At 49.0% G+C, this 142,586-nt stretch overlaps 3 protein-coding genes and 1 long non-coding RNA gene across 4 annotated transcripts; 2 read left to right on the top strand and 2 right to left on the bottom strand.

Annotated features, from left to right (window-relative positions):
- Positions 1 to 40,351: 40,351 nt before the first annotated feature.
- LOC134141527 (uncharacterized) lies at positions 40,352 to 44,308 on the top strand. The gene is made up of 3 exons (XR_009958630.1): positions 40,352 to 40,484; positions 41,157 to 41,242; positions 43,871 to 44,308. It is a non-coding gene; the product is annotated as an uncharacterized LOC134141527 (long non-coding RNA).
- A 5,141-nt stretch (positions 44,309 to 49,449) lies between these two features.
- Positions 49,450 to 51,004, bottom strand: FEN1 (flap structure-specific endonuclease 1). The gene is made up of 2 exons (XM_062576974.1): positions 50,926 to 51,004; positions 49,450 to 50,767 (listed from the first exon to the last, which is right to left on the bottom strand). The coding sequence occupies exon 2, from the start codon at positions 50,719 to 50,721 to the stop codon at positions 49,573 to 49,575; it is 1,149 nt and encodes a 382-aa protein (XP_062432958.1). The 5' UTR covers positions 50,722 to 50,767; positions 50,926 to 51,004; the 3' UTR covers positions 49,450 to 49,572.
- Positions 51,005 to 51,047: 43 nt separating this feature from the next.
- On the top strand, positions 51,048 to 52,570 carry TMEM258 (transmembrane protein 258). The gene is made up of 4 exons (XM_062577274.1): positions 51,048 to 51,136; positions 51,374 to 51,483; positions 51,594 to 51,741; positions 52,438 to 52,570. Exons 1-3 carry the CDS (start codon positions 51,134 to 51,136, stop codon positions 51,718 to 51,720), a joined length of 240 nt encoding a protein of 79 aa, XP_062433258.1. The 5' UTR covers positions 51,048 to 51,133; the 3' UTR covers positions 51,721 to 51,741; positions 52,438 to 52,570.
- Positions 52,571 to 58,576: 6,006 nt separating this feature from the next.
- Positions 58,577 to 104,442, bottom strand: MYRF (myelin regulatory factor). The gene is made up of 27 exons (XM_062577690.1): positions 104,400 to 104,442; positions 103,671 to 103,758; positions 102,543 to 102,878; positions 98,312 to 98,373; positions 89,494 to 89,788; positions 88,805 to 88,977; positions 88,348 to 88,471; positions 76,643 to 76,838; positions 75,690 to 75,766; positions 75,276 to 75,386; positions 74,810 to 74,900; positions 72,791 to 72,991; positions 72,030 to 72,138; positions 69,995 to 70,104; positions 68,739 to 68,899; positions 68,200 to 68,272; positions 67,782 to 67,870; positions 67,057 to 67,125; positions 66,274 to 66,354; positions 64,066 to 64,151; positions 63,674 to 63,835; positions 62,497 to 62,790; positions 61,287 to 61,374; positions 60,839 to 60,913; positions 60,239 to 60,341; positions 59,038 to 59,112; positions 58,577 to 58,663 (listed from the first exon to the last, which is right to left on the bottom strand). The coding sequence occupies exons 1-27, from the start codon at positions 104,440 to 104,442 to the stop codon at positions 58,577 to 58,579; spliced, it is 3,459 nt and encodes a 1,152-aa protein (XP_062433674.1).
- Between the last annotated feature and the right edge of the window lie 38,144 nt (positions 104,443 to 142,586).

Below are 142,586 nucleotides of genomic sequence, written 5' to 3'. Positions count from 1 at the left end.
GGTAAAGGAGCTGCTAGGCACCCGGCTGCGCCCTAAACGGCACAACTGCACAAGTGTCCTCCAAAGCACAAAGAGCAGTCAGGGGCCTAGCACAGCCCTGTCAGGCACTGCTGCACAACTCACCTCACAAGCCAGCATAGCAACCAAGGGCCTGGCACTGCTCTCTAAGGCATGCAGGCAGAAGGCACCTCACAAGCCAAACTAGCAGCCGTGGCGCTAGCAAAGGCGCAGCAGGGCGTCAGGCAGAAGGCCCCTGCCAAGCACTAGCAACAGTCAGCATCCTACCTTGCGCTCTCAGTGATGCAGGCAGAAGGGACTGCACAGTCCCAAGGATCCCTCACCAGCCTGGCAACTGCCTTACAGGGCAACTGCCTCACACCGAAAGCACCTCACAAGGTAAAGGAGCTGCTAGGCACCCGGCTGCGCCCTAAACGGCACAACTGCACAAACGTCCTCCAAAGCACAAAGAGCAGTCAGGGGCCTAGCACAGCCCTGTCAGGCACTGCTGCACAACTCACCTCACAAGCCAGCACAGCACCCAGGGGCCTGGCACTGCTCTCTAAGGCATGCAGGCAGAAGGCACCTCACAAGCCAAACTAGCAGCCGTGCCCTAGCAAAGGCGCAGCAGGGTGTCAGGCAGAAGGCCCCTGCCAAGCACTAGCAACAGTAAGCATCCTAGCATTGCGCTCTCAAGGATGGAGGCAAAAGGGACTGCACAGTCCCAAGGAACCCTCACCAGCCTGGCAACTGCCTCACACCAAAAGCACCTCACAAGGTAAAGGAGCTGCTAGGCACCCGGCTGCGCCCTAAATGGCACAACTGCACAAACGTCCCCCAAAGCACAAAGAGCAGTCAGGGGCCTAGCACAGCCCTGTCAGGCACTGCTGCACAACTCACCTCACAAGCCAGCACAGCACCCAGGGGCCTGGCACTGCTCTCTAAGGCATGCAGGCAGAAGGCACCTCACAAGCCAAACTAGCAGCCGTGGCCCTAGCAAAGGCACAGCAGGGCATCAGGCAGAAGGCCCCTGCCAAGCGCTAGCAACAGTCAGCATCCTAAGATTTCTCTCTCAGGGACTGAGGCAGACGGCACCTCACCATCCCAAGCATCAGCCACCGGCCTCACAGTAACCTCACACGCTCTCCTGCAAAAGCTACCTGACAACCAAGATGAGCTGCTAGGTACCCAGCTAAGCCCTAAATGCCACAGCTACACAAGTGACAGCCAAAGCGCAGGGACAAGTGATGTGCCAGCTACTGCTCTCTAAGGCATGCAGGCAGAAGGCACCTCACAAGCCAAATTAGCAGCCGTGCCCTAGCAATGGCGCAGCAGGGTGTCAGGCAGAAGGCCCCTGCCAAGCACTAGCAACAGTCAGCATCCTAGCCTTGCGCTCTCAGGGATGGAGGCAGAAGGGACTGCACAGTCCCAAGGATCCCTCACCAGCCTGGCAACTGCCTCACAGCGCAACTGCATCACACCGAAAACACCTCACAAGGTAAAGGAGCTGCTAGGCACCCGGCTGCGCCCTAAAGGGCACAACTGCACAAACGTCCTCCAAAGCACAAAGAGCAGTCAGGGGCCTAGCACAGCCCTGTCAGGCACTGCTGCACAACTCACCTCACAAGCCAGCACAGCACCCAGGGGCCTGGCACTGCTCTCTAAGGCATGCAGGCAGAAGGCACCTCACAAGCCAAACTAGCAGCCGTGGCCCTAGCAAAGGCGCAGCAGGGCATCAGGCAGAAGGCCCCTGCCAAGCACTAGCAACAGTCAGCATCCTAAGATTTCTCTCTCAGGGATGGAGGCACACGGCACCTCACCATCCCAAGCATCAGCCACCGGCCTCACAGTAACCTCACACGCTCTCCTGCAAAAGGTACCTGACAACCAAGATGAGCTGCTAGGTACCCAGCTAAGCCCTAAATGCCACAGCTACACAAGTGACAGCCAAAGCGCAGGGACAAGTGATGTGCCAGCTACTGCTCTCTAAGGCATGCAGGCAGAAGGCACCTCACAAGCCAAATTAGCAACCGTGCCCTAGCAATGGCACAGCAGGGTGTCAGGCAGAAGGCCCCTGCCAAGCACTAGCAACAGTCAGCATCCTAGCCTTGCGCTCTCAGGGATGGAGGCAGAAGGGACTGCACAGTCCCAAGGAACCCTCACCAGCCTGGCAACTGCCTCACAGCGCAACTGCATCACACCGAAAGCACCTCACAAGGTAAAGGAGCTGCTAGGCACCCGGCTGCGCCCTAAACGGCACAACTGCACAAACGTCCCCCAAAGCACAAAGAGCAGTCAGGGGCCTAGCACAGCCCTGTCAGGCACTGCTGCACAACTCACCTCACAAGCCAGCACAGCACCCAGGGGCCTGGCACTGCTCTCTAAGGCATGCAGGCAGAAGGCACCTCACAAGCCAAACTAGCAGCCGTGGCCCTAGCAAAGGCGCAGCAGGGCATCAGGCAGAAGGCCCCTGCCAAGCGCTAGCAACAGTCAGCATCCTAAGATTTCTCTCTCAGGGACTGAGGCACACGGCACCTCACCATCCCAAGCATCAGCCACCGGCCTCACAGGCTCTCCTGCAAAAGGTACCTGACAACCAAGATGAGCTGCTAGGTACCCAGCTAAGCCCTAAATGCCACAGCTACACAAGTGACAGCCAAAGCGCAGGGACAAGTGATTTGCCAGCTACTGCTCTCTAAGGCATGCAGGCAGAAGGCACCTCACAAGCAAAACAGGCAGCCATGCCCTAGCAATGGCGCAGCAGGGCGTCACGCAGAAGGCACCTGCCAAGACTAGCAACAGACAGCATCCTAGCATTGCGCTCTCAGGGATGCAGGCAGAAGGGACTGCACATGCTCAAGTATCCCTCACCAGCCTGGCAACTGCCTCACAGCGCAACTGCCTCACACCGAAAGCACCTCACAAGGTAAAGGAGCTGCTAGGCACCCGGCTGCGCCCTAAACGGCACAACAGCACAAGTGTCCTCCAAAGCACAAAGAGCAGTCAGGGGCCTAGCACAGCCCTGTCAGGCACTGCTGCACAACTCACCTCACAAGCCAGCATAGCAACCAAGGGCCTGGCACTGCTCTCTAAGGCATGCAGGCAGAAGGCACCTCACAAGCCAAACTAGCAGCCGTGGCGCTAGCAAAGGTGCAGCAGGGCGTCAGGCAGAAGGCCCCTGCCAAGCACTAGCAACAGTCAGCATCCTACCTTGCGCTCTCAGTGATGCAGGCAGAAGGGACTGCACAGTCCCAAGGATCCCTCACCAGCCTGGCAACTGCCTCACAGCGCAACTGCCTCACACCGAAAGCACCTCACAAGGTAAAGGAGCTGCTAGGCACCCGGCTGCGCCCTAAAGGGCACAACTGCACAAACGTCCTCCAAAGCACAAAGAGCAGTCAGGGGCCTAGCACAGCCCTGTCAGGCACTGCTGCACAACTCACCTCACAAGCCAGCACAGCACCCAGGGGCCTGGCACTGCTCTCTAAGGCATGCAGGCAGAAGGCACCTCACAAGCCAAACTAGCAGCCGTGCCCTAGCAAAGGCGCAGCAGGGTGTCAGGCAGAAGGCCCCTGCCAAGCACTAGCAACAGTAAGCATCCTAGCATTGCGCTCTCAAGGATGGAGGCAAAAGGGACTGCACAGTCCCAAGGAACCCTCACCAGCCTGGCAACTGCCTCACACCAAAAGCACCTCACAAGGTAAAGGACCTGCTAGGCACCCGGCTGCGCCCTAAATGGCACAACTGCACAAACGTCCCCCAAAGCACAAAGAGCAGTCAGGGGCCTAGCACAGCCCTGTCAGGCACTGCTGCACAACTCACCTCACAAGCCAGCACAGCACCCAGGGGCCTGGCACTGCTCTCTAAGGCATGCAGGCAGAAGGCACCTCACAAGCCAAACTAGCAGCCGTGGCCCTAGCAAAGGCACAGCAGGGCATCAGGCAGAAGGCCCCTGCCAAGCGCTAGCAACAGTCAGCATCCTAAGATTTCTCTCTCAGGGACTGAGGCAGACGGCACCTCACCATCCCAAGCATCAGCCACCGGCCTCACAGTAACCTCACACGCTCTCCTGCAAAAGGTACCTGACAACCAAGATGAGCTGCTAGGTACCCAGCTAAGCCCTAAATGCCACAGCTACACAAGTGACAGCCAAAGCGCAGGGACAAGTGATGTGCCAGCTACTGCTCTCTAAGGCATGCAGGCAGAAGGCACCTCACAAGCCAAATTAGCAGCCGTGCCCTAGCAATGGCGCAGCAGGGTGTCAGGCAGAAGGCCCCTGCCAAGCACTAGCAACAGTCAGCATCCTAGCCTTGCGCTCTCAGGGATGCAGGCAGAAGGGACTGCACAGTCCCAAGGATCCCTCACCAGCCTAGCAACTGACTCACAGCGCAACTGCATCACACCGAAAACACCTCACAAGGTAAAGGAGCTGCTAGGCACCCGGCTGCGCCCTAAAGGGCACAACTGCACAAACGTCCTCCAAAGCACAAAGAGCAGTCAGGGGCCTAGCACAGCCCTGTCAGGCACTGCTGCACAACTCACCTCACAAGCCAGCACAGCACCCAGGGGCCTGGCACTGCTCTCTAAGGCATGCAGGCAGAAGGCACCTCACAAGCCAAACTAGCAGCCGTGGCCCTAGCAAAGGCGCAGCAGGGCATCAGGCAGAAGGCCCCTGCCAAGCACTAGCAACAGTCAGCATCCTAAGATTTCTCTCTCAGGGATGGAGGCACACGGCACCTCACCATCCCAAGCATCAGCCACCGGCCTCACAGTAACCTCACACGCTCTCCTGCAAAAGGTACCTGACAACCAAGATGAGCTGCTAGGTACCCAGCTAAGCCCTAAATGCCACAGCTACACAAGTGACAGCCAAAGCGCAGGGACAAGTGATGTGCAAGCTACTGCTCTCTAAGGCATGCAGGCAGAAGGCACCTCACAAGCCAAATTAGCAACCGTGCCCTAGCAATGGCACAGCAGGGTGTCAGGCAGAAGGCCCCTGCCAAGCACTAGCAACAGTCAGCATCCTAGCCTTGCGCTCTCAGGGATGGAGGCAGAAGGGACTGCACAGTCCCAAGGATCCCTCACCAGCCTGGCAACTGCCTCACAGCGCAACTGCATCACACCGAAAGCACCTCACAAGGTAAAGGAGCTGCTAGGCACCCGGCTGCGCCCTAAACGGCACAACTGCACAAACGTCCCCCAAAGCACAAAGAGCAGTCAGGGGCCTAGCACAGCCCTGTCAGGCACTGCTGCACAACTCACCTCACAAGCCAGCACAGCACCCAGGGGCCTGGCACTGCTCTCTAAGGCATGCAGGCAGAAGGCACCTCACAAGCCAAATTAGCAACCGTGCCCTAGCAATGGCGCAGCAGGGTGTCAGGCAGAAGGCCCCTGCAAAGCACTAGCAACAGTCAGCATCCTAGCCTTGCGCTCTCAGGGATGCAGGCAGAAGGGACTGCACAGTCCCAAGGATCCCTCACCAGCCTGGCAACTGCCTCACAGCGCAACTGCCTCACACCGAAAGCACCTCACAAGGTAAAGGAGCTGCTAGGCACCCGGCTGCGCCCTAAAGGGCACAACTGCACAAACGTCCTCCAAAGCACAAAGAGCAGTCAGGGGCCTAGCACAGCCCTGTCAGGCACTGCTGCACAACTCACCTCACAAGCCAGCACAGCACCCAGGGGCCTGGCACTGCTCTCTAAGGCATGCAGGCAGAAGGCACCTCACAAGCCAAACTAGCAGCCGTGGCCCTAGCAAAGGCGCAGCAGGGCATCAGGCAGAAGGCCCCTGCCAAGCGCTAGCAACAGTCAGCATCCTAAGATTTCTCTCTCAGGGATGGAGGCACACGGCACCTCACCATCCCAAGCATCAGCCACCGGCCTCACAGTAACCTCACACGCTCTCCTGCAAAAGGTACCTGACAACCAAGATGAGCTGCTAGGTACCCAGCTAAGCCCTAAATGCCACAGCTACACAAGTGACAGCCAAAGCGCAGGGACAAGTGATGTGCCAGCTACTGCTCTCTAAGGCATGCAGGCAGAAGGCACCTCACAAGCCAAATTAGCAGCCGTGCCCTAGCAATGGCGCAGCAGGGTGTCAGGCAGAAGGCCCCTGCCAAGCACTAGCAACAGTCAGCATCCTAGCCTTGCGCTCTCAGGGATGGAGGCAGAAGGGACTGCACAGTCCCAAGGATCCCTCACCAGCCTGGCAACTGCCTTACAGCGCAACTGCATCACACCGAAAGCACCTCACAAGGTAAAGGAGCTGCTAGGCACCCGGCTGCGCCCTAAACGGCACAACTGCACAAACGTCCTCCAAAGCACAAAGAGCAGTCAGGGGCCTAGCACAGCCCTGTCAGGCACTGCTGCACAACTCACCTCACAAGCCAGCACAGCACCCAGGGGCCTGGCACTGCTCTCTAAGGCATGCAGGCAGAAGGCACCTCACAAGCCAAACTAGCAGCCGTGGCCCTAGCAAAGGCGCAGCAGGGCATCAGGCAGAAGGCCCCTGCCAAGCGCTAGCAACAGTCAGCATCCTAAGATTTCTCTCTCAGGGATGGAGGCACACGGCACCTCACCATCCCAAGCATCAGCCACCGGCCTCACAGTAACCTCACACGCTCTCCTGCAAAAGGTACCTGACAACCAAGATGAGCTGCTAGGTACCCAGCTAAGCCCTAAATGCCACAGCTACACAAGTGACAGCCAAAGCGCAGGGACAAGTGATGTGCCAGCTACTGCTCTCTAAGGCATGCAGGCAGAAGGCACCTCACAAGCCAAATTAGCAGCCGTGCCCTAGCAATGGCGCAGCAGGGTGTCAGGCAGAAGGCCCCTGCCAAGCACTAGCAACAGTCAGCATCCTAGCCTTGCGCTCTCAGGGATGGAGGCAGAAGGGACTGCACAGTCCCAAGGATCCCTCACCAGCCTGGCAACTGCCTCACAGCGCAACTGCATCACACCGAAAGCACCTCACAAGGTAAAGGAGCTGCTAGGCACCCGGCTGCGCCCTAAAGGGCACAACTGCACAAACGTCCTCCAAAGCACAAAGAGCAGTCAGGGGCCTAGCACAGCCCTGTCAGGCACTGCTGCACAACTCACCTCACAAGCCAGGACAGCACCCAAGGGCCTGGCACTGCTCTCTAAGGCATGCAGGCAGAAGGTACCTCACAAGCAAAACTTCCAGCCGTGCCCTAGACAATGCGGAGCAGCGCATCAGGCAGAAGGCCCCTGCCAAGCACTAGCAACAGTCAGTATCCTAGTATTGAACTCTCAGGGATGGAGGCAGAAGGGACTGCACAGTCCCAAGGATACCTCACCAGACTGGCAACTGCCTCACTATGAAAGCACCTCACAAGGTAAAGGAGCTGCTAGGCACCCGGCTGCGCCCTAAAGGGCATAACTGCACAAATGTCCTCCAAAGCACAAAGAGCAGTCAGGGGCCTAGCACAGCCCTGTCAGGCACTGCTGCACAACTCACTTCACAAGCCAGCACAGCACCCAAGGGCCTGGCACTGCTCTCTAAGGCATGCAGGCAGAAGGCACCTCACAAGCAAAACTTGTAGCCGTGGCCCTAGCAATGGCGCAGCAGGGCGTCAGGCAGAAGGCCCCTGCAAAGCACTAGCAACAGTCAGCATCCTAACATTGCGCTCCCAGGGATGGAGGCAGAAGGGTCTGCACATGCTCAAGTATCTCTCACCAGCCTGGCAACTGCCTCACAGCGCAACTGCATCACACCGAAAGCACCTCACAAGGTAAAGGAGCTGCTAGGCACCCGGCTGCGCCCTAAAGGGCACAACTGCACAAACGTCCTACAAAGCACAAAGAGCAGTCAGGGGCCTAGCACAGCCCTGTCAGGCAGTACTGTACAACTCACCTCACAAGCCAGCACAGCACCCAGTGGTCTGGCACTGCTCTCTAAGGCATGCAGGCAGAAGGCACCTCACAAGTAAAACTAGCAGCCGTGCCCTAGCCAATGCGGACCACGGCATCAGGCAGAAGGCCCCTGCCAAGCACTAGCAACAGTCAGCATCCTAAGATTTCTCTCTCAGGGACTGAGGCAGACGGCACCTCACCATCCCAAGCATCAGCCACCGGCCTCACAGTAGCCTCACAGGCTCTCCTGCAAAACGCACCTGACAACCAAGATGAGCTGCTAGGTACCCAGCTAAGCCCTAAATGCCACAGCTACACAAGTGACAGCCAAAGCGCAGGGACAAGTGATGTGCCAGCTACTGCTCTCTAAGGCATGCAGGCAGAAGGCACCTCACAAGCAAAACTAGCATTCGTGCCCTAGCAATGGCGCAGCAGGGCGTCAGGCAGAAGGCACCTGCCAAGCACTAGCAACAGTCAGCATCCTAGCATTGCGCTCTCAAGGATGGAGACAGAAGGGACTGCACAGTCCCAAGGATCCCTCACCAGCCTGGCAACTGACTCACACCGAAAGCACCTCACAAGGTAAAGGAGCTGCTAGGCACCCAGCTGCGCCCTAAAGGGCACAACTGCACAAACGTCCTCCAAAGCACAAAGAGCAGTCAGGGGCCTAGCACAGCCCTGTCAGGCAGTACTGTACAATTCACCTCACAAGCCAGCACAGCACCCAAGGGCCTGGCACTGCTCTCTAAGGCATGCAGGCAGAAGGCACCTCACAAGAAAAACTAGCAGCTGTGTCTCTAGCAATGGCGCAGCAGGGCGTCAGGCAGAAGGCCCCTGCCAAGCACTAGCAACAGTCAGCATCCTAGCATTGCGCTCTCAAGGATGGAGGCAGAAGGGACTGCACAGTCCCAAGGATCCCTCACCAGCCTGGCAACTGCCTCACAGGGCAACTGCCTCACACCAAAGCCACCTCACAAGGTAAAGGAGCTGCTAGGCACCCGGCTGCGCCCTAAAGTGCACAACTGCACAAACGTCCTCCAAAGCACAAAGAGTAGTCAGGGGCCTAGCTCAGCCCTGTCAGGCACTGCTGCACAACTCACCTCACAAGCCAGCACAGCACCCAAGGGCCTGGCACTGCTCTCTAAGGCATGCAGGCAGAAGGCACCTCACAAGCCAAACTAGCAGTCACGGACCTAGCAATGGCGCAGCAGGGCGTCAGGCAGAAGGCCCCTGCCAAGCGCTAGGAACAGTCAGCATCCTAAGATTTCTCTCTCAGGGACTGAGGCAGATGGCACCTCACCATCCAAAGCATCAGCCACCAGCCTCACAGTAGCCTCACATGCTCTCCTGCAAAAGGCACCTGACAACCAAGATGAGCTGCTAGGTACCCAGCTAAGCCCTAAATGCCACAGCTACACAAGTTACCTCTAAAGCGCAGGGACAAGCTATGTGCCAGCTACTGCTCTCTAAGGCATGCAGGCATAAGGCATCTCACAAGCCAAACTAGCATCACTAAAAGGCACAGCTACAAGCCTGCGAGGTACTGTGATGCCGGTGGCTGATACTTGGGACGGTGAGGTGCCGTCTGCCTCAGTCCCTTAGAGAGAAATGTTAGGATGCTGACTGTTGCTAGTGCTTGGCAGGGGCCTTCTGCCTGACGCCCTGCTGCGCCATTGCTAGGGCCATGGTTGCTACTTTGGCTTGTGAGGTGCCTTGTGCCTGCATCCCTTAGAGAGCAGTAGCTGGCACATCACTTGTCCCTGCGCTTTGGCTGTCACTTGTGTAGCTGTGGTATTTAGGGCTTAGCTGGGTACCTAGCAGCTCATCTTGGTTGTCAGGTGCCTTTTGCAGGAGAGCCTGTGAGGCTACTGTGAGGCCGTTGGCTGATGCTTGGGATGGTGAGGTGCCGTCTGCCTCAGTCCCTGAGAGAGAAATCTTAGGATGCTGACTGTTGCTAGTGCTTGGCAGGGGCTTTCTGCGTGATGCCCTGCTGCACATTGGCTAGGGCACGGCTGCTAGTTTTACTTGTGAGGTGCCTTCTGCCTGCATTCCTTAGAGAGCAGTGCCAGGCCCCTGGGTGCTGTGCTGGCTTGTGAGGTGAGTTGTACAGTACTGCCTGACAGGGCAGTACTAGGCCCCTGACTGCTCTTTGTGCTTTGGACGACGTTTCTGCAGCTGTGTCCTTTAGGGCGCAGCCAGGTGCCTAGCAGCTCCTTTACCTAGTGAGGTAGCTTCGGTGTGAGGCAGTTGCGCTGTGAGGCAGTTGCCAGGCTGGTGAGGGATACTTGAGCCTTTGCAGTCCCTTCTGCCTCCATCCCTGAGAGCGCAATGCTAGGATGCTGACTGTTGCTAGTGCTTGGCAGGGGCCTTCTGCCGGTTGCCCTGCTGCACAATTGCTAGGGCCATGGCTGCAAGTTTGGCTTGTGAGGTGCCTTCTGCCTGCGTGCCTTAGAGAGCAGAGCCAGGCCCTTGGGTGCTGTGCTGGGTTGTGAGGTGAGTTGTGCAGCAGTGCCTGACAGGGCTGTGCTAGGCCCCTGACTGCTCTTTGTGCTTTGGAGGACGTTTGTGCAGTTGTCCGCTTTACGGCGCAGCCTGGTGCTTAGCAGCTCCTTTACCTTGTGAGTTTCCTTCTGCATCAGGGTCTGCGAGGCAACTGCGAGGCTGAAATCTGATGCTTTGTGTTGTGAGGTGTCTTCTGCCTCCATCGCTGAGAGTGCAACTGGGATGCTGACTGCTCCTAGTGCTTGGGAGGGGGCTCTGCCTGCATGCCCTTCTGCGCCATTGGTAGGGCATCAGGCAGAAGGCCCCTCCCAAGCACTAGCCACACTCAGCATCCTAGCAGCACTTTCAGCGATGTAGGCAGAAGTCTCTAGCCTTGCAGTTTCCTCGAAGAGCCTCATGCAGAAGGCTCCTCACAAGGAAAAGGAGCTGGTAGGCACCCGGCTGTGCCCTATACAGCACTGTTTCACAAATGTCTCCCAAAGCACAAAGAGCAGCTGGAGCCGAGCACAGCCCTGTCAGGCCCTTCTGCACAACTCACCTCACAACCCAGCTCAGCAACCAAGAGCCTGGCACTGCTCTCTGAGGCATGCAGGCAGAAGGCACCTCACAAGCCAAACTAGCATCCGTGGCCCTAGCACTGGTGCAGCAGTGTTCAGGCAGAAGGCCCCTCCAAACTGCTAGGAGCAGTCAGCGTCCTTGCATTAGTCTCTCAGGGACTGGGGCAGAAGGGACCTAACCATCCCAAGCATCAGCCTCCAGCCTCGCAGTAGCCTCACAGAGCCTCATGCAAAAGTTACCCGACAACCACGAGGAGCTTCTAGGTACACAGCTAAGCCTTAAATGGCACAGCTACACAAGTGACAGCCAAAGCGCAGGGACAAGTGATGTGCCAGCTACTGCTCTCTAAGGCATGCAGGCAGAAGGCACCTCACAAGCCAAACTAGCAGCCATGCCCTAGCAATGGCACAGCAGGGCTCAGGCAGAGGCCCCTGCCAAGCACTAGCAACAGTCAGCATCCTAGCATTGCCCTCTCAGGGATGGAGGCAGAAGGGACGGCACAGTCCCAAGTATCCGTCACCAGCCTGGCAATCGCCTTGCAGGACGTCTCGCAGAAGGCACCTCACAAGGTAAAGGAACTGTTAGGCACCCGGGTTCACCCTAAACGGCACTGCTGCACAAATATCCTCCAAGGCACAAAGAGCAGCTGGGGCTGTCAGGTAGTGCTGCACAGCTCACCTCATAACCCAGCACAGCACCCAAGTGCCTGCACTGCTCTCTAAGGCATGCAGGCAGAAGGCACCTCACAAGCCAAACTAGCAGCCATGCCCTAGCAATGACGCATCAAAGCTCAGGCAGATTCCCCTCCCAAGCACTAGGTAGAGTCAGCATCCTAGCAGGAACAGATACACAAAATCAAGGCAAACTATGCTTGAAAGTGAGCATTTTGTAGCTTTTTTCTAAGCGGGGGTTCCCAAGAATCTTCCCAACTGAGGCTATAAAAGTATGGGGGGGAATCCAAAGCACCACTGAGCATCGGTCCATTGCAGAGAATGTCATGGGGAGGCACTAACAAGAGGTTTTTATGTACGGCACACATGCACAGTACACATATTGAGCACATCGCTAATCTCAATTCAAAGCCCAGGTGTAGTGCTACTCTGGCACGGGCCTAGCCGGGTGACCATGGCTATGGGTCAACAAGCCCTGTTGAGGCCCTTTTCCCATAGAATGGTCTGGCTAGCTCCCATTGCCTATCTCCTCAAAATTGTTCCACATTTTCCCATACACCTATAAAATGTGTCCAGCTCACCTCCCTTCCTGCCAGAAAATTACATGAGGCCTACTCATACCTTACTACGAGGAGGGTAACTCTGCTCAAATGCCTCCCCCACCAACCAGGACTCACAGGCAAGAGTTCTGCGAGCCAGTGTTGCAGCCACATGCCTAGTGAAGGAACATAACACATGGCACCTCATTTTCTGTCCCACACCACACTTCCACTGCACCCACTCACAACTTACTATGAGGTGTACCGCACTTCTAGCGTGCCTCCCCCACCCACTAGGGCTCACGGACAAGGGCATGACAAGCATGCATCTGTATGCCTAGGGCAACCCAGAACACATCTGGCTTGCCTTTTGACCTGCCCAACACTTAAATTGGCTACTCCCATCTTAGTTTATCAATCTAAAGGTGCTACTAGTACCAAAAACATGGACTGGAAAGAGGAAAAGTGGATTTTACAGGAGGGCCAGACCTTCTGCTTCATTTCAGATGAAATCAGCAAACTGTTCTGGTTCAGCCTGGCTCATTTTGGCCTTGGTTTTTGGAAAGCAAAACAAAATGCATTTGAGGGGAAATAATTCTGAACACAGATATTCCCAGAGAGACAGCGAGCCTCAATGCTCCCAGCTAGGATGCTAGTAGGAAGCAATAGCACAGGAATTATTGTGTATAGGCTGGGGACAGTCTCACAAGACAGATAATGTCAGGTTGATGGTAGTCAGGGCTGGAGGAGTTGATCTGTGAGGCAGTTGTGGCTAGAAGATAATGAATGGCCCAACTGTGAAAACTTTGTATAAGGGACATTAGCAGCGAATGGAAATAAGAAAGGGAGCTTTTAGGTCAGATGCTGAGGATAACTGCCAGACCTGGAGAACTGTGGAGCTGTAGCTTCATCTCCCAAATAGAAGTGATCAAAGTCCAGATGCGTAGGGCTTACTCCTGGAGGCATAATCTGGAGTGATTTACCTTGTGCCACACTGGCCAGAAGGCTCTAAGAGATCTTTTAATCTAATGATCTAGTGACTCACACAGTTTGTGTAATTTTCTTGCCTTCCCACTCTTTTCTCACAACCTGACTCTTTGTCACAGTTCTTCTGCCTGGCAGTGAGGCCGACTTGTGAGTTTAGGAATTACATGCTGCTTTCCCCAGTAGGTGCTTTAAAACAGAAACAGTATGTGAGCTCTCCTCTGGTAGAAGGAGCTGGGCCAGCAGCACTGGGAAGCAGCATCATTTACTGCCTGCTGTCTTCCGTGCTGGAAAGAACTGGAGAGAAGTGACCCAGTGGCTCTATCCCTGGCAGTAGCAGTGAGACAGTGCAGGAGCCTTCTGTCAGCCTGGTGAAGTCACCTCGCCTCTCTGGGCCTTTCTTTCCTTTCCCAGCCTTTGCCAAGCGTGACTGGTCCAGGGGAAACTGGGCACTATACTCTGCTTAATGCATGTACATAACAGGTAATAATTATTATTTTTTATAATTACAATATATTCTGATAATTCACACTGAGGAGTATTTGCACTGTAGGGGAAAAGAGATATGCTAGGCCTTCACTCTTGGCAGCATGTGTATGTAACAGTGGTGACAGGGAGCTCAAGTAGATAGACGTTACCCTATAGAAAAAGGTAGCTCTCCCCTCCAAAACTGGTAGCCTAGATGAAGTTAATGGTCTGCAGAAGGAGGAGTGCACTGGGAATTTCTGTGCCAGATCAAAAGCTTCAGCCTAGGTCTTCTTTTTTCTGTCCAATTCTTCAACAACAGCCTATTAAGGCACGGTAAAGTGGAGTGGCTGTGTGGCCAGTGTGCTTTAATCTTGGTTGCAGGAGGGTTTAGAGGGATGGGATGCATGGAGATGAAGCTTCATGCTGTTTGTCTCAGATCAGCTGAGTTCTTTCCAGTCTTCAAGCATCTCTCCAGTTCTCTATGTCCTTCCAAAGATGATGGAGAGTGTCCACCAGCTCCTTGAGCACTCATGAGTGTATCCTGTCAGGGCACATGGCTCTGTGGGTGGCACGTTTGCCTAAATGATCTCTAATCCAACCCTCCTCAACCAAGGGAAAGCCTTACTTTCTCCAGACTTTCTCGTCTCTAAGGTCTGGGATTTCTAAGGGCTCCCCTTAGCAGTAAAGACTGAAGCAAAGAAGGCATACAGTAACTCTGCCTTCTATGTATCCTTTGTCACCAGGACCTGTGTCCCATTCAGCAGTGGGCCCACATTTTCCCTATTCTTCCTTCTGTTCCTGATGTTTTTGAAGAAGCCCTTCTTGCTGTCCTTGACCTCTCTTGTCAGATTAAATTCCAAGAGAGCCTTAGGCTTCCTATTCCCATCTCTGCATACTCAGACAATGTTCCTGTATTTCTCCCAAGCGGCCTTCTGTGGCCACTTCCTTCTGTGCACTTCCTTCTTCTGTTTAAGTGTGCGAAGAGCTCCTTGTTCATCCATGCAGCACTCCTGTCCCCTTTGCTTGACTTCCTGCTCATTGGTATGCACCATTCTTGAGCTTGGAGGAAGTGAACCTTGAATATTAACCAGCTTTCTCGGACCCCTCTTCCTTCTAGGGTCCTACCCCATGTGATTCTCCCAAGAATGTCCCTGAAGAGGTCAGTTTGCTCTCCTGAAGTCCCGGGTTGTGATCCTACTTTTTGCTCTGCTTCACAGTATGCTTGAGGTTGGAAGGGACCTCTGGAGATCATCTAGTTCAAGACCCCTGCTCAAGCATGTCACACAAGATCGCATCCAGGTGGGTTTTGAATATCTCCAGAGGAGGAGACTCCACAACATCTCCAGGCAACCTGTCCCAGTGCTCTGTCACCCTCTCAGTAAAGAAATTTTTCCTCATATTCAGATGGAACTTCTCGTGTTTCAGTTTGTGTCCATTGCCTCTTGTCCTGTTGCTGGGCACCACTGAAAAGAGTCTGGCTCCGTCCTCTCGACACCCTCCCTTCAGATACTTTTACATATTGATAAGATCCCTCTCAGTCTTCTCTTCTCAAAGCTAAACAGGCCCAGCTCTCACAGCCTTTGCTCGTAAGAGAGATGCTCCAGTCCCCTCATCATCTTTGTAGCCCTGTGCTGGACTCTCTTCAGTAGTGCCATATCTCTTTTGTACCGGGGGAGGGGGGGCAAGATTGGGCACAGTCCTCCACATAGGGCCTCACAAGGGCTGAGTAGAGGGGGATGACTACCTCCCTCGACCTGCCAATGACACTCTTCCTAATACATCCCAGTGCATTCCCATTGGCTTTCTTGGTCACAAGGACACATTGCTGGCTCATGGTCACCTTGTTGTCCACCAGGACTCCCAGATCCTTCTGCTCAGAGCTACTTTCCAGCAGGTCCACCTCCAACCTGTCCTGGTGCATGGGGTTAATCCTCCGTAGGTGCAGGATCCTGCACTTGCTGTTGCTGTTGAACTTCATGAGGTTCCTCTCCACCCTCACAGAATCCTGAAGTCCACCATCTCAAGGTCACAGTGCTGCCCCTAACCTTCGCATTCCCAGCCAGCCCTTCCTTGTTTGTTAGTACAAGGTCCAGGAGCACACCTCTTCTCGTAGGCTCATCCATCACCTGTGTCAAAAAACTACCATCGACGCTCCTCAGGAACCTCCTGGGTTGCTTATGCCTTGCTCTGTTCCTGCAGCAGATATCAGGGTGGTTAAAGTCCCCCATGAGAATCAGGGTCTGTGATCGTGAGGCTACTTCCAGCTCTCTGCAGAAGACCTCATCAACTTCCTCTTCCTGATCAGGTGGCCTGTAGCAAACACCCAGTGTCACCCATGTTAATCTGCCCTTTAATCCTTACCCATAAGCTCTTGACCCACTCATCACTCAACTCTAGGCAGAGCTCAATACATTCCCATTGCTTTCTCAATAAAGGATGACTTCCCCTCCTCACCTTCCTGACCTGTCTTTCCAAAAGAGCATGTAGCCATCCATGGCTGCCTTCCAGTCTGTGAACTACCCCACCGTGTCTCCATAATTACAAAGAGATCCTAGCCCTGTGACTGCACACAGATCTCTCACTCCTCCTGTTTATTCCCGTGCTGCATGCATTTGTGTACAGGCACTTTAGGCACTTCAGAGAGCTATTTGAGCAAGCTGATTTCCCAGAGGGCGAATATAGCTCACCATCTTGCTTTGCGTCCCTGACTCTTGAGGCTTATTCCCACCCTGTGACATATGGTGGCTTGGTCACTGTTTTTTCCCACCTGTGAGTGCTGGTCTCTGTACTCTGTGCAGCTGGGAGAGCAGTACTGTCATGTGTTAGGTGGCAAGTACCAACCTTCGGGCTAGATGTGTAAGTGTCACAAAGCCAGCTCAACATGGTGGTACCTCCATTTCAGTCCTGAGATAAGGAAGTGCCAGTACATTCAAATGAAATAGTCTAGTCATATTCTCTCTCCTTCACAGGCCTCCAACACCCTCAATCCAGAGGAGATAAAGGCGTTATCTTCTGTGGAACTCCAAACAAACAGACCAAAGTGCCCCCTCTGGGCAGGCACCTTGGGCCCCGCCAAATGGCAACACTTGTGTGGGTGATGCTGTTTCTGCCGTCTTAGTGGATGAATTGACAAGCAGGCCATTGACAGCTGCAGGGACATACACAAATGCTCCACTGTGCCTCTTCACACACCTTCCCCTCCTCCTCCTCAGCCCTGATGCCCAACAGACAATGGCTTTATCCATGCCAAGGTTCACAGCTGGCAAGGGTGGAGGAGAAGCCAGGACAAGGATGGAGAAGCCGAAAGAAGAAGGGACTTGAGAGAGTCCAGAGGGATAATGGTTCTGAGAGGGAAGTGATAATGGAAGAAGGGAACTGGAGAAATATGAGAGGGGCTGGAAAACTGAGAGTGGAGAAGATGCCGAGATGTGGTTAAAGGAAGGTCCAGAGAAGGCAGTAGGAAGGGAGAAAATAGCCAAGAGAAGGGCTTAAGAATGTTTGAGTGGGGAGGATGGGGCTTAATCCTTTCATCTGCACGAAGCTGTCAATCTTTCCCATGAGGCTTCCTGAGGGAGATGCCCTCACCATGCTTCTTGTCCTCTCCTAGGACCTAGGCCTAGGAGAAGGAGAGAGGGCATCAGCTCTCTGTATATGTAACTGTACAGACTCTGTATGTACCTGTGCAGGGATATGTATCTTGGTCAATATCCCCCTCCTGCTAGTACCACAGGAACAGAGATGCATTGTTACAGCAGGTTTGGAGGTAAGAGTTACTATGGGCCTGAGACCAGACACGGTAAATGGGTTAGGTGCCGCTTCTCTGTTCACATAGGCTGTTGTACCCCCTGGCCAATGGAGACCCTGCAGCTCTTTCTACCATATTCATCAAGTTAACTCTGGGGTCTTGGCTGAATCCTGTTCTGTATTTCCATTTCTTATGATGAGTACTGTCTTTGCATCCTGCCCTAGCTGGCATGGGAAAATAACAGTTTCTCATCTCAACAGTGAGTGGATTGCAGTAGGGTTTAGAAATAGAAGCTATGGTGCTGCCCAGGAGCCTACTTAAGAGTGCAAGATACTTGCCATGAGTGAGGAGATCAGATATGGTCAGGCAAGGCTGAGTGGGAGCTTGGCCTCTCCATAGAGAAGCTGGTGTGTGTCTTTGAAGCCCCTCTCAGTTGCTCTCTTCACTGGTTTCTTTCAAATATGTGAAATACAAGTTAGGCTTCCTGGGGCTCATTGGAACAGAGCTGTGTTAAAGATGATGCACAAGCTCCCTCAAACTGGCATCCCCTTAGCCCTGAGTTCAGCATGGTCAGATCTAGGTCTAGGGTCCTAGATCTTTCCCACAGACTCCTGAAGCTCGACATAGGCCACGTTTCTGATGTGACTTTGGATCTTGGGTTTTCTATTCAGACATGAATGGGGGGAGGTGCATGAGCATCCTTTGGTTTGGAGGGACAGGGCTTTCCATGGTGATAGGCTGGCAATGTGATGCCCAAGAGATGAGAAGGCCATACTTCTGCATTAACTCAAAGAGTCCTGCCTTTTATGGTGGGAAGGTACATGTGTTGTGTGTGCATGCATGGTGTCCTAACACAACTGAAACTGCTCTGTGATAGCATTTACAGGTGCATAACCAGCCAGTGTAGATCAGTGTAGTTCCATTAGTGTCAGCTCAGGTGAAGGCCTGTGAAATCATGGAGCTGCATGGGCTGACACCCCATAAAAGTTTCCTCCAACGGCATATTTACTGACAGTCTGTGCAGCAGGCTGTCCTGGACAGGCTTGCAGCCCCTGGGTGAAAGTAATAAAGAAGCTGGTGTGTGAGGAAGGTCTCATGTCATAGGGAAACAATGCTGCAACTCAGGGAGGAGGGCAGAGGGGCTCCTTTGAGTGCCATGCATATCAGGGACTTTGCTCTGTGGTGGTCTTGAAAGCCCTTTGGGGGAGATGGGGGAGTGGTCTGGCTTTGCCTCCCACTCAGGTTACAGAAGCCACTTATGCTGGGAGTGACTGGTTGCTGTTACAGTCAGGTAATAAAGAGCATAATTAAGAAGGAATGTTGGGCTGTATATCTGGGGGAGAGGCAGGGGCTGTGGGGGTTGCAACTAGGAGGGAGGGCTTCATCACCCCCTTCCCACTGGAGGGGAAGTTTTGATCCCTCCGTGCCCTCTGGGTAGCTCAGGGTTGGGCGTGTAGAGCAATGGGGAGATCATTCCACTGGCCCTTAAGCAAGGAGCTGTCTGTCCTCAGGGAGCCTGCTGGCTGGGTCTACTCAGCAGGCAGGTGCATAGTCCAAGTCTCTGGACAGGGACAGGACTTTCCTTTCAGCATCCCATCCTGGGGCAGTGGCAGGTACAGGAATCTTGCTGAAGCTGGCTTGTCACATCACCAGACAGCCTTGAAGGAGCAGAGTGAGGTTGTAGTGCTGGGTACCCTTTGGGCCTTTCCCAGCGTGGCAGGCTCATCCAGGCTCCAGATGACACAGAAGCAGATCTGGAGCTGAGTTCTGACCCCTCAACTCCCTGGGCTTAGGCGATGTTTGGTTAGAGAGCCATGGTGTGGATTCCTCATGCTTGCAGCCGGGCTGTTAGTCAATCCACCAGGAGGAAGGATAAACAGAGGAGGAAGCCGAAGGGGGTGCTGAGCAGAGCAAGGCCCTGGGAATGTGCCGATGCTGCAGCCCAGCCTGCGGATTGCACAACCCATTGCGCACAGCTGCAGGAACACACTGGTGCGCACAGGGCAGGGCTGATTCTTGGCATGGCTTTCCCCACTGCCACCCTGGGGACATCCAGCTGTGATACACAGTGCCAAGTCCTTCTCAGCTGGAGCTGTGTACCTCGCTACACCACTAGCTGCCCCTGGCCCTAGCACTGCACCACTGCTGATCTCCTTAGCTTTGGTAAGAAACCAGGCAATACCATGCTATACAAGGTAGTGGCTCCCTGCTGCTGCCCACATGAGCCTTCCTGCTTTATAGTGTGTTTGCCAAGGCTGGCAGCATTTGCCCTGCTAAGCCGTGTATCCCTGTGACACTCAGCACCCATTCCTAGCTGTGTGGAGCCTCCCCGCTGTAGAACTGGCAGCCAGGAGCTCCTGGGGTCTTCAGGCCTATGGTGCTGGCCCTGCGCGTGTGTTTTGCCTTCTTTTCCTTGCATAGCTGTAGTTGTGTCACTAGGGTTGAATGTGTTTTGCTGGTTGTTTTGACCAGCCAAAAAGCTGTCTCAGACGCTCAGGACTGGGAAGGGCTCCAGCTCCTGTGTCTTACCACCACTGGCATCCCTGTGAGTCTTCCTCTCTCCGCTGCGTTTTATCTGAAGGCTTCCCAAGCCTGCTATAGACAAGAATGAATCAAATGCCCTTTGGACGAGGTTTCAGGTGAAGGCCTGAGCACAGCAAGATGATAGCCCTGGCCTATTTGCCTGTGAATGTTGTAGACCAAGGGATACAAACCAAATGGCCAGTGCCACTATCTTCTCATCTGATCACTGCAGGCTCCTCCTTCTCCTGGCTGTGCTGTACTTTGGCAATGCCCATCAGAAGTGGAGAACTGATTTGAACTCAGCATAGCAACAGTCCTCCAAAGGCCCTTGGACTGTAGACATTTGCTCTCCTTCTGGCCCTGCTAGCAGTGAGGTTGAAGGCCTGCCTACCACAGTGCTCTCTTGTCATACCTGAAGTGAATGCCCAGCAGCACAACTGGTGACATCTGCAAGCCCTTGAGCCAAAAGTGTTTTGAGAAATAGCCAGACTTTCAGAACAGAGCATGGTGGGTACATATAACTTTGCAAATCCTTCTGTTTTGGGAACCAGGCAGGGCTGAGGTGGTGAAAAATAGTGGGGGCAGATGTCTGTGGGTCAGGAAACAGAAGTGCATAGCAGAAAGACTTACAAAGTCTATGGCTTTTTGCTCTTCTCCCTCCAGTTCTCTCTTCACTGGCTTCCATAACACTTGCGTGAGAGCACAGAACACTTCGTTTGTAGTTCGAGTGGAACCCACACTGTTCCTTACCATCTTACCAAGAAGAACAACTGACCCTCTGGAACAAGGCTTCTGTGGCACAGGGAGGCTCTCAGCTTGGCATAGGCTCTTTTCCTGCTCATCATTAGTGTCCTTCCACCCTTTGCTGATGTTCCCCCAGCCTGTTAAAACAGTTGACCTCATTATCATCTCTAGGTTACCACATCTGGTTCTCATTATGGGATCCCAGGATGCAGTTCTCCGAGTTGCTCCCTTCCTTCTACCCCCCAGGTGACCCAGGCAGTATTATGGGTGATTAGAAGACAGGCAACAGAGCAAGAATAGGTGGAGGAGGAGGCACTGTTATAAATAGAAGTACCATAAACTTATCAGTCTATCACTCGAGGTAAATTCTGGTTTTAATCTCCCAGACCTGTAAATATGATGACTGGCAGGGGCCAGGCACTGTTAACTCTTTCAGAGCCCTGCAGAACCCTGTAGCCCTGAGGCTGTGAGTCCATCTCTGTCAAGAAATGGGATGCAGTGGAGGGCCTGAGTGCTCAGATGGGGCTGGGAGAAAGTTCCCAAACCAAGAGGATGCTTTGGACAATTGTGTAGATGCACAGAGTCACGAGGAGAGACAAGACTGCAAACCCACGCCATAGAATGGGAGGGTGCAGGGAGGAGAAAGTGGCGCTGGAAGCACCTCTGTTTGGATGATGATCATGTTTGGAAGCTTGGGGCAGAGAAAACCAGTCCAAACAATGGGATTCCTGGCATTCTCACACATACAGAGGCCTCTGCTCACCCAGCTCGATTTGTGAGAAGGGTGTTGGAGATTTAATTTTCTTTTTCTTCAGACAAGGTTTACTTTTGTGGATCTCCTCAACCCTCTTGTGGGGAGGGGTTAGAAAGTGGAGCACAGGAAGAGGAGACATGGGATGAGATGCAAGGTGGTGAATTGGTGCACTGAATGGAGACACTGAGAGGAAGGTGAGAAGAGGTTGTACAAAATGCTGAAAGGATGCACAAAAACTTTGAAGAGGCCTTGAATCACAAGCCTAGAAGGGTTATGCCTTGAGTATAACAAGGGGAAGGCAGGACAAGGGACCTGGCAGGTTTAAATGTTTCTTTGCAGCCACTCTAACTGAAGGAGTGGAAGGTTGTCTGGGAATTCTTTGGGCTGAGAAGTCTCTCCATGTTTATACAGGAGGGCTAGCACATTGGAAGCAGGACAATATCGTGTGGCTAAATTACTTGGCAGTGTCTCACCCTTTGCCTGGGTCTCAACTGAGACCTCAACCTCCCCTGGGATGCTTTCTGTGTGCAGAAAGTGCTAGTAAGCTGATTCACAGAAAGGTGCTCTTACAGCAACACTGGGGGGTGGGGGGGGGGGGTGGAAGGGGGGAACACCTGCAGCACCCTCCAGGCTCATTGCTCTGGGGTGCTCCAGGCTCATTGCTGTGGGGCGAAAGGCAAAATTTGGCCTATTGAGCTTCGGGGGATGTTAAAGGAGTTACGGGCAACAAGTGTGCTACTATATTCTTTGGAGCAAGTAGTAGTACAGGGGCAGGGCCATAGCTGGGGGATGCTATGTTAGTATTACACCTGTTCTTCCTCACACAGAGAGGGTAAATGCAGAAGGATGGCAGCATGGAAGAGTTCAGTGCCTCTCTGAGCTCCATCTCTGTTTCTGTGGGACTCAGAGATGCACAAATCTGTCCTGTATGGAGCTATGTGAGTGTTAAGCTTCCCAGGGTCCCTTTTTTGTGGCTTCCAGCTCCCTCTTAATCCTCACTTTGGCGGGAGAGGGGGCATTGTTAGTGTCATTAGGAGCTTGTGACTCTAAGGAGAATATTAGCTTTTAATTAACCATCTAAGCTGGCTTTCAGTAACAGCCCCTACTGAACAGAAGCTACAGGCCATGGGATGTTCCTCAGGGCTGGATGTAGGCATTCCCAGGATACTTTCTGCCCAGAGAGATGAGCAAGGCCCCTAGGGAGGCTGGAGCAAGGACAGCCAACTGAAGGGAAGAGAGTCCTCGGATGGCTGAAATGAATTAGAATGAGCAGGGTAAAAGAAAGTTGAGCCCCTGACTTCTTTGTAGCTCCTCCAGTTTCTCTGTAGCTGGCTCAAATGCCTCTGGCCCCAGCCTAAGGAAAATCCTTTATTTTTAGTAGGTGGTCCCCCATGCACCCCCCCCACACACACAACTAGCAGCCAGCCCCCTGCCGCAACTGTTATCAGCTCTGCTGCAGCTCCAGAGCTGCTCAGCTGACACACCTTTCACGTCAGAGTGCTTATCTCACCCTTTGCCTGGGTCTCAACTGAGTTTTTTTGAAGGTGACTTTTAAGACAAGGTAGCAGAGAAAAAGGGAAGTCTAGCACCACTTAGGTCTGTGGAGGGCCTTCTGTCCTTTCTGGCAAGGCTCTTGACTCCTTTCCTCCAGTGGAAAAACTTATGGTGTTTGGAGGTGTGAAACCCCTCAGGGTCAGACATGTGGAGATCTCTTCCTGGACAGACTCAATAGCTTGTGGAAAGGCAGCAAAACTGGTAAACTGCCCTTTTTGCTGTTGTGAACCTGGGTCCCAGTCCTGGAGCCTGGAGTGAAGATGGAGTGTCCTGATAGTGTTTGTCATGGAAACTTGCCAAACACATCATAGAGTCATAGAACCAGTAAGGTTGGAAGGGACCTCTGGAGATCATCCAGTCCAACACCCCTGCTCAGCAGGGTCACCTAGAGCATGTTAGACAGGGTTGCATCCGGGCGGGCCTTGAATATCTTCAGAGAAGGAGGCTCCACAACCTCTCTGGGCAACCTGTTCCAGTGCTCTTTCATTCTCACATCATGTGATTTAGCACGGTCTCTCTTTGGCCAAGAGTGAGGGAGCAGGGTGGAGGGGGGGATTGCTAACCACCTAGTGGAAGAGTTTTGGCTGATGTTGAGAGGTAATAGGGGGGAGGTTGAGGAGCAGCTGCTTTGAAGAGAGATGCTTGGGTAGTTTCAAGTTTAGTAAAGTGTCAGAAGTAGGGTATAGCAGAAAGAGGCTGGGTCCTGGGGGCCGAATGAGGGATGTATGTGCTCATGGTGCTGGCCCTCAGTTAACTCTTGCAGTCAAACATTACTCAAAGCAGCACACAGGCAACTGCTGTCACATCACTGCAACCTCAGGAGGCAAGAAGACAAGGTTGTCATGGAGAAATGACCTGCATGCTGGCCCTGTGGTCTGTGGCTGTATGGGGGAGGTGTTGGAACAGTTCAGGAACTTGCAGGAACTCTGCTTCTGGTCATCCAGGGTGCTGGCCTGCCAGCTGTGTTGCACATCTCTCTTCTAGATGCTTTCTTCTTTAGCAGGTGTTAGCACGAGAGCAGTGTCACCTCCTTCTCCCCCAAGTGCCCAGGCTGTGCCACTGAGGTGTGTGGTACACAAAGGGTTAGGTGTCTTTCAAGGGAACAGCTATCCAGTTTTTTCTCTCTAGCCAGGGTTACTAAGGGAAAGATTCCCCAGCATCCACACACACACACCGTGTCTGTTTGGCAGAATTCCTAGCTGGATTTATTTCTGCCGATTTGCTTGTCTTGGTATGAAAGGGATTTGTAGAAGAGAGAGCTCCAATTGGCTGAGTGCAGGCTGAAACCCCTCCTTTTCATTTTTGCGGTTCATTGGCTAACCTTTCCCCAGTGCGTGGCCTTTGGGGGTGAGAATGGGAGTCAGTCCTTTGATGGTGTGTGAGCAAGTCTTTTGGGCAAGGGACATTGTTTTACTATAAAGCTTTGGGACCTTTCAGGAAGGGCCGTCTTCATTATCTGAGCTCAAGGGGAGGGAGCCAGGCCTTGTCTTCCACTTTCTTGGCAATGTCTTTGGCATTGAAGGTTGGCATCAACCCCAGAGGGCTGCAGACTCCCACTTCAGAGAGACAGATAAAGAAAGCACTTTCTGTCAACAAAACCTAGCCCAGCTTCCCCAGAACAGAAGAGAGGAGGAGGAACCTTCTGGGAGAAAGAAGAAAGTCCACTGCTTGCCTGCATGGGAGAGGGAAGAGGGAGGAGGGCTCCTGCAGGGATCGGGAGCTGTTCCAGAGCCATCATGGCAGCAGTGGAGAAATTCCAGTATGTTCTGCAAAACAGAGGCAAGGATCCAAAGAGAAGGAAACCAGCCTTCCAAAAGCACTCTCAGAGCTCACACATATCGCCCTGCCACAGGGCCATTACCGCTGTGCTAATTGTGCTCTCCTGTGGCCTGCAAAAGGCAGTTCTTCAGTCATCTATTAATGTTGAGGCAACCCTGGTGAGACCAGAGGCTCTTGCAGCTTCACTACTGAAGCCTGTTGCAGGCAACATCAGCTCCAGGTTGGTCCTGGTTGGGCAAGCTCTGTGGAGCCACATGCCTTACATAGCTCAGGCCTGACTCCATGACCTTTCTCCCACGTATCCTAAGCCTGACCCCAAGGAAGCTTGCATGTCCCACAGCCAGAGCTTGGCTCACAGTTTGCTGTAGACAAGCCCCCCTGGCTGTCTGGTTTCCCAGAATGTGTTACCCCCCTGACTTGTCCCACATACACCGTCTCTGTCTAGTTTTACGCTGGGATGCAGACAGGTGTGGACAGACGGCACCGCTTGAACTGAAGGGTTTGCTAATCTTCTTGGATCGGCTTCTTGACTCTGAAATATTCTGGTGTAGGGCTTTAGGTTTAGGGATTCAGACCTCCAAAGCAAGGGCCTTTCATGTCTTTCTCACAGCTCTTGCTTCCACTTCCTCTCCTCTTGCAGGCCACGACATTAATGGAGCTTTGGAACCATCTAACATCGACACTAGCATCCTGGAAGAGTAGAGAGGTGAGTGCTAACTAACATCAGCAAGGAGGACTCACCAGATATGTAAGTGCTTCCCTAGCTCCACAGCAAGAGCAGTGTCCACTATTGTTTTCTGTAGAGAGAGGTCAAGCAATTCCCTGTCCTGCAATGCGAGGAATCATTTGTAAATCACTATGTGCACCTCTGTCGTTCTTAAAGTCCTCCTCCTGTGCTCTGTCTTCCCTTATCCATTCCCTGTGCTTCCTCCTGTCTCTTACCTGCTTCTTGCCTTTGAATTTCCCCAGTCTCTTACTCACTCTCTTCTTTCTCTTCTTTCTGCTGACGGCACAGAAAAAGAGTTTTCCTCAATTGCTTTGGTCAATGTGAAAGCAAGCACCAGCAGCCCAGTATGAGAGACTGAATCTCCAGCACAACACGTGTGTGAAGGAGGGAAGGGTCTCCCTATGTGCACTGACATTGGCAGAGTGCATGGGAAACCAGACCTTGAGAGCAGTTTGGATGAGCTGGATCATAGGGTGAGAGCAGGATCTTTGGAGCTGACATGATGAAGCTGCTTGCCTGCACAAGTCCATAAGCTGAACCACAGCAAGCAGAGACAGTTGTCAAACTAGCATGTTGTATTTGGCAAAGGAGAAGTGTTGTGTTGATCCCACCAATCCAGGCAACCCACCTGCCTTCCTGCATGTTCCTGCCAGTGCCAGCAGGATGCTGACTGTTCTGCTTGTCTTCTGAGTGCCCTAGTGTGCCTGAGAGGCTCTGTCCCCATTGCTGCATGGCTGGGGAGGGAAGGGCTGGGTAGTGGGTGGAAAGTGCCATCTGCCTGTACCACTGAGGTTGTCCCCTTCTCTCTCACAGCTGTTTCCCTGACATCCCTGCATCAACCAGCTATGCACAACCCCAACCCTCCAGTTCAGCCACCATCAATGCACCTCTTGCCAGCTCCATCGCCAGTGCTGGGCATGTGACCAACTCTGCTTCCAGCGGTTCCCTCCACCTTCCTCCCCCAGGCAACCAGATCCCAATCCGTCATGGTCCTCTTTTGACCAACCCTTGTGGACCCAGCTATGGTGCTCACCTCAACTGTAATAACAACAATGGCATGGTGGTGCCAAAGGGCTACCTCGGTGGCCACTGCATAAACAACATGGTCCCTCCAATCAAATCAGAGCCCAAGGCCTCCTATGCACCTGGGTAAGTGAGACTGGGGGAGGCAGAACAAGGGCAAATAATGGTCTAGACATTCCTCTGAGGCTGGTGGGGCCTGGAAGTCATCTTTCCCACAGTACCCTAATACATGCTGACAACACCAGCGTGTATTAAGCCCTTGCTTCACATTTTTTTTACAAATATAGGTCCTGATGTTCCTGAAAGATTGTTTACAGTTCTGATCTTAAGTGTATGCACTGGATTAGAGAGAATCAGTAACAGCCCATATGTCAGCAGGTGGGGTTAGAACAATGGCTTTGGATGGTAAAGATAGTCATACTGTACACTTCCAAGTGCATGATGGGCGAACATTTTATTGGGTTTTTTTAGGAAGAAAAATTTGTAGAATAAGTATGAAAAAGAGAATATTCAGTCTTCAGGATGTTCCCAGGACTATCCATCCCAGGGGAAGATGTTAACAAAATTGGTCAAAGAGATGCACTTATCTTGGCTTGATGCCAAGAAGAAAGAGATGCCATGTGAGCTGGATTTGTGCCTCTTTGCAATGAGCTCTGGATGTCGCCCTTGTGAAGGAGGGGAACTGGGTTTTAGTATTGCGGATGGACTCAGCTGGACAATTAGACCTGGGAGGAGAGAAGTTGTGGTTCATGCTCTCTGGGGTGGCCTTGTCCAGAGGAGGCAGGAAGGGAATGACCCTGTCAGGCTAAGAGAGCACACAGACATGGCAGCTGCAGTCTGCAATGGCTGAAGGGTCCAGACAGCACCTTGGTTGGTAGAAAGCATGTTGTTGGACGTGGCGTATTGGGAGGGTACTGCAGTGCTGGCTGGGACAGGAGCTAGCATGGTGGATGGGAGAAATTACTAGCGATTGTGAGTCAGGGAGGGGACCATGTGTCCATGGTACAATGTTCCTGAGCCCTTATAGCTGAGAGAAGAGGATCATGCTCCCTGGATGCAGCGGTTAACGTGCATTCAGTTCCTGGCAGCCTGGGGTCAGTTGTTGTTTGCATAAAGCTTTATTGTCTGAAAATCTGAAGGGAAGAATGCATCTGGTTTCTTCCTCCTCATGCACCTCTCTGGTCCTCTGGTCTGTGCTGCTCTCCTCCAGTCATACAGAAGTGAAACAAGAAGGTGATTTGAAGCTGGGTAGATGAAAATCAAAGTGTGTAGCAGTGCATCCAGTAGCAGGAGGCCTCAACAGTTGGCAGGGGTCATGCCACACTGAACTGCTACATGGTCTGATCTGTCCCAGTGGTGGTGGTGGATACTGGTGGATGTTGCCTTCCCTCTATAGCCATTCTGTGTGCCTTCCTCAGTGCAGTCAGCTGATGGTGGATCAAGGAGGTCAGGAGGGCCTCCAGGCTGGCTAGTCTCTGTAAACCACACTAGCTTTTCTTCTGTGTAGTGCCCTCTAGTGTTGCCAGCAAGTACAACATGGTGATTCCCAGACCTGGAAGCCTGCAGCTCACTGAACCAATTCTTCAGTATAACTGCAACTCCACTGGGATGACTTTGGCCCTTCGGATGAACTTGAAAAGATCCTTTAGAATGAGACAGCCAAGAAAAGTCTGCCCCGTTTTATTCACAGACTAGGGATAATATGGAGTTCTCCCTCGCTCTCTACCCAGAAGGCTAGAAGTAGCTCAGGGACAGCCATGCCTAAAAGCATAACATGACATCTTTCAGTCATATCCTTTTCCTCTGCATGCATCTGGCATTCTCCAGGATGTGAGAGGACGTGACTAAGCATCATAGCTACACTATGGTCATAAACTAGACTAGATTACCTATCTGCTGCTTATACGTCATCTTACTTTAATACTAGGACGAAAAATCCCTAGTCTTGTGGAGACAGCAGAAATCACTGTGACTGCGAGAAGAGCTCTATATTCATTCAGGGGCTGGGATAAGGTGATTGGGGCATAAGTCCTGGATATGGCTTGTCCAGCTTTGTGTGTGATGTGTCTTTGCCTTGGCACATGGCTACCTCAACGGACTCTTCCAGGACCTGGTAATAATTGCAAGTAATGGAAACCAGGTTCCTAGCAAATCCTTGTTATTGGAGATGGAGAACTTGGTTTAGGTGTAGAAGAATTAGGTCACTTCCGGCAGCAATACTTCTTCAGCATCTCAGAGTAGCTCTGCTCTGTTGTCCTAGGCTTTTCCTAGAGAAACAATCTTAGGTGTTGGATGCCGGCGAACCTTGTCCTTGGGCTGTGCATGTCCTCCTGACCTCCCTAAGCTCTCAGAGTGAACTCTGCAGTGTTGTCCATCTTTCTGCTGAGACCTTTCCAGGCTTCCAGGCTTCCCTTAAGTTCCCGGTCCTTCTGTTGTTGCCCAGAGCTTGCCTTACTGAGACCCAAATCCATACAGGTTTGTAGGAAATAAAGAGTACGAAATCATGGCCAGCTTGGTAAAAGCCTGGAAATAGGGCTTGTGATGGGTACTCTGGACTCAGAGTATGAGGGATGTGTGTGGAAATGAAGGTGGAACAGGAGGGAAGAATGGTGAGAGTTCTTTATTAGGATTATCCCACCCTATCCCTCTGCAGCTCCTGTTGTGTACTAACTAGCTGATCAGAACCCATTTCCTGGGTAGTTGACTCCATTGGTGCAGGAGTCCTGGTGGGTGGTATGGTTTACAATTATAGTTCTGGTACCCTTGGGAGCAAAAGGATCTGGTTTCAAATCGTAAGGGAGACTTACGTATGGTGTTCTACACGTTTCCTACCCACAGCCCTAAGGGCTTTTTAGCCAATTTTCATCCAAGTAGCACCGATTTGTCTGGGAATATGTTGCTACCACAAAACTGATGGTGTAAGACAGGGTGTGAAAAAGGATCCCCATTGAAAATCTACCTTTGACAAGGAATGTGGTATCAGGAGATGGAGAGGAAAGCACAGCAGATTTCTCTTATAAAGAGCAGGCTTTGGCAGGGTGCTGTGCTGCTGAAACCTGCAGAAATTTGCAGAGGTTGTGTGTCACCTGGGATGTGGCGGATACGAATGGGCAGACAAGCTATCTCCCTGACAGGATAACACCTTGTCAAATATCTCCCAGAGGCAGAGTACGTTGCCGATGTTACGGTGAAATGAGCCTTTGTCTAGAATGTAGGCAACAGTTGTGCCATCCAGCCCACAAAGCCACCATCTCCCTGCCTGTCTCTGCTGTGATATTGGGTTGCAGTGGCCATGGCTTAGCCTAATTGAGACCAGGGCCTCAGCTTTGTGAATGCGTTTGATCTCCATGTTGCTGGAGAAGAACTGGTGTCTGAAGCAGGCAAGTCCTTTACTTGTGCGCCAGGATGGCTGAAGAGCTACCCTAGCATGAAGATTTGTGAGTCCTCATCCTTCCCCTGCAGGGGGTTGTGCATGGTGGAGGGGCTGGAAAAAAAAAACAAAAAAAAAAAAACAAAAAGAAAAGTTCAAATTAATTCACAAAAAGACACTTTGGAAAAGGCAGCGCATCCAGCTGCCTAGAGTGTGAGCTGACTGAAGGTAAAAGAAAAAAGTAGAAGCTAAAAGGAATTAACCAGCTTCCTCCCCTGTTCCCATGCTGCCACTGCACAAGTAGAAAGTCGATCGTCAGTCCTGCTGTCCTTGAGCTACGGGGTGTGCTGGATAAGACCACTGAGATTTCCCACTTTTATTTCATTTCATTTTGCTGTTGGCCAAATTCTGCTCTTGGTGACACTGGAGTAAAGCCAGGGTGATACTGCTGGCAGCTCTGATGCTCGGGTTTATACAGGTTGCAAGGCAGTGCAGGAACCAGCCCACAGGCTTCCCAGCTTTTACTTTTGTGCATCAGATTCGAGGTCAGAACCAGGCTTCCCCAGTGCATCCTATTTATTTATAGTGAAGCAAGCGGTCTTTCCCTGGGAAGCAGATACATTTCTGTTTGGCTTCTTTTAACCGGTCATGAGCTACTGAGTAAAGAGGGAAGTCCTACCGGCAGGTCAACAAAATGTCTATCCCTGCAAATCAGATTAAAAGAAGCCCTGTGGGGAGAGGTTTAAAGTGACAGCTACAGCAGTCCCTATCTTGTCAGCAGGAGGCACTTGGGGTGGCGGGTGTCTGCTGTGGGTGCAGCTGAGATTTCATTTGGAGTCTGGAAGGTGCTTTGATCAAACTGGATCTATCAGTTGTGTTGGAAACTGTTTTAAAATGACCTTCCCTTTTCTTTCTCAATCACTCTGCAGCACTTTACCCGACTCTCCCCCGGATTCTGGATCAGAAGCCTACTCCCCTCAGCAGGTGAATGGTAAGTGCTTAAAAGAGAGAGAGGGGGCGAAAAATCGAAAAACAAACCCCAACATCCTCCCCCTCTTTGTTTGGTGAAAGTGGTTGGCTCTGAAATCTTTATCAGACGGGAGAAAACAGGCGGCTGCAATACGTGGGGAGATTATCAGTTAGTAAATATCCCTAGACTTTCACCTATTGTTCTGCTGCTAGTCTTTGCAAGGGGGGGGGGGAGCGAACAAGAGAGGGAACAGGAGAGAAGGCGAGGTGTAAATCCATTTACACTGTGAGAGATCAGCAGAGTGTGGCTTGTCCCCAAGCAGGGTGGGATGTGGAGCCTGCAAGCCTCCTTGTCCTACCCTCTGCCTCGAGTGAGTGAAAGGCTAGGAGTACAAGCACGTCTGAAATGAAGCCCAGCTCTGGGAGACAGAAATGAACTCGTCATTCAGCAGTAAGTTCCTTCCGAGCCTTTCCCTCCCCTTCATGAGGCCAGCTGATCCTGGGGGAGTTTTCTGCCCCTCCTGCAAAGGGCAGGGAGAGCTGGGCCCCTCTCAGGCACAGGCAGAGTCACTGCCAGGCCCTCTTGACTCTCTATGGGGAAGGGGAAGCCACTGGGTATTATTTGTGACCTTGACCATCCTTTGATGGAGGAAACCCCTTGCTGAGGAAGAAAGGTTGCTCCCGATCTCCTCTCCCCCTCCACAGCAGCAGCCTCTTCCCCAGGCTCCAGCCCAGTCCCCACCAGGAACAGTGCCTGCTCTTTATTTCAATGGAAGAGGTCAAGAGTTCTGTTTATCTTACAAAAAAATCCCTGGAATTCCTCCTGGCCCTTCCTTAAATATAACAAAGAGGCCGGGTTGTTCACCACAGGGAGAACTGCTTTGACATACTGGCAGAACAGCAGCACTGCTGCTTTGGGAGAACAGGAGAAAGAGGCTCTGGAGAGTACCCACAGAGCAGCTCATTCTTCACGAGGGAAGGATCAGATTCTTGGATCTAGTTTTCCCCTCGATCTGGCACTGCTGGGAGCAGAGGTCCTGCATTTGGCAAATCCCCAGCCTCTTTCCCTGACCTGGGTTAGAAGCGTGTGGAACTTGCTTGTGATACGCTGTGGAGATAGTGAAGATCAAATCTGGAGTATCTGCTCTCCCAGTATGCTGCTGGAAGGGCATGTTTTCTGAAAATTCTGCATAGGGTGGCCCTTGAAAGCAGCGCAAGGTGTCCCAGCTTGTAAACAACTACCAGTGCCATAGCTGGCCGTACTGCAAGGACAGGGCATTTACTAAGGACATTACAAAGAATCATTTCTTGCAGTGTTTCGCACAGGAGAACATGAGGGTCCTCTTCTGGCCTTCAGGCAGCTGACTGTCTGGGCTTGACCCCCTGAAAGGGTTGTTTGCAGATTACTAGAAGCTTTCTCAACCAGCTGGGGTGAACAATGCGGAGACTGCTTGGCCAGTTGTGCTGCTGAGCCGTGCTAGTCTTTGTCCAGGATTATGCTGATGGAAGTTGAGTACTTGTCAGGACTGCAGGGACCCCACTGTGCAGGATGTCAAGAACAGAGCTGGGCAAGGGGCATGTCGTGCCCAGTACCGTCACAACATGACTGAAAAGCAGAGAGATACTGTATCGCAGAGTTGTCACCTGTCAGCTCCAGACATTGCATTAAAAAAGAAAAAAAAAGAGAGAGAGAGAGAAAAGTCTGGCCTTTCTTTGTTCCTGAAGTCATAATTCCTGAGGTTCTTTCCCCATTGTCTCTGAATAGTTGCAGCATGGCTTGTAGGAGCCTCAGCCCTTGTTTGGAGTGTCTTGTTTGGGAGATAGGTAGCTGTATAGGTTAGTTCACAGCTCTCTGGTCTTTCAGAGAAATGAGGCAGTGCTGGAGGTGGTTTGATCTAGTTCTGGCTGTTAATTCTCACTCCCAGCAAGCTCTGTACCCCATTGCTGCTGCCATAAACCAACTCCTCCCTTTCCAAGGAGCCTGTGTGCAGTTCCTGATGTGGCTCCTCCTGCCTCTGCCAGGCCCAGACCATAGATCCCTGCTTGCTGCATGCTGTGAGGGAGAGAGGCCCCTGACAGCTCCCAGTCCCGGTGGGCTAATGCTATTCCCTTGGGCAGAGAACCCCCCTCTTCCCTCGGGCAGCAGCAGTGTGGGCTGGTGTTTGGCTAGATTGTCAGCTCCAAAAGGCAGACTGGCGTGGGAGCGGGAACCCTGTGTTTTAGTATGGGCAGGATGGTCCAATACAATGCATATCAGAAGAAGGTACTGAGAGACCTCAGTGAATAGCAAAAAGCCTTTGAAGAGAGCGGAATGGCTGAATATGTGGAAGCACCCCTCACACTCCTCTCAGATAGCCTTCCATAGAAGGGCTCTGTTTGCACACTTTTCCAGACCCCAGAATGAGAGGGGTTTTCTAATTTCTGATCAAGTGGTTTGGCCTCATCAGTCAACCACTGACTTGACTGGTTGTTCTGAATGACCAACTTTCATCCAAATCAGTTTCTGATTCAAGGCTGGCAGGTGGCTCTCGCTTAGGCAAGCTCTCTAGTAATGAATATGCAGATTTCTTCTCTGCTATTGCTTCCAGTGGTCTGACAGCCTGTAACAGACTTCATGCATTTTCTCCTTTTTTTTTTTTTTTTTTTTTTTTTTTTCCAGTTTGCTAGTGCTTTGCTTCATCAGATGCCCAGGCTTCATTTTTCTTATTTTTTTCTTGCCTGGCTGCAAGGTAGAGTTTACCTAGATTTTGTCTTGTGAGCAGTAGTGAGACAGGAGGAGTGGTGAGGACGTATGGAGTGACTTTGCTGATCTCATCCTATGCTACATTTTGCTGTGAATGGAAAAGCTATGCTAGCACTTCCTTCTTTGTCAGAAGTCAAGCCTTCTCCTAATACTCCCTCCTCTCTGAGTAGCGCTGGACCAGTACTCTCTTCTGTCTCGCACCTTCCATGTACTCTGCTTCGTCATCCTGAGTAACAGTGTCACAGCAGAGTCCCTTACTGGACTCTACTGGAAGCCAGGAGTGAATCTTCAGACCAGCTTCGGTGCAGTGGAGTTGGCATTTCAGCTGGCCTTATTTGTCCAGCAAGATGTCCTTGCTGTCCACATCCTCTTCATCCTCTCTCATAGTGGGGGTGCAAAGAAGCGTTGCCTTGCATTTGAAACACCCGCAGAATCACTGTTCCTTCCCAACCCCTTTGCTTCCTCCTATTCCAGGACCAAGTACCCCAAGGAGCCAGTGCCTGAATTTCTGCAGAGACACCTGAACTTGCAGGTAATGCAGACACGCCTTCTCCATCCATTAGGCAAAGGCTGTGGAAACAGATGAGCTTTGTTCTATTGCAGAAAAGGTTAGTGGAGTCCTGCTCTACAGGATTATGAAGAGAAAGTTGGTTTCCATTGAGGGCTTGGGGAATTTGCTGCGTGTTTCCCACAGATCCGGAAACTTAGTGAAAAGCTCTTATTTTGAATTCAGTAGCTCATTTCCACGTTTTCTGACTAACTAGGTCGTGCTTCTCAGTTCCAGCTTCTTAAGATGATGTGCTGTCAGCTGGACATGACTAGTTTGAGGACCTGGCTTTCTATGAACATTTTGTTAAACCTGTATGAGTGTGCTCTCTTGGCACAGATTTGGTGGACTGGATTCTGGAAAGTTATCAGGAGGATAACCTCAATTTAGCTGTTCTTTTCTTGTTGTTTCATGCTATCTTTTATCCACTGTTTAAAGGAACTATGCTGCCTATCTCTTTTGCAAATACAGATTTTGAAGTGGAATAGAGATCTTCAGTTTTAATGCTAGGGGGATTGAAGGGAAGGAATTCCATGCTGGAAGGTGTTAGATCATTCACACTAAGGTTCAGATATTACCTGCCTCTCCAGGAGTTACCTGTTAATGCCTTGAATTCCCACTCACCTACATCCAAGATGTTCACTTGCTTTTCTTCTATTTGGTTTTTGTGGAAAATTTGCAAATGCTTTCAGGTTATATTTTTCTCAGCATGACATTTTCAGCAACCACCGTTCTGGATTTTTTTTTTCCTCGGATGTAAGATGGTCGATATTAAGATTTCTCCATGTGTAGATTTTCCTGTATAGATCCTCTTACAGTTTTTGTCAAGTCATTTCTCATATGTGTCTTGCACTAAAGTTAGCACTAATTCTTTTAGTGTTCCTGTATTTTTTTAGCTCATTTCTTCACTTGTAGTATCTGATATGGAAGGGTTTGATTTTACCCAAAATGAAAAAAATACATTCTGGGTGAATAATGTTGCTCCTCTTTACATTGTTTGTTTTGACCTGGAGTAGGGATAGAAAAGCTAGCGTAGAAGATTATTGCAATTAGTTGGATTGTGGTCTTTACTTTTCATTTACACATGGCAAAAAGCCCATTCTATTTTGGGGTGCATCAAAAGATAAATATGAATGATACCAAAGTTGATATTTCTGGAAAGTTTGGAGCAGATACCTAATATTGTCATCATGGCTGAGTTCCGATGACACTTCACAAAAACTTCACAGTTGCAGTCATCAATGTGACTAGTCCACCAGTTCCTTTGACAGTGCTGTACAAACACATCTGACCACAAGGAGACCCAGAGATTCCTTCCTGCTCCATCTGAGATGAGCACGGAGCTTTTTCAAGTCTTGTCAGCATCCAGCTTTCTTACCAAGGTGTGTGCTTTCCTTTAGGAAAATTGTTTGTAAATATTATTTCCTTTGGTCAAGTCTCTAGTTCCTAGACATTTTCTAGGCATGGTGAGCGAGAGATTCTACCATCTTGCTTAGCTTTACACATCTGAAATTTCACTGCAGAAGTCCAAATTAGTTTTGCAGGCCCCTTTGTGCTCAATGGAGAGAAATAAATTCCTTTCCACTATCTTAGACTCCTGTTGTAACATGAGATGACTCACATCGTGAATGCATCTAATATTTTTCATGAAGCCAGGAAAATTGTTTGTACTGATACTCAGTGAGCACTGATTGTCTGTTGGCAGTGTTATCAGCCACTTTGGCTTTTTTTGAGCTAGAGCAAGAAACCACTAAGGACGATGTACAAAGCAATGCAAGCAAGTGATTAACCAGTGAGATGGGCTGCTCAGCTTTATACAGAACTTCCAAATAGGATTGCTTCTAGCTTGCAGAAATGTTTCGGTTGTAACGAAAGCCCTTTGCTGTGCGTTGGGCTTGTAGCTAACTGGAGTCTTTAACAGAGCTGCAGAAAGTGATTTGCATGCACCTCCGCACACAGAGTATGTATATTCACAGTGATGTAGTAAAATCAACCCTAATTATGGCACCACTTCAGTATCCAATTACACATAGATGAACAGGAAGGTATGGTAACATTTGAATGTCTCCTTTTCTTTATTTAAATGTAGAGATCAAAGTCATCTTCTGTTTTAAGTGAAAAACAAGTAAATGCAACTGCAGAAATGTTCACTGAGGATGTCAAAGGGCTGGAGATATTCAGACCTTCTTTTCTCTAGTTGTTTTCATGCCTATCTCTACTCACTGGAGAAAAACACAGGGAGTATCCTTGCACAGTAATACTCAAATATAGTGACAAACCTTGTTTGGTGCTTTAGACTCAAGCTGAGTGTAGAGATACTTGAGGCTGAGTGGAGTAATGGATATGAGAGAGAAGCTTCTGTAGAGCCCATCATTAGTCATGGGGTTTAGTGATTGCAAGTGATTTTTCTCAGCATGACATTCTCAGTAACCACTGTTCTGGATTTTTTTTTTTCTCATGGGGGATAGAAGGTCAGAAAAAGCCTTTGGTTCAGCAGAGGCATCAGAGAGGCATCCTAAGGGAATGGGAGAGGTCCTGCGGAGATTAGAAGGCCAAAAAATGCTCTTGCCAACAAAGAAGGCCTCCCTTTCAAGGGGTACTTAGTGAACTTCATGGGTGCTAAGGAGGCTGGGAGGCAAAAACACGGCTATGGAGCACAGTGAAGGATTAATGATTAATGCAGAGTGCACTAGAGGGGCCCAAAGAGGGCTCTCAGGTCAGCAGAGGTCTCTGGAGCACACAGAAGACCAGAAGACAGGTCCAGAACACTCCAGAGGTTTCCTAAGGGGTCTACATGACCAAAAAAAACCTCACTCCCCAAAAAACTCCAAGGAAGAACAAAGGCCTCAGGAGGGCTGCACAGGGGACAAGAAGGGTCCTAAGGTGTCTACAGTGACAGAAGACATTACTGGGGCACAAGGAAGGAAAAAAAGAGTAGTCTACAGTGCACTGAAAGGGTCTACAAAATCAACAGAAGTCTCCAAGGCACACTGAAGGCCTCCCAAAGGGTACCGAGAGGAAAAGAAAGGCCATAAGAGAGCTGGAGGGTGAAAAGAGGGCTCTGGGCCACAATTTTAGCCAAAAGAGGAATCTAGAGTAGACTACGGAGTTGTAAAGTGGCTAGAAGTGTATGTGGGAAGCTATGGGGCACAACAAAGGCATTAGGAAGGGTCCTGATGGAACAAGAGCGGTCCTTAGACAGCTAGGAAGCCAACAGAGGGCTCTTACACAATGAAGTACTGAGGGAATTAGATAGGACCCAAGAGAGATGCTGGACCAAAAGAGGGCTCCAGGGCACTACAAACTCCTCAGGAAGGGTTCTGAGTGCTCTAGAGGGATCCTAAGGACTCTATATGCCTAAGAGAACTTCTGGTGCACAATGAAGGCCAGTGCAGGGCTTTAGAGAGGAATGCAGCTGTCCTAAAGGGACTAGACATCAAACAAAGGCCTCTAAGGTAAAATAAAGGCTTTGGGAGCAGTTTTCATTTAACTAGACTGAAAAAAACCCAAAATATTGAGCAGATTAGAGGGCACACATTGGGTTCAAGTATAGCATGTCAGAAGGATGTCTATGGTGCACACCAACAGCTCATGAAGGGGTTGTAAGGGAGCCCAAAGGCCAAAGGAGGCATTCTGTGGAGATTAGAGGGCAAATGTGGGCGTCCTGATGGGAACAGACAGCACACAGGGGGCAGTGGGGCACGCCAAAATGGCGTCCTGATGGAACAAGGGTGCAAACAGAGCTCTAGAGCACAAAAGGAGAACACAGGATGTTCTGAAGTGAGTAGAGGGTAATTGAGAGGGCATGAACCACACAAAGGAAATGAAGGGACTGAACTAAGAGGTAAGCAAAGAGGACAGAAAGGGATCTGAGAGAAACAGAGAACTCCCAAGCAGGAGCTATGGGGTGATTTGGGGATATAAAGGAGTGCTGGAGTACAGTCGAGGCCAGTAGCTTTGAGACTACATGCCACATGGATTGATTCTGAGCAGATTAAAGGACACAAGGAGTGCTCTGAGGTATAACAAAGAAAGGAGTCTTGAAGGGACTGGAAGGAAAGGGGACCTGACAGCACAGAGGGCACACAGAACGGTCATAGGGATAGGACACAGGGGATTCTGCAGTGTAACTAATAGAAGAGGAGGGTTCTAGAGCACACTGAAAGGGTGAAATTGATGCATAGGGTTCTGGTGTGCCCCTAAGGAAAATTTTGGTATCCTGAGTGCAGGAATATGTGGCAAGCAGAGGAGTTCTGATATGATTACAAGGCAGTGAGATGGGCCCTAAAGGGCTCAGAGGGCAAACAGAGGCATCCTGAGAGGACTAGAGGGAAAAAATGAAGGCTCTGTCATGCACCAATGGCAAATTGAGGCATTTTGAGGGGATTACAGGGAAAAATGAAGGGACTTAAGGACAAGAGGACAAAAATAGGAATCTTGATGCTACCAAAGGCACACAGACACCAAACGGCAGAGTAATCCTGCAGGAACTAGCAAGAAACAAACTCTTCTGAAGGAACAAGAGAACAAATAGAGTGCCATTTGCCTAAAGATAAATGTATAGGTCCTGAGGGATATAGGGAATAAATGGGTGAGTCCTGGGCAGACAAGGCAGAAAACTAAAGGTTCTGGGGCATTAACTCACCTGCCATAATCCTCCTGCTCAGAGAATTTGGCCTTTGCTTTCATTCCACAGGCAGCTGTCAGCTGTTGTGTACTCTTGCAAGACAACTTGGAGATTACTGCCTAGGCAGTTGTGACCTGCAACACCACATGCTCAGAATAGTTCTCAGGAAGTCATGTAGATTCATAATGTGGAGGGCAAAAAGAAAGTATCTCTTAAGAACAGCTTTTATTCCATCATTGGGGCCATTTTTCCTCTCTTCTCCACTATACTGCCTCTCACAATACACCTTCCTCATCACCATTTTCTCCTGTTATTTCCAGTCCTCTCAGTTGCCCCTGCTAAGATGCAAAAGCATCTAAAGCAATTTTTTCTCATTCACATGTACTTTCATGTCCTGCCTCTGATTCTCCCTTCTGTTTGTCCTATAGCAGACAGCTGAGACACCCTTGCCTAGTTCTTAGCTGCACATCCATTTTGATCTAGCCAGCGGCTCAGAGCAGAGGACAGCAAGGAAGATGAATCTGATCATAGTGGACCTGGACACCAGGTAAAACAGAAGAAGCTGCAAGGCATCAAAGAGATCCTGTCTTGTAAAGAAAATATGTACAGCTCCAGCTCCTTAGAGGCAACTGGGGACTCTGTATCTTTGGGCAGGGCTCCTGCAGGCTCTTTCCACATAGTTAAAGGTACCTGAATGCAGTGATCTCAGGAGGCAGTGACATGGTGTGTCTGGGGCTGCTGTGAGGTACCCACAGCTGTTCCAGGCTCTCTGGCTGCTTAAAGGTACCTGGACAGAAACAGCATGGGTAACATTTCTTTGAACACTTTCCCTTGTGCTGCCATGACAGGACAGCTCTGCACTGTCCCCTCCCAGCACTGCCACTGCTTATATTTGCTGCCCACCAGGCCCCAATCTTGGGCAAAGTTATGACTACCAGGAGCCTGCACAGCCACTCACACTCTCCCTGCCCCCTCTCCATTGCCAACAAGAACAGCCCTAGCCCCTGGGGACAACCTGCCCAGTCCTGCCAGAGATGGAAAACACTTCTTGCCCCATACCAGTGAAAAACAGGGAAATTCTGCTTTCCCTAATGACCTCCAGGCACTCCCCTGCAAGCAGCACGTCCAGTAAGGAATAGACACAGCAGGCCATTGCTGCAGAACCAAGAACACACAGGCTTCTAGAATTACAGCTCTTGGTGTGCCACAGAGCACAACATGATCAGCTGGTTGGGAACCCTGCTGAGAGAGAAGTGCATCTCCCGACACCTTGAGAGGCACAACATGGTCTCCCAGAAGACCGAGTGTGGACTTCCTCCTAGTATGTCTGCAGACTAAAATGCTCGACTGGAAGCTTAGCGCTGGAAGACTACAGCTCCCGGCATGCTACGCAGACCAAACTAGCTCTCGGGCTACACTTCTCGGCATGCCGGCAGAGCAACATTGTCGACCGGAAGCCCAGTGCCGGAAGACCACACCTCCCGGCATACCCTGAAGTTATGGTTCGCAGACTAAAATGGCCTCTCGGAAGATAAGTGCCGAAAAACTTCACCTCCCGGCATGCCTCGGGACTTAGCACTCACACAGTTTTAACCCTATGCGATTGCCGTCCATCACGTGTAGCCGTCCCCCCTCCCTCCCCCCCTGAACCCGGAAGCCACTGCAGAGCCCCGAGCGCGGCCTGCGGTCCCCATCACCGGCCCGGGACCCCACGGCCAGCCCAAGTTCAGCTGAACACTGAGCTACCTACCTACCCCCTCAACCTGCCTGATACCGCCCCGCGCCTCCGGTACGACCACGAACCTCCCTCCCCGAGGTGCGCACCTCCCATACCATGATGCGCCCCAAGGCTTTCCCCAGAGAATCTCCCCAACTTCGACACGGCCTCCACCTCACCTAGGTCCCCCAGAAACAACAGCCTTCCCCTCTTCGGCACGATCTCCATCTCACTTAGCTCAACCTGGAACAACTCCCCTCCCCCTTTGAAATGCCCCCCCTTATCTAGATCCCCCGAGGTCCTGCACACACCTGCCATTTCGTCGCAGCCCCAACCTCATTCACCGAGCTCTCCTAGATCCTGCCTTATTTCGACACCGCTATGAGTCCCCCCAGTCCTGCCCCAGCACTCCAGCAGCATTTCACCACTGCGCTGCATTGCCTCCTCCCCACCCCGCTTCGGCACAGGCCACCTACCACCTCGTTGCTACTGCCCCCGCCCCTCTCCTGGCCCTAGTGCAGTTTTCCTGGACCCTGTCCTGCTCTGGTCCAGCCATCATACTTGCTTTGCACCTTTGCCCTGGTGAACATTCGCTTCGATGCCCAAGAGCCACTGCCCATTCAGCGTGCTATCACCAGGAATACCTCTTTTGTCCACCAGGTAGCCAGATGGCCCCATGCCACCTCTGCCATCCTCCATCTCCCAATCCCTCAGTGCCTAATTAATGCCTAATGTGCCACTTAGATGATACTCCACTGCCTGTTCATTTCCCTGACATTAGCTGCTTTAGAGGGAATTGAGCTGACTGGATTGCAACGGTGCTATCAAAGGTAAAAGTCTTGAAGACAATTACAGCCCAGATTGCTACTAACAGTCTTTCTCATAGCCAGAGAATTTTTGTTCTGGCCCCAAAGGGGATGCAAGGCTGATGTTACTGGCAATCATGTTCCCCTTATTGCTGTTTGTAGCAGTGCTGCTCCCACAGAATCAGCAGATGTGGAAATGCTTCCCTTGTATCGGAATTTTAGGGCAGGAGATTTTACAATTGCTTCTTTCAGTTAATGAAAGCAATGTTACTTCCTTCTTTCAACTCCATTCCTGACTCCTTTCTAGTAATTTCCACCATGATCTGTTGATACCAGCAAAGCTATGGTAACACATATGGTAAGAAATTAAATCCTCTTAAAATTATTCTAAATTGGAACTGTCAAGGAGTCTTAACTCCACAAACCTTTAACCTTTCTTCTAGCTATTTGTCTTCCTGTTTCCCCAAGTATCATTCCCATGTAATTTATCTGGGGTTACACTAATTGAGCCTTCCTGAAATTGGTCTCTTAATTTTACAATTCAGATACTTTTGTCTCTCACTTCCTCTTCATTAACTCTTATCACCTGACTATCATTCACCTAAGAAAATAATTTGGTGTATTGTAGCTCTTAAAATATGACACTTCATAGATAGATAAAATCACATACACATACATATATGTATGTAGCATACTTTTTGTAATGCAAACAGACCTTCTATTATGTGTGTGTGATCTATTAACATGATCACTATTAATAGTGATCCTTCCTCACCAGGAGAAATGGAGTTTCACTTACTGGGAGATGGAGACAGCTTTCAGTGGGATCCATTTGTTTTTATTACTTCAGCTTGTTTACATTTTTTCTGGTCTGTTCAACCTAGGCAGTGGGAATTAACCTAAGAAGTAAATATTATATCTTTCCCTTTTCATATATGCATATAAGATAACAACACCAAACAGAAACAACCAAAGTAAAACTAAGTCAGATACAGTTAATAATATCCACAGAGTATGAATAGGTTACTTAGTCCTCAGTGATGGTCCTGGGAGACAGAAATATCAAACATTTGTTATCATAGAATCATAGAATCAGTAAGGTTGGAAGGGACCTCTGGAGATCATCTAGTCCAACCTCCCCACTAAGCAGGGTCACCTAGAGCATGTTAGACAGGGTTGCATCCACGGTTGCAGGCTTTGAATATCTCCAGAGAAGGAGACTCCACAGCCTCTCTGGGCAAACTGTTCCAGTGCACCGTCACTCTCACAGTGAAGAAATTCCTCCTCACATTCAGGCACAACATTCTGTGCTTTAGTTTCTGCCCGTTGCCTCTTGTCCTGTCACACGGGGCAGCTGAAAAGAGTTTGTCCTTGTCCCCTTGACACCCTCCCTTCAGATACTTATACACATTGATAAGATCCCCCCCCCCCAGTCTTCTCTTCCCCAGGCTGAAGAGGCACAGCTCTTGCAGCTGTTCCTCAGAGGGTGGATGCTCCAGCCCTCTGATCATCCTCGTAGCCCTATGCTGGACTCTCTCCACTAGCTCCATGTCTCTCTTGTACTGGGGAGCCCAGAACTGGGCGCACTACTCGAGATGAGGCCTCCCCAGGGCTGAGTAGAGGGGCAGGATCACCTCCCTCGACCTGCTGGCAACACTCTTCCCAATGCAGCCCAGGATACCATTGGCCTTCCTGGCCACAAGGGCACGTTGCTGGCTCATGGTCAATCTGTCGTCCACCAGCATTCCCAGGTCTTTCTGTGCAGAGCTGCTCTCCAGCAGGTCAGCCCCCAGCTTGTACTGGTGCCTACGGTTACTTTTCCCTAGGTGCAGGACTCTGCACTTGCCCTTGTTGAACCTCAGGGGGTTCCCCTCCACCCAACTCTCCAGCCTGTCCAGATCTCTCTGAATGGCAGCACAGCCCTCAGGTGCGTCAGCCATTCCTTCCAGCTTGGTATCATCAGCAAACTTGCTGAGGATGCACTCCGTCCCCTCATCCAGGTCATTGATGAAGAAGTTGAACAGGATGGGACCCAGGACCGAGCCCTGGGGGACGCCACTAGCCACAGGCCTCCAACTAGACTCCACGCCACTGATGACAACCCTCTGAGATAGTTACCCGGGTTAGAGCACCTCTTTCTGTAGCAGTTTCTGCTGGTATTAAAGGTCTGCTAAACTGTATTTTCGCTTCCTTGCTTCATCCAGTCCACTAGATATATTTTTTTACATATATTATATATAGATAATCACAAAAAAGTGATTCATCCATCTTTTCTCTTTGTCAGACTTTGCTATCATTGCTTCCATTTCTATAACAAACAGATAAACTTGCAAGTGCAGCCCTACAAGGCAAGTGCAGAATCCCGCACCTAGGGAGAAATAATCCCATGCACCAGGACAGGCTGGGGGCTGACCTGTCAGAAAGCAACTCTGCAGAGAAACTTCAGACTAGATCATCTGTAAAGGTCCTTTCCAAGCTCAACCATTCTATGATTCTGTGATTTGGGGCAGGTTGAGGAAGGAGGGGGCATCTGCTGGGCCCTCAATGGGGGAGTGGGTTTGCAGGGTGGATGGAAGGGGTGGATTTCAGCAGGGGACAAGACTGGGGGTCCCATTCCAGTGCTGAGTGTTGCATGTGGCCGTCGTATTGCAGGAGGTGCCACAGCGGACTACAGAGAGGGAGGAGAATCTGTCAAGGAACTTGTAGAGAACACCAGAAAATGCATCACAGAACTCACCAAGGGCCCCATGTCTCAGAAGAGCTGTGAGGAACCTAATATCTCAAAGGAGGAGAAGACATCAGATTGCTGTGCCAGTGCTAGAGATATCCAAACCTCCACGTGGTGCATAGAGTACCCAGGGAGATGTCAGAGGCCATGTAGGACCAACATGGATTGGGTAGCCCCATAGCTTTGGGGCAGATGTATGGGGTGAACAAGTCTTGGGGAGGATTGGTGTGGATTTGAATCTGTTGGTACCCAGGTTGGCTGACACCAACAATCCCTGCCTGGGAGTGGGAAAAGCCTCTGGGTGCCCAGCTGTGTCTTACTTTTATCCCTCTTTTTGTTTCCCTAATTACAATGCTCAAGTAACCTGGCACTATACTAATTTTGCCTTACTCAAAATAACCTTAAGTCTGTCTGGTCCAGTGATTTTTAAGCTTCCTTGTGACCAAACAGCACTCTCGGGCATGTCTGCCACAACAAGCACCATCCTCCCTGAAATGTCCTGCCACTACCCTGCTCTGGATTCTACCTGCTTCCAGGTTGTGTCCACAATACCAAGCGCATGCCCTGGCCTGTGCTGGGGAAGAACCAGGGGCCTGAAGGTGAAACACAGAAAAGGGAAAGTCAAATCCACACCGTAGCAGACCCTGCTCTGCCTTCCCACCCCGCACCTCCACCTCAATGCAGCTTCGGCCCCTGCAGCCACCCTAAGGGAAGCCCTTGCATGATCGGCTACCTGAGACCTCGGGGCCAGGCAACCCTGGCCCTCACCTGTCGCAGCTGAGAAGAATCAACACTGCGAGCCAACACGCTGCTGCTTCCAAGCAGCGCACATGCACTGCTTGTCAACTGAACTGAAGAGCAGGAAACTGGCTACCAAGAACTGTGCATGTGCTGGCTGCAAACTGAGCGGCAGCGGAGAGGTCAGGGAAGTGGGGTCAGGAGAAGAATGACAGGGAATGGTGCCTTTGAGTGCTCACTGCCTGGTACTGTAGCCGGCAACACAAGATGAACACAACTCAGCAGCTTTGCCAGAGAGGATGGGGAAGAGTTCTTTGGGCAAGAAGCCACACCATAAAAGCTGCATGTGCCCACAGTGCAATGCAGAGAGTGGGAGTTCCACACTGGCCTGAGACAGGCAAGCATATGTTGGGAGTAGGGAAAATGAGGCTTGGAGCTGGAACCTTAACCCTCTGACAGAGGAAGTGTCCCCAAAATCAGCATCCTTCCTGCTCCCCGAGCTGAGCAGGGCAACCACCTTGTCACCAGTCAGCCACTGCCTTACATTATGGTCATTATCCCATCATGGGTTACAAAAAATGAGAGAACATAGAAACAATCTGACAGAGCTATTTACATATGCCTTAAAACAAGCTGCTTACAAGCCAGCTATGACACAAGTTTTCCTCTGCAGTGGTAAGTGGGGAACTCAAAGACCTGAATGCCTACTCCAACTCTGGAGTCTAACTGAAAGGCAAAAGCTGTCAAAGAAATGGAGAACATCACATTTATGCTACTGTGGCTCAATCAGGCTCAAACAAGCTTAGGAGAGTTCAGACAAGCATTTTATTTGGCACATGTAAGGATGCAGTGCCTGCAGCAGTGGGGCAGTAGGCAACATGGGGATGTCCTGCCACATGCTTGCTTGCTTGCTTGCTCACACAGGGGGAGCAACTGGGAATGAGCAAGGCTTTCTGGCGCTTTTTGGGGCCCCAGTGGGCAGAGTACTCTGGCATAGGAAGTGCTGCTCTTGCTCTGCTTAGAGATAGCTGTCTCATGGAGAAGGGTGCCACCTGTTCCACACTCTCTGGAACCAGTACCATAGCACTCAAAGGGTGAATCCTGATGATGCCTTTTCCCCTGGAGCTCTCAGGACTAGGATGGTCTGAACTGTCAGAGACCAGATGGAGGGGCTGGTGTCGCCATGATTTGAAGGGCTCAGAAAGGAAGAGAGAAGAGTTGAAACCTCTGTGTCTGTGGAGACCCCATGGATGCCCTCTGGACAGGGCCAAGCCCAACCTGTCCTTCCCATTGCCAGCAGGCAGAAGGGAGGGCTAATGGGTCAGCTGGAGAAAGATGCAGTTCATAGATGCCCTAAATGCCCTGGAAATATCCACCCTCTCTCAGTGCAGGGCAGGAGATTGGAGCTCATTACCCAGGCTATGCCCTCCTCTGTGCCAGAGCTAACACCATGCTGCCCCCACTCACACGTGCAGATGTCCTGCAGCTTATCCTCATGCTGGTCACTCATGTGCCATCTGACGAGCCCTAGGTGCACACAGCCCATCACAAACCCCACTGTGGGCATGCTGCCCCTGGCTAAGCAGGCTCTGCATGAGGCAAGCAGGGCTCCAGCAGCCCTGAGGACGATTCTTGCTGCCAGCGCAGCAGCCAGGACTGGGGCCAAGCTGCCCTGGAACAGAGAGAGACCCAAGCAGGGCTCACTGAGGAACCTCACAGCCACCTCCCACAAGGACTCCTTTGGGCTCTTCAGGTAGGGCAGGCTCTGCTGCTGGTATTCATCTGCTGTGTTCCTGTTCCTCACCAGCTGCACAGAGCATAAGGGCCAGGGCTTGGTATAGACCTTCTCCATCCAGCTTGGCCAGTTCCTCCTGTCAGGGCTGCCTCCTCATGTCCTCATGCCAGGACATTCACAGTCCCTAGCCAGGAGTGTTGTGTGGTATTAAGGTATGGAGGGAGCAGAGGGCAGAGCACTCCCTAGATAGGCTGAGGTGCCCTCCTCCTCACAAGGCCCAGCTAAGCCAGGGTCTCTTTCCACATCCTGGGGGCAGTGAGGGGACATGGCCCTAGAGAAAAGCCTGCCAGGGCAGTGTGCTGGAGAAGGGGGAGCACATGTGCAGCTCCAGAGCCCACAGCAACAAATTGGGTGAGGGGGCAAGGGTGACAGGCCTTCTGCGGGCCAGGTGTTGGGGGCTTTAGGGCTGTCCTTACCAGGCACTTGCCAATCTGCCATGTCTGTACTATCACAACCAGATGCAGGAGCTGCTGCCACTTTAGGAGCTTAGCAGCACTGAGAAGGGCTTTCTGAAAGGCCTGCAGAACAGCAGAGACCGGGAGATGCCACTGCTGCCCAGGCTGCCTGCCCTACACCATAGCAAGGCTCAGAGCCTTCCCCAGTCTGTTATGGGAAGCTGCATGTGGGGAGCGAATTAGGCTTTGACATCCTGGGCAGAGACATGGGGCAACCACTGTCTCAGGGCAGCAGAACAGAGCTCCCCAAGGCTCCGGCCTAAGATGCCTGCAAGGACAGCTGTGAAGCCCCTAGGGATGGTAATGCTGGGGCCTTGCTGGGCAAACCTGGCCAACAGAAAAAACGATCCTGGCCCCACACAACCGATGTGGCCACACACGTGCATCACACTTGCGATCTCCTCATGTGCATAAATGAACAGTAGAGCCTCATCTGCTCTTTCTGGGAGGCCACCACAATCGCCACCCTGTGCCAGAAGAGCTGGATGGAAAGCTCTCACATGTAGGCAGCCTCCTACAGGGAAGGAAGATGGGAAGGCCTCAGCAACAGCTGCTCCGAGCTTATGGTGAGAAAGGGGGTCAGTGTGGTTGCTGTGCAGATGACTGTTTCTGCCTCTGCACAGAAGAGCTGTTGGCCAGATCCACTACCAGCACAAAATGGCCCCAGCCCCAAGATGTGCAACACAGTGGGTTTCTCTAACATGTTACAGCCAGGGAGAGTGAAAGGAGTGTGTCTGCGCCTGAAAGGACTGCTTAGTCCCTGGCCACACTCCTACCAGTTGCCTCATGGCTGATTCAGAGGAGCTCCTCTGGCAGATGTTTGAAGGAGGAGATGGGGGCCCCCTTGTCAGGGCCAAGCCATGGACAGGCTCTGGCTATGCTGGTGGCTGGTGCAGGTATCTCACAACCCCCTCCTTTAAGCACCACCCCTTGTTCAAAGCCCACCAGACCTCCCCCCCTCACCCCTACTCTCTGGGTACTCCACACCCTGGGAGAGCTGGGAGTTCTGTGGGTTTTAGGGGTGCTGGGGCCCCAAGAATTCTAGGGGGTGCTGGAGTCCTAGGAGTGCGGGCAATGCTGGGGGTCCCAAAGATCTTTTTAGTACTGGGAATCCTGGGGGTGCTGAGAGTGAGTGTCCCAGGAGTGCAGGGGATCCCAGGGTTTTGGAGGGGGACAGAGGTCCTAAGGGGTGCTGAAGGTGCTCGGAATTAGACAGGAATCCTAGTGCTGCTGGATGGGTCAATGTGAATCTAGGTACCAGTGGGCTAGGGAGGCCCTAGAACACTGGAATGGCAGAGACTGGATGCTATGGGGTATCCTCAAAAGACACCTGGAGGGGCCCAGGATGCCCCAACATGCATGACAGAAAACCCTACAGCACCCCTGACAGGCATGCAGTAGGCTTTGGGGTGCACTGCAAAGCCTGCTCAGCTTCTCAAAGTGCTCCTTACAGGCAATCTGCAAATAAGCCTACTTTTAGGGGTGGTAATACTGGCAGAAACATAATAAAAGTTTCAACTATCAAAACAGTGAACTCCAATTTCTCTTTCCTGATGTTTATAAACACACCTTGACTTAGTATTTTTTATATGTGTGCGTGTGCATGCACACACATGTAGGAAAGTCTACAGATCGATTATATCTTTTGAATAGAACCACAGCCTTTCATTCAGCCTTCCATGTAACAACCAAAGTGAGAGTTTGGTACCACAGAGGAAGATTATGGAGAAAAGAGGGAGGTCCAGAAGTCATCTTCTACCTGCCAACCTCACTGTGGCTGTAACATCCTCCCCACATTGTTCTCTTATTTCTATACTACCTTATTCTCAATCTTCTGGTGTTCCTTCTCATGTTTTTCAGCTGCTTCAAATAATGTCAGATCAGGCTCCAGACAGGTCCTTAAAGCTTTCTGTGTAGACCCAGAAAAAACATTACCAGAATACCTAGACTGGCTCAGCAGGTAAGAAATCAAACATGATCAGACAGTGTTAAAATAATGATCAAACATAGCAACAGCTATCCCTGCCCTGAACTTCAGCATTCAGATTAGAACAATTTAGAAGCAATATTCAAAACAGAAGAAGAGATACTTCCATATACTCTCTTTCTCTCTTTTCCAGCCATAGTCGAGTAGGATGTCCAACTTAAGAAGCTGTATGCCTGCAACACGCAGCAATTGCTTCTTTTGTTTATAGTACATTTCACAAAACATTCTGAATGTTCCCAGACTTAAATCAAATATTATTTTAACAATGCTATGAGACTCCCCTGTGAGACAAGTTCAAGATCTTGAAAACTGGTGTCTTATCAGAAGGCCACTATGAATGCCAGGATTAAAACTTTGTTTCCTACATTCAGGCACTCAGGGCCACACTTGATCTGTTAACCACTGTAACTGGTGTGGGTTTTTTTTTGTTTTGTTTTTGTATTTTATTTCAGCTGTGCAACTAAAGCCTTCCACAGTAAAGTTTAAGCTACCTCTCTGGGAAAGTCTGAGAAACATTGTATTTGTATGTAAATTTTATTCTGCAAAAAATAGCACGCTTGCTTTGACAAGTTATAGTAAAAGGTTATGTAAAGAAAATCCTTTTCTGAGAATAAAAATAAAAATACAATCATAATGGTCTGGGAAGCCTAATTATCTCCCCTTTTTGAACTTTGCTGCTGCTGCATTGTTGATCTTTGCTTTCTTCTTTGTTGATCCCTTGGATTCTGGCTCTTTGCGCTTGGCTGATGTGATAGAGCCAGTCACCTTAAAGAAGTCATCCAGTCGGCCTTGAGTGCTGCCTTGTCGGCTCTTACTCAGTCTTTTGATCCCATTGCGGATCCGTTCTTCATTGAACTGCTTCTCCCCACACATAAATTGGATGAGCTTTTCTTCATTTGGCTCAGTCCACTTCAGTTCAACAGCATCAGGATCTACCACATCAGGTTCTAGAAAGAGCTTCTGGGCCTCTTTGTGCAACCAGTTCTCAGGCAGAGGATACTTCTTGGTATCTATGTGCTGAATAATCTTTTCGATAGTTTTGTGTTGCTTGATGAGCTCAACAGCACGCTTAGGTCCAATGCCACGGATGCTCTCACAGTAGTCACAGCCCAGAAGGATACACAGGTCAACAAATTGTTCCCAGGTCAGTTCTAGATCTTGCAGAATACGATTCAGGTGAAACTCTTGGACTGGTAACTTCTTAGCCTCGCTGGCAGTAAGGTGTCGCATCAATACCGGACTGCCAAAGGTCAAGCAATCCATATCTTCAGTAGCAGCTGCATAGACCTTGCCAGCTTTCACCAAGGTGGCACAGCTGGCTTCAGCCTCTCCTGGTGCCTCAACATACGGAATGCCCATCAGCATTAGTAACTTCTTGCATTCATCAGTGTGCTGCTTGGTCACCTTGACCAGCCTTTTGCTGAACTTCTCAATGTTGTTCTCCTCTCCAGCCTCTTGAGCTTCTTGCAAATGTTTCTCTGCCTCAGCACGGCGCTCTGTTCGCTTTGCTAGCTCCCCCGACTTCAGCAGAGGTGGCTTACCATCAAAGACATAGATGGGCTTGATACCATTCTCCACCATGCGGATGGTGCGGTAGAACATGCCCATCAGGTGGCTGGTGGTCTCGCCTTCCTCATTCTGCAGTGCCTCAGCTCCCTGCCGCACAGCAATGAGGAACTGATAGATGCTCATGGATGCGTCAATAGCCACCTTCCGGCCAAAGTAAGCCTTGATGTCATTCTCCCGAATGGCAGCAGGGGCCATGTCAGCGATGAGCTTGGCCAGGCCATGAATTCCCATCTTGGACAGCAAGGCAGGGCCCGTGCAGCCAGGGCTGGCCTCACAGCTGCCAGGCAGAAAGAGAAGCCGAAAGGTGAGGGCAGGGCCACAGCCCCTGCGCCGGCCGAGGAGGCTGAAAGGGGAGGCAGCCCGGCCCGGGAGCGCCTCAGGGAGACAAGGAGACGCGGGGGGGGGGGGACAGTGCTAGCCCCAGGCCGCCGTTACCTGCCACGTTGCTCCGCCACCGAGAACCGCTACCACCCCCACGCTCTAAGAGCCGCCGCGCCAAAGAAGATAGGGTCCTCCCCCAGTGGCTCCCAGCATGCCCTGTGCCGCACCCTTCCGGTTCCGGCGGGAGAGGGGGCAGAGAAACAGCGGGAGTGGCGGCAACGTGTATTTGAGCTGCTGGGAGCAGTGTTGCGGGGAGAGGGTTATGGTGAGAGGAGGGCACAGGGGGAGGCCGCGAGGGAGGCCATGATGAGCGAGGGGCATAGTGTGCGAAGGGGATGCGTGAGTCGGTCTTGGGGGAAGCGCGGCCGCGGCAGAGGGGCATGGTAAGTGGAGCAGTCGATCCAGGAGGAGGAGGCATGGGCAGCTGGGGGGGGGCGGAGGAAGGAACCATTGTTGGTGAGCCCCAGAGGTGCTGCCACTGAGCCACATGGTACCCCCACAGGAGCTGGAAACCATGAGCAGATACACCAGCCCGGTGAACCCGGCCGTGTTCCCACACCTTACTGTGGTGCTCCTCGCCATTGGCATGTTCTTCACTGCCTGGTTCTTCGTGTATCCACTGTGGTGGGGTGGGAAGGTGCCACGCAACCACCAGAGCCTTCCTGCCCCTAGCTGCCCTCACACTGCTGGTGGTCATGTTTGCCTTAACTCCCAGCTCTCAGTTATGAGGTGACATCTACCAAGTACACACGAGACATCTACAAGGAACTGCTGATCTCCCTGGTGGCCTCGCTGTTCATGGGCTTTGGGGTCCTGTTCCTGCTGTTGTGGGTCGGTATCTACGTGTGAGGCCTGACCAAAGGATCTCAGGTACAGCTTGGGCAGCCCATGTGGGGCACAAGGGCTTAGCAGCAGGATAAACCTTGTATAGGTGCAAGCTCAATGAGGCTTGTTTATGCTAATTGTGCATATGTGGGTTTTCTCAAAATGTAACTTTGTAACAAGTTGGGAGAGGTTGTTATAAAACCCACCTTCCTTTAGGGACAAATTTCAGAATGTAAGAACAACCAAACAGTAGTGTCTTACACCAGCTGTACTGCTGCAGCCCCTACAGGGCTGCCCTTTGGTTTGAGAAGCGTGGTTACCTTGGAAGCAGGACATCTATGCAGATGCAGAACTGCACACCACTTTTCACAGCACAGGGAGTGCATAGGCTGCACTTCTGCCAATACCTGAGCTACAAAGTGACCACTGGATAATATAGCTGAAGAGTGTTCTTGTGCTCAGCCACCCTTTTCCGTGAATTACACATGCAGAATTGGGATTAATCCCAGTTTGAGGCATTAAGTGCCCTTTGCTCAAGGAGTCCTTTGAACCTAGCAGTATCATTTTTGAACAAATGTGATATAGGATCTGCCCCTCAGGGTGCATGTGGAACTTTCTCTGAACTCACCTCTACCATGTATCCCTTCTGACAGGCTGCAGCTTTAGCAACAGCAAGTCTGGTCACAGGTCCTGCTCTGGGGACCTCCTGACTGACTGCCTTCATATCTTACTTGATTCTAGGTGGGAAGCCTCGCAGAAGCTCTTTATGTTTCTTTTATATGTCAACAACAAAGCCTATATGGACTGTGCTCCTGTCAGGTGACTTCTGCCAGCACAACAAGCCAAAACTAAATAAAACTTATTCTGCGATCTACTTGCTTTTGTACTTACTCTGTGTTTTAGATTCTTTTGACTTAGCTTTTCGAAACTGCTTTGATCTTGGCACAAGATCCATGTGCCTTGGGATGGACCCTGTATGGCACTCAATAGTAAACTGGCCATTTCATAGGATGTTTCCAGCAGCAGAAGCAGCTCTGTTGTAAGGAATCAAGCATAGTTCAGATTTCCTTCTAGGCTGTTTAACACCTAACTGGAATTTAAACAGGCATTCCACCGGAGAAATTAGTTAATTCTGTAAAACTAACTGGTGATGTCTCAAGCATCACTGACATTGAACTTAAGCGACTTGACAACAGTTTTCTTTGGCAATGAAGTTTATAGGCTGTAGTGAGTGGCTTGCAACTAACCAATGAAACTAGCTGTTGCATGCAGGCTTTTTCTTCTATGATAGATTTCAGTGTTATTATCACTGGTATTATCACTCTGACAGGTCTTGAAAATCAGCATTGTCCTGTGACCCCGAAAGACTGGGAACCACAGGTCTGGCAGGAACAGAAATGTGCTGCACAAAGTACTTGTAATTCCTTTGCAGTAATATAAGGGGAGGGGGGGAATAAAGAAAGGATGCCTTCTGTCCAAAAGACTGCTTGTCTTTGCTAGGTGGCAGTACTTAATCTTTTTCATCAGCGCAGGAGAAGCCTAAATCAAAGCTGACTTCTTCCAAAGTGTGATCATCTTGTGGTATTCAGTGTTCCTTTCTAGGAACTCTGCTCTTGAGAATTACACTTCTGAAGTCTTAAATATTTAAACCTCTATACATATCTCGGCCCAAAATAGTATTGTGGTTAGCATTACAGAAAAAAAAAATGTTAAGTTCAAAACCAAAGTTATAAAAAGAACATGTTAATCAGCTGCAGCTTGATTCCAAGGACTTTAAAGTGCAGCTCCAACTCCTTTGGTTTTGATCATAGATTTCCACTGCTGTATATGCCTGGAAAGCACTTTCGTGCCACCTTGTGCCTTAGTGCAGTCCTAGAAAAGAGTCCTAGAAAACAAGTGCTTCCTGCTTCTTTTTCCTAAGCCTGCTCATATCCCTCAACCTTCACTGCCATCTGTCTTCCTTACCCTCCTACTGGCAAGCAGTGTCCTGTCTCACCCTGTGTTGAGCCATCCTGAGCTAGCAGCTCAGTTTAGGGCAGCAATGTTAACTGCCCCTTGCAGAGGCTGAGGGGAACAGGGACCACTCTGAAGTGATTCACTTACCATTTGTAGTGTGCAGCTGGGAACTGTTGCACTAGAAATCAAGCTGATGGAAGCATCTGGTCCTGCTCTTCAGCCAGGCTCCATGCTTCTGAGGTGACTCAGTAGCAGATGATGGCAGAGCAGCAGTGGCCCAGAGAATGTACAGTTTGGCTTAAGTAAAACTGCACTCGCAAAACATCTTCTGACTAGAGTTACCATGTAGGAGGTTGGTGTAGATCCTCAGATGCAAAGCAAGAGTAACACCTGTCTACTGAGTGCAGCAGTGTCACAAATGATGCTTGTGGGAAATCAGAGTTTCAGAGGAATGCTTGGAAAGTACTGAACACGATAACCTTGCAGCTGACTGTGGTCTTCAGCTAAGTAGTGGTTTATTTATGGCAAGCATAACTACATTTTAAAGGTATTTTTGTATTTGTATTCCAGCTCTTACAATCTGACATTCAGCAGGTAGCTTACAGAGTTAAAGCTCTAATTTTCTATTTTGGAAGAAAGCTTTCCCTGTGCAGATGTTCATAGATGCTTCTGGATCTGCCCTTGCTCTCTGAAGCATGAGCAATGATAGCTCCTTTTTATATCTGTTCTGAAGCATGCTGCATAACAGTGAGCAAGCCACTTTTGACCTTGAATATACCCCACCTGGGCAGTTATAGAAACTCAAGCGGACACTAATGTTGTTCAGTCTTGGTGCTTTGTGAGAAGCAGTTTATAACTACTTAATTGAAGGACTTTTTTCAGGTCAAGGGAGGAATGCAGCAAGGAGTCATCCTTGGATACAAAGCAGTATTTATATATTTATTTATATGGGTATATTTACCTCCAGCATAAAACAAAGTCTAAATAAGCCAAACAAAAATGTGGGGAATCCAGAGACTCAGCACACAAATTCAGCAAAATATAAATATAAATGAGAAAGGAAGGAAGGAAACATTACTTGTTCCCCACAAATAAAAACCAATAATCAATAATACCTGCTAAGAATTCAACTCTACAAACTTGCTGGCAATATACACTGATTAAAGCTGTGACAGCAACATTTAAACCAAAGAAATTAGTGATTTACTTTTTCTTAATTCTTGCAGTGATGGCATAGTCTCTATTTACAGGCTTCAAGCTTTAACAGTAGGACAGAAGGTTTGTGAATTTGCTTTTGAAACAAACTGCAGAACAGCCAAACTTTGGAAACTGGCCTCATTTTCACACTTGTCATCCTTCCTGCCAAGAATGTCTAGAGAGATGAAGATTCTCCTTTTCAGCTGGGACAAAAAAGAGGGTTTTTCCTAAGCTGGAAGGCTGAAGATACTGGCTCAGAGCTCTCTCTGTCTCATACAGGGAAAGGCCTGATGGTTAACTCTTTCTTGTCACCGATTTGGGAAGAGAATGAGGAGAACATCTTTAGTTACAGGTGAGTAGGGCAGAAACAGCTTGTCAGGTAGTCTCTACAAGCAGTTGTTTCCATGGACTTAGAAGCCATCCTGCTATCCTTTCAGCATTAAAGAAAACTATTAAGGTCTAGTTTCTGCCTTGCTCTGGTATTGCTGCCTGCTGCCTGGTACTACTGGCATGTGATTTGTGACATAACTTTAAGATAAAGGGTACTCTTGTGACATAAGACACTAAAAACTGCATTCTGAATCTCTGAGTCTTCTTTCAATACTCTGCTTGAAATAGTTGTATGTGAGTAGGACTGGTCTTTGCATTTTAGGTGTTGCTTTGTCTCACTACTTTGACTGACTACCACTTTTGAGGCACTCAGCAATTACCATACATGTGGGAAGTCACTGTTCCCTCATACAGTCCTACTAGCAGAAAAAGGCACTAGAGACGTTCCTGTAGCCTTTAGGCACTTGGTTTGCTAGGGCCCCTTGTAAATTACATGCCTAAGTGTCACAGGGATACCTGAGAGACTCTCCATCTCCTATTGGGCCATGAATGTTAACTCATTTCTGATGACTGATTCCTTCCCTCCAGGAATGGCTTCCCCTGCAGGAGGGTAAGATGCACTTGCAGATCTCAGCTCACCTCAGCCATTACCTTTGAAAACTTCATAGGGGATCGGTTGGGTGGTGGTGATTGCAGGCAGTGTTTCAGCTCTGATGTTCATGACATTGCCAGTTAACCTCTTCTGTTGCTAAATGAAAGCATAGGCGAATCCAGCTCAGCAGAGGAGAAACAGTAGCAGCTGAGCCTGAGAACACTAACTCTCAGGTGAGCAGACCTAGAAGAGCACATGTTCAGTCACCTGAATATGAACCTGGAATGTGAATATGGACCTGCCACACTGGGCCACTGATTGCCAAGTGGAGAATAAAAGCTGCCAAGAAAGTTAACTCCCCAGTTTAAGGCCAAGCAAAAATGCTCAGGGCAGGTGGAGGGAAGAACTGGAAGAGCACTGAGTGTCCTCTCCAGAGAGCTGCACTGGCTTTCCTTACAAGTTGCAGGCAGGAACAGAAAGTCCTAATGAGTATAGAGCTGATCTGTTTGTGCTTAGTTACTACCAAGTCCTAGGCCTTTTTGCTTTTCCTCTGAGCTCCCCACAGTTGGGCAGAAGGCTGTCCTCTAGCTGCATACTCGCTTGGTTGCCAGGAATTCCCTGCTCACGCTGCTTCCCAGCTACAGTGCATTTTAGTAACTACAGTGTGTTAACAATATTTGCTGCCCAAAAGCACAGAATAGGAAAGATCTGACCTTGAGACCACCCTGCAAATAAATGGCCTAGTCCTTTGGAAGCAGAGATGCAAGTGCCTAGTGATGACACCAAGAATTGCAGGACTGCTTTGTCAGGACAGGCTCAGAAATTCTGAAATGAGTGACAGGAAACACAAGGGAGATAAAACTGCTCCCCAGACTGCAGAATGATCCCAGGAGATCCATACAGGAACGATCTCTGTATCTGGCTAAGACATATTTGCAGCTTGTTTCTCTGGTGCAGCAGAACCAGCTCGTGGTGGCACTGGGGCATGTCAACCATGCATTCCTCAGTGCTGGTAAAAACAGCCTGCAGCTGGTAAATGGATTGCTGCAGCTTTCTCCACTGAAGACCACAGCTGTGGCCCTGGTGTGGTTGCCCAAACCTAATCTGGTTAGAGCTGCCTATATCTAGTGACAGGACTGTGCAAGTTTCTTTCTTTCTTTTTTCTTTCTTTTTTTCTTTTTTTCTGGCTAAGTCACTTTTCGAGTTTGCTTCAGGAAGGAAGAGTGGCATTTTTCCTCTCACTGCCCTTTCCTTTCCTTTCCCCAGTGGAGGCTACTGTTTCCTTAAAAAAAGAGTCTCAAAAAATATTAACCTGGTAGTGGCTCAGTCTCCAGGAGTGTAGATGTTTCCTTCTTTACTAAGAGGTGCTGGAGTGGGATGAAGAGAAGGACATGTGGATGCTAGTAGCTGTCAGTCTGACATATCCCAGCACCACTGTAGCAGTCAAGCTTTAACACAGAGCTTAGCAAAGGCCCCCTTTGGTTTCCTATGTGAGACACATATAGCTCAAGAGTAATAGAATTAAAAGGCCCATTTTTATACAGCTTAAAAAAATGCAGTGGTTTAGCAAGTTAAGAACTTGTAACAGTAAAAATACCCAAAACACACTCAACATAACTACTTTTTCGAGAACAACAGCGAGAGTGAGGGCCCACAGTCCCTGCCATTTCTCACTCTGTGGTGGGAGAACATTAGCCATATTTCTTCACTGCTTGGCAGCAATCCATCAGACAGCAGAGCTGCATTCACCAGGTGGTGCAGAGAAACCAACCCACATGTCCAGAACAACCCCAGTCCTGCTCTGCAGGATGCAGCAGGCTTTGCTAGTGATCTCCCCTTAGCACATCTGGGCAGAAGTGGTTGTGTTGATTCTACAGCCAGCTGAGCAGCTCCGCATCCACTGAGAGAGGCCACACACTGCTGCTAAACAAAGAATGGGCTCCCACAACACTTAAGGCAGATGACTCTGGGGTAATTTTTCTCCCATGCATTGATGACAAGTGTTTCCAACACATAATTTGGCCACGGCACAGCTTTAGCAGAGTCTTAGTGAGGTCTTCAGTTTATCCATCCAGACCTGTATACTATGGAGGTTAGGGTATAGTGAGGAGAGGGAGAGAAGCTGCAGTGGTGATGTTTGCCCTTTCTCTTGCTGTCAGCAGAGAACATGCAATTCATGGATCCTGGGGCCTCCAGGAATCTGCAGAATAGGGCTGCCAGGGATGGCCCTGGGCCAACTAGAAGGAACAGCATCTCCAGTGTATGACTTCCAGTATGTCCAGGCACAGCATTCCTTTCCAGAAGAAATACTAGTGTTTCAATCTTGGAAAGGCCTCCAGTGTTGAGCAATTCCAGTGTTGTAGAGAGCTAAGGTACCACATCTGGAACAACTGGGCCAGTACAGAGTAGAGTTCCCAGTCACACTCTGGGATGTGGCAGGCCCATCCCCATACAATCCAGTGTAAAGCTTTGAGATCTAGCATAGCAGGGGAGGGAGAAATGATGGAGGACACAGTTGTCCTCATAAGGGAAGGAGAGAGTTGTTCTGGGCAGTAGGGGATGATGAGAGTTGATGCTAGGGTAAGCCCAGGAGGGCTGGTTGTGTTTCTGTGGCATAAGTCCTATGCTCTGTTTGTGTTGTACTTCACTGTATCACCAGACCGCAACCAAACCAGCTCCATACCCAAAGCAGAAGTCAGGGATAAGGTAGGGCTGGGAGCTAGCGGAAAAGGGTGTACAGGAGTGTCCCCAGTGTCATCAGTCCCCCTCCTCTCTCTAACCAGAGGGCACTGGCACTGCCAGGACTCACTCACAGAGCCAGTAAAACTGAAAATAATAGTCAGTGAAAAGGTGTCCCATCTGCTCAGGAGCAGTGCTGCAGTTGGCTCGACCCTATGTGAACAGAGCAAGAAAAACAGCTTACAAATAGGAGCAGGTTACGTACTCTAAGGGAATCATGCCTGAACTATGGCAGTGAAGGGTGAGCCCCTAGATTCACACACTGCATCAAGATACACAAATCATACCCTCTTCTAGACCTGGATGTGAGCAGATCTGCTCTTCCATTGCCCTTCTTTTCCCAGTGCATGAGTGTGCACTTGTTCCCCAAGTAAATTACCTTCCTCCATTACACGTGTAACTGCTTGCAAGGGAACAACCACAATATACAGGGCTGTTGAAGGCTCTAAGCATGATGTGGGTAAACCCATAAGCAGAGCCCATTCTCTATTCAGCCCTGGACAATGGAAAAGACGACTTGTACTCACAGGCTGGGCTACTCTGAAGTGGTATGTGAACTCCCGGAAAGACATCATCACTAGAGGCCAACGGTGCATTGTTTCCTGGGGAAGAAAACACAATTGCTGGGATGACACTAGTCCCGAGCATTAGGGGACTCTCTCCTCTGCTGACTGGCAAAGAAATACATAACCCTGCTCTGTTGAATGACTCTATATCTATCTTTGTGGAGGAGCCAGGATCAGCAATGGAGCTGGACTGAGTGGAACAAAGAGATGTTCAACCATTTCACCCAGCTCCAAAGGCATCACAAGCATGGAAGCTGGCTTAGCCCACAGCTTTAGTTTGTGGAAAAGGCTGGTGAAACACACAACGAAATACTGGGCTTATGCAGAACACAGTGTTTGCCAAGCTCCTTGACTCTGCTCTGCCTCTTCAGGAAGGATGCCTCTCCCCATCACCCTTGTGCTCTTAGCCTGCTCAGCTTCTCAGAATTGCAGCTCCCCAACTGCGCTGCTGCTTCAGCCAACATAGAAACCAAGGGGAAAGTAGGTGTAATTATAGCAAGTGTAAATTCTCCCTTGGCCTGAGGGAATTGAGCTTCTGTTTGAAATAAAAAATACTGTTAGCACCTCCTGAGGTACTAAAAACACTGCTAGCACTTCTAATTTTTTGTCATGTCATGTACCCTTGCTCTGGAAGGAGTGAAAGACCATAACCTAGTACTACTTTTTTCCTTTAACACACTGCCAGCATCCCCCCTACACACAATGTTTTGAAAGTCCAGAGGGGATCATGACTCATGAAGAATCTGATGCAGACTCAGCACACAGAGATCTGTGGGGAATACCCCTGAAAGAGTTTCATTAGGACAGGTTACAGCAACATACAGCCTGGCCCAGGCTTTCCCTTGGGCCAGTCCTTGGGCTCAGGCACAGGGGCTGGGTGGGATGACTTCATATGACTGACTACAGCATCCATGATTCATATATAAGGTTGGCAAACAGTTCCCTATTGGGGTGCATGCAGGGATGTCTGATGTACATTTACATAAGCAATTGCAGAGTAAGGCTATCTGAGCATGAATTCCCTCAAGCAACTTCTATACTACATTAGCCCAACTGCTATACCCCTACTAACCCCCCTGCCCCAGAGGTAACTGCATTATGCCAGGATGACATACAACACCTGTCTGCCTGTGAATGTGTGGACTTGCCATCACCTCCCTACCTGTGTGTCTGTGGTATTGATGAAGTTGTCCATGTTTGCAGCATCCTGGCATGGGTCACTAGAGACAAGGCCACAAAGGGAGATGGACACAACAGAAGAGGTGCTAGAGAGACAAAGACACAGTAAGATCATGGAAGGGAGCAGGCTCTACTGTGTCTTTCCTAACATGTGCAGGAGATAGCATGGCCACATGGCATAGTACCCAACTGACTTCAAGAGAGCTGACTGGCTATCCTGAAATCTAATCCCAGCAGCTTCCCAGTCTGTCCTGTTACTTCCAAAACCCCACATGCCCACTGCAAGCCACAGGAGTGACAGTTCCCCCCAAACTCCTGCTCATAGCTGTTCGTGATCCCTTCTTGTGATTTCTGCTTATCACTTCCATTATCTTTGAATTTCTGCTCCCAGTTCCACTTCCTAGACTATTTCCTTCATCAGTCTTTTCTTAGTCTCTGGATTCCCCTCCTTCTCCATCCACTCCTGACCGACACCCTGCAAACCCTCTCCCTTTGAGCAGATCTTGGTGGATCCCTACCCACCCTATGGTCTGCAGTCCTTGGTCTCTGACAGGAATAGAAACACATAAAAGAGTTCACTCACTTCATCTCCAGGGTCAGATTGGTGTTTACTGCTGTGAGCTGGCTAACAGGGATGCGGTAGGTGAAGTTTCCAGTCCTGAGGACAGAGAACGAGCATTAGACATTGCAGCATCAGTTCATCCAGCTATAAGATGGCCTAGGACAGAACCCAGAGTCTCTATGGCTGAGACTTCAGAGGGCAGGGGTTCCCAGTCTAGTTCCCAAGCTCATCACCAAATCACTATCTGAAGGGGCAGCAACCTTCCTGCTGGCACTCTTAGCAAAGGAGTAGGGATTGAGTCCAGAGAGAGTCCCAGCACTCTGCCCAAGGGGCAGCATGGGTTGCCTTGGGACAGTAACAGAAGAGAAGAAGGCACTAGGCTCCAGGTGCTGGCTATCTGCTCGTTTTACTGGAGCTTCCACAGCACAGCTGCCACCAGAGCACTGGCAGCAAGCCCTGCCTCGCTCACCTGCATGCATCGCTGGCTGCACAGTACTGGGACTTGATAGCTACATTGATCTCCAAGATCCGGATGGAATGTAACACTGGGCTTGGCCCTGTGGGTATGAAACAGATGATTTAAGAGGAGCAAAAGGAGGGCTGGAAGGGATGTCTAGCACTGAGATTGCCTTTCCTCATCGTGTCTTGAGGTGGAGGTCAGATTGCTGTTTAACTGTTAACACTATGTCCAGTCATGGTCTGGGTGACCCAGCCTCACTCATGCAGTACTGGTTCCTGCTGAGCTAAAGCATTCTGCTCTCAGTGGTCATGCCTTGCTTTGCCATGGCTTGGCTTGGCTGCTGGAGGGGTTGCAGGCTCATCCGCCCTGGGACAACACAGGCAGCTGAGCCCCTCATTCCTCTTGCTCTTGGCATCTAGACCTGAACTTGAGTGTGAAACTTCACGGTGAAGAGTGCAATTGCTTGGTGACAAAGAAGGGCTGTCAAATCCCTCAGGCACTGCTTACTGCATACATCTTTTTATTCACCCCTGGTAGGAAGACATGGCACCCTTGTCAGTCTGAGCTCCAGAGATGGTCCTACACCTTTGCCATGTGCTCCTCTTCCTGCAGCCTGGAGTTTTCTGCTCTCTCATTGGGTGTTTGGCCCATGTTAGGCAGCGGGGTACCTTGTCTAAGCAAGGTCACCGCACAGTTGCTCTGAGGATTTTATTGCTGCTCACACAGCACTGACAGAGTTGGGGACAGATGAAGGGGCATTTCCTGGGCCTGCCTCCTGCACCTGAGAAGAGATGTCCCAGACTGTGTTGTGGACTGGTAATCAGCACTTTTTTTGGGTGCCAGCATGTCTGAATCTGTGTATGTCTTTCTCTAGGTCTGATTTAGAAATAGCTGAGCAAGCTGTGATGGGAGTAAGAAAGGTGATGTTGGCATTACAGTCTCAAAACAGAACTGAGAAAGCTCAAGATGGAAACTATGTAGCTGTCTAATATGGCCAGAAAGGGCAGGTCATGCCGGGAAGGAAGGGGAGGGCTGGAGGTTGAATCTGGCTGCACTGGAAAGGCTGAGGCCTACATGGCTCTGCCACAGTAGAGGGCCACAGTGACGGGGCCATGCAGGACAGATGAGCCTCAGTTGGTTGAGGGTGCAGAAGGACGCTAGGAGGCAGCCTAGGAAAACAGTGTTGTCACAGGGAGGGAAGAGGACAGGGCCCACCTACCATCTGTGTCAAGATCCTCTGCATGGGGCCACTCGCTCACCGGCTGCTTGACGCTGCGTTGCTGCCGGGCCTGCCCCAGTGGCGAGTTGCTGCGGGAGAGCGAGAGGTTGGAGATGTACTTGGATTTGCCCTGGATGTGGGTGAAAGGGGAGGAGGGGCTGGCACTGGGGCTGCCGAAGCTCTGAGACCTGTCAGGTGTCTTTGGCCACTTGGCGTAGGAAGTCACTTTCCCGGTGACACCTCTGGATTTGCCTTTAATATTTGTCACTGGCAGAAGTGAGATCTGACTTAGGTCTGTGAAGAAAAGAGATGGAGAGAGTCTTTTCAGGTGAGTTAGAGAGAGCTGGGCAGTCCTCCTAACTTCTGAGGCCCCAGGGAGCCTCAGCTCACCTGCAGGGAAGGGGCCAGTGCAGAGGGAACAGCTACATGCTCAGGAGTTCATTCTATCCCCACTTTATACCCCTATGAGCAGCTGAGGCTTCCCAGCCCTCTGTGTGAAGGGAATGATGGGATCACTGCAGGAAAGGGACGGTACAACAGGCTGTAGGACAAAGTGGGTTAGAGACCTATGATCTGATAAGACACATTGTTTAAAACAGGGTTAAAACATGACTTCAGGGGTTTTAGGGCTCTACAGGGACTGCCTGAAGCGCTGTTTCTCCTGCAACAGCAACAGAGCAAGTAAGCTGGTGAAAGCACGGCCTGGGCAGCCAAGAAGCAGCATACCTCATGGCCTGTCAAAATACTGCTCATGGTGAACACAAGATCGAGGCCAGGCTGCAAGGGACAGCTGCTCAGGCATGCTGGCCAGCCCAGCTTAGCCTCTCATGGCCCTATGCTGGCAGAGCAGGCAACTGCCAGAGACCTTCCAGTACCTACTTACCCTGGCAACATGACCATGGATGCTTGTAACATGCCATACTGGCAATGAAGGTTGATCAGCCTGGCAATCACACTTTGTCCTACAGGCTGCCTGCTGGAATGGGTCTCAACACCTTCAGGCAGCAGGTGTTGGTGAAATCAAGTATCTTTGGAAGGCTGGGTTGCATGTCTTTTTCATAAGGTGCAGAGGTAGGAAATGAACTGAGAGGGGCTGGGGCCACAAGATGAAGCAACAGTGGGACTGATGCACCTCAGCCCTATCCCAGCACCTCCCACCTGTTGGACTGGTACTTACCTGTCTGGTTAGTAGCATGAGTGGGGCTGGTCTCAGAGAGGGCAATGGAGGAGACATTGGTGGGAGCAGCAGAGCAGCACATGGAGAAACATGGTGGGTTGAAGCATGCTAGCACGCTCTGGCCAGATAAGCCGTAGAGAGAGTCATGCACATTCACTGTGACTGCAGGGCAAACAGTAGGGACACTTGGAGTAAGCCAAGGAAGAGGACATCTAACAACAGTAGCACTGAGAGCCCTGAGAATCCTCTCCACAAAACCACAGCCTCAGGACCACCCAACATAACAGTAGGACAGTGCCAGCAAGCCTCTGGCACAGAGGTGCATTCATTACCCTGCACCACAACATATCACAGTGCTTTTCTGGCTGGCACTCTGCCATGCTGTGACCTACCTTGGTGTGTAGAGGTCCTGTCACTGGCTCTGTCTGATGCAATTGTGGATGGCACCAACTGAGTTTTATCAAAATTCTGATTTGACCTAAATTCCAGGAAAATATATGTGAAAACCTCTAGCACAGGAGACAACATGTACATGGAGAAGTGACTGTAGCACTGACTAGTGATGGAACATGGTATGTGGAGCAACAGCAGACAGAAGGAGAGCAGCAGCAAGGAGGAGCAGACTATGAGACAGAATGAAGCAATCAGGGAAAGGAGAGCAATGCAGGAAATGGGAGAGAGGCATACAAACCACAAAGACAGCAAAGAGAGTTAGAAAATGCCCCAGCAGACTGGCTGCAGCTCTGCATGACTGTCAGGGACTAGTCCCAGCTGGTTCAGAGGACAGTATTAATGCTCCATCAGTGCTCACTGTGGAATAATCTGTCCTCAGGGACCTTGTTTTCTAATACTGATCTCTTGGGTGGCTTTATGAGCTCAGATCCCAGGGCACAGTGTTCTCCCTATACAGCTGCACTTAGAATGCCCATGTCTGAGAGCCTCTATGCTCATGCTCAATGCCCAGTGCCAGGATCTCAGCACTCTTAAACCATGGTGGGCTCCAAGCACTCACCATTCTTTAAGAGCAATGTCCTTTATTAATGAGAGACAGATTATTCCTCATCTTGTTTTTTAGAAATACAAACAATCCAACTCATATTCATCCTACATAATTTCAGGCATTTCACTGAAGCCTTTAAGACCTGAGCAGAGCTGCAACAGGAATCTCCAGAGGGCAAGTCGGATCTAAAAGGGAAGCAGCTACTGTCTCCTGCTGCATGTTTCTCTCCATTGTTCATATAGGCAGCCTAGAGCAACATCAATGCTGGGCACTTCGGCTCTTGCCTGCAGAGAGGTAGGAGGAATGCAGCATCTCACCTTGACAGACTGAGCAGAGATTTTTACTGCACTCCTAACAAAGATGTCAAGATTTCCTGTCCAGGGCCCCAGAGGTTCATTTTTTTCCTCTCACACATTTTGCTTGTTCTGTGCCAATGCAAGGCTTCTCAAAGATAAATGCGGTCTTCACTCATTTAAAGAAATCATTTTGTCACGTGGAAGACATACTTCACTACATGTATTTCTTTCCTCATGAAAGAAGACACACTAGTCTCCTAGAAGCAGTGTGGACATCACCTTCCAATGCTAACTTTTATCCCAGCTGAAAATCTCCTTCTCTCCCTCATATTCCTTCTCTGTCTTGCCAACATTTTTCATACATGGCTTTATCTTGCATTCCATGGCCACTAACTTTTTAAATAGCCTCTTGTGAAACATTCTGCTGCGGAGTCCTTAAAAGAACACATTAACTGTGCCTTGCATTGCATTTTATGCTGTATTTTGCTGACTTGTTCAAAGGATTCTGATAAACAATACGACAATTTCCTGTTAAGGAAAGTATGTTGCTTCAACCCTGCAGTTCATGTTAATTAATTCAGGTGTTTTATAGTTATGTTTCTAATTAGTAATTCAGCCAGCTTTCCATGTTTTATAGTAAGATGTGAAAGGATATACCTCCCAAAGACACTCCTCTTTTTTTTTTCTTTTTTTTTTTAAATGATATTACTTTTTCTGAAGCTGTAAAACACAGAAGCCGAGTTTACTGAGCAGCTGGGCACTTTAGTAACTTGCCTGTTCCTGGATCAGATACCAGAAGAACTTGTAAGTATCTTTCCAAGCATTCTCTGTGGTGATGGTTTATAAAAAGAAATAATTTAGTTTTTTTTCTGTCCTTTTTTCTCCCACTAAATTGTCCCCTACTCCAGGGTGACCCTTCACAATAAAGCTACTCACATACAAAGAGGTAGTAACATCCTTTTGGCTAATTCTTCGAAGTCTCTATCCTTTTTACATATTGTCTTCACTCCTCTCAGACTGCCCATTCCTGCTCTACCTAGAATACATCATTTTTTTTTATTCAGCCTTTGATTAAGTCGTTCTTCAATGCCCTCATCTTAATGCCCCTTCCATATTGCCTGATGAAGTCCATGATCCTTCCTGTTGGAGTCCCACTTGCTGAAGGATATTCATATCACTCTCTTTGCCTTCACATTTTTCTCAAGATTCTTTGCTTTCTGTGATGCAGATGGAAGAAAAAGAATAGGAATTGAGAGAGAAGGGATACAGCAATTAGATACCAGCATAACGAAAGAGTAACATACCGTGGGCATAGAGCGACTGGGACCCCAAGACCCCTGTGCCGGAAGAGTGCCAGGAGACAGGCAGTGGGCACAGCAAAAGAGCTATGGGGTAGTGAAAGGAGAAAGAAGGTTGGTAGAGGAAGAGAACAGGAGAGAATGAAAGGGAATACAGAAGATAATGGAAATGAAAAAACAAGAAAGGGAAAAATAGAAGAGATAACAGAAAGAAAGTGGATTAGATGAAGTAACCAGAACAGGAAGGAGAGAAATAGGACAGAGAGAGAAAGAAAAAGAAACACATTATCACTAGATAATGAATGTGAGCTCCAAAAGGAGTAGTGTGCTGCCCAGCACAGGCAATCTATGTGCAAGCTTGCAGGGCTGGGGCAATTCCCTGGCTGCTCTTCCCACACTAAGGACACAGTTTATAGAAGAAAAACCCTTGCCTAGCACAGACTGCTTCAGCCCCACAGCAATTGGTGCAGCCATGATGTTTCAGTCCAATTGAAGAGGCATCCTAATAACATTTAGATAGGTCATGAGGAGATATATGAGCAGCCAAACAAGAGGATGTTTTCTTTTTCTTCTTTCTTCCTCACTTTTTACTCCAGACAACTTTCCTGACATCAGACTTGGATGCAAGGAAGCATTTGGTTGTATTTACAGCTTGACTCACTGGAACTGTGGTCAGTCACCCTGCAGTGATTTGTGTCTCAGAGCTCAGAGGTGGAGCTTCCCCACCCCATCACCTCATCTTTCCCACCCCATCACCTCATCTTTCCCACAGAACCCAAAGGTACCTACCCGTCAATATTCACAAGGTCCTCCTCATTGCGCAAGCTCAGCACGTAGAGGGTGGACATGGATACCACACTGGAAAGACAGACAGAATTATAGCCTGAAGAATGGCATGGGGCAAGGGACATGTCATAGTGTTGATCTGCTTCCAAGGGCTTTCAGCCCATGACAGTAGCTGTAGGTCCACAGCCTCTTACTGCCTACCCCATGGATGTCAGTGAAAGCTGGGCCTGCTTGTTCTGAGGAGGGGAAGTGTAGTAGGGATGTGACAGGAAAAGACATCTTACAAGGCACCTGTATGTGTCCCTATCACCACACAAACTGGTGCTGAGAACCCTTGAGATTGCACTGAGAAGTGGCATCACTTCTGGGAACTGAAGCAAATCCAGTGCTTCCAGCATGGACAGCTTGGTCAGACTGGTTCAGGCCAAAGTAATTGTTGTAGGTATATTGACCGTTTGTTCACCACATCCCATGGCTCAGCAGTACAAATGACAGAGAGGAGACTGCTGCTGAACAAATGAAGTGATTCATTTGCTTTGTCTCATTCCTCCAGCTCGCAGCAGGGATCCCCAGCAGTATAGTGTGCTGGGGAGAGGGTGGCCCTGAACAGCCCTCTGCAGCTGGGGCTAGGAGGATCTCTCAAGGCTAGCTCTCACTGTTCTGGAAGGTCTGAAGGAAATCCCTCCTAATCAATATGGAGAAGAGGCAGGATGGGTATGCAGTCTTACCTGAATGCCATGATGATGACCAGGGCAATGATAGTGCCCTGTAGGAAGCGCTGGCTGATGCAAGCTTGCTCTGGAATCACTGATGGTGACTGCAAAAGAAACACCAGAATATCTGCTCAGGGCGCCTTACCGCTCTAGTCCTCTGCTTCAGAGTATGGCCCATCCCACCTAGCCCATACAAAGCTCTCTTTCTGCTTCCCTGAAAGCTCTGAACCCCTCAGTGTAGAAGCCAGATAATGTTTTTGTAATGCATGGACTAAAATGCTGCCCCAGGTAGGAGAGAGCAGGAAAATGGGAGTTAACATGTTCTCCCCTCTGTAACATGCATAGGTGAAGATACGAGAACGATACAGATGACTGTTTCTGGACAGACAACCTCCTTCCAGAACAGCACTGTTCTTTGGGAACAGTTCCTTACCTTGCTAGCTACTTTGTGTGGCCTCTTTTTGGGGGGTACACTTCCGGCACGGCTGAACTGGCTTCCTGTTTGACTGCAAGGAGAAAGGAGGAATTACGCTGAGTTGTGCAGGGCATTGCATTCAGGGCAATTCTCAGACAAAAAAAAATGTGTATGCTAGGGGAATAGTCTCTGTGTGACATGATGGTCACAAACTCACTGTCACTCAGTCTACTCCAGGGGCAGATGCAGTGCTGGTGCATTGCCCAAAGAGCCTGCCCCAAACCTACATAAGCAGACTAGGGACTTTGAGCTAGTCTGAGAGAATGATGTTGGGAAGTGCATGGCAGATCTGTTTCGTCAGTCTCAGAACCTTGAAATCTACCACAGACAAATGGCAACTGTCAATACCCCACTGTTGCCAGGCTGAGCTGACAGTACCGAGGAGGAAGATTCCCCCCAACTCCTTCCAGCTTCACTTTCCCAAACTGAGATGGCATATAAGGCTGCGTGGGCTTGCAGGGAGACATTCCTTTTGCTTTCTTTCAGTGTGCCTGTACCTGAATGCCCCAGAGCTCACAGTTGACTTCAGGCTATCCAGCCGCTTGAGTTTGGCCAGTTTATGACTCCACCTTTCCAGCTCATCGATACGGGTCTCCAGGTTGTCTGTCAGTTTGCACAGCTCCTTCACAGCTCCCACATTCTCCATGAATATCCGTTCCTGCCAGGGAACAGATCTGAACTCTAAGTGAGCCAGCACATAGGGGCACTCCTGCTTCTCATCCTGAGTTCAGCCACTCAGACTGCTATCCCATTCCCTGCCCCCCAGGAGAAGGTTACACAAAAATACCCATCGTTGAGGAGTGGGAGAAACCACACAACATGGCACAGCTAGATCTCTACAGCACCTAGATTGTGAGCACAAGAGATACTCTCTTCAAACTCCACCAAAACAATAAATGTTAGAGCCCACACAGAGCTCCCTAAGGCAGCATGTTTCATTTGCCTGCTGGTTCAGATGTCATGGATAATTTGCAGTAGTAGGTACGATGTCTCTTTAGAGGCTGAAGAGCTCAGCTAGGGCAAACCACACAACCTGTTGTAACATGCGTTTTTGCAATTTGCATGATGCAAGAATACTCTGTCCAGTTCTGGTTTGAGGGCTGTCCAACAGCAATAGGCTGGCCATGTGCAGGTGGGATGGAAAACTCAAAAGCTCATGCTCCCAGCTGCTACTAGTTGATGATGTAATTGCAGGGGTCTAGCTTCTCACAAAAAAGAAACAAGGTACTAAGTTCAAGTCCTGGCCATTCCTGCTCTGCGCAGCAAGGACAGAGTGATGCAAGCGAGAGCTGGCAGCTTTGAGAGAACAGTATGGATGACTGCCATGGGAGGCTCAACATCCGGAGCAGCAAGCAGACTGCCATAGGTTAGGGAGAGCTCAGGCTGCAGGTGCTCTGGGTTATCTTGACATAACCTCTTTATCTTATCAAGAAAAGAAAGATTATAAGTAAGAGCCTCCTTACAAGAGGCTTTGCCAACAAGAAGCCCTCCTGAGGGATATGCTGCCAACTTCTACCAACATCAGGCTAGTTCTTTCCTGTTAGTTTCTGCTGTCCACTCAGGTCTGCTCCTGACACCTGAAAGACTGAACAACCAAATCCAAAATTCATACAGGCACCACATTTTCACTCTTCCATTTCCAATTTTATGCTGAGAAAAACAGAAAAGAAATTTTCTCTGCAACCTCCCGACCCAGGTTCAATGGTCTCCCCATCCTCATTGGCCCTCTTTTTCCCTTCAGGCTGCCACTGACCTTGTTCACCACCAGGAAGTTCTCAAGGGTCTTCCCATTAGAAAAGACAAGGTCCCCAGTGTCCTTCACAGCTTCTGGGAGGATCTCTTTTACTTCCTGAGCAATGACACCTGGGTGGAAATGGCATAGTAAGTCACAGCGGTCTAGGCAGGGCTCATCCTGCTGCAACTCTGTCTCTGCCCATGGTGTTGTTGACAGGACCGCTCTGCGCTAGCAGTGATTCAGACACACTCCTCCACTCATCCTGGCCTCTGCATGGTCATGCAGAGCTCATTGGAGGCTCTATGGCCTGGGTAGCTTATACATTACTGAGGTTTGCCGATGAAGAACAGTGAAACCAGAGGCTGTTGAGCTACAGCTGGTTCTCATATTATCATAGAATCATAGAATTGGTAAGGTTGGAAGGGACCTCTGGAGATCATCTAGTCCAACACCCCTGCTCAAGCAGGGTCACCTACAGCATGTTAGACAGCATCGCATCCATGGTTGCAGGCTTTGAATATCTCCAGAAAAGGAGACTCCACAGCCTCTCTGGGCAACCTGTTCCAGTGCTCTGACACTCTCACAGTGAAGAAATTCCTCCTCACATTCAGGCGGAACTTTCTGTGGTTCAGTTTTTGCCCACTGCCTCTTCTCCTTTTGCATGGGATGACTGAGAAGAGTTTAGCCCCACCCCCTTGACACCCTCCCTTCAGATACTTATACACATTGATAAAATCGCCTCTTAGTCTTTGCTTCTCCAGGCTAAACAGGCCCAGCTCTCGCAGCTGTTCCTCAGAGGGCAGATGCTCCAGCCCTCTGATCATCCTCGTAGCCCTATGCTGGACTCTCTCCACTAGCTCCATGTCTCTCTTGTACTGGGGAGCCCAGAACTGGGCGCACTACTCGAGATGAGGCCTCCCCAGGGCTGAGTAGAGGGGCAGGATCACCTCCCTCGACCTGCTGGCAACACTCTTCCCAATGCAGCCCAGGATATCATTGGCCTTCCTGGCCACAAGGGCACGTTGCTGGCTCATGGTCAATCTGTCGTCCACCAGCATTCCCAGGTCTTTCTGTGCAGAGCTGCTCTCCAGCAGGTCAGCCCCCAGCTTGTACTGGTGCCTACGGTTACTTTTCCCTAGGTGCAGGACTCTGCACTTGCCCTTGTTGAACCTCAGGGGGTTCCCCTCCACCCAACTCTCCAGCCTGTCCAGATCTCTCTGAATGGCAGCACAGCCCTCAGGTGCGTCAGCCATTCCTTCCAGCTTGGTATCATCGGCAAACTTGCTGAGGATGCACTCCGTCCCCTCATCCAGGTCATTGATGAAGAAGTTGAACAGGATGGGACCCAGGACCGAGCCCTGGGGGACGCCACTAGCCACAGGCCTCCAACTAGACTCCACGCCACTGATGACGACCCTCTGAGCTCTGCCTTTCATCCAGTTCTCAATCCACCTCACTGTCCACTCATCTAACCCACACTTCCTGAGCTTATGTAGGAGGATGTTATATGAGACAGCGTCAAAAGCCTTGCTGAAGTCAAGGTACACAACGTCCACCGCTCTCCCCTCATCTACCCAGCTACTCATTCCATCACAGAAGGCTATAAGATTGGTTAAGCAGTATTATGGAAATAGGGGTATTTGCATCACCCTGCTATAGTGCACAGCTGTGTCAAGGCTCCCTCTGTACCCCTGAAAAGAAGTGTAGATTTGAAGGAGCCTTTTCACAGCCCAAGAGAGGGTTTCTGAGCTACTTGAGGCAGATGCCATTTTCTCTCCTACTCATTAAAAAGTAAGCTTCATTAGATGCCTAAACTTGAGATGATGAGAAGCCCCCTCTCTCCTACCCCCATACCACATGTGTCTCTACCACTCTGGTGGATGCTCCAGGGCAAAGCTGGCAGCCATGCTACAGCTGTCAGGCAGGCCAGGGCAGTGGCACTGGGCACTGCAAATAAAATGTCACTGTAGACTGCAAAATGCATGGTGCAGCATTGCAAACATAAGCAGGGTACCACACAGTGGTGCTTCACAGTGTGAGGCACGGGTTCTACCTGTCTCAGAGGTGTTGTCAATGCCTACAGTGGCTGCAAACTCAGGCTTGTAGCTGTAGTGTACTAGCCGCATACGGGAAATCCTCTTCAGCTGCTCTGTGGTATCCACCTGGGAGAAAATAGACACATGCAATGCATAAATGCAATGCTGTTTCCTAAGTTCCCATAACCCTGACCCCAAGCAGCAAAATGCAGTAGGGTTTATGGTAATGCAACTGGTCCCAAAGGCACGAGGCACTTCATGAGACAGCCCTAAACCCCACCGAGATCAGTCATGTGGACAAACAGCATTTGCACCGGCATTAATCTCCAGTTCTTCTCACTGGACACATTTCTTAGATAGCGAAGCCAGGAGAAGACTACGCCCCATCACACACCCAGGCACGGAACAGAGACAGTTCTCATAAATATGAAACTTCATTGCATCCAGCTTTTCTGTATGGCTACATCCATCTGAAAGGATTTAAGAGTAGAGTAGAGCTGAGTCTTTCACCCAAGCTCTTTCAGGTCTCAGTGTGCTGTTTAATGTATTCAGCCGTTTCCAGGTTTGTCACTTCTGCATTTCCTACTTCTGGCTAGCAGTGGAAAAGCCAATATTCCCTAGGACACACTGGACATGCTGTGTTTGGGACAGATACAAACATCTGAACTTTTGAGGTATTCCAATCTGGTCAACAGAAGTAGCTCACACTCACACTGTCTGTAGTGCCTCTTTGGATCCTCAATCATCCTGAGTGTAGCCTGTTTTTTCCAGCTCTTACCTCCTGGATGTCTTCTTTCACTCGGATGTCTGAAGGGTGCATCAGCGAACCCATGACCTTAACATTGCCATGGACCACAAGGGCTTCATCAGGGCGGTCTGTGTTAATGCCAACTCGACCATGGTGAAAGACAGTATCAGGGAGCTGTGCCCGCTGCCAGAGCACATCACTGTCGCTCTCAAACTGGCCAGGGTTTGAAGCCTGTAGAGAGACAAGAAAATAGAGACTGAAAAGCAGCAGTAACAAAACAAGGGAGAAAAATACTCAGGCACTGCTAGGCAGCAGCATTCTGAGACACAGACTAAGGACTTCAGGAGAGATCCACAGACCCAGCCCACTAAGCACTGGCCAGAGGGACTACAGGGCAGGAGGGACCATGGACAACAGATGCACATTAGAGAGCCACAAGCTGCTGTGGTGGCTTGCACAGCCTAGGCACCTCCTTTCAGGAAAGCCTCATTCCCATTAATATGGGGGCAAAACCAGTTGGAAAATAAAGCTGCGCATAAGCATAAACACCCTGATGACACAGCTGTGTCCTTGTTTTGCAGAAAGGAACCAGGAATCGGGAAGATCTCAGATGAAACTGGGACTCCACTGGGATCAAGTGCTCGGGATCCTGGCAGAAGTGCCCTCTCTAGCTCTCAGTGCACCTGAATTATGATCCTGTGATGACCTTGAGGTTGATATGTGTCCCCAGCCTCACAGAAGGGGCAGCAAGAAGTTAGACAGACAGGCATGGCAGATACAGCAGAGGAGGAGCATGGCCATGGATGTATGAGACAGAGCTTTGCAGCAGTACAAAGAGGCAGGGCTACGTAGAGCTCCACTGCCAGTCCTAGGAACAGAACCCAGCCTGCCCTTACAACAGAGACAGTCTTGGTATTCATCTGCTGGCCCTGTATAAGCTTCTGTCCTCAGGAACCAAGGCTGTGCCTTTTCTTGTGCCTGCTCTGCTCCTCTCCCTAAAAGAGTAGACCTGGTTCTCTTGAGATGTCTGTTATCTCAGTTTTCAGAGCTGTTCTAATGATCTCAACAACTCCAACCAGAACTGCACAGGCTCATCTCCTAGAGACTGAGAGTTATAGAGTTTGGAGGAAGCGACCATTAAGTAACATGGCTGTTGCTCCTAGGCCCAGAATCCTAGGGTCCTGGCCCACTACTAAAGTTCTCTGCAGGCCTTGCTGTAGCTGTGACCAACTTGGATTGAGACTGAGCAGTCCACGCTGTCTGCAGTTCCCTAAGGTTTTGCACTGAGTATCCTGGAGACTGCATAATTCATCACATAGTTACTTGTCTGCAGACTCTAGGGACCCCATTTGTTCTCTGCTTGTGCTTTATCCCCACACCAGCCCTTTGCTACAAGAAATGGACAAGCACTTAAAAGGGTGCAGGGCAGACACAGTCCATCACAGCTTCACAGCCTGTCCTGCAGAAGCCACGGACTCCTGTCTTCAGGTCCCAAGACTGAGAACTCTCTCAACAGAGTGCTGGGAGAGTCTAGGGGTAGCATCTTTATTTCCCTGCTCCTGTGCATTCACATTTGAGCACAACTGTCTTAGTACTTGCACAAGGGTGTGGCTCTCAGAAGGCATGCTGGTCTTCCCTGTGCCTAGAGGCTTGTCTCTGTTGCAGAATCCCAACAACACTGGTCCCACAATCCTCCAAACAGATCTACCTTGGACATCTGTTCAAACTTGGGAGAATGGATTGCATTCCTTGTTCATTTCTCCCTGCAACAGATTCTTGCATGCTTTGAGACTCCTCAGACTGGAGCACATGAGTTCAGCAGGTATGGAAAGACTGGAGTAAAAATGTAGGCCCAGACAGGCATAGCTACAGGCAAGGCAGTGATGCTTTGGAGAAGGCAGGCAAGGACTGGGAGGCAAAAGCACTGAAAAGCCAGAGAAAGGTAGGAGGATTGCGCAGGCAGTCCAGCAAAGGATTGTGGAACACTCTAGAAGCTGAGAGAGGAGAAAGGGATCTTAAAAGTCAGGTAGAGACAAACAAATGACTTACTCTGACGATGATGCGTTCAGAGATGTGAGCTGCAAGCGTGTAGTTCTGGTTCTGGGCATGCGCCTGCAGAGCTACCACAAGCATGAAATACCTGACAAGAGGGAAGAAAAGTCAGGATGACATTCCTCTGGCAGGGGCAATACACTGGGAACTGCTTGAGCCTAGCTCATCTCTGGAGGCTGCAAGCCTGGCTTCTTGGCAGGTTTGGCATGTCACCTTCCCTTATGCTGTGAGGCACACCCACTGTCCCCAAGACCTCATACAGTGGGGGAGGCTCTTCCTGGGGGCACAGGAGACACCATCGTTCCTTCACACAGACAAGGATGGTCACAGAGGTCAGGGTTCATTACCCTGACCTCTTGATTCCAGCCACAGTCTCCAAGCTAGGGGATGGAACATCCACAGGCCCTCACTGCCATGAACAGCCTAGAGAAGGCCTCTCCACAGCTTCGTCTCCACTCCTCACCTCTGGTCTGGGTTGGGTTTGCCTTTTTTCCGCATGTTGTTGGCTGTGGTCTCACTGAAGTGTAGCCGCCCCACAGTGACCTTAGTGACCTGCTCTGGAGGCAGGTTGACCCTGGGGAAGGGAAAACAGACCCAAGTGAGGACACTGGTAGAGAGGAGCATCCTCAAAGAATGGCTGTCTCCTGGCCTGTTCCGCCATGGCAGGCCTATGAACTAGGCAAAGGCTCAGGTAGTGCAGGGTGGAGTACGGAATACAAAGAGAAGAAAAGTTTGCTGTAGGAGACAGAGGAGAAAAATGGAGGGTGTTATACCCTCAGTACTATTCTGAGGACTCCAGTTCATCCCCCTACCCCACCCCCTTTCTTATTCTCCAAAAGCAATTCCCTCATTTGAACATATCAGTGGTGATACTCACGTGACAGGGTTGAAGGGCCGTTTGCTGCGATCAGACTGTGACTGTTCTATGTTGATTGACTGGTTCAAGGCCTCTAGCTGGAGAGAAAGATCCAATCATGTGACAAAGTGGAAAATTGAGACTTCCTGCATCCCAGTTCCTTTTCCCAGGCTCTACATATGCCAAGTGTTTGCCTATGCCCTCCTATGACCCCGTACAACTAACTTATAACACATAACTTAAGTGTGATTACTATTCAAGCACAAGTGCCTCCCTTGGCAGGGGATAGGCTGAAAGTGAAAAGAGACAGGATTTTCTCAAGGTGCCCATGCCCATATTGCTCTGCAGTCAGTGGAGATTGACAGGCAGCCCTGAAGATACCCAGTCCATCTACACCCAGTCCTGGGATACAGGACTGGGCCCTTCTCCAAGCTACATCAAACCCAGTGCTCAGAAAATGCCATGTTTCCCTTGCTCCCTTCTCTAGTCCTCTTCTGCAGCTATAAATCATCTGAAGAGAGAGGCTGGAGCTCTCTGCATAGCTCAGGCCAAATGGCCTCTTCCAGGTACTGTCCTGGATATAGATATACCCAGGTATAAGCCCAGCCTAATTCCCTAACAAGCACTTTTTGTTGCCTGTGCCTCTTAGCTGCAAAGATAGTGGCTTTGTTCACTCCCATCTTGTCTTCAGAAGCCAGGCTTCAGTCAGCTAGCAGTGAAGTGGTGTGAAGACAACCATGGGGCCCTGGGACAGTACAGGCCCTCATCTGCTGACCCAGCAGACCCAGCAAGCATGACTACTGTCCAACCGTGAGCCTCACAAAAAGCGCAGTCAAGAGATATGCCTTGTTCTGACCTTCAGCACTCTCCTGTGCATAACCCTGCAACTTAGTGTGTGAAAGACATGGTATTGTCTGATCCCAGCCATCTGTCATGCACCCCGTCTCCCTGCTGCAACCTTAGCTCCTGCTTGCCTTCACTCCATGCAGCTTCAGGTAGAAGCACTCTAAGGGTTTCAGGCCCTCGGGAGTCTTCACATACTTGGGATCTCCAAGCATGCCAATGTAGACTGTGACCTGGAAATGATTCTTCTTCTGGCACACAAAGGCGTCGTCACCCACTGAGAAGTTGAACCCCTTGTCGGCATCTACACGGTATGTGAGCATAGGGCTGTGGAAAAGGCAGCAGGTATTAGACGAAAGCCCTGTGCACAACCCTACAGTTTTATGTTAGGGGTGGGGAGGATGAGCCACACCCCCAGAAACAGCTGCAGGCCCTGTCTCAGCAAGGGGTCCATATGGCATGGTACATGGCCATGTGCCATGATGCAGAGGAACATGAATCACACCAGCTGGAGGTGTGAAGGGCAGGGGGGCAGATGACTTCCATGTCCAGCCACACACAAACAGCAACTGTGGCACAAACAGTCCCACCTTACCACAGACAGTGAAGGCCACCTCTACTCACATATACAGCCACAGAACTTTCCTGAGACACAGCAAGCACCCAGGAGGAGAACGAGGTTGCACTGAGGCAAAAGACGCAGTGTAATTTAGCCCATTCATTCATTCATTAGCTCTTCAGAGAACCAGCATATGCTGCACAGGTCATGCAAGCAGTCCATTCTGGGCTATATTGATGCTGCTCTAAAGCGCCTCCCTGGCTGAGTGGCACAGGGAGGCACTGCCTGATGTGAACACATCTTGCCTAAGCCCTCACAACAAAGCCATCTTGCTGTGTGGGGATGAGAATCCAGAGAAGTCCCATATTCCCTTGAAATCGCAAGTATTGTTTTAGGAGGATTTTCAACTGCAAAGAAACACAGTTCCTGTGATGAGGATTTGATAAGGATGCAGGGGCAAATACCCCTCTACTATAAAAGGAGCTACAGGACCCTCAAAACCATTAGCCACAACACGCTATCATCTCTTTTCTGAGGTGCACTAAAAAGTGCAGATCCTTAGCCTTCACTCAATACACGCTGGAGATAACAGAGCTCCAAATGCTGCAGTGGTCAGTACCAGCTTGCCCAAGGCCTCTATCAAACCCTGACTGCTGACTGCTGGAAGAAGCAGCTCAGGCCAACCAAGGAGGACTCCCACACCTCTGCTTGCTTCATCTGTCATGTTACCTAAGTCACCTATGCTGGCCCTACTACCAGGCAGCACTCATCTGTGCAGTGGATTCCTGGGGAAATCAGAACCACCTGCTCTGGCTGCTGTTAATAGCTTCCAGCTCCCACCTTGCCATGGCTAAAGGAGGAGGGAAACCCTGACTGCTCTGAAGAAACACATACCAGCTGGGAAGGTTTAATCCACATCTCCTTAATGGGTTGGTTACCATGGGAACAAAGGAACTATGTGGCCTTTGCAGCAAGTTCCCTTTCTCTCACAAACCAAAAATCCAGTCTCAGGGTTGGTGGGCCCCTGGTACATGCTGCCTGTCTGACACATGCGGGTGAGGGAGGTGCCTCTCATCTAGGCTGCCCATCAAAAATTTCTAGCAGAACACTCAAACCCCACCTTTTTTTTTTTTTTTTTTTTTTTTTTTTTTTTTTTTTTGCCATTCCTTCATTTAAAAGAATCTGCATGAGGTAAAAGGGAGGTATGTGAGGCAGCCTTGCCTCTTACCTCAGGCTTAAAAGTTATTGAGTGCTCTTCCACAGAGAAAAATTACCCCCAACTGCCACCATGAGTTCTTTATAGAGCTAACCACAAGAATGGACAGATAATGCCCAGTGAGTACAGCAATGGAAAGGGACGGCAAACAGATTGACATCTATGGATGAGACCAAAGTCATCAGACTAGCAATCTCAATAGTCTCTAGGGAGCAGAAGATATGGAAAGGTCAGTCTCTCACTTATCTCCTTCCCCCTCCCCACTGTCCCTGGGCTGACTGTCTCCTTTCCTCTGGGATGAAATGCTATTCTAACCTCTCCCCACCCCTGTACATACACACCCACTCAAGCAATCAGACTAGAGCAGGATGAGAGAAACAAGTATGAGGAATTTCTCAAGAGCTAGATGTGTGCCAGGATAAGTGCTTAACCATGGTCACCTAGTGCTAAGAGCAGTCCTTCAGTGTGCTGGCACACAGGATACAGATCATCTGCTCAAGACATTGTGTCCAGAATCTGGTGAATTGGTCTCACTGGGTCATTCGTCCTGCATGGACAGCACCCAGACTAAAGACTGCAAGGAGCTGAGGTCAAGATAGATAAAGTCTAGCTCAAGGTGATACTGAGAGTCCAGCTTTAACTGGACCCCAATCCTGAACTCTAACACAGCAATACAATGTTCTGGGACTCACAGATCTTCTCACAAGGCCAGCTACAGCCTATTCCATCCAGCACTGCTGCAGGGCTGGTTCCTCCCCCTCTATGTCACTATTCCCGCAGAGCTACCATGACCAGTCACATCACCTCACACTATGTTCCTGGGCATGGTCCCTCTGGGACTCCCCAGGTAGGAAGGGGTTAACATTGGATGAAATCTATGGGGTATTTCCAGGCTGCCATGAATAATGCCTGGGCAGCTCTGTAAGTAACTACTTATTTTTTGCACTTGAGGGACCTGGGCTGCCTGTGATGAACCCTGAACACAAACCAGATGGTGGAAGCAGAGCACTACCTTAGCCTAGAAGTATGACAGGAATTCCTCTCTGCTCTTGCCTTCCTCACAGCTTCAGCCTCAAATTCTCTGGCTGGTTCTTTTCACCAGGGAACCATAGCCAATGCTGGCCTGACCAGCTCCAGCCACTGGGGCAGCCATTTCTCAGTGAGCAGCAGAAATCCCAGGAAGCAGCCTGTTCCTGTACCCTCTCTTGCTCTGTTGTTTGGTCCTTCTCCTCCTGCTCTCTGGTTCCTTGCTCCTTCATGCAGTTCAAGCTGACAACCTCCCTCAGGCTTGTGTCTCTGGAAGTACTACCCTCACCAAGAGCATAAATGTCTATTCCCTCTCACCACTCACTACACAAACAGAGCAGCCTCTTCCCAACCCATGTGGTCATGGCACCCCCAGCAGATGTGAGAGCCCTTCCCAAATCCTTTCACCAACACTTGCTCTGCTGAGATGCCACAGGTTCTGAGTTCCCAAAATCCCTGATCATTAACAACTCACTCCTCTGATTTTTTTTAAATAGAAAATGCAGAGGAGGGGGAAGGATTGACCAAATGAGCAATGCTTCCAAACCGTGCTCTGGTTAACATCTACTCAAACTGATGGCTGCTAAACATGTGCTGAGAGAGCAGATACTCAGGTTCCCCTTCCTCTGTCTTCCAGAAATGCCTTATCCCTCCAGACTATTGTTCTCAGAAGTCCCCTTCCCCTGCATTCCTGAAGTACAGAGCTTTATAATTGGCAGTGACTCATTGCAGCCCTCAAAGTGGGATCCCTGCCCATCCAGGGTGGGTAGGGAAACTCCTCAGCATAGATCTGAGGCAAGAACTAGCCTCCCAATACAAAAGAGGAGAGGGAACTACCCAGCCTTTTGCCTTCAGCCTGCCACCTCTACCTGAGCCAATTAACTGCACTCAGAGATTGCATCCCACTCCGAATTGTCTGCAGGCCAGGATATCCACTGAATCATTTATTCTGGTGCTTGCTTACTCTCACATTCTAAGTGTCACTTGGAAGCAACAGAGCCACTTCTCCATTGCCGTGCTGTGGGGACATCACTACCCCAGCATCGTAAGGACTCAGGTGACACTTCTAAAAACATCCTCTACTTCATCTCAGCCCAGTCCTTTAGAGTCACTGCCACCCAGCCTCTCTTCCCTGCCCCAGATACTAGTTTTCAAGCAGGCAGGCTGGGCATTGTATCCCTCTTGAGATATTGTCTGTGGGTAGATGCTGCAAATGTAGCATTAATAGAAGGGGCAGCAGGTGACACTGAATCAGAATTGGTTACTGGGATTAGGAATGATGCTAGCTGTTGACTGGCCTCTACTGAGCAGTCAACAGTTTGGCAGCAGCCAGAGCAATGCTGGCTTCTTCCAGTGAGAGTGCAATGGCCAGAGAGCAAACTGCCAGGAATAAAAGGTCTGGGGTCAAATGGATTATTTTAGCCAAAAGGTCTCTACCAACAAAAGCAGATTAACTCAGGACTTAGAAAAGGAGAGATTTCTCCTATTGCCAGGCCAGAGTGAAAGGTTACAAACTCCCCACTGGCAGTGTCTAGCATCAAGACTTAGAGGAGCCACAAGATAGCAGGGAGAATCAAACATCCTCATCCTCCATATTAAGGTGCAGAGCAAAAGTAAAGGCACTGCAGAGAGAAACATCTCTGTGACAAAAAAGGTATTTGCATTTGTGGCTGAGAACCAGGACTGTCAGAAGGATCCTCACATGCCATCAACTGCTTCCTCTCTGGAAAAAGATCTCTTCCATCTTTCCCTTATTTCCCTCCTTCTTTCTAGATCCCCCAATATCTCATCCATTCCTGTGATATAATGCCTGGAGACCCCCTAATTCAAGGGCCATTCACTAATTTCATTCAGTCTCTACTTTGTTTCTCTTCCAGTATATAAATGCCAGCAGAAGGATTGGAACCTACTCTTGAGCAGCACCAGCATGCTACCTCATCCAGTCTGTGTTAGACTGACACAACCACACCAGCTTGTCCAAGGCTCAGCACCCGTCCATCTTCAGATGCCTGAGACACACTCACTGCATGAGATATCAAGACTTCAGTGGTCAATCAGCAAGGGGTTTGCCAAGCCTACTGTACCTCTAGGTGCAAGCTGGCCAGCTGGGATTTGCCCAGGACACTCTGTGTCATCTAACCTGAAAGCCCTTCCAGAAGGATTGATTAATGTCACACTGGACTCTGTCTCTTTGCTGAGTTCCAAGTTCTGCAGTAAGGACAGGTTTGGTGCTGTATTCAAGGATATTTATTCCAATCAAGGAGTGCAAACATGAAAGCTCTAGTTCAGCCTGAAGGCCTAAGCTGTGGCTCGCTTCAGAATAGGAGACATAGGAAGTACCAGTGTGCTTGATGGGAAGGGGACTACACTAGCCCAGTTCCCTGGGCAACAGCACAGAGGCTCTAGCCTCAGGATGGAAATGTTTCCATTCAGCTCTGCTCTACTCTTCACCAGCTGCCTTACTTCAAACTGTAAACAAATGGAGAGAGGGAGGAAGGAGCCTGCTGAGATTTATCAGAGTATGCTGTCAGAGATATGAATTACTCCTGTTCCCAGGAGTAAATTAGTGAACTGCCTTGTTCCAGACCTCTTCAGCACTATTGCTGGAAATCAACTAACCCTTTTGAAGCGAGTCTGAGACCACAAAACTAGTGCAAAAGGCTAGGAAGAAATATATTATCAATAAAACTAATCCAGAGACTTTGGTCTCTTAAACTAACAGATTCCTCAGCCCACATAAGCAAAGCCTGAGACCAAGACAAAGATTTCCAGGCACCTCAATTCAAATTCATACAGCACTCCCCTTCCTCCCTTTCCTCCATTTTCGGGAAGCCTGGTCATGCACAATAGGTGACACCTCCTCCGTTTGTGCAGGAGAATCAGACCGCAGCACCTTCAGTAATGCCACAACGGCTGCAGTGAGGCACTCTGGCCTGGTTGTGACAGAAACACTGTTTATTTAAGTGGAAGAGAGAAGTTCTGCTTCTCGTGCCACAGTGAGAGCAGTGGGGCTGTGTGGAATGGCAGATCTGAGTGGCAGATCAGATCTGTGCTGTGCTCAGATTAGGAGGTAGTTCTGAGGAGGGCCAGGAGGACTTGCTCATCCTGCCCAGAGGCAAATGACTCAACTTCTAAGTGAGACAGGAATACACCAGACTCTGTATCAGAGATGGGCAGTATGGCTTTCTAGGGAGAGTGCTCACAGCAGCTATGAGCACTGGACTGAACTGGACCGGACCCCAGCTCTGCATCAGAAGTATTCTGACAATAAAAGGGAGAAATATTACTGACCACCGGGGAGCTAGCTCTCCTTCTTCCTGATAGCCCTGTGTCAGCACTCAGTGGGAGATGTAAGAACTAAAGCCTTCTCTTTGTGTATGCCATTTTCAGATACATCCCTCTTTAATCTAGCTTGTTTCTAGGAAGACTCTGTCAAAACTAAACACTTCTAGTTCACAGCATGTGGGCCCTGTTCCCCTCTGCTTCTCCTGGGTAAGTGGGTGTGTAGCTAAGGCAGCAATGATCAGCATTTAGCCATGACTTTCCAGACTACCATCTTCACTGAGAGCAGCACAAGTGGAAACCAGTGCAAGAAAAGGTTCCTCAAATCCCAACACCAGCCAATACCAATTTGAGCACATTTAGTTCTTTAGAAAGCCTCTTTGCAAGAAACTGGAAACAAAAGCCAGAGTTTAAGGAAGAGGTGGTCTCACCTTCCTAGTAGCCTCAGCTGGCTTTCACATATGTGGAAGGATAAGCCACTGGAAGGGGAAGGCAAATAGCTGTCAGTAGATCCACAGGTGCTGCTGGTGAACCTGTTCAGCTATACCCACAGGATTCAGCTCTTTGCATATTCTGACTACAAAATGTACCTTATGACAAGGAGGATTCTGTGAGCTCTGTACATGTCCTGCTCATCCTTAGCCAAAGAGTTTGGGAATCACATAACCTTTATCTGTTCCCAGGGGACATCTCTTCACAGTTTGTCTCAAGTACCCTCTTCTGTTGCTGAGCAGATCAGACAGCCAGTAGGCGAACTCCTGTCAAAAATCTGGCAAGAGCCCAGCAACTTGAGTTTCCCGTCAAAAAATAGTATAATGAGACAAGATGGTACTACTGGTTGACACATACAGATTCTGGGATCACAAAGAAACTCTTCCACCCAGGTCTCACCACATTTCAGCATTTCCCTGCAAGATGTTCACAGCAGAAAGACCAATATTCATCTGTATGTCAAATCTGGAAAAATCTTCTCAGCTGATGGATCTCCAAACATGACAGACTTTGAGACACTTTTGTCCTGCTCTTGGCAGAAAGAGTGCTAGGGGACCCAATCTTGCGTGTGCAAGAGAAGAAGCATGGGAAATGATTTAATTGTATTTTTTGCCCTGTAGGAGCACAGGCAACAGACTGGAAAATTCTGTATAAGTTCAAAAATATATTAATAAAATAGTGTCCACTAGCCCAATAGAAAGTGTCATGTCTAGACACAGGAGCAGAACTGGGTTTCTCCTGTGCAGTAGTAACCACTGGACTGGCTTTCTTGAGGCAGAATGGGAGGCAGAGTGAGCATTATGATCCTGAGAAATCCCTTCCAGGGAGGCTGTGAGCAGTTACACCTTTCCACGGAACACTGACTTTTGGTAGGAGGATACAGCCTTGAGATTCATCCTAGGCATTCCCTAGTTTCCAGCAGAAAACAGACTAGAAATAGCTGTTACTTGTTTTAAGATTTCAGAAGAACCTAAATTGTTGATCTCGTGGATCTTAAAGAGATATTTGCTGCTCATTTGCGGAATATATCTGGAAGGTAAAAAGGAAGAAGGAGTCTCATAGCTGCTAATACATGAATTCTGTAGATAGATCTGAAGAATGTCAATACAGAAGAAACATGGGAAAGTAGACCTTCTGGAGTTTCTCACAGATTTGTTCTGGTGCATTGCTGTTCTAGGAGAACAGTCTAAGTGATTTTCCATTTAGAAAGAGATGTATGTACAGCTTGTACAGGCTCTCCTAGAGCTACCTTACTGCTAGCCCCCTGCAAAGGAGGAAGAATCCACTGAGGGGGACCCATGCACCAGGACAGGCTGGCATCTGACCTGCTGGAAAGCAGATCTGAGCAGAAGGATCTGGGAGTCCTGGTGGACAACAAGGTGACCATGAGCCAGCAATGTGCCTTTGTGACCAAGAAGGCCAACAGTATCTTGGGGTGCATTAGGAAGAGTGTTGCCAGCAGGTCGAGGGAGATAATCGTCCCCCTCTACTCAGCCCTTGTGAGGCCACATCTGGAATACTGTGCCCAATTCTTGGCTCCTTAGTACAAAAGAGATATGGCACTACTGAAGAGAGTCCAGCGTAGGACTACAAAGATGATGAGGTGATTGGAGCATCTCTCTTACAAGGACAGACTGTGAGAGCTGGGCCTGTTTAGCTGAGAGGGGATCTTATCAATGTGTAAAAGTATCTGAAGGGAGGGTGTCAAGAGGATGGAGCCAGACTTTTCAGTGGTGCCCAGCAACAGGACGAAAGGCAATGGGCACAAACTGAAACACGAGAAGTTCCATCTGAACATGAGGAAAAACTTCTTTACTGTGAGGGTGACAGAACACTGGAACAGGCTGCTCAGAGCGGTTGTGGAGTCTCCTCTGGAGATATTTGAAACCCGCCTGGGCATAGATCTTGTGCAACATGTTTGGGGTGACCTTTCCTGAGCAGGGGTCTTGGACTAGATGATCTCCAGAGGTCCCTTCCAATCTCAACCATTCTGTGATTCTATGATAACAAAAAATTGTCCATCAGCTCTTGACTGTAACCCTTAATTCTAGTCAAGTCTACAACTATATCAATTACACAACTGAATGATGACCTAAATGCTGGAAAAGCAAGTTTACCTGGGCTTTCACACTAAATCCTAAAAGCAGATATTAGCAAGTAGACATAGATCCAAAGAAAATGGCAGTGGGGGGCTAGGTTTGTGGGATTTTGAAGCTATGACTTACAGTACTCCAGCAGCTTTTCTATGTCTAGTAAAATATATAGACTACCAGCACTGCTTATTTTATACTGTGGTGCAAGATAAATCTCTGAAATAGGAACTGTAACATCTGGCAAATGATCTGTGACAAGTTGAAATCTGCCAATAAGAAACTGAGCCAGGGAGCTGTGACATGTTTTAAATGAGAGAGCATTTACCCAGGACATGTAAAAAGTAAGATGGAAGAAAAAGGGGAATTCATTACATCAAAGAGAAAAGCAAGGCCATGCAAAAGGTCTGCTCCTACTCTTACTACTAAAGGTAAACTTACACTTCTGCTATATGGTGAAAGCACTGTTGAGATTGAAAACAGAAGAGAGGCCACTTCAGGCACTGAGAGACTGTGACCAAGCATTGCCTGAGTTTGAAAAGGGTTTTGCTTCTCTCTTGACTCCTCTACCTTGCAGAGTCCCTTTGACTTTGGGCAAAAATACTAATGGTCACAGCCAAAGGCTGTACTGACGCAAAAAGGTAAGAGTCTAGGAGGAGCATGGCTAGCAGCAAAAACTGATGGACAAAAAAAAAAAAAAAAAAAAAAAAAAAAGATGGACTGAGAGAACAACGGCACTGACTGAAAGGACCTCCTAAAGACAGCTCCATCCAGTGTTTTCTGCACTCAAATATGAGGAGTCCTAGTCAAAGCAGGCCACATGTTCCTATAAGAGCTCTTCACACTCAGTAATTCTGAGAGGCACCTTGCTAGGTAGGAAAACTGCAGATTCATAACTTCCCAATGATGCCCAGGCCCTGGTTCAGACTCAAATAACAGAGATGACATGTCCAGACAGTACTCCAGGGAGGAGGGAATGAGGGACTCAAATGCAAACACTGCTTTATGCAGGAAAGCAGGAACAAGGAAACAGTGATTCCCGTGTGTGCACACTCAGGGAGAGATGGCCAGGTCCCCCCTTCCCACAAAAGCAAGTTGATCATGGAGAACAGAGGCAGGGCTACAAGACTGGACTTTGGAGCTACTCGGAAGTTCCCAGAAGTAGCCCTCATATCAATTCAACACGTAATGGGAAAATAGTTTGGCAAATGGAGCCCATTGGGAAGGTGCCAAGCCATAATATGCTAAGAAAAAACTTTCAGGCCACAGAGAAAACACGAGTTTGAAATAAAGTTTTCCAGAGGAGACACTTGCTTCAGCAGACTACTAAATACCCTGAAAAGGAGGATTTAAGGTTATATGATGGATTTAAAACTTCCAGATGGAGAGAGACCTTCATAAATTTTTACAAGGTGAAATACAGTGCAGATGTAGAAAGCAGTGAAGTAAACCATCGGTGGAAGATAGAGGAGCGATAGCAGGGTAGCATGGAGTTTGTTGCTGTTCATGAAGGAAACAGCCTATTGTTCCAGGTAAGGACTGCAGAAATTGCACACTGTCATGTCATTCACTTCCCCTCTTCTCCTTTGCCCTGCCAGGGACAGGTCAGTAAGAGTGTTGTTATTCCACCTGAAGGTGGAAGATGCTGAGATAGGGAACAACAATCAGTATAACAGCTATCCCTCACTAACACAGCTGTAAGGATCTAAGTTCCTTTATGGTAATACTTCAGTAAAACAGATGTAACTATGACAAAAAAAATATCCCCTCTTTTGCTGTAGTCAGGGAAACAGCTACACACATAGCCTTTGCAAATGACAGGATGTCATCAAAGTAAATCAGCCATCAGCCACTTTTCCTCCGCAGGGGAATAACCTACAATACGCCCAAGTCACCACCAGCTGTAACAGCAGACACAGTTAAAGATGATACAGGGACTACCGCTGGGCTGACCGGGAGATCCCTGAACAGGAGGCTTGGGCCTTGCAATGGCAGCTCCCTACATGTCACAGATCCTTTTCTGCCTCCAAGACTGGTCAGCTGTCCTTAGCTTCTTAGAACACCATCTAGGCAAGTTATGATAATAACTGTGGTTTTTGTATGGCAAACAGAGCATCCTCCTCCTCCACGCCTCGCAGGAGGGCCCATGTTAGATACTGGCTGTGTAGAAACATGAGGAGAGGAAACAGCAGTGTTTACTCGGCAAGCGGTTCCTGGAAGCCAGCCTGCTGCTTGCCAGTTCTCTGTCACCTCTGAGGAATGCAGGGAGGATTCAGAGTGGTTTCTTCCTGAGCACTCATCTTTCCCCTAACGGGTTGCGTCCATGCACTGCCTTCATCCTCCCTCTGCCCCAGCCTTTCCTTCCAACTCTCAGTCCAGCTCAGACCCTGCCAACCCACCCTCCCACTTTAGCCTTGCCCTTCACTGCAGCTTCTTGCCACTCAGCTTTTCTCTCTGCTTCCCCGTGTGCTTCAGCCACCCCAGCTTTCCTCCCCACCCACTATCTTTGCCTCTCTGCCACTTCCCTGACCCTCCCAGCTTCCCTAGTTTCACCTAGCACTCTTCCTCTCTCCCTCTTGCTTTCTTTCTCTCCTTTTTTCCTCTTCTACCCATCAGCCATTCCCACTCCTCATCAGGCTCCTTTCTAGACTGCTCCCAGGCTATGCTGAAGTGGCTCTGGACTACCCCTCACAGCCACCCTTGCCATACATTGTCTGGTGAATCCTAAAATCCATTTTAAAATACATGACTTGGGTCAGCCTGGGCAGGAGAAAAGGGTCCTGCTAGTGCAAACCATCCTCAGGCAAGGCTCCGTTTGCCAGAAAAAGACACCTATTAAGCATAGCAGATCAAGGTCTGAGTGGCATTTAGAAGAGCTTCCACCAAAGCTTCCAAATTGCTTTCCACTGCCTTGACCTACACAGACAACCCCATTTCTTAATCCTTCAGAAGTGCAGAGAAGTAACTTTCCCAAGAGCAAAATTAAAGGAGGAAGAGCATCTCCATCACAGTGTAGGCAAGCAAAGATACTCAGGTGCTAGGAGAGGACAAAGGGGAGCCCAAGATGACCTTTGCCCCATCCTGTGAGTGGCTCGCTGCAAACCTAGCCCCTTGCCACTGATGACAAAGAAGGTGAATCTGACTTTCTCCAAAGGTGAATGAATTACTCACAGTTCTTTGTAGTTGGCATCATACAGAGTTGCCCACTTGTTTTGCTGATGTGGCTGCCACTTTATAGACTGGTAGTTGGGATCCAGGTAGGAGCCATTCAAGCTGTCATTATCTTGAATTAGGCCTGTGGCGAGATGGAAATATGCACTTAAATCACTCCAACAAGGCATATAGGTGGGCAAGAGCACAAGGAAGCTACTGGCAGTGCCCACATGGCCAGCCTGAAGCCTGCCTCCTGACTGCCAGGGTACCACTGTGAGCACTAGATCTAGGCCAGGAGAAGTACAACATCATGCTCTCCTGGTGGCCCAGCTGGGGTAAGCATTGCTGGCTGGCACCCTGTGGTGCCCATCTGCCCTCCTCCCAGGCACCCTGGCCCAGCAAGGCATCTGGATTGGCCACAGAGGTTTGCATGCATGGGGGGGGGGGGGGGAAGAGAGGGGCAAAAACCACATACCTGGTGAAAGCGCCCCCGGCTGGTGCCAGGGAGGCGTTTGGACTCTGTCAGGGTTGAGTGGCACGGACCCCATACCTGGCTCCTGCTTTATTAGCCCGTTGAGCATCTGTGCATTGAGGGTGTTGGGGGGTGACTCGGAGTGTTTCCTCTTCTTGGTGGGGTGCATTGGGAGGCTAGAGAGACCAACAGAAAAGCAAAGACTGAGCTAGCAAAAGAATGAGCTGATGCCAAAGCACAGCAAGGCAGGGGAATAGAGGGGGAAGTTGTAATATGCCTATTGCAAGTGACCAGGAAAAGTCTGGGATCTCACATAAAAAAACAGAACTTCTATTTAGGGTGCCACAGGCTCTTTCAGAGCACCACCTTCTCCCACCAGCCTCTGCCCACCTACTCTGTGACTGCCAAACATGGTGCCATTTGTGTCAGCATACTGAGCCATATCTTTGCTTTCCTCCTGTCTATCCCCATCGTTCAATTCCAAGCTATGCACTGCTATCCCTGCCCCACACTGTGTCATCTCATCTCCACCTTGATGTTTCCCAAGCTTGTTTGCACAGAAAGAGGGCACATTCCCTAACCAGTAACTTTGCTCATACGCTCTGCAAGCCTCAAGCTCCCATCACCCCTCATTCCCACTGCTCCAAATCATGCAAATAACTCTGAGGGGACCCAGTGCTCTAAGGTCTTACTCTGCTCCATGTTGCTGGAGTAGCTGGTGCAGCATCTGTGACTGCTGGGCATGGTGGAGGTCACCTGGCGACATGCCCTGCCCAATGCCGTATGGTGGCATCAGTGGCTCAGCCTTCATGTACATGTCCCGCTGCAGAGTCGGGTAATGAGTGTTGAGCTGCTGCTGGTGAGGGTGAGGTGGGGGAGGACCCTGGAGGTGGGGAGGTGGAGGAGGTGGAGGAGGGTGCTCCAGGCGGGAAGGGGGAGTCATGTGGCACATATTCTCAGGGGTCATGGTCCGAAGAAGGTGGGGATCTAGAGAGAGAGAAAGAATGAATGATGGTTCTGTTAGACCAACAGGTAGGACAATGCTCTGCATGTCCTAAGCCCAGGTCCAGCACAGACATAACCCTTACTCCCAATCTACCACTGGAAATTTCTTTCAAGCATTCCTCTCTCCCCCGAACTGTTCCAGTATTGGTTAGCTTCATGAATCCATACCTACTTGCCTATTCTGGCTAGCCTCAGCAAGGCTGTGCCCCTTCAGCCACTTTATCTTCCTTGCAATGGCCACCTTGCTCTGAGTTGACTTCTCCTCCTAGGTTATTCAACAGCCCCAGCATCTCATATGGACCTCCAGGGATTCCCAGCAAGGAAACTGTAAATCCTTTATCACATCATCAGTATCACAGGACTTCACCACAAACCATTCATCAGCAAAAGGGCTGAGGGAACCAGAAGGAGAAAACACTCCAGTCAGGCTCCCAAAGAACAGAATCACAGAATGGTTGAGCTTGGGAGAGACCTTTGACGATCATGTAGTCCACCCCTGCCTTGCTCAAGCCGGGCCACCTAAAGCACGTTGCACAGGCTTGTGTCCAGACAGCTTTTGAATGTCTCCAAGAAGGGAGGCTCCACAACATCTCTGGGCAACCTGCTCTAGTGCTCAGTCACCCTCACAGTAAAGAAGTTTTTTCCTTGTATTCTTCCTGTGTTTCAGTTTGTGCCCATCGACTCTGATCCTAGCACTGAGCAGCACTGTAAAGAGTCTGGCCCCATCTACACCCTCCCTTCAGATACTTAAATACATCGATAAGATCCCCCCTCAGTCTTCTCTTTTCCAGGCTGAAGAGGCCCAGCTCTTTCAGTCTTTCTTCAGATGAGAGATGCTCCAGTCCCTTTATCATCTTAGAAACCCTCTGCTAGACTCACTCCAGTAGCTCCATGTCTCTTTTGCGCTGAGGAGCCCAGCACTGGACCCAGCACTCCAGGTGTGGCCTCACTAGGGCTGAGTAGAGGGAGGGGATTACCTCCCTCAACCTGATGGAAATGCTCTGCCTAATGCAGCCCAGGATACCATTGGCCTTCTTGGCCACAGGGGCACACTGCTGGCTCACGGACAACCTGTTGTCCACCAGGATTCCTAGATCCTTCTCCACAGAGCTGCTTTCCAGCAGGTCAGCCCCCAGCCTGTCCTGGTGCATGGGGGTTATTCCTCCCTAGGTGAGGGACTCTGCGCTTCCCTTTGTTGAACTTCATGATATTTCTGTCTGTCCATCTCCCCAGCCTGTCAAGGTCTCTCTGAATGGCAGTATAGCCTTCTGGTGTATCAGCCACTCCTCCCAGTTTTTTCGTATCATCAGCACACTTACTGAAGGTGCACTCTGTCCCTTCATCCACATCACTGATGAATAAGTTGAATAAACAGCTCAAAGTAAAGGATTTGGTTACTTCTATCATGAGCAGGAATGGGGGCTATGGGGCCAATTTATCAGTAGATAATGGTGGTGGTAGGTAACTCCCACCATCCCTTTATGGTAGATGTCTTGGCAAGTACAGTAATGCCATGGCTTAAGATTACGAACAAAGCCCTGCTAATGTCTTGGGTCATCAATATGTGTTTATATGAAACCACTATTTTGTCTTGCAGTCTAATAGTTGTTTGACTGTTCTATACCCTTCCTATTCTCATTCTGCATCCATCATTTGAAGAGGTGTTAATGGAAACTGATCTCTAGGAGGACCATTAATCCATGATTTCTTTTGTAAATTGTGCAGTAGATTGTCTACCAACTTCAGACATAGTCTGTCCATGCAAGCATGTATCCACATAGCATCTACAGAGCATAGACTTAGCAGGGCCCTGGCTGGTCAGCAGATAAAGGGATGCTCTAAGAAACCAGGGGTGTTTTACTGTATATCTTCTGAGACCATGCTAGGAAAATGCAGAGCTAGAGAGGAAGCACCTGATCTTTGCCTGACTTTACTGATTCTAGGTATGGCACAGGGAAGCTGGTCTCTTCAAGGAGAACAGCCAAGCATCTAACTGACAAGCTTCACTGAATGCCAGGATGCACTACTGTGAATATTGATTCTCATGTCCTAGACACAACCCAGGCCCTGACTTTCTTGAAGTCCTACCAGGCACTATACAAATACCTGATACGGCCTAACATGATACAAGCCCCTGCGGATGCAAGAGGTGGGTATCAGGATGCAGAGCAGTGAGTGAGGGTTTGAGAGTGCAACCAGTGGCCTATCTGCTCAGTACCTCTCCACTATTTGTGGCTCACAGGACATCCTGCCAGAAAGCATGTGGGAGAATTTGTTTTTGTATCTGAGATGCTATGCCCATAGCTCCATCCTGCTCTGTGTCTATAGCTAAGCCCTACTAGCCCTGATGACAGACCACTGACACAGTCAAGAATAGGCTTACCACAAGCCAGGGATGCCTAAAGGGACTCTCCATTTCATGATGCCAGAGCGCCTCAGAACTATGAGACACAACATCCTGCCATGAAATAAAGACTCTCCCCTGTCAAAAAAGCTTTAAGAAATTAACAGTGGAATTAATCTCAGCACTGGCCAGCTGAAAGTTTGGTGTTTTATCCCAGTGAGTTGCCTAATCTCTATAGGCCTTCCAGGGAGATGGACATCTCTGCAGGGTGACTGGTGGAAGACAGTCCTAAGACAGGTGGAAGAGATCCTTCTCTGCAGTGACTATGAAGGAGGCCTCAGAAAATGTCTTTGGTGTCAACATTTCACTGCTAGAGAGTGAATGTTAGGTGAGGTGAACCCTCCTATCAATGACTCATGCAAGCTCACACAGGAAGCCTGGGACAGAGGAAGGCTTTGAATCTACCAGATCCTCCTCTTCTGGCCACAACATTCCTTGCAATCACTAAACCCCATGACTAATGATGGGCTCTACAGAAGCTTCTCTCTCATATCCATTACTCCACTCAGCCTCAAGTATCTCTACACTCAGCTTGAGTCTAAAGCACCAAACAAGGTTTGTCACTATATTTGAGTATTACTGTGCAAGGATACTCCCTGTGTTTTTCTCCAGTGAGTAGAGATAGGCATGAAAACAACTAGAGAAAAGAAGGTCTGAATATCTCCAGCCCTTTGACATCCTCAGTGAACATTTCTGCAGTTGCATTTACTTGTTTTTCACTTAAAACAGAAGATGACTTTGATCTCTACATTTAAATAAAGAAAAGGAGACATTCAAATGTTACCGTACCTTCCTGTTCATCTATGTGTAATTGGATACTGAAGTGGTGCCATAATTAGGGTTGATTTTACTACATCACTGTGAATATACATACTCTGTGTGCGGAGGTGCATGCAAATCACTTTCTGCAGCTCTGTTAAAGACTCCAGTTAGCTACAAGCCCAACGCACAGCAAAGGGCTTTCGTTACAACCGAAACATTTCTGCAAGCTAGAAGCAATCCTATTTGGAAGTTCTGTATAAAGCTGAGCAGCCCATCTCACTGGTTAATCACTTGCTTGCATTGCTTTGTACATCGTCCTTAGTGGTTTCTTGCTCTAGCTCAAAAAAAGCCAAAGTGGCTGATAACACTGCCAACAGACAATCAGTGCTCACTGAGTATCAGTACAAACAATTTTTCTGGCTTCATGAAAAATATTAGATGCATTCACGATGTGAGTCATCTCATGTTACAACAGGAGTCTAAGATAGTGGAAAGGAATTTATTTCTCTCCATTGAGCACAAAGGGGCCTGCAAAACTAATTTGGACTTCTGCAGTGAAATTTCAGATGTGTAAAGCTAAGCAAGATGGTAGAATCTCTCGCTCACCATGCCTAGAAAATGTCTAGGAACTAGAGACTTGACCAAAGGAAATAATATTTACAAACAATTTTCCTAAAGGAAAGCACACACCTTGGTAAGAAAGCTGGATGCTGACAAGACTTGAAAAAGCTCCGTGCTCATCTCAGATGGAGCAGGAAGGAATCTCTGGGTCTCCTTGTGGTCAGATGTGTTTGTACAGCACTGTCAAAGGAACTGGTGGACTAGTCACATTGATGACTGCAACTGTGAAGTTTTTGTGAAGTGTCATCGGAACTCAGCCATGATGACAATATTAGGTATCTGCTCCAAACTTTCCAGAAATATCAACTTTGGTATCATTCATATTTATCTTTTGATGCACCCCAAAATAGAATGGGCTTTTTGCCATGTGTAAATGAAAAGTAAAGACCACAATCCAACTAATTGCAATAATCTTCTACGCTAGCTTTTCTATCCCTACTCCAGGTCAAAACAAACAATGTAAAGAGGAGCAACATTATTCACCCAGAATGTATTTTTTTCATTTTGGGTAAAATCAAACCCTTCCATATCAGATACTACAAGTGAAGAAATGAGCTAAAAAAATACAGGAACACTAAAAGAATTAGTGCTAACTTTAGTGCAAGACACATATGAGAAATGACTTGACAAAAACTGTAAGAGGATCTATACAGGAAAATCTACACATGGAGAAATCTTAATATCGACCATCTTACATCCGAGGAAAAAAAAAATCCAGAACGGTGGTTGCTGAAAATGTCATGCTGAGAAAAATATAACCTGAAAGCATTTGCAAATTTTCCACAAAAACCAAATAGAAGAAAAGCAAGTGAACATCTTGGATGTAGGTGAGTGGGAATTCAAGGCATTAACAGGTAACTCCTGGAGAGGCAGGTAATATCTGAACCTTAGTGTGAATGATCTAACACCTTCCAGCATGGAATTCCTTCCCTTCAATCCCCCTAGCATTAAAACTGAAGATCTCTATTCCACTTCAAAATCTGTATTTGCAAAAGAGATAGGCAGCATAGTTCCTTTAAACAGTGGATAAAAGATAGCATGAAACAACAAGAAAAGAACAGCTAAATTGAGGTTATCCTCCTGATAACTTTCCAGAATCCAGTCCACCAAATCTGTGCCAAGAGAGCACACTCATACAGGTTTAACAAAATGTTCATAGAAAGCCAGGTCCTCAAACTAGTCATGTCCAGCTGACAGCACATCATCTTAAGAAGCTGGAACTGAGAAGCACGACCTAGTTAGTCAGAAAACGTGGAAATGAGCTACTGAATTCAAAATAAGAGCTTTTCACTAAGTTTCCGGATCTGTGGGAAACACGCAGCAAATTCCCCAAGCCCTCAATGGAAACCAACTTTCTCTTCATAATCCTGTAGAGCAGGACTCCACTAACCTTTTCTGCAATAGAACAAAGCTCATCTGTTTCCACAGCCTTTGCCTAATGGATGGAGAAGGCGTGTCTGCATTACCTGCAAGTTCAGGTGTCTCTGCAGAAATTCAGGCACTGGCTCCTTGGGGTACTTGGTCCTGGAATAGGAGGAAGCAAAGGGGTTGGGAAGGAACAGTGATTCTGCGGGTGTTTCAAATGCAAGGCAACGCTTCTTTGCACCCCCACTATGAGAGAGGATGAAGAGGATGTGGACAGCAAGGACATCTTGCTGGACAAATAAGGCCAGCTGAAATGCCAACTCCACTGCACCGAAGCTGGTCTGAAGATTCACTCCTGGCTTCCAGTAGAGTCCAGTAAGGGACTCTGCTGTGACACTGTTACTCAGGATGACGAAGCAGAGTACATGGAAGGTGCGAGACAGAAGAGAGTACTGGTCCAGCGCTACTCAGAGAGGAGGGAGTATTAGGAGAAGGCTTGACTTCTGACAAAGAAGGAAGTGCTAGCATAGCTTTTCCATTCACAGCAAAATGTAGCATAGGATGAGATCAGCAAAGTCACTCCATACGTCCTCACCACTCCTCCTGTCTCACTACTGCTCACAAGACAAAATCTAGGTAAACTCTACCTTGCAGCCAGGCAAGAAAAAAATAAGAAAAATGAAGCCTGGGCATCTGATGAAGCAAAGCACTAGCAAACTGGAAAAAAAAAAAAAAAAAAAAAAAAAAAGGAGAAAATGCATGAAGTCTGTTACAGGCTGTCAGACCACTGGAAGCAATAGCAGAGAAGAAATCTGCATATTCATTACTAGAGAGCTTGCCTAAGCGAGAGCCACCTGCCAGCCTTGAATCAGAAACTGATTTGGATGAAAGTTGGTCATTCAGAACAACCAGTCAAGTCAGTGGTTGACTGATGAGGCCAAACCACTTGATCAGAAATTAGAAAACCCCTCTCATTCTGGGGTCTGGAAAAGTGTGCAAACAGAGCCCTTCTATGGAAGGCTATCTGAGAGGAGTGTGAGGGGTGCTTCCACATATTCAGCCATTCCGCTCTCTTCAAAGGCTTTTTGCTATTCACTGAGGTCTCTCAGTACCTTCTTCTGATATGCATTGTATTGGACCATCCTGCCCATACTAAAACACAGGGTTCCCGCTCCCACGCCAGTCTGCCTTTTGGAGCTGACAATCTAGCCAAACACCAGCCCACACTGCTGCTGCCCGAGGGAAGAGGGGGGTTCTCTGCCCAAGGGAATAGCATTAGCCCACCGGGACTGGGAGCTGTCAGGGGCCTCTCTCCCTCACAGCATGCAGCAAGCAGGGATCTATGGTCTGGGCCTGGCAGAGGCAGGAGGAGCCACATCAGGAACTGCACACAGGCTCCTTGGAAAGGGAGGAGTTGGTTTATGGCAGCAGCAATGGGGTACAGAGCTTGCTGGAAGTGAGAATTAACAGCCAGAACTAGATCAAACCACCTCCAGCACTGCCTCATTTCTCTGAAAGACCAGAGAGCTGTGAACTAACCTATACAGCTACCTATCTCCCAAACAAGACACTCCAAACAAGGGCTGAGGCTCCTACAAGCCATGCTGCAACTATTCAGAGACAATGGGGAAAGAACCTCAGGAATTATGACTTCAGGAACAAAGAAAGGCCAGACTTTTCTCTCTCTCTCTTTTTTTTTTTCTTTTTTAATGCAATGTCTGGAGCTGACAGGTGACAACTCTGCGATACAGTATCTCTCTGCTTTTCAGTCATGTTGTGACGGTACTCGGCACGACATGCCCCTTGCCCAGCTCTGTTCTTGACATCCTGCACAGTGGGGTCCCTGCAGTCCTGACAAGTACTCAACTTCCATCAGCATAATCCTGGACAAAGACTAGCACGGCTCAGCAGCACAACTGGCCAAGCAGTCTCCGCATTGTTCACCCCAGCTGGTTGAGAAAGCTTCTAGTAATCTGCAAACAACCCTTTCAGGGGGTCAAGCCCAGACAGTCAGCTGCCTGAAGGCCAGAAGAGGACCCTCATGTTCTCCTGTGCGAAACACTGCAAGAAATGATTCTTTGTAATGTCCTTAGTAAATGCCCTGTCCTTGCAGTACGGCCAGCTATGGCACTGGTAGTTGTTTACAAGCTGGGACACCTTGCGCTGCTTTCAAGGGCCACCCTATGCAGAATTTTCAGAAAACATGCCCTTCCAGCAGCATACTGGGAGAGCAGATACTCCAGATTTGATCTTCACTATCTCCACAGCGTATCACAAGCAAGTTCCACACGCTTCTAACCCAGGTCAGGGAAAGAGGCTGGGGATTTGCCAAATGCAGGACCTCTGCTCCCAGCAGTGCCAGATCGAGGGGAAAACTAGATCCAAGAATCTGATCCTTCCCTCGTGAAGAATGAGCTGCTCTGTGGGTACTCTCCAGAGCCTCTTTCTCCTGTTCTCCCAAAGCAGCAGTGCTGCTGTTCTGCCAGTATGTCAAAGCAGTTCTCCCTGTGGTGAACAACCCGGCCTCTTTGTTATATTTAAGGAAGGGCCAGGAGGAATTCCAGGGATTTTTTTGTAAGATAAACAGAACTCTTGACCTCTTCCATTGAAATAAAGAGCAGGCACTGTTCCTGGTGGGGACTGGGCTGGAGCCTGGGGAAGAGGCTGCTGCTGTGGAGGGGGAGAGGAGATCGGGAGCAACCTTTCTTCCTCAGCAAGGGGTTTCCTCCATCAAAGGATGGTCAAGGTCACAAATAATACCCAGTGGCTTCCCCTTCCCCATAGAGAGTCAAGAGGGCCTGGCAGTGACTCTGCCTGTGCCTGAGAGGGGCCCAGCTCTCCCTGCCCTTTGCAGGAGGGGCAGAAAACTCCCCCAGGATCAGCTGGCCTCATGAAGGGGAGGGAAAGGCTCGGAAGGAACTTACTGCTGAATGACGAGTTCATTTCTGTCTCCCAGAGCTGGGCTTCATTTCAGACGTGCTTGTACTCCTAGCCTTTCACTCACTCGAGGCAGAGGGTAGGACAAGGAGGCTTGCAGGCTCCACATCCCACCCTGCTTGGGGACAAGCCACACTCTGCTGATCTCTCACAGTGTAAATGGATTTACACCTCGCCTTCTCTCCTGTTCCCTCTCTTGTTCGCTCCCCCCCCCCCTTGCAAAGACTAGCAGCAGAACAATAGGTGAAAGTCTAGGGATATTTACTAACTGATAATCTCCCCACGTATTGCAGCCGCCTGTTTTCTCCCGTCTGATAAAGATTTCAGAGCCAACCACTTTCACCAAACAAAGAGGGGGAGGATGTTGGGGTTTGTTTTTCGATTTTTCGCCCCCTCTCTCTCTTTTAAGCACTTACCATTCACCTGCTGAGGGGAGTAGGCTTCTGATCCAGAATCCGGGGGAGAGTCGGGTAAAGTGCTGCAGAGTGATTGAGAAAGAAAAGGGAAGGTCATTTTAAAACAGTTTCCAACACAACTGATAGATCCAGTTTGATCAAAGCACCTTCCAGACTCCAAATGAAATCTCAGCTGCACCCACAGCAGACACCCGCCACCCCAAGTGCCTCCTGCTGACAAGATAGGGACTGCTGTAGCTGTCACTTTAAACCTCTCCCCACAGGGCTTCTTTTAATCTGATTTGCAGGGATAGACATTTTGTTGACCTGCCGGTAGGACTTCCCTCTTTACTCAGTAGCTCATGACCGGTTAAAAGAAGCCAAACAGAAATGTATCTGCTTCCCAGGGAAAGACCGCTTGCTTCACTATAAATAAATAGGATGCACTGGGGAAGCCTGGTTCTGACCTCGAATCTGATGCACAAAAGTAAAAGCTGGGAAGCCTGCGGGCTGGTTCCTGCACTGCCTTGCAACCTGTATAAACCCGAGCATCAGAGCTGCCAGCAGTATCACCCTGGCTTTACTCCAGTGTCACCAAGAGCAGAATTTGGCCAACAGCAAAATGAAATGAAATAAAAGTGGGAAATCTCAGTGGTCTTATCCAGCACACCCCGTAGCTCAAGGACAGCAGGACTGACGATCGACTTTCTACTTGTGCAGTGGCAGCATGGGAACAGGGGAGGAAGCTGGTTAATTCCTTTTAGCTTCTACTTTTTTCTTTTACCTTCAGTCAGCTCACACTCTAGGCAGCTGGATGCGCTGCCTTTTCCAAAGTGTCTTTTTGTGAATTAATTTGAACTTTTCTTTTTGTTTTTTTTTTTGTTTTTTTTTTCCAGCCCCTCCACCATGCACAACCCCCTGCAGGGGAAGGATGAGGACTCACAAATCTTCATGCTAGGGTAGCTCTTCAGCCATCCTGGCGCACAAGTAAAGGACTTGCCTGCTTCAGACACCAGTTCTTCTCCAGCAACATGGAGATCAAACGCATTCACAAAGCTGAGGCCCTGGTCTCAATTAGGCTAAGCCATGGCCACTGCAACCCAATATCACAGCAGAGACAGGCAGGGAGATGGTGGCTTTGTGGGCTGGATGGCACAACTGTTGCCTACATTCTAGACAAAGGCTCATTTCACCGTAACATCGGCAACGTACTCTGCCTCTGGGAGATATTTGACAAGGTGTTATCCTGTCAGGGAGATAGCTTGTCTGCCCATTCGTATCCGCCACATCCCAGGTGACACACAACCTCTGCAAATTTCTGCAGGTTTCAGCAGCACAGCACCCTGCCAAAGCCTGCTCTTTATAAGAGAAATCTGCTGTGCTTTCCTCTCCATCTCCTGATACCACATTCCTTGTCAAAGGTAGATTTTCAATGGGGATCCTTTTTCACACCCTGTCTTACACCATCAGCTTTGTGGTAGCAACATATTCCCAGACAAACTGGTGCTACTTGGATGAAAATTGGCTAAAAAGCCCTTAGGGCTGTGGGTAGGAAACGTGTAGAACACCATACGTAAGTCTCCCTTACGATTTGAAACCAGATTCTTTTGCTCCCAAGGGTACCAGAACTATAATTGTAAACCATACCACCCACCAGGACTCCTGAACCAATGGAGTCAACTACCCAGGAAATGGGTTCTGATCAGCTAGTTAGTACACAACAGGAGCTGCAGAGGGATAGGGTGGGATAATCCTAATAAAGAACTCACCATTCTTCCCTCCTGTTCCACCTTCATTTCCACACACATCCCTCATACTCTGAGTCCAGAGTACCCATCACAAGCCCTATTTCCAGGCTCTTACCAAGCTGGCCATGATTTCGTACTCTTTATTTCCTACAAACCTGTATGGATTTGGGTCTCAGTAAGGCAAGCTCTGGGCAACAACAGAAGGACTGGGAACTTAAGGGAAGCCTGGAAGCCTGGAAAGGTCTCAGCAGAAAGATGGACAACACTGCAGAGTTCACTCTGAGAGCTTAGGGAGGTCAGGAGGACATGCACAGCCCAAGGACAAGGTTCGCCGGCATCCAACACCTAAGATTGTTTCTCTAGGAAAAGCCTAGGACAACAGAGCAGAGCTACTCTGAGATGCTGAAGAAGTATTGCTGCCGGAAGTGACCTAATTCTTCTACACCTAAACCAAGTTCTCCATCTCCAATAACAAGGATTTGCTAGGAACCTGGTTTCCATTACTTGCAATTATTACCAGGTCCTGGAAGAGTCCGTTGAGGTAGCCATGTGCCAAGGCAAAGACACATCACACACAAAGCTGGACAAGCCATATCCAGGACTTATGCCCCAATCACCTTATCCCAGCCCCTGAATGAATATAGAGCTCTTCTCGCAGTCACAGTGATTTCTGCTGTCTCCACAAGACTAGGGATTTTTCGTCCTAGTATTAAAGTAAGATGACGTATAAGCAGCAGATAGGTAATCTAGTCTAGTTTATGACCATAGTATAGCTATGATGCTTAGTCACGTCCTCTCACATCCTGGAGAATGCCAGATGCATGCAGAGGAAAAGGATATGACTGAAAGATGTCATGTTATGCTTTTAGGCATGGCTGTCCCTGAGCTACTTCTAGCCTTCTGGGTAGAGAGCGAGGGAGAACTCCATATTATCCCTAGTCTGTGAATAAAACGGGGCAGACTTTTCTTGGCTGTCTCATTCTAAAGGATCTTTTCAAGTTCATCCGAAGGGCCAAAGTCATCCCAGTGGAGTTGCAGTTATACTGAAGAATTGGTTCAGTGAGCTGCAGGCTTCCAGGTCTGGGAATCACCATGTTGTACTTGCTGGCAACACTAGAGGGCACTACACAGAAGAAAAGCTAGTGTGGTTTACAGAGACTAGCCAGCCTGGAGGCCCTCCTGACCTCCTTGATCCACCATCAGCTGACTGCACTGAGGAAGGCACACAGAATGGCTATAGAGGGAAGGCAACATCCACCAGTATCCACCACCACCACTGGGACAGATCAGACCATGTAGCAGTTCAGTGTGGCATGACCCCTGCCAACTGTTGAGGCCTCCTGCTACTGGATGCACTGCTACACACTTTGATTTTCATCTACCCAGCTTCAAATCACCTTCTTGTTTCACTTCTGTATGACTGGAGGAGAGCAGCACAGACCAGAGGACCAGAGAGGTGCATGAGGAGGAAGAAACCAGATGCATTCTTCCCTTCAGATTTTCAGACAATAAAGCTTTATGCAAACAACAACTGACCCCAGGCTGCCAGGAACTGAATGCACGTTAACCGCTGCATCCAGGGAGCATGATCCTCTTCTCTCAGCTATAAGGGCTCAGGAACATTGTACCATGGACACATGGTCCCCTCCCTGACTCACAATTGCTAGTAATTTCTCCCATCCACCATGCTAGCTCCTGTCCCAGCCAGCACTGCAGTACCCTCCCAATACGCCACGTCCAACAACATGCTTTCTACCAACCAAGGTGCTGTCTGGTCCCTTCAGCCATTGCAGACTGCAGCTGCCATGTCTGTGTGCTCTCTTAGCCTGACAGGGTCATTCCCTTCCTGCCTCCTCTGGACAAGGCCACCCCAGAGAGCATGAACCACAACTTCTCTCCTCCCAGGTCTAATTGTCCAGCTGAGTCCATCCGCAATACTAAAACCCAGTTCCCCTCCTTCACAAGGGCAACATCCAGAGCTCATTGCAAAGAGGCACAAATCCAGCTCACATGGCATCTCTTTCTTCTTGGCATCAGGCCAAGATAAGTGCATCTCTTTGACCAATTTTGTTAACATCTTCCCCTGGGATGGATAGTCCTGGGAACATCCTGAAGACTGAATATTCTCTTTTTTAAACTTATTCTACAAATTTTTCTTCCTAAAAAACCCAATAAAATGTTCGCCCATCATGCACTTGGAAGTGTACAGTATGACTATCTTTACCATCCAAAGCCATTGTTCTAACCCCACCTGCTGACATACGGGCTGTTACTGATTCTCTCTAATCCAGTGCATACACTTAAGATCAGAACTGTAAACAATCTTTCAGGAACATCAGGACCTACATTTGTAAAAAAAAATGTGAAGCAAAGGCTTAATACACGCTGGTGTTGTCAGCATGTATTAGGGTACTGTGGGAAAGATGACTTCTAGGCCCCACCAGCCTCAGAGGAATGTCTAGACCATTATTTGCCCTTGTTCTGCCTTCCCCAGTCTCACTTACCCAGGTGCATAGGAGGCCTTGGGCTCTGATTTGATTGGAGGGACCATGTTGTTTATGCAGTGGCTACCGTGGTAGCCCTTTGGCACCACCATGCCATTGTTGTTATTACAGTTGAGGTGAGCACCATAGCTGGGTCCACAAGGGTTGGTCAAAAGAGGACCATGACGGATTGGGATCTGGTTGCCTGGGGGAGGAAGGTGGAGGGAACCGCTGGAAGCAGAGTTGGTCACATGCCCAGCACTGGCGATGGAGCTGGCAAGAGGTGCATTGATGGTGGCTGAACTGGAGGGTTGGGGTTGTGCATAGCTGGTTGATGCAGGGATGTCAGGGAAACAGCTGTGAGAGAGAAGGGGACAACCTCAGTGGTACAGGCAGATGGCACTTTCCACCCACTACCCAGCCCTTCCCTCCCCAGCCATGCAGCAATGGGGACAGAGCCTCTCAGGCACACTAGGGCACTCAGAAGACAAGCAGAACAGTCAGCATCCTGCTGGCACTGGCAGGAACATGCAGGAAGGCAGGTGGGTTGCCTGGATTGGTGGGATCAACACAACACTTCTCCTTTGCCAAATACAACATGCTAGTTTGACAACTGTCTCTGCTTGCTGTGGTTCAGCTTATGGACTTGTGCAGGCAAGCAGCTTCATCATGTCAGCTCCAAAGATCCTGCTCTCACCCTATGATCCAGCTCATCCAAACTGCTCTCAAGGTCTGGTTTCCCATGCACTCTGCCAATGTCAGTGCACATAGGGAGACCCTTCCCTCCTTCACACACGTGTTGTGCTGGAGATTCAGTCTCTCATACTGGGCTGCTGGTGCTTGCTTTCACATTGACCAAAGCAATTGAGGAAAACTCTTTTTCTGTGCCGTCAGCAGAAAGAAGAGAAAGAAGAGAGTGAGTAAGAGACTGGGGAAATTCAAAGGCAAGAAGCAGGTAAGAGACAGGAGGAAGCACAGGGAATGGATAAGGGAAGACAGAGCACAGGAGGAGGACTTTAAGAACGACAGAGGTGCACATAGTGATTTATAAATGATTCCTCGCATTGCAGGACAGGGAATTGCTTGACCTCTCTCTACAGAAAACAATAGTGGACACTGCTCTTGCTGTGGAGCTAGGGAAGCACTTACATATCTGGTGAGTCCTCCTTGCTGATGTACTCTTCCAGGATGCTAGTGTCGATGTTAGATGGTTCCAAAGCTCCATTAATGTCGTGGCCTGCAAGAGGAGAGGAAGTGGAAGCAAGAGCCGTGAGAAAGACATGAAAGGCCCTTGCTTTGGAGGTCTGAATCCCTAAACCTAAAGCCCTACACCAGAATATTTCAGAGTCAAGAAGCCGATCCAAGAAGATTAGCAAACCCTTCAGTTCAAGCGGTGCCGTCTGTCCACACCTGTCTGCATCCCAGCGTAAAACTAGACAGAGACGGTGTATGTGGGACAAGTCAGGGGGGTAAAACATTCTGGGAAACCAGACAGCCAGGGGGGCTTGTCTACAGCAAACTGTGAGCCAAGCTCTGGCTGTGGGACATGCAAGCTTCCTTGGGGTCAGGCTTAGGATACGTGGGAGAAAGGTCATGGAGTCAGGCCTGAGCTATGTAAGGCATGTGGCTCCACAGAGCTTGCCCAACCAGGAACAAACCTGGAGCTGATGTTGCCTGCAACAGGCTTCAGTAGTGAAGCTGCAAGAGCCTCTGGTCTCACCAGGGTCGCCTCAACATTAATAGATGACTGAAGAACTGCCTTTTGCAGGCCACAGGAGAGCACAATTAGCACAGTGGTAATGGCCCTGTGGCAGGGCGATATGTGTGAGCTCTGAGAGTGCTTTTGGAAGGCTGGTTTCCTTCTCTTTGGATCCTTGCCTCTGTTTTGCAGAACATACTGGAATTTCTCCACTGCTGCCATGATGGCTCTGGAACAGCTCCCGATCCCTGCAGGAGCCCTCCTCCCTCTTCCCTCTCCCATGCAGGCAAGCAGTGGACTTTCTTCTTTCTCCCAGAAGGTTCCTCCTCCTCTCTTCTGTTCTGGGGAAGCTGGGCTAGGTTTTGTTGACAGAAAGTGCTTTCTTTATCTGTCTCTCTGAAGTGGGAGTCTGCAGCCCTCTGGGGTTGATGCCAACCCTCAATGCCAAAGACATTGCCAAGAAAGTGGAAGACAAGGCCTGGCTCCCTCCCCTTGAGCTCAGATAATGAAGACGGCCCTTCCTGAAAGGTCCCAAAGCTTTATAGTAAAACAATGTCCCTTGCCCAAAAGACTTGCTCACACACCATCAAAGGACTGACTCCCATTCTCACCCCCAAAGGCCACGCACTGGGGAAAGGTTAGCCAATGAACCGCAAAAATGAAAAGGAGGGGTTTCAGCCTGCACTCAGCCAATTGGAGCTCTCTCTTCTACAAATCCCTTTCATACCAAGACAAGCAAATCGGCAGAAATAAATCCAGCTAGGAATTCTGCCAAACAGACACGGTGTGTGTGTGTGGATGCTGGGGAATCTTTCCCTTAGTAACCCTGGCTAGAGAGAAAAAACTGGATAGCTGTTCCCTTGAAAGACACCTAACCCTTTGTGTACCACACACCTCAGTGGCACAGCCTGGGCACTTGGGGGAGAAGGAGGTGACACTGCTCTCGTGCTAACACCTGCTAAAGAAGAAAGCATCTAGAAGAGAGATGTGCAACACAGCTGGCAGGCCAGCACCCTGGATGACCAGAAGCAGAGTTCCTGCAAGTTCCTGAACTGTTCCAACACCTCCCCCATACAGCCACAGACCACAGGGCCAGCATGCAGGTCATTTCTCCATGACAACCTTGTCTTCTTGCCTCCTGAGGTTGCAGTGATGTGACAGCAGTTGCCTGTGTGCTGCTTTGAGTAATGTTTGACTGCAAGAGTTAACTGAGGGCCAGCACCATGAGCACATACATCCCTCATTCGGCCCCCAGGACCCAGCCTCTTTCTGCTATACCCTACTTCTGACACTTTACTAAACTTGAAACTACCCAAGCATCTCTCTTCAAAGCAGCTGCTCCTCAACCTCCCCCCTATTACCTCTCAACATCAGCCAAAACTCTTCCACTAGGTGGTTAGCAATCCCCCCCTCCACCCTGCTCCCTCACTCTTGGCCAAAGAGAGACCGTGCTAAATCACATGATGTGAGAATGAAAGAGCACTGGAACAGGTTGCCCAGAGAGGTTGTGGAGCCTCCTTCTCTGAAGATATTCAAGGCCCGCCCGGATGCAACCCTGTCTAACATGCTCTAGGTGACCCTGCTGAGCAGGGGTGTTGGACTGGATGATCTCCAGAGGTCCCTTCCAACCTTACTGGTTCTATGACTCTATGATGTGTTTGGCAAGTTTCCATGACAAACACTATCAGGACACTCCATCTTCACTCCAGGCTCCAGGACTGGGACCCAGGTTCACAACAGCAAAAAGGGCAGTTTACCAGTTTTGCTGCCTTTCCACAAGCTATTGAGTCTGTCCAGGAAGAGATCTCCACATGTCTGACCCTGAGGGGTTTCACACCTCCAAACACCATAAGTTTTTCCACTGGAGGAAAGGAGTCAAGAGCCTTGCCAGAAAGGACAGAAGGCCCTCCACAGACCTAAGTGGTGCTAGACTTCCCTTTTTCTCTGCTACCTTGTCTTAAAAGTCACCTTCAAAAAAACTCAGTTGAGACCCAGGCAAAGGGTGAGATAAGCACTCTGACGTGAAAGGTGTGTCAGCTGAGCAGCTCTGGAGCTGCAGCAGAGCTGATAACAGTTGCGGCAGGGGGCTGGCTGCTAGTTGTGTGTGTGGGGGGGGTGCATGGGGGACCACCTACTAAAAATAAAGGATTTTCCTTAGGCTGGGGCCAGAGGCATTTGAGCCAGCTACAGAGAAACTGGAGGAGCTACAAAGAAGTCAGGGGCTCAACTTTCTTTTACCCTGCTCATTCTAATTCATTTCAGCCATCCGAGGACTCTCTTCCCTTCAGTTGGCTGTCCTTGCTCCAGCCTCCCTAGGGGCCTTGCTCATCTCTCTGGGCAGAAAGTATCCTGGGAATGCCTACATCCAGCCCTGAGGAACATCCCATGGCCTGTAGCTTCTGTTCAGTAGGGGCTGTTACTGAAAGCCAGCTTAGATGGTTAATTAAAAGCTAATATTCTCCTTAGAGTCACAAGCTCCTAATGACACTAACAATGCCCCCTCTCCCGCCAAAGTGAGGATTAAGAGGGAGCTGGAAGCCACAAAAAAGGGACCCTGGGAAGCTTAACACTCACATAGCTCCATACAGGACAGATTTGTGCATCTCTGAGTCCCACAGAAACAGAGATGGAGCTCAGAGAGGCACTGAACTCTTCCATGCTGCCATCCTTCTGCATTTACCCTCTCTGTGTGAGGAAGAACAGGTGTAATACTAACATAGCATCCCCCAGCTATGGCCCTGCCCCTGTACTACTACTTGCTCCAAAGAATATAGTAGCACACTTGTTGCCCGTAACTCCTTTAACATCCCCCGAAGCTCAATAGGCCAAATTTTGCCTTTCGCCCCACAGCAATGAGCCTGGAGCACCCCAGAGCAATGAGCCTGGAGGGTGCTGCAGGTGTTCCCCCCTTCCACCCCCCCCCCCCACCCCCCAGTGTTGCTGTAAGAGCACCTTTCTGTGAATCAGCTTACTAGCACTTTCTGCACACAGAAAGCATCCCAGGGGAGGTTGAGGTCTCAGTTGAGACCCAGGCAAAGGGTGAGACACTGCCAAGTAATTTAGCCACACGATATTGTCCTGCTTCCAATGTGCTAGCCCTCCTGTATAAACATGGAGAGACTTCTCAGCCCAAAGAATTCCCAGACAACCTTCCACTCCTTCAGTTAGAGTGGCTGCAAAGAAACATTTAAACCTGCCAGGTCCCTTGTCCTGCCTTCCCCTTGTTATACTCAAGGCATAACCCTTCTAGGCTTGTGATTCAAGGCCTCTTCAAAGTTTTTGTGCATCCTTTCAGCATTTTGTACAACCTCTTCTCACCTTCCTCTCAGTGTCTCCATTCAGTGCACCAATTCACCACCTTGCATCTCATCCCATGTCTCCTCTTCCTGTGCTCCACTTTCTAACCCCTCCCCACAAGAGGGTTGAGGAGATCCACAAAAGTAAACCTTGTCTGAAGAAAAAGAAAATTAAATCTCCAACACCCTTCTCACAAATCGAGCTGGGTGAGCAGAGGCCTCTGTATGTGTGAGAATGCCAGGAATCCCATTGTTTGGACTGGTTTTCTCTGCCCCAAGCTTCCAAACATGATCATCATCCAAACAGAGGTGCTTCCAGCGCCACTTTCTCCTCCCTGCACCCTCCCATTCTATGGCGTGGGTTTGCAGTCTTGTCTCTCCTCGTGACTCTGTGCATCTACACAATTGTCCAAAGCATCCTCTTGGTTTGGGAACTTTCTCCCAGCCCCATCTGAGCACTCAGGCCCTCCACTGCATCCCATTTCTTGACAGAGATGGACTCACAGCCTCAGGGCTACAGGGTTCTGCAGGGCTCTGAAAGAGTTAACAGTGCCTGGCCCCTGCCAGTCATCATATTTACAGGTCTGGGAGATTAAAACCAGAATTTACCTCGAGTGATAGACTGATAAGTTTATGGTACTTCTATTTATAACAGTGCCTCCTCCTCCACCTATTCTTGCTCTGTTGCCTGTCTTCTAATCACCCATAATACTGCCTGGGTCACCTGGGGGGTAGAAGGAAGGGAGCAACTCGGAGAACTGCATCCTGGGATCCCATAATGAGAACCAGATGTGGTAACCTAGAGATGATAATGAGGTCAACTGTTTTAACAGGCTGGGGGAACATCAGCAAAGGGTGGAAGGACACTAATGATGAGCAGGAAAAGAGCCTATGCCAAGCTGAGAGCCTCCCTGTGCCACAGAAGCCTTGTTCCAGAGGGTCAGTTGTTCTTCTTGGTAAGATGGTAAGGAACAGTGTGGGTTCCACTCGAACTACAAACGAAGTGTTCTGTGCTCTCACGCAAGTGTTATGGAAGCCAGTGAAGAGAGAACTGGAGGGAGAAGAGCAAAAAGCCATAGACTTTGTAAGTCTTTCTGCTATGCACTTCTGTTTCCTGACCCACAGACATCTGCCCCCACTATTTTTCACCACCTCAGCCCTGCCTGGTTCCCAAAACAGAAGGATTTGCAAAGTTATATGTACCCACCATGCTCTGTTCTGAAAGTCTGGCTATTTCTCAAAACACTTTTGGCTCAAGGGCTTGCAGATGTCACCAGTTGTGCTGCTGGGCATTCACTTCAGGTATGACAAGAGAGCACTGTGGTAGGCAGGCCTTCAACCTCACTGCTAGCAGGGCCAGAAGGAGAGCAAATGTCTACAGTCCAAGGGCCTTTGGAGGACTGTTGCTATGCTGAGTTCAAATCAGTTCTCCACTTCTGATGGGCATTGCCAAAGTACAGCACAGCCAGGAGAAGGAGGAGCCTGCAGTGATCAGATGAGAAGATAGTGGCACTGGCCATTTGGTTTGTATCCCTTGGTCTACAACATTCACAGGCAAATAGGCCAGGGCTATCATCTTGCTGTGCTCAGGCCTTCACCTGAAACCTCGTCCAAAGGGCATTTGATTCATTCTTGTCTATAGCAGGCTTGGGAAGCCTTCAGATAAAACGCAGCGGAGAGAGGAAGACTCACAGGGATGCCAGTGGTGGTAAGACACAGGAGCTGGAGCCCTTCCCAGTCCTGAGCGTCTGAGACAGCTTTTTGGCTGGTCAAAACAACCAGCAAAACACATTCAACCCTAGTGACACAACTACAGCTATGCAAGGAAAAGAAGGCAAAACACACGCGCAGGGCCAGCACCATAGGCCTGAAGACCCCAGGAGCTCCTGGCTGCCAGTTCTACAGCGGGGAGGCTCCACACAGCTAGGAATGGGTGCTGAGTGTCACAGGGATACACGGCTTAGCAGGGCAAATGCTGCCAGCCTTGGCAAACACACTATAAAGCAGGAAGGCTCATGTGGGCAGCAGCAGGGAGCCACTACCTTGTATAGCATGGTATTGCCTGGTTTCTTACCAAAGCTAAGGAGATCAGCAGTGGTGCAGTGCTAGGGCCAGGGGCAGCTAGTGGTGTAGCGAGGTACACAGCTCCAGCTGAGAAGGACTTGGCACTGTGTATCACAGCTGGATGTCCCCAGGGTGGCAGTGGGGAAAGCCATGCCAAGAATCAGCCCTGCCCTGTGCGCACCAGTGTGTTCCTGCAGCTGTGCGCAATGGGTTGTGCAATCCGCAGGCTGGGCTGCAGCATCGGCACATTCCCAGGGCCTTGCTCTGCTCAGCACCCCCTTCGGCTTCCTCCTCTGTTTATCCTTCCTCCTGGTGGATTGACTAACAGCCCGGCTGCAAGCATGAGGAATCCACACCATGGCTCTCTAACCAAACATCGCCTAAGCCCAGGGAGTTGAGGGGTCAGAACTCAGCTCCAGATCTGCTTCTGTGTCATCTGGAGCCTGGATGAGCCTGCCACGCTGGGAAAGGCCCAAAGGGTACCCAGCACTACAACCTCACTCTGCTCCTTCAAGGCTGTCTGGTGATGTGACAAGCCAGCTTCAGCAAGATTCCTGTACCTGCCACTGCCCCAGGATGGGATGCTGAAAGGAAAGTCCTGTCCCTGTCCAGAGACTTGGACTATGCACCTGCCTGCTGAGTAGACCCAGCCAGCAGGCTCCCTGAGGACAGACAGCTCCTTGCTTAAGGGCCAGTGGAATGATCTCCCCATTGCTCTACACGCCCAACCCTGAGCTACCCAGAGGGCACGGAGGGATCAAAACTTCCCCTCCAGTGGGAAGGGGGTGATGAAGCCCTCCCTCCTAGTTGCAACCCCCACAGCCCCTGCCTCTCCCCCAGATATACAGCCCAACATTCCTTCTTAATTATGCTCTTTATTACCTGACTGTAACAGCAACCAGTCACTCCCAGCATAAGTGGCTTCTGTAACCTGAGTGGGAGGCAAAGCCAGACCACTCCCCCATCTCCCCCAAAGGGCTTTCAAGACCACCACAGAGCAAAGTCCCTGATATGCATGGCACTCAAAGGAGCCCCTCTGCCCTCCTCCCTGAGTTGCAGCATTGTTTCCCTATGACATGAGACCTTCCTCACACACCAGCTTCTTTATTACTTTCACCCAGGGGCTGCAAGCCTGTCCAGGACAGCCTGCTGCACAGACTGTCAGTAAATATGCCGTTGGAGGAAACTTTTATGGGGTGTCAGCCCATGCAGCTCCATGATTTCACAGGCCTTCACCTGAGCTGACACTAATGGAACTACACTGATCTACACTGGCTGGTTATGCACCTGTAAATGCTATCACAGAGCAGTTTCAGTTGTGTTAGGACACCATGCATGCACACACAACACATGTACCTTCCCACCATAAAAGGCAGGACTCTTTGAGTTAATGCAGAAGTATGGCCTTCTCATCTCTTGGGCATCACATTGCCAGCCTATCACCATGGAAAGCCCTGTCCCTCCAAACCAAAGGATGCTCATGCACCTCCCCCCATTCATGTCTGAATAGAAAACCCAAGATCCAAAGTCACATCAGAAACGTGGCCTATGTCGAGCTTCAGGAGTCTGTGGGAAAGATCTAGGACCCTAGACCTAGATCTGACCATGCTGAACTCAGGGCTAAGGGGATGCCAGTTTGAGGGAGCTTGTGCATCATCTTTAACACAGCTCTGTTCCAATGAGCCCCAGGAAGCCTAACTTGTATTTCACATATTTGAAAGAAACCAGTGAAGAGAGCAACTGAGAGGGGCTTCAAAGACACACACCAGCTTCTCTATGGAGAGGCCAAGCTCCCACTCAGCCTTGCCTGACCATATCTGATCTCCTCACTCATGGCAAGTATCTTGCACTCTTAAGTAGGCTCCTGGGCAGCACCATAGCTTCTATTTCTAAACCCTACTGCAATCCACTCACTGTTGAGATGAGAAACTGTTATTTTCCCATGCCAGCTAGGGCAGGATGCAAAGACAGTACTCATCATAAGAAATGGAAATACAGAACAGGATTCAGCCAAGACCCCAGAGTTAACTTGATGAATATGGTAGAAAGAGCTGCAGGGTCTCCATTGGCCAGGGGGTACAACAGCCTATGTGAACAGAGAAGCGGCACCTAACCCATTTACCGTGTCTGGTCTCAGGCCCATAGTAACTCTTACCTCCAAACCTGCTGTAACAATGCATCTCTGTTCCTGTGGTACTAGCAGGAGGGGGATATTGACCAAGATACATATCCCTGCACAGGTACATACAGAGTCTGTACAGTTACATATACAGAGAGCTGATGCCCTCTCTCCTTCTCCTAGGCCTAGGTCCTAGGAGAGGACAAGAAGCATGGTGAGGGCATCTCCCTCAGGAAGCCTCATGGGAAAGATTGACAGCTTCGTGCAGATGAAAGGATTAAGCCCCATCCTCCCCACTCAAACATTCTTAAGCCCTTCTCTTGGCTATTTTCTCCCTTCCTACTGCCTTCTCTGGACCTTCCTTTAACCACATCTCGGCATCTTCTCCACTCTCAGTTTTCCAGCCCCTCTCATATTTCTCCAGTTCCCTTCTTCCATTATCACTTCCCTCTCAGAACCATTATCCCTCTGGACTCTCTCAAGTCCCTTCTTCTTTCGGCTTCTCCATCCTTGTCCTGGCTTCTCCTCCACCCTTGCCAGCTGTGAACCTTGGCATGGATAAAGCCATTGTCTGTTGGGCATCAGGGCTGAGGAGGAGGAGGGGAAGGTGTGTGAAGAGGCACAGTGGAGCATTTGTGTATGTCCCTGCAGCTGTCAATGGCCTGCTTGTCAATTCATCCACTAAGACGGCAGAAACAGCATCACCCACACAAGTGTTGCCATTTGGCGGGGCCCAAGGTGCCTGCCCAGAGGGGGCACTTTGGTCTGTTTGTTTGGAGTTCCACAGAAGATAACGCCTTTATCTCCTCTGGATTGAGGGTGTTGGAGGCCTGTGAAGGAGAGAGAATATGACTAGACTATTTCATTTGAATGTACTGGCACTTCCTTATCTCAGGACTGAAATGGAGGTACCACCATGTTGAGCTGGCTTTGTGACACTTACACATCTAGCCCGAAGGTTGGTACTTGCCACCTAACACATGACAGTACTGCTCTCCCAGCTGCACAGAGTACAGAGACCAGCACTCACAGGTGGGAAAAAACAGTGACCAAGCCACCATATGTCACAGGGTGGGAATAAGCCTCAAGAGTCAGGGACGCAAAGCAAGATGGTGAGCTATATTCGCCCTCTGGGAAATCAGCTTGCTCAAATAGCTCTCTGAAGTGCCTAAAGTGCCTGTACACAAATGCATGCAGCACGGGAATAAACAGGAGGAGTGAGAGATCTGTGTGCAGTCACAGGGCTAGGATCTCTTTGTAATTATGGAGACACGGTGGGGTAGTTCACAGACTGGAAGGCAGCCATGGATGGCTACATGCTCTTTTGGAAAGACAGGTCAGGAAGGTGAGGAGGGGAAGTCATCCTTTATTGAGAAAGCAATGGGAATGTATTGAGCTCTGCCTAGAGTTGAGTGATGAGTGGGTCAAGAGCTTATGGGTAAGGATTAAAGGGCAGATTAACATGGGTGACACTGGGTGTTTGCTACAGGCCACCTGATCAGGAAGAGGAAGTTGATGAGGTCTTCTGCAGAGAGCTGGAAGTAGCCTCACGATCACAGACCCTGATTCTCATGGGGGACTTTAACCACCCTGATATCTGCTGCAGGAACAGAGCAAGGCATAAGCAACCCAGGAGGTTCCTGAGGAGCGTCGATGGTAGTTTTTTGACACAGGTGATGGATGAGCCTACGAGAAGAGGTGTGCTCCTGGACCTTGTACTAACAAACAAGGAAGGGCTGGCTGGGAATGCGAAGGTTAGGGGCAGCACTGTGACCTTGAGATGGTGGACTTCAGGATTCTGTGAGGGTGGAGAGGAACCTCATGAAGTTCAACAGCAACAGCAAGTGCAGGATCCTGCACCTACGGAGGATTAACCCCATGCACCAGGACAGGTTGGAGGTGGACCTGCTGGAAAGTAGCTCTGAGCAGAAGGATCTGGGAGTCCTGGTGGACAACAAGGTGACCATGAGCCAGCAATGTGTCCTTGTGACCAAGAAAGCCAATGGGAATGCACTGGGATGTATTAGGAAGAGTGTCATTGGCAGGTCGAGGGAGGTAGTCATCCCCCTCTACTCAGCCCTTGTGAGGCCCTATGTGGAGTATTGTGCCCAATCTTGCCCTCCCTCCCCCGGTACAAAAGAGATATGGCACTACTGAAGAGAGTCCAGCACAGGGCTACAAAGATGATGAGGGGACTGGAGCATCTCTCTTACGAGCAAAGGCTGTGAGAGCTGGGCCTGTTTAGCTTTGAGAAGAGAAGACTGAGAGGGATCTTATCAATATGTAAAAGTATCTGAAGGGAGGGTGTCGAGAGGACGGAGCCAGACTCTTTTCAGTGGTGCCCAGCAACAGGACAAGAGGCAATGGACACAAACTGAAACACGAGAAGTTCCATCTGAATATGAGGAAAAATTTCTTTACTGAGAGGGTGACAGAGCACTGGGACAGGTTGCCTGGAGATGTTGTGGAGTCTCCTCCTCTGGAGATATTCAAAACCCACCTAGATGCGATCTTGTGTGACATGCTTGAGCAGGGGTCTTGGACTAGATGATCTCCAGAGGTCCCTTCCAACCTCAAGCATACTGTGAAGCAGAGCAAAAAGTAGGATCACAACCCGGGACTTCAGGAGAGCAAACTGACCTCTTCAGGGACATTCTTGGGAGAATCACATGGGGTAGGACCCTAGAAGGAAGAGGGGTCCGAGAAAGCTGGTTAATATTCAAGGTTCACTTCCTCCAAGCTCAAGAATGGTGCATACCAATGAGCAGGAAGTCAAGCAAAGGGGACAGGAGTGCTGCATGGATGAACAAGGAGCTCTTCGCACACTTAAACAGAAGAAGGAAGTGCACAGAAGGAAGTGGCCACAGAAGGCTGCTTGGGAGAAATACAGGAACATTGTCTGAGTATGCAGAGATGGGAATAGGAAGCCTAAGGCTCTCTTGGAATTTAATCTGACAAGAGAGGTCAAGGACAGCAAGAAGGGCTTCTTCAAAAACATCAGGAACAGAAGGAAGAATAGGGAAAATGTGGGCCCACTGCTGAATGGGACACAGGTCCTGGTGACAAAGGATACATAGAAGGCAGAGTTACTGTATGCCTTCTTTGCTTCAGTCTTTACTGCTAAGGGGAGCCCTTAGAAATCCCAGACCTTAGAGACGAGAAAGTCTGGAGAAAGTAAGGCTTTCCCTTGGTTGAGGAGGGTTGGATTAGAGATCATTTAGGCAAACGTGCCACCCACAGAGCCATGTGCCCTGACGGGATACACTCATGAGTGCTCAAGGAGCTGGTGGACACTCTCCATCATCTTTGGAAGGACATAGAGAACTGGAGAGGTGCCTGAAGACTGGAAAGAAAGCTAATGTCACTCCAGTCTTCAAAAAGAGTAAGAAAGAGGAACCAGAGAACTACAGGCCAGTCAGCCTCACCTCCATCCCTGGAAAGATGATGGAACTGCTCATCCTGGATGCCATCTCCAAGCATGTGAAGGATAAGAAGGTAATCAGGAACAGTCAGCATGGAGTCACAAAAGGGGAAATCATGCTTAACTAGTGTGAGAGACTTCTGTGATGGGCTGGCTGGCTGAGTGGATGAGAGGAGAGGAGTTGGATGTTGTCTCCCTTGACTTCAGCAAGGCTTTCAACATTGTCTCCCATAACATCCTTATAGGCAAGCTCAGGAAGTGGGAGATAGATGAGCAGACAGTGTGGTGGACTGAGAACTAGTTGAAAGGCAGAGCTCAGAGGGTTGTGCTCAGTGGCGCAGAGTCTAGCTGGAGGCCTATAGCTAGTGGTGTTCCCCAGGGGTCAGTACTGCGGCCAGTCTTGTTCACCTTATTCATCAGAGACCTGGATGAAGGGACAGAGTGCACCCTCAGCAAGTGTGCTGATGGTATGAAAAAACCGGGAGGAGTGGCTGATACACCAGCGGGCTCTCTCACCAGTAGAGAGACCTGAACAGGCAAGCAGGAACATCATGAAATTCTACAAAGAGAAGTGCAGAGTCCCTCACCTAGGGAGGAATAACCCCCATGCACCAGGACAGGCTGGGGGCTGACCTGCTGGAAAGCAGCTCTGTGGAGAAGGATCTAGGAATCCTGGTGGACAACAGGTTGGCCATGAGCCAGCAGTGTGCCCCTGTGCCCAAGAAGGCCAATGGTATCCTGGGCTGCATTAGGCAGAGCATTTCCATCAGGTTGAGGGAGGTAATCCCCTCCCTCTACGCAGCCCTAGTGAGGCCACACCTGGAGTGCTGGGTCCAGTGCTGGGCTCCCCAATACAAAAGAGACACTGGAGCTAGTCCAGGCAACACCCGCAAGCTGAAACACAGGAAGGTCCATCTGACCATGAGGAAAAAGCTTCTTTACTGTGAGGTGGCGGAACCCTGGAACAGCTTGCCCAGAGATGTTGTGGAGTCTCCATCCTTGGAGATATTCAAAATCTGTCTGTGACAATCCTGGGCAACATGCACTAGGTGACCCTGCTTGAGCAGGAGAGTTGAACTAGATGATCTCTGGATAAGTCACTTGCCCTGCTGACCTCAACCATTCTGTGATTCTATGTGATTCTGTGAAAAAGGGCTGACCAGACTCTCACCCCAAGCTTGGGAGAAAGGCCTGCAAGGCCTGTTTTGCCTTTCTTTCCACACCACCTGGGAAGGTACCTGCCACAGCTTGTTTCCCTTCTTCAACAGACTGAATGAGAAGACACCCTTACAGATGGCAAGGTGACATTCTGGCTTTCAGGCCAGATGACTGCACAGTAGAAATATGGCAGAAGCTTACCTTCCTGGCTGTTTCTTTACCCCAACAGTTTTTTTTTTTTTCCTGCACCTCACCCAGGAGCTTAGGAAAGGTTGCTTGATTCTCCATCCCACGAGGAAGACAAGATTAGGGAGAGGCTTTTCACTAAAGCCTCAAGATCTCCATTTTGCTGAGGCTCCTTTGTGCTCATGGACTCAGCTGATCTGAGACAAACAGCATGAAGCTTCATCTCCATGCATCCCATCCCTCTAAACCCTCCTGCAACCAAGATTAAAGCACACTAGCCACACAGCCACTCCACTTTACCATGCCTTAATAGGCTGTTACACAAACTGTATGAGTCACTAGATCATTAGATTAAAAGATCTCTTAGAGCCTTCTGGCCAGTGTGGCACAAGGTAAATCACTCCAGATTATGCCTCCAGGAGTAAGCCCTGCGCATCTGGACTTTGATCACTTCTATTTGGGAGATGAAGCTACAGCTCCACAGTTCTCCAGGTCTGGCAGTTATCCTCAGCATCTGACCTAAAAGCTCCCTTTCTTATTTCCATTCGCTGCTAATGTCCCTTATACAAAGTTTTCACAGTTGGGCCATTCATTATCTTCTACCACAACTGCCTCACAGATCAACTCCTCCAGCCCTGACTACCATCAACCTGACATTATCTGTCTTGTGAGACTGTCCCCAGCCTATACACAATAATTCCTGTGCTATTGCTTCCTACTAGCATCCTAGCTGGGAGCATTGAGGCTCGCTGTCTCTCTGGGAATATCTGTGTTCAGAATTATTTCCCCTCAAATGCATTTTGTTTTGCTTTCCAAAAACCAAGGCCAAAATGAGCCAGGCTGAACCAGAACAGTTTGCTGATTTCATCTGAAATGAAGCAGAAGGTCTGGCCCTCCTGTAAAATCCACTTTTCCTCTTTCCAGTCCATGTTTTTGGTACTAGTAGCACCTTTAGATTGATAAACTAAGATGGGAGTAGCCAATTTAAGTGTTGGGCAGGTCGAAAGGCAAGCCAGACATGTGTTCTGGGTTGCCCTAGGCATACAGATGCATGCTTGTCATGCCCAGAGCCCTTGTCCGTGAGCCCTAGTGGGTGGGGGAGGCACGCTAGAAGTGCGGTACACCTCATAGTAAGTTGTGATGGGTGCAGTGGAAGTGTGGTGCGGGACGGAAAGTGAGGTGCCACATGTTATGTTCCTTCACTAGGCATGTGGCTGCAACACTGGCTCGCAGAACTCTTGCCTGTGAGTCCTGGTTGGTGGGGGAGGCATCTGAGCAGAGTTACCCTCCTCGTAGTAAGGTATGAGTAGGCCTCATGTAATTTTCTGGCAGGAAGGGAGGTGAGCTGGACATATTTTATAGGTGTATGGGAAAATGTGGAACAATTTTGAGGAGATAGGCAATGGGAGCTAGCCAGACCATTCCATGGGAAAAGGGCCTCAACAGGGCTTGTTGACCCATAGCCATGGTCACCCGGCTAGGCCCGTGCCAGAGTAGCACTACACCTGGGCTTTGAATTGAGATTAGCGATGCGCTCAATATGTGTACTGTGCATGTGTGCCGTACATAAAAACATGTTAGTGCCTCCCCATGACATTCTCTGCCATGGACCAATGCTCAGCAGTGCCTTGGATTCCCCCATGCCTTTATTGCCTCAATTGTGAAGCTTCTTGGGAACCCCTGCTTAGACAAAGAGGTACTAAATGCTCACTTTCAAGCATAGTTTGCCTTGTGTTTGTGTATCTATTGCTGCTGGGGGTCAAGGCAGTGCCCCCACCTCACCCTTACTGTGAGCCTGTCCTTGGCATATACACATAGGCTTGTCATGCTCAGAGCTCTTGCCTGTGAGCATTGGTTCATGAGAGGCATTTGAGTAGCATGGTACTCCTCAGAGTAAGGTGTGAGCAGACCTGGTGTAAGTGTCAGGCAGAAAGCAAGGTGAGCTGAGCTCATGTTGTAGGCTTCATCTCTGCATGCAAAGGCATGCCTTTTGCACTGAGAGTTCTTGGCTGTGAGCTCTGGTTGGTGGGGGGAACATTTGGGCATGGTGGCACTCCTAGTAGTAAGGTGTGAGCAGGCCTAGGGTAAGTATTGGGCAGGCAGAAAGGTGGGCTGGGCTTGTGTTGTGGGAGTGCCCTAGGCATAGATACCAATGGTTGCAGCGCTCAGAGCTCTTGCCTGTTATCCCTGTTTGGTGGCATTTGAGCAGGGTGGCATTCCTAGCAGTCAGGTGGGAATAGGCCTCGTGTACATGCTGGGCAGGAAGAAGCAAGGTGAGGTGAGCGCACATTGTGTACCTGCCCCAGGCATGCAGAGGCAGGCTAGGTGTGCCCAGTGCTCTTGCCTGTGAGGCCTGGTTGTTGGAGAGGCTTTTGAGTGGGGTTGTACTCCTAGCAGTAAGGTGAGAGTAGGCCTCATGGAAGTGTCAGGTGAGATCCAGACAGACATGTTCTGGTTTGCACGAGGCATGGAGATGCACACTTGTCATGCCCAGAGCCCTTGTCCGTGAGCTCTGGTTGATTGGGGAAGTGTGTTAGAAGGGTGGCACACCTCGTAGTAAGTTGTGAGTGGGTGCAGTGCAAGTGCAGTGCAGGAAGGAAGGTGAGCTGCCATGTGTTATGCTCCTTTCCTAGGCATGTGGTTGCAACATTTGTGCACCTAGAACTCTTGCCTGTGAGCCCTGGCTGGTAGGGGAGGCATTTGAACAGAGCTACCCCCCAGTAGTAAGGTGTGAGTAGGCCTCGTGTAATCTTCTGGATGGAAGGAAGGTGAGCTGGACACATTTTACGGGTGTATGGGAAAATTCTCCTACTGAGAGTGTTATGAAGTTCTACAAAGGGAAGTGCAGAGTCCCTCACCTAGGGAGGAATAACCCCCATGCACCAGGACAGGCTGGGGGCTGACCTGCTGGAAAGCAGCTCTGTGGAGAAGGATCTAGGAATCCTGGTGGACAACAGGTTGGCCGTGAGCCAGCAGTGTGCCCCTGTGCCCAAGAAGGCCAATGGTATCCTGGGCTGCATTAGGCAGAGCATTTCCATCAGGTTGAGGGAGGTAATCCCCTCCCTCTACTCAGCCCTAGTGAGGCCACACCTGGAGTGCTGGGTCCAGTGCTGGGCTCCTCAGCGCAAAAGAGACATGGAGCTACTGGAGTGAGTCTAGTAGAGGGCTTCTAAGATGATGAAGGGACTGGAGCATCTCTCATCTGAAGAAAGACTGAAAGAGCTGGGCCTCTTCAGCTTGGAAAAGAGAAGACTGAGGGGGGATCTTATCGATGTATTTAAGTATCTGAAGGGAGGGTGTAGATGGGGCCAGACTCTTTTCAGTGCTGCTCAGTGCTAGGATCAGAGTCAATGGGCACAAACTGAAACACAGGAAGAATATAAGGAAAAAACTTCTTTACTGTGAGGGTGACTGAGCACTAGAGCAGGTTGCCCAGAGATGTTGTGGAGCCTCCCTCCTTGGAGACATTCAAAAGCTGTCTGGACACAAGCCTGTGCAACGTGCTTTAGGTGGCCCGGCTTGAGCAAGGCAGAGGTGGACTAGATGATCTTCAAAGGTCTCTCCCAAGCTCAACCATTCTGTGATTCTGTAATGATTGCCCAAAAGCCCAGAGTGAAAGCAGCATCCACAGGTTGTGAAACTGTTGGAAAAAATGACTAGTAGAAAGTCAAGACTCATCACAGCCACACAAACCCTTGACATAATGTCAGAGCTATGACAGTCACTGCAGGCTTCTCCATGCACAGAGACTATCAAGCAGAAGTGGGAGAAATGGTTCTTGTTTTTTTGCACATCATTGCTGCAGCCCTGGGCCCATCTCTGTTTGGAAGAGGATATGGAAATACTGGAAAAAATCAGAAAAAGTCATAATAATGCTGCTATGGACATAAAAGAAGCTATACAAGTCAAGTATCCATCGGCTCTGTTTATTACTAAGAGGTTGAGAGGTGGTTCAGTCCCTGTATATGTGAACTCACATCTGAAAAAGAAGTCTGCTATGAGGGAGTTTCAGTCTCACAGAGGAGATAAGGCAGTTGGATTGCAAGGTTTGTCAGTGTCAGCCAGGAAATAAGATGTGGTTCCTAGAAGGAAGTAACAGCTTTCCAAAACAGGTAAAACATGCATGTGAGGGACCTGCTACTCTGTGCTTATAAATCACTTGCACAGCAGGCCCAAGGCCCTCATGCGTGACTGCAATAAATATAAATATTAACATTACAGGTCACCACCGTTTGGAAACTATAAAGCATTACTCTCATAGAGATGCTCTAGGAACAGTTCTGCTTTTCAAATAGGGCCCTCCTAGTTGTAAAGCCTACAGAATTCTGAATCTAACATTACACAGAGGCAGCAGGCAGACTGTCTCTCAACAGACACTCAAGGAGTGCGCGAAGACAACATTAAAGTGTCTCAGCACAGAAAGCCACAGTCACAGCCCATTTTCTGCCTAACTGTCCTCCAAGTTCTTCACATCAGTGGATTAAGGGTAAAGATTTCAGAGTTAACTCAGCTGGAGAGTGAGGTTAGAAGATGACTTAGAATTTTTAGTGGTACAGAAAACACTTTTGAAAATGTTTTCCTATTTCCTTATTCCTGCTGTAGTTTACTAATCCTCCCAATTGAGTGCTATTGGCAAAATTCACTCAAAACATATGTTACTGCAACTCTAAGTCATCAAAACATATGTTACTGCAACTCTAAGTCATGAATTGTCCATAGGAGGGGAGCAGAGAGAGCACTGACTTCATGCCACTCCCATCAGACAGCTCTCTCCAGCACCATTCACTGGGTTCATCCCTTGTCTGAAGTCTGTCAGACACAGTTCCTAGCTGTGAGAGAAGTGTGTCTGGAAGCTGAAGTAGAAGTGAGAAAACAAATCCAGCCCAGCTTTAACAAAAGACAGACTGTTCCTTAAGCTGCTATAGGATACCAGATGGTACCTGAACATCCCTGGAGATACGGGAAGCTCACCTGAGGAATGGCAAGATAGAAGTAATGTAAACATGTATGTTCTGGCAAGGCTTTCAGCACACTACACTAGACCCACATAACAAGGGCACACAGCCCAGAGTAGCATCCCACAGCTCACCTTCTAGTGAGTTTTTCTCTGTCAGCCTTTCCTGTCATGAAATTTCAATTTCAACCGCTATTGAAAGCCTGCCCTTTCCTGCTTACCCAATCTTTCAAACACTTTCTCCACTTGAAATCATCTATGCATCCCTACATTTGCCAGCCTTCAAGACTTCTCTGATCCTGCTCTTTACAAAGACCTTTCTTTGCTGCAGGTTACACCTGTGCAATTCCAAAGATCTATCCCCACCTAAAGCTCCATTTTACTTTTTTGTCAGTGTGTGGATTGAGGTGTCACAAAAGGAATGTTTCCCTGAGTCTCTCTCCTAGCCACCTGTTGACACCCATGAGGCCAGAGAAGAATCTTCTTTGTACCATATCATTAGTGAAGTATGTCAGTGGTTTGTACCTTACATCTAGAACTGAATTAAATTTGGTTTGATGAGTTTCCGACTCAGTGAACTTTCTTCAGCTGTTCCACCCTAACTTTGCTGCAACCGGGTAAAGGACTGCAACTGTCTTGCAGGGACTGCATCCCACAAGGTTGTTCTTATGGCAGGGATCCCATATTGCAGATCTGATCTTCTCCCAGGAGAAGGGACCCTGGGAAAGACCCTTTGGGGACAGCAGTGCTGTCCAAGGTACTAGAGTGCCACCGCACCAGTGGCCTCCTGCCCGCAGACTCACCCTGCACACCAGAAGGGAGAGCCGAACACTCTCTTTCCCAGAAGGACAGCTGCACTTATTAACAACCACAGTGATTCTCATCAGTTATTTCTCTATGCACAGTTCCTGGCGCTCTGATTCCTATGACATTCCTGCTCACATTGGACTAAAGGAAGTCCTCAGATTATTGGCCTCCTGTTTCCATGTAGTACCTGAAGGTCTCACACAATTCTCTTATGCAAGCAGCTACATAGATTAAAAAATAATAATAAAAAAAAGAGAGAAAGAAGAAGAAGAAGAAGAAGAAAGGAAAAAAAAAGAAAGAAATTGATCTCGCCCCAGAACTGTACAAGTCTGTTAAAGAAAGGGCTGCCATGGGCAAAGAGACAGAGAATGCCTGGATTTATACTGTAAAACAGTAGTAGAGCTGAGAATAGAAACATATGCCTACTTTTCTGTCTGGAGGATTCCCACTTACTGCTTCAGAAAAAAAACCACAAACACTGAAGATCTGCTAAAAGAAGCTGGCATACCTAGCACCTGATAGGACAGAAACTCCTTTTTCTCTTTTAAAGAGACCTGTACTAAGACTGGCCAGCAAGTCAGATCTGTGTGCTGATCAACTTTTACACTGTGCTCTTGTTGAAAACTTTTATTCTTGGGGCTTGGGGTGGTGGAGGTGATGTTGGTTATTCTTTTTTTCAGGCTTGCAGCAGAAACAGATGAATTTATGATGATCTGCACTAAGTCTCTGTAACTTCTCCAGTCCCCCAGAGAAATTATCAGCCCATGCAGAATTTCAAAGCTGAGCCAAGTCAGAAGCTGGCTAAGAAGAGGCCAAAGATTCCAGTTTCTTACGGTTAGGCAAGTTATATTATTTCCTGTAAAGGCTACAGCATAGCCCAGAACAATGCTATTTTACAGATGAAATGTAAATCCATAGCCACATATGACCAGAAGTCTGACAGTTATCTTAGCAAAGATGTGTTATTAACTCAATCTCATGGATAAATTCTGCTGGCAGTAAAGAACACAAAATCTTCAATTGATCCCTCCACAGTTTCAGCTGGAGGTTGTACTGTTCACAGTTGTTACACAGGTCATACTAGAAGATCTGATAATCCATTCTGTCCTGAAACTTAGTTAAATGCCTTTATTATAAGAAATGATACTTTCAAAGTAGAAAAAACATCCTAAGAAAGGTAATTTTATCGAAAGACCTACTACCACTGTCCGAGCCTTATGAATTTGCAAGCAAGCAAATAGGAGAAATGGGCTTAAGAAGTACAGATTCACAGTTAGCTTCATTCAGTTATTTTCGTAAAACACGGCAGAATGGTCATTAAATGTGGCACTCAGCTCAATGAGAGTAAATGAAAAGTCTGGTGCTGTAGTTAGCACACCGGAGGATCCAGGAGACTGTATTTCATTCTCATCTCTGTGTGTTTAACTTATCAACATGCTCTTTAGCTGCCTTTGTAAATAAGGAGACTCTATCTCTCACTGTATTGAGGCCATTCCAAGGAGATTCTGAGCTCATCCCCTCTACACCATAACTGGTAGTGAGGACATGCATCTTAACAACACAAGAGTTAACAATCGCTTATGAACACTAAACTTTTTTCTATGTTAAGACATCCGGATTTATTAAGAGCACTATAAAGTTTGCAAAACAGTAAAATGAGATTTTTAACAGGGTTATCCTGCATTAATAAAAGCCCTAAACCAAACAAACAACATCCTGACTCATTTAGTCAACAAACTCATCAAAGAAGAATGGGCTATAACAAAACTTGAGCCTCAGACCTCAGTCTCCTTCAGATGGTAACCACCCTCAGGGAGCAATTTGCAGTCCTAAAACTCATGTCTCTTTATCACTTACTAACATTAACTGTACACTGGTTGATCACTTGTCAGATTAAACCACCAAATAAGGATAAATCAGACTAACTTTCTCCAGGCCATTCCCACTATCTAGTTCTCAGGTTTACTCTCAGCGTGGGTTGGTTTCCAACACTGCAGAGAAGAGGTTTTAAAATAAACAAAAAATCCCTGTAGAACTCCACTTCCTTCCACAGAACTAATTGAAAACATCATAACATTTCTTATGGGTCATATCCCATGTAGTGAAACACAGCAAAGTCCTCCTGATTTCAGTGGCCTTGCACCGATTCAAGAGAGCTCTGAAGATGCCAAAACTCACTGCCAGGGTCCCAGCAATGCAAGAGCTTTGCCTTCACCAGACCCCAGTGCCTATCTAGAACAGCTGTTACCCACCCTGCAACTTCCACAGTAACACATAGCCCAGGAAAGCTCCACTGTTGCTCACAGCCACATGCCACTATTTCTTTCAGATGAAAGCACAAGCCAAGCATGATGAACGCAAGTTCATGTGTTGTCTGCTACACGTGAGGTGTCCATGTTCATGTGAGGTGTGAGACATTTCTCTAAACCAGAGGTGGCAAACATTTGTGGTGTCTGCGGTCAACTTTATTGTTATAGCTCACTGTCATTAGTACCCATTCTCATCTCTTTAAAAGCCAATTTTGGCTTTGGTGAAACACTGCAGGTTCTAGACAGTACAGTGGCATGAACACCTACTTATCTGGACCTTGACTAAATTGAGACAGCTGTGCTGAATATTCATTGTAAAAATGCATGTCTATCAGTGATCACTCATGATCTGTTTTATCCACAGAGGTCTTCCAGGTGTAACTGAACCACAGTGCCCATTTCTAAAAGCAGAGAAATAGTAAACATCCCTGCTCTGATGTTCCACAAGCCCATCCTGTTGGATTATGTTGACTTTTGATCAGTTCCCCTTTCCAGGCCCCTGCATATCAATACAACATCTAGCATCTGAACTTTTCATTCTGGGCTAAGACGCCAGTCCCTAGGCTACAGGTCCCCGCATTGCAGTTTGTTGAGTCCCATTAGCCTCTCAACACCAACAGCAACATGAGTTATGAAACCTCATTTATCACCTCCCCCTCCTCTCTGTATGTTCCACTATGCTGCATGTGAAAATTCATCACCATCCACCTCTCCATTCCAATACTCCCTTCGAAGGTTTGAAGCAAAATAGATAGGAGGGAGGGGAATGAACAGAACCCCTCCTATTCCCTGCCCAGGACTTTGCACTGACCTAGGATCTTGACTTGGATGGGACTTCACTTGGGAAAGGACTGTTTTTATTCTTACTCTTAGCTCAGCATTGATTGTATTATCGGCAGTCAACTGTGCAATGTCTCAGTGGCCTTTATACTACCCAACTTCACAGAATCACAGAATCAGTAAGGTTGGAAGGGATCATCTAGTCCAACACCCCTGCTCAAGCAGGGTCACCTACAGCATGTTAGACAGGGTTACATCCAGGCAGGCCTTGAATATCTCCAGAAAAGGAGACTCCACAGCCTCTCTGGGCAACCTGTTCCAGTGCTCTGACACTCTCACAGTGAAGAAATTCCTCCTCACATTCAGGCGGAACTTTCTGTGGTTCAGTTTTTGCCCACTGCCTCTTCTCCTTTTGCATGGGATGACTGAGAAGAGTTTAGCCCCACCCCCTTAACACCCTCCCTTCAGATACTTATACACATTGATAAGATTGCCTCTTAGTCTTTGCTTCTCCAGGCTAAACAGGCCCAGCTCTCGCAGCTGTTCCTCAGAGGGCAGATGCTCCAGCTCTCTGATCATCCTCGTAGCCCTATGCTGGACTCTCTCCACTAGCTCCATGTCTCTCTTGTACTGGGGAGCCCAGAACTGGGCGCACTACTCGAGATGAGGCCTCCCCAGGGCTGAGTAGAGGGGCAGGATCACCTCCCTCGACCTGCTGGCAACACTCTTCCCAGTGCAGCCCAGGATACCATTGGCCTTCTTGGCCACAAGGGCACATTGCTGGCTCATAGTCAACTTGTTGTCCACCAGCACTCCCAGGTCCTTCTCTGAAGAGATGCTTTCCAGCAGGTCAGTCCCCAGCTTGTACTAGTGCATGGAGTTACTCCTCCTTAGGTGCAGGACTCTGCACTTGCCCTTGTTGAACCTCATGAGGTTCCTCTCCATCCAGCTCTCCAGCCTGTCCAGGTCTCTTTGAATGGCCAGTACAGCCCTCAGGTGTATCAGCCACTCCTCCCAACTTGGTATCATCGGCAAACTTGCTGAGGAGGCACTCTGTCCCTTCGTGCAGGTCATTGATGAAGAAGTTGAACAGGATAGGACCCAGGACTGAGCCCTGGGGAACTCCACTAGCCACAGGCCTCCAACTAGACTCCGTGCCACCAACGACGACCCTCTGAGCTCTGCCTTTCATCCAGTTCTCAATCCACCTCACTGTCCACTCATCTAACCCACACTTCCTGAGCTTACCTAGGAGGATGTTATGGGAGACAGTGTCAAAAGCTTTCCTCAAGTCAAGGTACACAACATCCGCTGTTCTCCCCTCATCTACCCAGCCAACCATTCCATCACAGAAGGCTATCAGATTGGTTAAGCATGATTTCCCCTTGGTGAATCCATGCTGACTGCTCCTGATCACCTTCTTTTCCTCCATATGCCTGGAGATGACATCCAGAATGAGCTGTTCCATCACCTTTCCAGGGATGGAGGTGAGGCTGACTGGCCTATGGTTGCCTGGGTCCTCCTTCTTGCCCTTCTTGAAGACTGGAGTGATACTGGCTTTCTTCCAGTCCTCAGGCACCTCTCCAGTTCTCCATGACTTTTCAAAGATGATGGAGAGTGGCCTGGCAACAACATCCACTAGCTCCCTTGGTACCTGTGAGTGCATCCCATCTGGGGCCATAGATTTGTGGATGTCAGGCTTGCCCAGAAGATCTCTAATCCTATCCTCCTCAACCAAAGGAAAGGCTTCCTCTCTCCAGACTTTCTCCCTTACATCCAGGCTCTAGGATTCTTGAGGGCTGCCTTTGGCAGTGAAGACTGAAGCAAAGAAGGCATTCAGTAATTCTGTCCTCTCTGTATCCTTTGTCACTGGGACTCATGCCCCATTCAGCAATGGGCCCACATTTTCCCTAGTCCTCCTCTTGCTACTGATGTATTTGAAGAAGCCCTTCTTGTCCTTAACATCCCTTGCCAGACTCAATTCCAGCTGGGCCTTAGCCTTCCTCACTGCATCTCTACATACTGTGACTGCATTCCTATAATTCTCCCAAGTAGCCTGTCCCCTCTTCCACATTCTGTGTACTTTCTTCTTCTGTCTGAATTTGGCCAGGAGCTCCTTGCTCACCCATGCAGGTCTCCTGCCCCCTTTGCTGGACTTCTTACTCATAGGGATGCACCGCTCTTGAGCTTGGAGGAAGTAATGTTTGAATACTAGCCAGCTCTCCTGGACCCCTCCTTCCCTCTAGGGCCTTAACCCATGAGATTCCTCCAAGTAGGTCTCTGAAGAGCCCAAAGTCTGCTCTCCTGAAGTCCAGGGTTACAATCCTGCTTGTTGCCTTGCTTCTTTCCTGCAGGATTCTGAACTCCATCATCTCATGGTCACTGCAACCAAAGCTTCCCCCAACCTTCACATCTCTAACCAGTTCCTCTCTGTTGGTTAGGACAAGATCCAGCAGGACACCCTTCCTCGTAGGTTCCTCCACAATTTGTGACAAGAAATTATCATCGATGCATTGCAGGAGCCTTCTGGACTGTTTGTGCCTTAATTGATGAATAAGTTGAAGAGGATGGGACCAAGTACTGAGCCCTGGGGAATTCCACTAGCCACAGGCCTCCAACTAGACTCTGCACCACTGATGACAACCCTCTGAGCTCTGCCATTCAGCCAGTTCTCAATCCATCTCACAGTCCACTCATCTAACACATGCTTCCTGAGCCTATGGAGGATGTTATAGGAGACAGTGTCAAAAGCCTTGGTGAAGTCAAAGTACACATCATCCACTGCTCAGCTTTTAAACTTGTGCTTTACTTTTAGCAGGTGCTTCATTCCCAGTGAAGTCAAAGCCCATGTTTTAATGTTTTGTTGAATCAATGTCCATAACCATTATTTGTCACAACAGAAGAGATAAGCCAAGATCAGACTTTCTGATAAATTGTTTAGCTTCCTGTTTATCTGGATTGCTAGCAGTCAGCTGTTACCAGTACAATCAATTAGAAGTCACAAGATAGCTTTTTATTAATAAATATTGTCAGACACACAAACTAAGTGAATCTTCAGGTTCCAAACTGAATTCTATTTACGGTTTATATTATATTATATTATACTTACTCCTAGAGGTGCAAGTAAGCCAGGTAATGCATGCTTTACAGAATCACAGTAAGAAGATTGTCCTTGCCATCAAAGTCATCAGAAAAACAACTGGCAGAAATTAAGCTCCCAACTCTTTTGGAAACCCTCAGAAAAAGTCTTCCCAAGCCCACCCCCATGTCCTCTGCGGTGTCTCCATTCCATTAATTACTATCTTCCTGGCTTTGATTAAAAAAAAAAAAACAAAAAAACAAAAAAACAAAAAAACACTAGATCAATTTGACAATTTAAGTCTCCCAAAATAATACAGTGCTGCAATGTTGGGGTGATGATGACAGACTCTACAGAAAAAAAATACAATTCCTATTAAAATGGTTTACAATTCCAATTAAAATGGTTTCATTACCCTTTTTTAAAAATCAGAGATCTCAATAGCTAGGTCATGGCAGTTTGGATTACCTGTGCCTATCAGGTTCTTCCTCACCTCTGGTCCCACTCCACACTGCTCCAGCTAACCTCTCAATCTCTATTCAGACTACTTGTTACTTTCCAACTGCATTTCATCTTCTTTTTTTTTTCTTCCTACTAATGCAGCTTGCAATTTATTAGGGCATAACTCAGCACACCTCCTCTAATATGCTGTGATCAGAGTAGAGGAAGAAAAGAAGACTGGATAGAGCAAAAGTGATGAGGGATGAAGAAGGGGAGGAATGGGAAAGTAAGGAAAGGCTAATGCAATATAATTCCAGAGCCATAAAGAAGACTAATTACTGCAGAGACTGATGCCAGCTTTCTTACCACTAAACCTGTCTGGCACAACCATTGGGGCATGAGAGAAGCAATAATGTTGTGCTGCACCAGAGGAAACGAGCATTCGGGCTGCTCTTCCTGGTTCACTCTAGCCTCTGCCCTCAAGTCCTGGATGTGAATACACTAAGGCTATTTAAAACTTCACTCTTGGCCTTTCAAACCAGTCCTCCTTCTCACTGCCCCAAAAGCCAGCAAAATGTACTTGCTTTTGCTCTAATTCCACAAGAAATCTGGCATCTACATTTTGCAGTTGGGACTGGCCACTCTCTTTAGCTCTGTAGCCCTGCTCCTAGATCATCCTTTTGCCATTCGGAGTAACTGCATCAAAGCAGACAAAGTTCAGCAAGATAAGTAGTAGACTCTAGTTATCACATTAAACTTCCCCTCAGGAAGGAAGCCTTTCACTCAAAAATGCCCTTAATGTGCTCCAGTGCAGAACATGAAGGCAGAAGGAGAAGGCAAGGAGAACAGGATCCCAGGCTGCCCATTCTCACTCCACCACCTCAGACAGAAGATATTCTCTCTATCCATTGTGCAAGGAAATTTGTGCAAATAGGAGAATGAAGATCTGGAAGGTAAGCAAGGGAATGCCAAGGTGTGTCAGCCAGTAGGTGTAAGAGAGCATATCCATAAAACCAGAAGTGGGAGCCAATGGATAGTAATCCACCTTCTACTTCTAAGAGTATTCCTTTTCTCTACACGCAGCAGCATCCTCCCTTGGCCTTCATGCCTCCCCTGCTTATCTGGTACAATCTCATCACTCCATCCACCCCTGGCTTATCTGCCTGGAAAGCACCAAGGACATCACGCAGTGGGTTTTCTTTCCCATAAGCTGGTGCATGGGAATGGTGTCTGGTAAGCAGCAGATTGGGCCCAAAAGCCACAAGTCTGTTCCTGTTTGTGCCTCCAGTCATAGCTTTTTCCCTGTCCTCTGGTAACACACCTGTTAGTTAATCATTCCTCAGACACATTTAGCTTACTGGGGTTCTTATCAGAGAGTACAAAGTCCGAGGGCAACAGCTCACCAATCAGCAACACTCCCAGAAAGAGGCAAGGGGGTTACCCAACAAGCTCAGCAAAGCAGGCAGCCACACCATTCTTTGCTCTGCCAGAACAGTGCCATCTTGAGCAGGGAGATCCTAGGGTAAAGATACACTGGAGGGAAGCCAAGCCATTGTCTAGAACCCTGTCCAGGCAAGACAAAGGAAGAAAAGACATCTGTAGCACATTGCATGCCAGGGGCTCTTTGGTCACAGACCCTTGCATCCTCCTTGCTCCAAGATCCAAAGATCATTTAGGCCTTGCTCCATAGGATGAATCCAGGAGGACAGGGCAAGTATCCGATAATCAGGACAGGGAAAGTACTCCCTCCATTTCACTTTCTCCTTTTAAAGGGCATTTTCTGCTTTTATTCCTCACTAAGTGACCAGGGACAGAGAACAAACCACTTAACTTTGACAGAAGGCAGAAAGCCCACAGGAAGAGCAACCTTCCCCACACACCATTCAGCTGGGACCATATTTTTCTAGACAATGACCAGCTCTTTCCAGGGCTAACCATGCACAGAGGACCAAGGGCCAACTTTTTTGTTGTTACTGACATGATAAATGGGATAAGCTTGGCCCCAGAAGGCCAACACTAGTGAATGCTTTGCTCTAGCAAGAAAGAGTAAGGTTGAGGAGAAAAACCCTGCCTCACAGCTCTAGACAGAAGGCAGGGCACTGGTCACAAGAGGCCAAAGAGGAGGCTCCAGGGCTCCAAGGAAGCAGTCAAAACCTCAACTGTCACCATGTCTCCTCAGCCTCCAAGTTACATCAGAAAGTTGCTGAGGTGACCTGTGTTTCCAAGTGGATTTTTGGGGATCACAAGATCTGCTTCACTTCCATACCTTGCAAGCAGCCTTGTATCCAGTAAAGAAGCCAAAGTAGCCCATGTCCTTGCTCCTCACGCCTCAAGGAGTGTCACTGGGGCAGTGAAGTGATGCTGACTGTGCACCTGATCTGTGAACACAAAAACTTCCATCCTCCAGGTTCTCCAGCCTATTAGGCTTCTCTGGGAGATACCACAAGACAGATGCCAGCACACATCACATGTTGAGCTTGGTGAATGCTTCTCATGCATAAACCAAGCCCCAAGTCCTGCTTTTAGGCTAAAGGGAAATCTCAGTTTAACCTCCCAGGCAAGATCTGTACTCACAGATCCAACTCATGGCAATAAGCCAAATACCTGTGCTCCCTGCAGCATGGGAAGCATTAGTCAGAGCTTTCACATCCACACCTGCTCTTTAAAAGACTCAAGTAACTCACTTCCACTGCTACCTTCTCACACTCAGGTAAGCACCCATAGGAATCCTGCTTCTGCAGACCTCCTGGCACAAAAATACTCTCCAATCCAAACACCTGTAGAAAAGGGCAGTGAGCACCTTTGGAAGGGCTACATCCTCACAGGATGCAGACAGATGAAGCCATGCTGAGGAAAGCACAAATTATCTCCATGCCCTAAAATGAAGAAATGCTGCTCCATATGGCTCTTGGCCCCAGCCAGTTTTTCAGCTCCTTGTCAGAGCCCAGGTCAGCCCTCCCAGCTGCCTTCCCTTCAGCTCATGGCATAAGGCCTGTACCATTATCTCACAACAGGCTTGATGGGGTCAGTGCCAGCACCTAGCAGAGCTGCCTTTCCATCTACAAGGAAATGATAAAGGGCTTTTGTATGCACTTCTTCTTCAGGCCCAATAACCAACTAACAAAGATGACAGATACTAACAACTGGACCTCTCTGACCAGCACCCCAAAAAGTCTTCTGCATGATGGGCATCTCCCCCCCTATATCCTTTTCAAGGAGAAGTCCTCATGCAATCATCCTTCTCCAGATATAGGAAGCAGCACAGGTCAGCTAGGTCTCTGAGTCACTAACGTGCCCATTTTCCAGCAGCCTGGTCACATATCCAGCAAGACTCTGCCCTGACCTCTTCTTCACTACCTCCTCCCAAACACCCACCTAGGCCCATTCCAGGCATAACACCAACCACCTAGGACACCAGCCTGTGGAAGACACATTAACCAGAACATGGGCATCTCACTGTCCACGAAGCAGGCTCTATAGCTGCATGTGAATATTGTTCTTCCTGAATCACAACCCACTCCTCATCTATCAATGTAAGGGATCCATCCTACCACAAACAACTCTCTGGCCTTCTTCCATCTGGATGTCTTCTTCTTCTCTTACCCAGGAAAGAGGAGTTCTTTGGAAACTGGGGAGAAAAGGCAGACCCTAGAAAAGTACCATCACAACCATGAAACCATGTCTAAAGTGGCAGATTGTTCTACACTAGACTTGCACTGAGGAGTAGATAAGGACAAGCATTTAGGTGCTGGGAACCTTTCCTGCTATTGGGTCTGCTGAGATGGAGGTAGCAGCTTCTCCCTGTATCCAAGGGGCTCCCTCCTGGGGCTTAGCTAAACTTTGCAGCCCACTGACGATGAGCTCAAAGGAACATCTTTCTCCCCTCCCTTCTCTGCACAGGTCCTAGGCTGGGGCTCTGTTAACCTGCAGCCTCATGTTACCTGGTCTCTTTCAGGACTTATGCTGATCAGAGGCAGAGAATCCAGTAGGCTGGGGAAACTGTAGGTAGAGGGCAGAGAGAGAAGGACCAGGAAATAATCACACTAGAAAAAGAGATAAAGAGGCAGAGGGGAAAGCTCAGCTGTGAAAGGGTTAGGGGGTCTGTGCTGTTACCTGCTCGGATCCAGTGCATCCTGAGCATGGTGAGAGCAGATGTCAAGCTGCTGCTGTGTCCCTGCTCTCCCCCTCTATCATTATGTTGCCTAGCTCAGCTTGTCTGAGTCCCAGGGCTGCTGCCTGTTGGCTTTTCTATTCTCCCAGAGAAGAGTGGGAGGGCCAGGGAGGAGGCTGCAAGGCTGCTACTACACTCTGGGATTTGGGTCTGTGAGGGGATTACCAAGAGGGATGGTCATGTGTTTCTGCTGTACCAGGTTCCCCAGTACCATTCTGTCACGGGCTAACTCCGTTCAGCAAAACACTCCACACAAAGCCTCTTACTTTCTCCACTGCACCAACCAGGCCCCAGAGAGACTGCCACACTGTAAAGTCCCTGCTTCCCCACCTCTCTTCCTCCTGAGCAGAGCTGGATCTAGTCACCAGCAAAGGAGCAAAGCACCTCAATCTACATGCAGCAGAGATCATTCTGCACTTTTCTCAGAAAGCCTGTGACTCTCCATTGCCTTTCACAGGTGCTTTCCCTCTGCCTTTCTCTCATTCCAGCTAACAGCTCCATGGGAGCCCTATAGGAAAGCCTCTCTTCAGTTTGGCATCAGAGCTAAGGGAAGCATTCAAGGGACACAGAAGCTAAGGGCCAGACAGCAGCCAGACCAGCATTGTTCAGCCTCTGGAAAATGAGTATGAAGCCCAGTTCCCAAGAAAGGTGTTATTCTACATAATTTGAAGGAATGAGAAGTTCTGATCTGCTGCCATTCTAAAAGTTTTCCCCGTACTTCTGCAGCTGCAAGAATGCCCACACTCCCACTGTAAAACACTTGAACACAAGCCCCACAAATGGCTGCTTGTCTCCCACTTGCAACTAAAATGGCCTATCCCACTCCTGATGATGCTGCTGACAGTTGTTAAACAGATGCCCTCTTCCACTCAGGAGGCATTTGTCTTTCTGTGGGAAGAAAAACATCCCTCCTGCCCAATTCCAAATTTCCTTGGTATACACATGCCACCTATGGTCCCCTACCTCATCTGTCATACCTTCAACATGCAGACTGCACTCCATCTAGTAATGGAGGGTGTTTGTGTGCAGTTCAGTGCCAGGGGGACTTTTGGAGTTCTCAGTGGGATCAGTTGTCCTACTTCCACCTCCTAGTCGGCATCACGATAAACTCTACAGCCTCTGCTCTAGAGGCCCCAAGTCCACCCCAGGTCTAATGTCCTTCTGTCTTTTTGGCTCCCACTGTTTCTAGTCACAAGAGACCACTACTCTCCCCCTCCGCACTCCCAAGTAGGCACAAAGTCTCAAAAGCAGCCCGTTGTTTCTCTCTTATTCACACTCCTCCAAGCTCCTGCCTGGTAGAAATTGAAACTCTCTCTGTGGAGTGACCACACCAGCTAATACCAGTAGCCAGAGACCTTCCATCTCAGTGAAGATCTCTTCTACCATTAGTCAATGGGAAACTCTAAAAACCATTCCTCTTCTCTTGAGTTCATGTCTTTGTGCTGTTTCACATCAGTGAAAGTTCCACCAGTGAAGTCCTCCTCAGCTCATACCCATCCATCACCAAATCCTTGTGCAGATCAGCATGCCAAAGCATCCTTGCGATACAGCATGGTGGTCAAGAGGAAATCCATGAGTCCTGAGTTTTGTTCTCTGCCTTAGCCTCATCATTTCATCTTCCTGCATCCAAGGAAAACGGACAATAGCCCAGACCTCCTCCTATGAGGCTGCAAGGTGGCATTTGATGCTAACATATTGGAAAGTGATCTATGATCACAATATAAATCACCAAGAAAGCAACCAATAACATTAACACACATATACACACACTCCTATGGGCAAAAACATTCATTAATACAAACATGCTTGCTGCCTTACTGATAAAACACCTGGTGCTCACTTGCTCACTCCCAGCTCAGAGACTTCTGTGACCCTTAATGCAGCAACCACAGCATAGATACAGCAGCTCTCCCAAACATGTACGCACAGATGCACACACAGTCACTCTACAAATATACACTTCAAACTGTTTCAGGCACTTGTGCTCTACAAAATATTGTGAAGGGCTGAGGTAAATCTGCTTCATTACACAGGACTTGAAAGCCCTTATAGAGCATCTGAATTTTCCTATAAAACCAAGTTCTATCTCTCTCACTCACAGATCAACCCACTGCTGCCAGCCCTCCAAAAATAGTGTTCCCTATTCTATTTCTCCTGACAGTTCCCTACTTACCCCATCCCCATTCAGACAGCTTCCAAACCACCCATTCCCCTGCCCCCCAGGCCCTGTTCTGCACATCTTTCCTGATATACATTCTTTAACAGCCTCTTATCTCATAAATTAGCCAAGAGAGAGAGGGATCCCAAATAGCTGAGCTCTGTCGTAACTGTTTCCCTTACATGAGTGGTAGGCAGGGAGGAAGGTAAAGTTTCTAGCAGGATGCCAGCCAAGGGTCAGAAGCTTTCGACTCCCTACTTCTCCTTTGATACAAAATACAAATGCTCTGGGTAAACACTCCCAATTCTATGTGAAGACCAAACTGAGCTCATTTACCTTCCCTGCCAGAATCCTCAGCATCGCACACTCTCTGCCTCAAAACTTTCCCAGGTGTCTGCTCACTTCTTGCCTCAGCAGGATGATCCCAGGCACCACCTGACGTGTTTACCAGCTACAGTAAAACAAACCAGGACAGACAGCAGTGATCTTTCTAACAGAGGACAGGCCTGCCTCAAGGAAACTCAGAAGCCATTTTGTCAGTCTCAATTCACACTCACAGCATCTTCTCCCATCCCCTAAGAGGATGTAAAGTTATGCCTTCTACATCTAGAAGTCTTGCTGCTCCTCTCAGAGATTGTATACACTTTTCCCTAGTCATTTTCACAAATCTCAGAGTGAAGTCCAAGACTTTTCACATCATTCTTTTGCTTCTCTGTCTTCACATGTCTCAGATCTCACTGTCAAAGAGCAAACAACTATATGCCAGGGTAATAAAGATATCCTGCCTTAGCATATACTGAAAACCTTCCTTACGAAAATAAAGTTCTGCCTCCTGTAACTGGGAAAAAACAGATCAAGCTTTGATTTCCACTGGCTGGACCAGGCGATGAGACCTGAGATCTTAGGAGCACTCTCTCCTCCAAAAAAGTCTTGCTCTGCAGATAGAACCTGTAGTACTGTCTTTGGACCTAGCCTAAAGCCAGGATTTGGGATCAGCAGAGACACCAATTCTCTTCCACACCTCAGATAAGTCATTTAGCCTCTCTCTAGCACAGCCTCCTCTCCCCAAAATTCTGCAAGGAGAGATCAGTTAATCCTCATCTGACACTTTGAAATACTGAGTGCTGTATAAGCACTGAAGGATTACTCTTAAAAATGGTGGAATTGCTCACAGTAGACTCAAATCCAGTGCAAATCAGTTTCAAGCAAAGGAAAAGGAATTCTTGAATTATATCGGGGTTTTCAGTGAACAGGAATAAATCCACTTAGTGTGAAATCTCTACTTAGACAGAAGATGATCTGTGAGAAGAAAATAGATTTCATTATTAGAGAAAGGTATGGTTTGAACATGCATTTCCCATAGGAAGGGAATGAACAGACTCACTTTAAAGAAGTTATAGGCTAGTGATGAATCAGTTCTGCTAATGAATTTATCTCTGTAAATTAATAAAGCCTAATACATCTATTGTTCACCACTATATTGCCCATTCAGAAACCATTAATCCTTCAGGACACTGAGATTCCAGGGCAAATCCAACTCCATGCTGCAAAACTAGCAGTTTAAGGCACTGACCTTCACTTCTAAATAACATAGAATCAGTTTGGTTGCTTACTCTTTCAAAGCACTATGATTAACCAGCATACACAAGAGAAAATAACCTTGTTTCTTCACCTCTCTACATAAACTGAACTAAACAGCAGTCCTTCATTTTAAAACTTTCTCCTTCACCCCCTCTCACTGCTAACTGTTATGTTGCAATATGAACTATTTAATAACACCGCAAAAGGGACAGAGCTGCCCAAAGGAATTAAACAGCCATGTTGGACTCTACAACGAAATTAAGCATTCAGAGAAAGAAGTTATAGAACTGGGCAACTAAAAGAGATGAAAAAATATCCTTCAGCCCATTTTCCTCACTGTTTTTACAGGGATCGGATGTTTTTAGTTCAATTCTTCCATCACAGAGACAGACAGATGGACAAAAAGGTTTCCCGGTTTCCCTCCTAAAAAAGATACTTCAGGAGAGAGATGTGGTACCATTCCTCCAAATGAAAACAAAATGCAGTTGAAGTCTAATGTCTGTAAATAACAAGGTGTTGAGTGAGGGCTGCCCAGGACACCAGTAATGTGCACGGTGCCTAGAGGACAGAACACAGGTGAGATAGGACTGTCGAACTTTGTCCAAATATAATCCTAAAAACAAAACCCTGAAGGCTAGGAAGAAAATAGGGAGTACACAAACCCACGTGGCAAAGCTTCTCATCCTCACTAATCCTGTTCCTCCTGGGAATCCAGAATCATGGTTAGAAAAAACAGAAGGTGCTTTTCCCTTTGAAACAGAAGAGATGTGTTATTGAGGCATCTAACAGATGCCAGAAGAGAGGAAAATAAGAGGCACGTAGTTTGAGCCTTCGTTCAGCTCAAGTCACTCCCTAGAGCATCTTCCATTTGTGGCACCTCCACTTTCTTCCACAGGTTAAGACCTTTCACTAACGAGAGAAATGGAATGGACTCCTCACACTGTCCTTACACCCCAACTGTTTGAGTCAGTGCGGAATGAGAACTTTGGAGGAGCAGGCAGCACAATTCTGAACCCGCAGCAAGTAAAGCACAGCAAAAGGACTCAGAGTAGAGTCAAACTCTAGGTCTGATCCATGTATACAGTCTGTTTTACAGTGAAGTGAGGATTAACCCAGCACACTGCTTTGCCTCTTGCAACAGGACCTGTTCATGCAATGGAGCTAGGATGGTGGAATTATCTCCCTTAGCAAAGGAATCTGCATGTGAGGAGCTCACACCAAGCTGAAAGGCTCACACAATCAGAATCTTAACCCAGGAAAAAGCCCACCACAATAAGGGGAATGAGGTGTGGGGTGAAGGGAGACAGCACGAGGAAAAGAGAAATAAAGTTAATGAGTGAGACAGAGGGACAAAAAGAAGAGTGAAATGTCTGAATAAAGCCAGAGCAAGGAGAAGGAACACTGACATGATAAAGGAACAACAAGGTGCATAGATAGCAGCAGGGTCCCACTGGTTAACACAGCCTCACAGCTTAAACACAACAGTTCAGCTCCACAGATTCCTCAGCTGTTGCAAACAACCATATACCACACCTGCTTGACAGAATAAATTACCCTTACAACCACATTTCCAACACTGGCTTCAATAAAAGTTGCCATCAACTTGTAAGTGATGGAGACTCCAATCCATGGTCATGTATGGCCCATAAGAGTCCAGAGCTCTCTCTGGACTACACTGACCTACAAAAGCTGATTAAAGAGATGGTTTCGGGGCCCATTGCTGAACACTATCTAGTATTGGCTGTGTTCTAGATCAAAGAAGGATGATGCCTCCAGTGAAAGCACACAACTTGAAATTCATTTCCAACATGCTGTGCCGAGAGGCAATGGCTCAGCAAAAAGGTATAGAAGCCTTTGGTCCTGAGTTAAGTAGAGAAGTTGGCCAGGAATTTGGCACCATGGTGTTGTCTGTGACCTGTACAGTGAAGCTAGTGTCAGAAGCCTGTAAGGGGGTTGCGTCTGCTCTGAGGAAAGGAGAAGCGCATACCAAGGTCCTTGCTGGGCTGTAGGTTGGTATCTGAGGAACAACACAACACATTCCCAAGCCCCTGCTGTGACATGAGCTCCTGTTCAGGACCCACGACATGCCCATGGTGCTCTGGAGGATGCACACATGAACCCAAATCTTGCCCAGGCACAGGAACATCAGTCAGCTGGGGACTTGGTGCAACTCTGGTGCGGATCAGGTGGTTAAGGTGGCAGTTGTGCCCTGCTTCCAGTGCAGGTCAAAGACTGAGGCTAGGCTGGCATGGGACCAACCTGGCCCCACAGCAGAAAGAGGACCATGACCTAGTAGAGTGCCTCTTACCTTCAAAGAAGCGCTGCAAAGCCTCTGTCTCGTCCACCACCTCCATAGCTGTGCCATGCACCGGGCAGCCGGGCTAGTGTCGGTGCCCGCAGGGGGGCATCCCCCCCGGGGCGAGCCGGGAGACCGCACTGGGTTCAGGCTGGGGCAGCGCTCTGGCTCCGCGCCCCTCCGTGCCGCACCGTAGGTGTGCGCAGCCCTCAGCGCCCAGAACGGCCTCTCTGGCGAGGTCCCAGAACCAATGCTGGCGCTGAGCGAGGCCGCCCGCTGCCCATCAGCCTCCGCCGCGCACCACCGAGAGCTGCCCCCAAAGTTGGGCTGCGGGCTGCCGCGCCGCGCTCCTCCCTGGCCCGCCCTCGCTGCCCCGGACCCGCTCCTCCCCTCCGGCCGCGCCACCGCCCCTCTGCCGGCCGCCGCCGGCAGCGCAAGCCCCGCGGACAGGGAGAGCCTGGGCGCCCCGGCGGAGGATGCGAAGCGCCCGCGGTCGCGGTGGGGGCAGCCCGGCGGAGCCGCCCCCGGAGTGCGCTCGCACCGAGCTCCTGCAACGCCCAGCGGGCCCCGAGCGCCTGTGGAGCGCCAAGCCCTACCGCGCCAAAACGGCACAAAGAAGGGCCGGCAGTACTTTCGTATCAGCCGCACAAAGAAGGACCTCAGCATTCCCCCCATGCCCTTATTTTTGCCAACAGATATCTCAAATCTAAACAGTAAAGGTAAAAGCGAGGTCTTAGTGCAAAGCCCATTCTTAAAACCTATCATCTTTCTCTCTTTTTTCAAATAAGGGAGGGGAAAAAAAAACTCCAGCACAGGGGGGTTGGGGAAGAGACAGTTGTGTTTCCTTCCCCAGATGTGCCCACAATCAATAATAATGCCTCAAAAAAAGAGAAAAAAAAGTACAGTATCTAAATGAAGTTACAGTTATCTGACCACAGTTAACCAAACGCAGAGCCCCTGCCAGCCAAAGACTGTGGGACCATTCTCTTCTGGGCAGATAAAGCACACAATGAGGTTTTGTCCATCTCCACAAATCAATTCAGAAGGGCAGATTCTCTTTTATATATAAATATATTTTTTTCTCTCACACAGCTGTGCAGTGACCAATTCTTCTCTGGGGAGGGGAATGGGGAGGGGAGGAGGCTGAGGTTTGGGGATAGAAATAGGTCTATTATTTCAGAATTGGAAAGAAAGAGCTCAACAGCCTTTTTTTCTTCTCTGTCTCCCTCACTCTCTTTCCATTAAGACAATTGTTATTCTCTGTTATCCCACACCCCTTGTTCCCGCACATACATACATCACATATACACACACACTTATCTCTCCCAACCCCCCCAGCTTCAGACACAAGCTTCTTGGGAAGGAAGCAAAACACTTCTCTGCTGAGATTTATTTTAGCTAAGGAGCCTGAGTGCTAATCTAGATCCAAATCTGGTTAGTTCCTTTGTCTCTGTTAGATATTATGCCCTTACACCAGAACTAAATTTTCCTGAACTTAATAAATGACCAGACCAGGATCCAAATGTAGCCAAGGCTAACTCTGATGACTATATTTGTCTTCTCTTCCTGACAATGCCCAGGCATCTAGGGGAGCTGTTTGTAAGTTTAAGATCAGACATGACCTCCTATATTCATAACGAGTAGTTACACATACCATAAGATACTCCTTGCTGTAAATGAGGGTTTTCAAAAGAGGCCTTTCAGAAATATGTCTTGTGTAATTCAACTTCTGTCAGTTTTCATTCTCTTTTTCATCTGTCTTATCCTTGTGCCCTAAGGTCTACAATGGATCCCCAGTTCATCTCTCCACTCCCATCTGGAAGGGCCATGCCACTCATCCCTCGCCATCCAAGGTGAGGGAACAATTTTGCAAGTTCTGGGAGAGGGAAGCACAGGTAGCTGCTGATAAACTAGGACCTTAGCTAGGCTCACTGACCAGTGTGTATAATGAGCTGAGGGGAGCTAACAACTTACAGGAATGGCAAGAGAGAGGTGGAGCTGGAGCTTCAGCTATCAGGCACAACAAAATGCCATGGTAAGGCCAGGGCTATTCTGGGTCACTTCACTGGTAACTGTCAAAGCATTCAAAAGAACCTGTAAACAGGCCATGCTGCTACAAGAACAAACTCCTATCTGTTACAGCATTAGTCCCTAAAGCTGGGTCAAAGATGATCAGAATATTTTAGAGGAAAATGACTCTTGAGACTGATCTACCTTGGATTTGTAACTCTCTTGAATATCTGTGTAATTCTTTGGCTAGGATTCCCCACTCCTAAGGTACAAATTACTGTGTGGTGTTTGCTTTAAAATAAAATTCAATGGCCTCTCTCCTTCCTCTCAACAGTCACCTAAATGGCCCCACAGCACACGCTCCCTGTAACACAGGACAATCCAGCAAGCCCTCCACTGCAAAGTGCCACAATTGTACCCTGCTAACAGCACATGAAAAGCCCTTTGAGGACACTAATTACTTAAAGGCTAGCAAAGAATGGCTACAATCCCCACAAATTGTCCTTTTCATAAATATTCTAAATATGTACCATGGGGGAGCAGAATAAACAAAAGCTCATTTCTATTATCTATGCCACGAAGTTATTATAAGAATAACCAGGCCAGTGGTCCAGAAATAATTTCTGAAATAATGTATCTTTGGGTAGCAGCATTAGTCTGCCCAGGTATACACACCAGCTCATCACCATGGTATGCCAGCAGCAAGCCTGTAGTCCCTAATTGGTTCTATCTGTTTACATATATGATACTATTACCATGGTATCAGACACTTCATAATCACTAAATTTTACTCTAGATAAATCACCAGATTTTACTCTAAAGAAAAAGAAGTTTTCTCACTTTGCTCTTGGAAGGCACAAGTTAGACTGCCTGCACTTGTTCAAATCCAAGCAAACAGTCTGTGAAACATAAGCCATGTCTCCTGATCCCAAGCTAGTGTCTGATGACTGGGTGAGTTCACTATCTTTGTTCTTTCCCCAGTGTCTGAACTTAGCAAGGTATGGATGATCTTTATCCCCTTCTTCTTCTTTCTTCATGCATGTTTGTCTTACAGCTCAAATCTCTATTCCAAAAAGTGTTGCTTTTTCCACTCCTGGACCCAATTAAGGAAAAAAGATAGACCAGGCATGCACTCCTGATAGGCATGAGGTATGCACCTACCCTCATCCCTTCTGGACAAGAAAAAGAGCATTTGGTCCCTTACTGAAATCAGTTCTGACTCTGGCAATCCCCAAGAGATACTAGAGAGATTTGAACACAGAGGAATTAAATGGTATCACTTTGAGTTACTATTGTTGCACAGAAAACAATGCCAGGGAATATGAGTTTGGTCCCCATCATAGTGTGCTATTTGTTCTCCTTTTCTTTCTGCTGTCCCCACCTCTGCCATTCCCTCCCTTTTCCTGTCCAAGTCCTCCCCATTTTCCTTGTCTCTCCCTCTTCCCCTTACATGCACAAACACACACACACAAACACACGCGCGCACTCCCTTTCTCATTTCCTCTGGGTCACAGTCTCTGTAAACAGTGCTCTCTC

This window comes from Rhea pennata, chromosome 5, assembly GCF_028389875.1.
Source record: "Rhea pennata isolate bPtePen1 chromosome 5, bPtePen1.pri, whole genome shotgun sequence".
Lineage (NCBI taxonomy): Eukaryota > Metazoa > Chordata > Aves > Rheiformes > Rheidae > Rhea > Rhea pennata.
This window is presented reverse-complemented; position numbering and strand designations above follow the sequence as displayed.

Coding starts and splice junctions, on each gene's coding strand:
- FEN1 (XM_062576974.1), bottom strand. CDS start 50,721: ATGGGAATTCATGGCCTGGCCAAGCTCATCGCTGACATGGCCCCTGCT.
- TMEM258 (XM_062577274.1), top strand. Junction 51,484..51,593: donor TTCACTGCCTGGTTCTTCGT/GTATCCACTGTG, acceptor CCCAGCTCTCAG/TTATGAGGTGACATCTACCA.
- MYRF (XM_062577690.1), bottom strand. CDS start 104,442: ATGGCAGCAGTGGAGAAATTCCAGTATGTTCTGCAAAACAGAG. Junction 70,105..72,029: donor TGACAACACCTCTGAGACAG/GTAGAACCCGTG, acceptor ATTTCCACCCAG/GTGTCATTGCTCAGGAAGTA. Junction 68,900..69,994: donor ACTTCCTGGTGGTGAACAAG/GTCAGTGGCAGC, acceptor GTTCCCTGGCAG/GAACGGATATTCATGGAGAA.